The 105,528-nt window shown below is 43.4% G+C and overlaps 7 protein-coding genes across 11 annotated transcripts; 3 read left to right on the forward strand and 4 right to left on the reverse strand.

Moving 5' to 3' along the window:
• The first annotated feature begins 20,125 nt into the window (after positions 1 to 20,125).
• meiob (meiosis specific with OB-fold) lies at positions 20,126 to 26,184 on the forward strand. The gene is made up of 13 exons (XM_070852277.1): positions 20,126 to 20,191; positions 20,420 to 20,477; positions 20,623 to 20,754; positions 21,168 to 21,240; positions 21,409 to 21,604; positions 23,278 to 23,378; positions 23,611 to 23,663; positions 23,851 to 23,946; positions 24,114 to 24,206; positions 25,298 to 25,442; positions 25,596 to 25,782; positions 25,910 to 25,996; positions 26,080 to 26,184. The coding sequence occupies exons 1-13, from the start codon at positions 20,126 to 20,128 to the stop codon at positions 26,182 to 26,184; spliced, it is 1,392 nt and encodes a 463-aa protein (XP_070708378.1).
• Positions 26,185 to 26,961: 777 nt separating this feature from the next.
• Positions 26,962 to 30,332, forward strand: mlst8 (MTOR associated protein, LST8 homolog (S. cerevisiae)). The gene is made up of 9 exons (XM_070851754.1): positions 26,962 to 27,004; positions 27,311 to 27,484; positions 27,863 to 27,914; positions 28,044 to 28,206; positions 28,295 to 28,370; positions 28,521 to 28,673; positions 28,765 to 28,889; positions 28,978 to 29,141; positions 29,552 to 30,332. The coding sequence occupies exons 2-9, from the start codon at positions 27,356 to 27,358 to the stop codon at positions 29,668 to 29,670; spliced, it is 981 nt and encodes a 326-aa protein (XP_070707855.1). The 5' UTR covers positions 26,962 to 27,004; positions 27,311 to 27,355; the 3' UTR covers positions 29,671 to 30,332.
• A 415-nt stretch (positions 30,333 to 30,747) lies between these two features.
• Positions 30,748 to 34,216, reverse strand: bricd5 (BRICHOS domain containing 5). Its single transcript, XM_070852328.1, has 6 exons — positions 34,116 to 34,216; positions 33,713 to 33,850; positions 33,485 to 33,634; positions 33,279 to 33,389; positions 31,907 to 32,057; positions 30,748 to 30,939 (listed from the first exon to the last, which is right to left on the reverse strand). Exons 1-6 carry the CDS (start codon positions 34,167 to 34,169, stop codon positions 30,845 to 30,847), a joined length of 699 nt encoding a protein of 232 aa, XP_070708429.1. The 5' UTR covers positions 34,170 to 34,216; the 3' UTR covers positions 30,748 to 30,844.
• A 571-nt stretch (positions 34,217 to 34,787) lies between these two features.
• pgp (phosphoglycolate phosphatase) lies at positions 34,788 to 37,198 on the reverse strand. Of its 2 annotated transcripts, none has more exons than XM_070851792.1 (2): positions 36,377 to 37,198; positions 34,788 to 35,781 (listed from the first exon to the last, which is right to left on the reverse strand). In XM_070851792.1, the coding sequence occupies exons 1-2, from the start codon at positions 36,969 to 36,971 to the stop codon at positions 35,456 to 35,458; spliced, it is 921 nt and encodes a 306-aa protein (XP_070707893.1). In that variant the 5' UTR covers positions 36,972 to 37,198; the 3' UTR covers positions 34,788 to 35,455. The 2 variants fall into 2 exon arrangements, with proteins under 2 accessions (XP_070707893.1, XP_070707894.1); XM_070851793.1 differs by having other exon boundaries at positions 34,788 to 35,775; positions 36,371 to 37,198.
• A 559-nt stretch (positions 37,199 to 37,757) lies between these two features.
• Positions 37,758 to 40,389, reverse strand: zdhhc4 (zinc finger DHHC-type palmitoyltransferase 4). 3 transcript variants are annotated; one of them, XM_070851648.1, is made up of 7 exons: positions 40,254 to 40,389; positions 39,845 to 39,974; positions 39,674 to 39,747; positions 39,386 to 39,564; positions 38,689 to 38,814; positions 38,252 to 38,496; positions 37,758 to 38,137 (listed from the first exon to the last, which is right to left on the reverse strand). In XM_070851648.1, exons 2-7 carry the CDS (start codon positions 39,965 to 39,967, stop codon positions 37,850 to 37,852), a joined length of 1,035 nt encoding a protein of 344 aa, XP_070707749.1. In that variant the 5' UTR covers positions 39,968 to 39,974; positions 40,254 to 40,389; the 3' UTR covers positions 37,758 to 37,849. The 3 variants fall into 3 exon arrangements, with proteins under 3 accessions (XP_070707749.1, XP_070707748.1, XP_070707747.1); XM_070851647.1 differs by having other exon boundaries at positions 39,845 to 39,981; XM_070851646.1 differs by having other exon boundaries at positions 39,845 to 40,013.
• A 4,217-nt stretch (positions 40,390 to 44,606) lies between these two features.
• On the forward strand, positions 44,607 to 72,896 carry grid2ipb (glutamate receptor, ionotropic, delta 2 (Grid2) interacting protein, b). Its single transcript, XM_070852141.1, has 24 exons — positions 44,607 to 44,852; positions 44,934 to 45,263; positions 45,878 to 46,032; positions 53,719 to 53,997; positions 56,427 to 56,512; positions 58,942 to 59,011; positions 60,668 to 60,820; positions 60,963 to 61,118; positions 61,728 to 61,879; positions 62,014 to 62,145; positions 62,995 to 63,080; positions 63,350 to 63,474; positions 64,186 to 64,501; positions 65,605 to 66,288; positions 67,209 to 67,361; positions 67,744 to 67,831; positions 68,315 to 68,392; positions 70,644 to 70,840; positions 70,928 to 71,083; positions 71,165 to 71,251; positions 71,340 to 71,469; positions 71,782 to 71,900; positions 72,319 to 72,483; positions 72,786 to 72,896. Exons 1-24 carry the CDS (start codon positions 44,607 to 44,609, stop codon positions 72,855 to 72,857), a joined length of 4,215 nt encoding a protein of 1,404 aa, XP_070708242.1. The 3' UTR covers positions 72,858 to 72,896.
• A 3,329-nt stretch (positions 72,897 to 76,225) lies between these two features.
• On the reverse strand, positions 76,226 to 96,389 carry arhgap17a (Rho GTPase activating protein 17a). 2 transcript variants are annotated; one of them, XM_070851351.1, is made up of 20 exons: positions 96,353 to 96,389; positions 91,901 to 92,005; positions 91,629 to 91,661; positions 91,082 to 91,158; positions 90,250 to 90,361; positions 89,391 to 89,467; positions 89,085 to 89,202; positions 88,127 to 88,195; positions 87,852 to 87,933; positions 86,583 to 86,710; positions 84,784 to 84,895; positions 84,572 to 84,653; positions 84,319 to 84,399; positions 84,110 to 84,223; positions 83,888 to 83,979; positions 83,116 to 83,263; positions 82,524 to 82,808; positions 81,580 to 81,728; positions 80,435 to 80,962; positions 76,226 to 78,922 (listed from the first exon to the last, which is right to left on the reverse strand). In XM_070851351.1, exons 2-20 carry the CDS (start codon positions 91,991 to 91,993, stop codon positions 78,789 to 78,791), a joined length of 2,514 nt encoding a protein of 837 aa, XP_070707452.1. In that variant the 5' UTR covers positions 91,994 to 92,005; positions 96,353 to 96,389; the 3' UTR covers positions 76,226 to 78,788. The 2 variants fall into 2 exon arrangements, with proteins under 2 accessions (XP_070707452.1, XP_070707453.1); XM_070851352.1 differs by lacking the exon at positions 91,629 to 91,661.
• Positions 96,390 to 105,528: the final 9,139 nt, after the last annotated feature.

Below are 105,528 nucleotides of genomic sequence, written 5' to 3' on the forward strand. Positions count from 1 at the left end.
CACACACAATGACCCTCCTGTCAATGGTCCATGTGAGCGTCTGGCTCCACTGAGGGTGCATAGGATACAAATAGGCATGGATTAGACCAAACCCGGATATTGGGATGGATGGGCGAATGTCACCCCTTCAGATCTTTACACTCCTAATGAAAGTGACTGGTGACCCTTACTGAGAAGGTCAAGTGTCCTCACTTGGGCGGCAGAGGACTGCCCGTCAGTCTGGAAGGCAGCTTACAGGGCACTGCATGGGTTCAATCAACCATGGAACAGCTGGAGGACAAAGACACGTTTTTAGAAACCACAACACTTACCAGGTAGTTACATAGCATACTGCAGTGCTCACTGCATGTCCACACTGATGCACATTAATTCTTTGCTGAACTTAATTTGGTGAAATTTCACCCTCTGTTCTGAAATACCAAACATTTCAACAAATGTTTGTCAGGCATGTGTTTTGTGAAGCATTGTTTTACATTCCCACAAAGCTTGTTTGAAGGTAATATCATATCAAGTTCCACTTTTCCCATCCACAGAGTGGAGTCCTCTCACACCCTGGCATCACATGACCAAAATGAAGAAAATGCTTCTTCATATTTATCAGCATTAGTTTGAACACAACTTGAAAGACTTGAGCATCAGACATTACACTTAGCACAACAATAAATTTCACATTCCTTTCCACTACTCTGCCAGCAGCTCCCCAAAAAAATCTCTGCCCATCAGAAAATGTTGGATGTGCACAGACAGATGAAACCCAGCCACATGGAACCCTTGTCTGACGGTGTGACGTCACTCGTGAATGCATCATCCATGATTTATGGATGATGCATCATCCATAAATCAAGCATAAGAGTCTACAACTATGCTAGCATCTCTGTGAGGCTGTATTTACCAGATAAATGATAATGTCAGCATGTTACTAGTGAAAATGCTACAGTGCCAAAGTTTAGGCAATGTGTATCATGTTCATCGTCTTACTTTAGCGTGTTAGCATGCTGACGATTTCTAAAAAAAAAGTACATCTGATGCTGATGGGAATGTAATTAGTTTTGGTCACAAACCAAAATGCTAAAATTACTGACTAATTAAACATATGACGTGATAATGGCGCTTGAAGAAAAGTCAGGGGATTACAGTTCAAACCAAAGTTCATTGTAAACTATGTAATAGTTTTCGAGGTAAATTTGAGTCAAACCCCCGAATGTCAACCTCACAGTGACACTATGGAATCACCAGAGTCAGTAGGATACCGAGAGCCATGAATATCTGAACTAAACATCATGGCAGTTAATTTCAGATTTCAGTTTGGAACAAAAAAGGTGGACGGACTGACCAACATACTGACCAAAACACTCACACTGATGAAGAATTTGAAACAAAGTCCATGTTCACAAGCAAAACTGGGTGACAGATGTGTTCCATTAAAATGTGCAACTCCAAGCTCTGTCATTGTTCAGCGGGAGGACTACATGCTCCTCAATAGGTTGACTACATCCTGCCAAAAACATGCTGAATAAGCACTGAAACACTGAAAACAAGCCTGTTCTTCAGCAAAACAGCCACACACAGCCTATCTACTGTCCACATTCCCCTTTAATGACCCAAACAACATCTCCTCTCACTCCTGAAGTGACTTGAGCAACTGCTCAGTGGTCAGTCCTCTGCTCCACGACTTCTTCTCTGTGGAGGTCAGGATCAGCCCTCTGGTATGCCCAGAGGTTAGAGGTCAAAGTGCATTCCACCACCAGGGTCACCTATGGTCATTTGACCCTGATATGTTATTCTCAGACTGATGAGGGGAAACTGATTAATCTGTTACCGTCCCTCTGTAATGGGCTCATTTATTGTGAATGATAGAGTTAAATTGGTCATTATTGAGGAAATTGTTCAGGGAGAAACCCTCGCGTGACATTATTATGTATGATCCCTTGTGCTTTGCCAGATTGTGGCTGGGTGTGACTTCAATCAGCTACAAAATAATATATCAGTTTGAAAGGTAGATCACGCAGTGTAACATAACCTGAAAAGAGGAGTAGATTAAATTAAACAACTGCCTGGCAGAGGGATTTCTTTGTGGGTGGGGTGTGTCCTGGTGGTCATTTGATAGAGGAGTCATCTGTTGCCCTTTGACCTCAAAGTATAAAAGTATGAGGAAGAGGTGGAGAGTCTGCTGTCAGATAGACATACCTGAGTCTGACACCTTAACTTTTCAACTCTCAACGCGAAGATCCTTTATTAACATGTACCACATTTTGTCTGGCAGTTTTCTAACTTTGGAGAAACCTTCAGTGCTAAGCACTAACTATCCAACTATTTATTCATTGTTGCCAGACACCAAACGATATTTCTCAGGATATACCACCGGACACTGAATGTTCAGGCCACAGGCTGAAACAATTTTCAGATAATTATTACGTAAAGACTCACAAGTTGAGGGACTCTTGGCTAACAAACCTACATCAAAACATGCATCTCTGTTGTAGAAACCATGTCAATTTTAGCACAAGAGAGGAATCATAAAATGGAAGATCAAGCATAGTTCAACTATCAGCGGCAACAAACAGCTCACGCCCTTGGTGGAATGATTGAGGGGGGGTCAGGAGAAGGGTGACACTGGCTACAGAGACAGCAAAGAGATTGAAAACTACTAAGAGATAAAAAAAATGGCTACAAAAAGACACAAAATGACCACAAAGAGACGTAAAATGACCACAAACTACAAAGAAAATGAAAACAGTTTCAAAGAGATGAAAAACAACTACAAAGAGATTAAAACTGATGACAAACAGATGCAAAATGACAACAAAGAGATGACAAAGAAACAGAAAACAATCTCAAAGAAATAAAAAACGACTACAAAGAGGCACGAAATGACTACAAACAAATGCAAAATGACTGCAAAGAAATGGGAAATGACCGTAAAATGACACTCACAAAGAGATGCAGCATGACTTCAAAGAGACAAAACTCAAACAGACACAAAATAACCCCAAACAGACAAAAAAAGTAACTCCAAACAGATGCAAAACAACCACAAAGAGACGCAAAACCTGCATGTATCAAGGGGCCCATTGTCTCCTAATATGTCTGTAGGCTATTTGGAGTTATAAACAGCCGCTATTTATTTGTATAGCTTCATATTAGGATATTTAAAGTGGTTTACTTGCCATTCATTTACGTCAGTGAGAAATGTGTTTATTATTGCCAAGAACTAGAGCTTTCAATTTGAGTGTTAACACATTTTTACTCATTTTAAAAAGCGTGACCCTCTTTTTTAAACCTGTGCAGTGTGCCCTCCTCCAGCACACACACACACACACACACATACATTCAAAAATCCCTGGAGGAACTGCGCTGGCAGTATGGTTATTGAACTACAGGTCAGTTCCTCAGTGCGAGAGGACTGTTGAATCTCACTCAAACCCTGCTAACAAGAACTTGGTCAGCACAAGAGGGAACTGGAATCAAAGCCTTGAACATCAAAAAGATGTTCTTCAAACTCTCAGTCCTGCTGTTGTCTGTTTATCATAATTGCCTGAATGGTCGCCAAATCATACAGCCTGTGATTGTTTTAATATGAGGCCTTCTCTACTTTGACAGGCAAGCTTCAAATTAGGAGAGAACACTTGGTTTTGGCTTGAAGAGCCACATTCCTCTAGCGAAGCGGAGAGGATTTGCACCCGAGTTTCCTCTCTAATTAGCAGATCAAGGGAGGAACAAAGACATGTACCATAGATTAATTACAAATCACTAGGAATGAATCCAAGTTCCTGTGTTACATGCTCATTTGTGCTATTTTCCATTTGAACGGCCTCCTGATGACAGTTTTCCTAATGAATGGGCTCTCTCATTGATCCCACCATGTGTTCAGCAGAGCCAGTTCAATGAGGTTTCGTGCTGTTTTGGATCCAAGATGTTTGGTGGTTCAGTCATTTAACGTTTCAGGAGAAGAGGCAGACAGAGAAAGTGGACGAACAGCCAGATGAGCTGGATTTCAAATGCATGGTTTATGATATCAAGGAGCAGGTTGTCTTTTATTATAAAAAAAGAAGCTGAGCTTAGAAAAAAATGGTAGAAAGCACAGACGACAAGTTGCCCTCAGGGAGGGTCATTAACACCTAATGAAGCTGACCCCACAGTGGGTATCTATGGGTGACCTTTGACCCTTAAAGTGCATGTCAAAGTCCCGAAACAAGCACATTCTTAGAAAGAGGAGGCTAGTTGTCCTACTGGGGATATGCAGTTATTTTTGATAATGAACTATGGCTGTTGTTTATTAATGGTTCATGGATAATAATTATTTTTATTTAGATTCTACAATGATTGTGTAAATGATTTTCACACTAAGGACTATTTTCAGTGATTGACCAAAGCCAGAGTGAAAATTGAGCATTGGAGAAGATATTAATTGTCTGTGGTATATACGCATAACATGATCAGCTTGACATACATACATACATAAAAATAATGAATAAATGCATCAATAAATGTTTTGTTAAAAAAATATAGTAAAGAATATAGTAAATTAATTTACTCATTAGAATTTATTGAGAAAGATTCCATTTATTTAATCTTTTATTTTGTTTGATTTAATCACATTTTTAAACAGAAGAGAAAGACTTCTGCAGTTAACCTAAAAACCCCAAATGACCCCCTACCTCACCTGCTCACCCCTCCTCTTCTTCTTCTTCTTCTTCCTCTTCTTCACTCAGTGTTCATTAGCCTGCTGTGACTGTGTGTGACTCCATGCCAGGGACCTGCCATTACACAGCTGTTTCCAGATCCTGCTCACTCAGGTTTATTTCACACACAACATGGGAGACTTTTCTTTAGTGGAAAATGCCTTCGAGTTGCAATCTGCGAAGTCTCTGTTGTATGTTCTTAATTTGACTGTATCCTTGGTGCCATGTGTCCACTCAAGTTGTGTTTCTGGAGTTTAACTGAAAGTGTGTGGGCTGTGATGTGCCCTTCATTGAATTGGCTGTTGCTCAATTTTACTTTTTTCTTTTTTCTTTCTATGCACAATCATGCTATTAACTGGTTGAATTCCATGTGGCATAAATTTGCATAAAAGAATGTCACAGGCAGATGTAATTTCATGTATTAGGCAGAAGCAAACACACATTTACAGACCTCCACTTCCCATGCCTACACTTACTTCCCCTCCACCTCCCTCCCTCCCGCCTCCTCCTTTGTTTTCCCCTCTGCACCAAGAGGTAAATTAGATGCCATTCCACATAACAGATGTCTGGGGAGTCAGGTCTCCTCTCGTACACTGGAGTCTCTCTCTGAAGGCTCTCTCAGGTCAGATGGAGTTTCCTCTCGCTCCCACTCAGGAGAAGGAGACTGTCTTCGGGGACCTGATCGTCTTTCAGCTGCTGCGGGGGACGATGCAGAGAGGAAAAGTAAAAACTCCTGCTCAAATAGGAAAAAAAGCTTTTTTCCTGCCTGTTCATCACTGCTGTTGCTCTTATTGTTATTTACTTCTTTTCGGTTTAATAGATGTATTAGATGTTGATGTTTGATCTGTAACTTTTTTATCAGAGTGTGAGATAATCCAACATGTATGTCCTATATTAGTTTGAGGATACAGAAATACATTTCCAAGGATGTATTTAATATTGTTATATTATCCATATATTAAAAGTTAAGTTACATCTCATCATCAGAGGCTCATCCTCCTCAACAGTGACTTTATTTTTCATGTCATTTTTCAGTGTTTTCAATTATTGTTGTTGTTGGAGTTTTTTTCTGATCAATTACTTTTATTGAATATGTGTAACAGGCCCCCTGCTTAAAAATGCTGCTAAACCAAAAGGTTTTTATTCTTTTATTCCTTATTTAGTTAGTTAGTTAAACTAAAACATTCACAAAAGTGAAGCAAATGTGGAAGTGCCTTAAACTTCTAATGGCCTGCAGGGGCAACTATGGTGGTTGCAAGTCCAAGTGAATGGAAGTCTATGAGAAAATGACCCTAATTCTCACTAAATTTATTAGCTCAGTAAACACTTTCCTAGTGAGTTTATAGTCTCACTCGCTAATTTCAAGCCTTATTCAACACAGCATGATTTTAATCTATTAAATTATGTTTCCATTTAGAGGAAAAAAGACAATAAAGCAGGGTATGCTTTAGGGCTGGACCACGTTGTGACTAACCAGCCAGAGGCGGCCTTTGTGGAACAAACGTCCCTTCTGGTTCCAAAAAAACAAGATGGTGACGGCCATGAAACCAAGATGGAGACGACCGTAAAGCGAAACTCCACAAGTCCACAAATGGTGGATCATCACCGTAGCTACGTCCACTTCTTATATACAGTCTATGACTTGGATGAACATAGCATCATGCCTCAATATTCATAATGTTATATCCATTTTCAAGTATATATGATCAAGACCACAATGGAATTAAATCTAAAATTGTCCATCACTGTTTTCTAAAATATGTATTAATTTTCTTTCGAATTGTTCAAAGAGTTCTCGTGCCGACTCAAAGTGTACTCACTGAGTGTCAGTAGTGCAGTCTAAGCAAATATTATCCATCAGTATGAGAAAAGACCATCTAGCTTTATTATCCCCAGTGATTACCCGAGCATGTTGGAGACAGTGTCCTCTTCCTGTGTACAGGCTACAGTTAATTCCTGCTTTAGAGCCAGAGATGGGAACAATATCACATCTCATCCCTCGGAGGCCTGACAGGGGACTAGATCACCTCCCCAAGTCTCATTATTTAATATCAGAGTGCTTTACTCAGAGGCTGCAAGGAGGTCAGAGATTTATGGTCAGTGTTCAATAAGAAGGATGTCACACACACGGGAAAAAAAACAGGAACACACACACCAGCCCACGATTTACAGACTTTAGTGTTGCTGCACAGAGGGTGAAGAGATACAGATACAGAGAAAGAGACAGATTCAGGGGGATAAAGGACGATGTAGAAAGAGAGAGAGGGAGAGCAACAAGATGAGATGAGGGCGATTAGACAAGGATGGAGTAAAAGGGGAATGAGTCCAGTGTCCAGGTCAGGCCTTCAACACTGGGGAGAGAAATGAGGCGAGAGGTCCCAAGAAAAATAGAAATCGCTGGCCACATGCATTTTCCATCTTTCCTTTCCTTTCCTTTCCCTTCCCTTCCCTTCATGATAGGAAACACATAAGCTGAGATAGAAGAACACCAACTATAATTACAAACACATGTGGCTCTCATTCACAATTTAAACTATTAATAAAAATTATATGATATGAACTGACAATATAGTCATAATTACTCTTCATCTGCCCGCGTCGTAATGGCCACACACTGTAGTTTTGTCGTTTCTGTCACTCCGAGGCAGATGCTCAGATATCAGACTGACATCCTTTGGTTTGAGGGATAAGACAAACCAGAAATTAACAAAGAAAAAAATTATACATCCATTAAATTACCATTAATCCCAATGACTTTAAATAGCACTCAAGATTGAGAATAGGTTGGAAAGACAAATATTACTACTGATATTATTCTTTAATTATATGAAATAGCTGCTCTGACGTTAGTGATGGGCCACATGGTCAACTCAGACATCTAATTCATCAGTAAGCCCATATTTAAATGGGAGTCGTATATACACTGATATAGCTGTACATTTGCTACAGTGAAGGTTCATTTTCATACTAAAAGACATGTTATAGAGCTTGAAGTCTGGTCTTCTTGGAAACAGATACAAGTATGTTATGCAAGGATAGACTGAAATACAAGATCTCTTGTATATTGGACCTTTTAATAAAAATCTGATATTGGCAAGTCGCCGTCATTCCTCGCTGATATGATGGAGATTAAGGGTCATTTTCCTCATCCAGCTTCTTGGACGAAGACGTGAAATCCTCACTCTGTCAGGATGCAACAGAGTTATCTAAAATGAAGAATTTAATCTATAGGGTTTGGTTTCAGTGGACAGATTAGTCTAACAGTGTTCAGAGGTCGTTCCAGGCTGTGACCAAAGTCAGTCCTACTCTTTAGTGCACTATGAGCACTCTCTACCATAAAATACAAGCAAATATATGTATAGTGAACTGAAACCATTAGATAGCTTGTGCTGTGTGTTGTGTTGATAGCATGTATGCGTTTTTTAGCCATAGAGGATGATCAGCTTTTTCCCCCTCAAGCACCACCCTGAGATTTGTGTTTTTTACTGAAATGTCTCAACAACTATCAGATAGATTGTCATGAAACTTGGTGCAGACATTTATGCTCCCGCAGAGAGATGAATTGTAATAACTTTGGTGATCCCTTAACTTTTCATCTAGTGCCACAATCAGGTCAAGGTTTGGCCGAATCAGGCCAAATGAGGTTCCATCAGCCTCAGCTGTACTTTGTGTTTAGTGCATATTCGCAAATGCTAGTATGCTTACAATTTAAACTAAGATGGTGAACGTGGTGAACATTATATCTGCTGAACATTTGCATGCTAGCATATGGATGTTAGCGTTTAGCTAAGGACACCCTCACAGAGCTGCTAGCATGGCTGTAGACTCTTGTTTTACTATAAACCCTGTAATGCAATTCTTCACCTTTGCTTTAATAGTTTATATCATGCAACACTGTACTGACTCACTTCAGAGTAGACAGCTGTATATTGTGTGTTTATTATGGTTTGAATAGTACTAGTCTGAATAGTAACAGCTATAATTTTTTGTACTGTTTTTGGTATTGTAATGGGCAGTTTAAGTTTAAAATAATATAATTGTCAGAACTGAAATGCACATTCACTACAAACCCCTCACTTTTAATTAGAGATCTAGAGATCCATAGCAGCCATCTTATGAAGGCCACCATACATGCTCCACAAGCCCATAAGGCATCCATCTGCACCAAAGACACTTCACATTCCCAGAGATCAATGGATAGCCTGGACAAACCATAATCCCCCCACCGCCCAAACCCTCCCATGATGCACATTCAATTCCACCACCCCGATCTGAGAGGCTGACACTAACACACAGGTAATAGAGCACATCGTAACCAGCACATGAACAGCCGCTGCAGGCTTAATCAATAGGCAGCTAAAGGAACAGGTAATATGATATTGATGGGCCCACAATTACAAGGATGGTGAGCAGATGTATGTGATTTTACGGCTGCGTGCGTGTCTGTGTGTACGTGGCATCTCCTCAACTGCCCATGCATGCATGTGTGTCTGAGTTAATATATCATTTTACAACACAAATGTATCTTTGGCTGACTTGACATGCCGTTGCATTCAGAACAGCCACTCTCCAGGCTGGGGGCTGATCAGTCTGACACACTGGAGTATATGGCCTAAAGAAAATCAATTACACAGTGACTATGTTGTTAATATCAGGAGTGCATTGCCACTTATTCATGAATGAGTCCCCATTTACACATATATCAGCTGTTATTGAAAAATAAACAAGCAGGGAAATTTCCCAAATTATCTTTCAAATTTGAATTAGCTTTCAAGTCCTTAATATGAAATGCATTTTTTATATGACAGTCTGCGACATTAACTGTAAATTCTCTGTTTGATTTTATCATCAAAACAGCACGCAGTCGACCAATTCAGCTGACGGGGCTGAGCAGCAATGAGCCCTTTCAGTCGAAATCCTTTTAGATGTAATTATATCTGCATACAGTGTAGGTATGTAATCCTGAGGCCAGAGTGAAATACCAGAACTCCAACTCTGGTGGTCCATAAGTATAACGTCAGTGACAGTGAAGGGGAAAACGACTTAGAGGTCAAAATAAATGTCCCAAAAAGAGAGTGGGAGAGCAAATCAGGCGAGCTGGTGTCTTCTAATCCAAATATAACAGACGTCTGTGTATGTTCAATGAAACAGACGGTGAGCTGGCATGGAGGTACGTATCAAGTGACCGAACGCAGTCAAAAAGGTGAAGGAGACAGTAGTAAAAACTGTTGAGTTTAAGCTCCAAAATAACCCAGACAGCCACTGGTGAAATATAAGTCTGCTGCCTTCACAGACGTAATCACCGGCCGAGGCTGAAGCAGTGACACGCAGGTCATCTTCAGAGGATGGATTAAACACAACAGACAGTACACTTGTCCTGATGGAGCCATTAGGATTCCCTGCATTGCTGTAGGTCTGAACTAACCTGTCATCTCCTGCGCTGGCAGCTGACCTGGGGACAGACATGTTGCTGCATACTGAGCCGAGGGTTAGGGCCACGTCTGCCCACCCATGAAGCACCAGCAACCGCTTTCACCTCCAACTGCTCCGCTCCTGTCTTCATCTGCTCTGTCGTTCTCTTAATCAAGCTTGATTGACTTTTCACATTTACATAAATAGACAAGAATCAGTAGGTTTGTTAAGCTGGGGATTTCTGGGGTGACGGTCCAAGGTGGTCTCGTGGTGGGTTCAAGACCCCCGTAAGAGTTGAAAAGTCAGGGCAAGACCCCCTGTAAGTGTCAAGACAATGTCAAACAAAATAAAATGAAATAAGATAGAAGAAAATAAAGGGCAGCAGGTGAGCAATATTATGTAGCAGTAGCAGATGATATATTGGTGAAAATGTCTTATAGATATTGACAAAATGTGCAAAAGAACATGTGGAAAACTACTCTAGCAAACACACTGAGTGGTTACATAGAGACCTTCATCTACACCAAATTGAAAACAGTTAAAAGGTTCTTTTGTCTATCTCACGTTAGCTGCAAAAAGGAGGGGCAAGTATTTACAGATTTTCTTTGTACATTTATCTTTTTATTAAAACAATAGCAGCAGCCCACTCACACATATAGATAGACACGAGGAAGGCAGAGTGTGAAACATCTGTGTGTGTGTGTGTGTGTGAGTGGACTGTTGAATTAATAAAAAAAAAATCCTAAGAGAAAATGTGTACATGTAAGTAGATTGATGTAGTCAAAAGACAACTGCAAGAGGATTTCTCAGCTCTCACGGTACTTATATGTGAATTTAGTGGGTCTTAGCCCTTAACTCATAGCAAACTCAAGCAGTGGTTCCCAGCCTTTTTTGGCTTGTGTCCACATAAGAGCTTAAAAACTTAAAAATCTACGTGAAATGTTTAGTAGTATATATTAAAGGTACCGTGTGGTGTTTTTGACCACTAGTAGTGCTGTGGAACACTGTATGTGGGCCCGATGTAGTGGGTTCCCTTTTTCTTGTATCATGCATGTGAACGTGCACACTCACCCGTGTGGCTTGATTCGCACCCTATTGTTGGTTTCTCGTTGTTCCACCAATCGCCAGGTGGTGGCAGTAATGCACCAAAAAATGCAGCAACACGCCAACAAAGGCAAGGAAGAAGAAGCCTGCTAGCAAGCCAACTTGGACAAACAATTTAAAATATTGTTATTAAAAAAATATTAAAATAATGTTGTTTGATTCTTTCCCATCCTCACCTTGTGAACCCGTTAATTTGTCTTGTGACCTCTTTGGGGATCCTAACCCCCAAATTTTAGCCACTGTCCTAATGGCCTTCAGGAGATTATATATAAAATCAGCCTGCAGAGCCCGTTCGTTTCCTCTCTTTGACTATTACACTAACTCTCTAACATGATGAATCACTCGTTCAACAAGTGAATCACCCGCCTTCAGTTACATCTCTCATGTCTCCAGTTTCACATTCCTGCAGCTCTACATCTTCCTGTTTTCCTCTCGTTCTTTACTCTTAAATCCCTAGAGACTATCTGTGCTCTCATTTTGTTCACTTAATTGGCTGAGCATGACTTTCTCTTACTTCCATTTTAATCAAGACTCAGCTTAACATCCTTTGTCAAGCTGCTGTTGACATCCCACTGCTCCTGGCAGAGCCTGTCTCTGTGCTGCCCACAGACTGACTCCCTCTACATCTCTCTCTGTGTGTTCCCTTTCTCCACTACAGCATCGAACCATAAGAGCCTGACTGGTTATTGCTGTGGAGTTTGGCCCTTCCTAGTCACCCCCCCCCCCTCTCTTACTCTGTCACCCCTCCCAGTCACTGCTGGTCTGGACTGGCTGCTGAGGCCACGCTAATGCGCTGCAGTACATGATGGCCCCGGCTGGGATGGGGCCATAATTCGTTCCATTCCTTTTTATTAAACCCATAGCCACACTGTTATTAGTGCTTGGTGAGGAGAGCAGCTCTGTAACAGCATGATGTCTTCCATATGTGATGTTAGTACCATCCCAAGGAGAGAGGACTGGGGGAGGCAGATGAGATGGAGCCTATTGCCTCTAATGGCAGAGTTTGGTTTGAAGAAGGCCTAAGTGACATCCAACAGGATATGAGGGCGTCTAATGCATCAGTGTGTCATGGCCATTTCTGCAGTGACATTGTAGAAGTCTGCCATTAGTGTATTTATCAGGCATTTGTATCACAATCTGTATATCATATTAACAAAAGTAACATAGTGCTGCAATGTCTCTTGGATAACAAATTTAGCAATAGAGAATATGTCCTTGTTTCCCTGTTACTCTTGTGGAGGAAAGATATACAAGCAGCGGTTCATCAAACTTGCAAGACATAGTGAGACCTTGTCATTGACATCAATGTCTTTTTCTGCTCTGACTTTTTTGGGGAGAGGACTGATGCCAGTCTGATATCTATATATGAAGCTGCAGCAGCCGATAGCTCCGCATAAAGACCAGGAGCAACTTTTTTAATGGGTCACTAGAGACTGAACAAATGGCTCAAAAAAAAAAAAATACAGATACATACATGCTTTGATGTTCCTGGTAAATTAATGGGCTCTGTGACTGATGTGATACATTAGTTAACCTGACGTGCCAGATGGTTTGTTACACAGAGCCATATGGGAAGTCTTCCTAGAAACTGTCTGTGAGGGGGCAGGCACGTTCGAAAAAATATTTGTCAGGTGATTGGATGAACCATCTGTCAACTTCAACTCAACTTCCAATGAGATGAATGAAAATGTCTTTTCCATCGAGTGGAGCCTTTAGTGCCATTCTTTGTCCTTTCAATGAAGAAATACTCTCCTCTTAAGGAGCTGCTGTTGTTTTGGAACAGCCAGTTGCTTCTCGCTGTCATCACCTCTAAACCCCACCCATAGCTTACACTGATTGGTCCAAACTACTGTGATTTGCCTGGCAAGATGGATCTTCACATGATTGTGATCTCATAAATCCAGTTATCTCACAAGGTAATCTGTTAGCATGACAAACGGAGAAACCTATTGACTGTCCTCGTCATCCTTTGAGCAGCAGCACATGGTGTACAGCACGGGCAGCACAGATATCTTTAATAACTTTGAGAATTTCCAATCTCAGTGGTTGCCTCTGTTATTCTGTATATTCAATCCTTCAGAAAACAGATCATAACCATCACATATAAAAAAAGATTGGAAACCAATGGAAGGAGAAAACAGAGACACTTATAACCACACAATGAACACAAACAGTCGATATGAATAAAAATGCTGAACATTTCTAGCCATGGCACCAGTAAATTAGAGGACAAAAATTCCAGTGTGTTCATTCCACATTTGGAAAGAAAAATACAAATGATTCATGCCCAAATCTGGTACTCTTTGGAAAGTCAAAGTCTTACAATAAGTCCAATAATACACCATAATGAGTTTTCTATTCCAAACATTGAGCTTTTCGCTAGACTTGATGTCACTGCTATTCAAACGCTGCATATTTCACCCTCTAATGAGACTCTCCTGATACAATATTCCTTTATAAATAACAGAAAAGCAGTTTGTCTGCATATGTCGAAGCCACGCAGATGATGCTTTACACAGAACATCAGTCCCACGTGCCATAAAATCAGCACCTAACCGACGGAACACTGAAATCATTTAACAATCAGCTCATAAATGGCATTATAGCGTGAAACTGTGTCCCGCTTTGTACCACTTTTAGGGGCGATGCTCCAGAATATAATGATTTCATTGTTCGGTGGAACACATGCGGCAAAAGAAATGAAAGCTTCTGTTTCATATATCACTCAGTAATAATTGAAGAAATGTGTTCCTCCCCTCATTTGGGGAAGAAAAAAAACACTTCAAAGATTTTTGTCTCTTAGATTTTGAAAAAAAAAGACTTGTGGGGTCAAATCTGGAGCGAGCTATTTCTGTCAGGGCTTGTCAGAGTGGAACTACCTAAACAGTGGATGTTGTGAAGACGTTTGTGATAGACTGGGACAGCAGGACGGGCTTTGATGTAGCTGAAATACAGCTCAGAGTCTTTCCGCAGTTAAAATGATGAATAGATGAAAATTTCTCTGGGTAACATTAAATTGACAGTGGCAGTATATCAGGCGGGATTTCTGTTCGAGTGGATAGAAAATTTGAATTGAGTGATGCTCTGGGACTCTAAAAACTACACACACACACACACACACACACACACACACACAGACATGCTTTTAAACACACAACGTGGATGACAATATGCACACGTGTGCTACAAACCACAGCCTGCACACGCTCGCTTGCATACAGTAAATCAGAGTTAGGATGAGAAAAACAATACCCCACTGTTGTCTGTGAAATACCTCTCAGTAAACATCAGTACGTTCTAACCTCTGAAACTGTGGTTACACTGTATTGGGAGCTGAAGGAGTGTGTTTATGTGTGTGTGGCTGTGATCTAAGCCACTTTCAGGGACACACACCAGACTTAGGACCAATTGATTTGGGAGGGCTTGTGTGTGTGTGTGTGCGTGTGTGTGTGCATGTAAAAAGGGTCCATTGGTCAGTCGCTGTGCTACTAATACATTTCCTACCTATTGGATGGATTAACATTCATGGTCCCCAGAAGATGAACCTTAATGACTTTGATGTACTATATACTATATACTACAGTTTTCTGTTAGTAGTTAGTACAGCTCAGAAGGCGTTTTTAAATTACATTGTTTTGCATTTATCTAAGCTCCATGATGGCACCAGCCGTGGCTGCTGAGAAGTTTGTAAACCAATGCCACAGACTGAATTTTTCCGCCCATCAACCCCCCCCCCGTCGTCTTTACTTGCACATGAGGACACCGCAAATTTGGATCAAGGCCATAACTGTGCAAGCTGGACAAGATAGGAAACATGCCTGAGCTGGGCGGGTAGGTGGTGATACCTGCTTTGTGTAGACGATGACATAAAAGCGCCCGAACCACAGCTGCATTTATTTCTACACTGTGTGACAGCATGGAAATGTTCACTGAAAACACGCTACAACTGAAAGAGTTTTTGTTTCATTTCAGGCATGTTTTACAGAAATGTCACTTTAAGTTCCCTCCTCATTTAGATTTCATTTTGATTTCATGTAATATAATGTTTCCTGTCTAACTGAGGTCTCATAGGTTTGACCTGCAAAACAAGAAGACTCATAGCAATAACACGACCAGTGCCGCAGTGTTCTTCCCATTACCTCAGTATGGCCAAACTATGATGGGAGCTGACATCATGCGTGCCACTGATTTCTCTCTTTGTGCTGCTTTTCAACAGCATGTTATTAACATCATTTAAAATTTCCTCCACAGTCGTGTACCCCCCCCCTCCCTCATTGGACATGGGGATGAAGAGACAGAGTGCATTGTTCTGCCAGAGCCCAGCTGGATTCAATGGCTGTGAGCAGCCCCGACGGTGCAGCTACAGTATAGTTAGTCACACAGGTGGCAGGGAAATTACAGCGTACACATACTTGTAGTTTGGACATTTTCCACTTCTGGAAGCCAATAAAGACTGCACAGGCTGTTGCCAGCGACTGCAAAAGCTATACTTGGATGCAGAAGTTCAGGCCATGCCAAGATCTTGCTCCCCATACACCGTTCACACAGGAGAATATGTTTTAATGATCGAATTCAATAAAATAATGATGATTGGTTCCATTAGATCCTTACTCAATATTTCTTTCAGGAGTTGGTGCAGTGACACAACTTATTTCATTCCTAACAACAGCTCTATTGTCTATTTCTGTGTGCGCTCATGCATATGTGTGCATGCTTGCATGTGAACTGAAACCCTTTGGTTCACCAACTTAAATACTACAACTTGTCTGCCCACTTCCTGCACAGCAAATTACAACACTGTAAAACCCCAGTGTGTATCGTTTTTTTTTGGTACATCCCGTATGGATATTGTGTAAAACACCATTTTCTTGGACTTCCTGATCACAAATGGCCATTTAGATCAAACCGCGGGTCAGTGCGGCTCTGTGTTTAGACAGAGAAAGAACAGTCAGAAAACTATAGAGGAAATATGAAGCTGTCACATCCTTTCAATCCATGCAGCTCTAAGAGGACTTTGGCTTGGCTTTGTGTTGTCTCTGTGCTGCCATACCCCTGAGCAGTCGCCGGTGTCTGTACTACCTCCTCTCCTCTCGTGTTTTACACAGGGTGTGCAGCTGAACCACAGATCTCCTGTCTGGTGCCATCGTGGAGGTCCAGTGGACAGTTGCTTGCATTAAAAAAAAAAACAACAATAACTTGATCTGCAAAATATATTTAAAGTCTTTTAAAAGTTAAAGCACTAGTGGACGATACAGAATGGCTACTGTCAGTGTTTTTTATATATTATTGAATTATTGGATGGTGTTTTTACAACTGATGCATGAACAGTTCAGCAGCATTTTAATATTGTAGCTAGTTGAGGTCGAACTAATCTAACTGTTTTATGTACCATGGGGTTATTTGATATACTGTATAGAGGCGCATCATATTTTGTTCAGCAAGGCAATTAGTTACCACTGTTGTCGAATACAGATACAGCAATAAGTACAATATTTGCAATACTTCCACCACTGTGATGGAGACATGTGTTATTGTTGAGCTTTTTTTATGTGGTAGTTCTGTGTTCAATTGTAGTGCCTTTGGTCTGAATCTCTATAAAACACCATGAGCTGAGGGGTAGAAAAGAGTCAGACGTGTTAATCTGAGTATTTGTTTTTTTATGTGCCACCTAATTTAATAAAGTATACGTTATATATTTTTTTTTATTTCTTTATTCTCTATTCTATACCCAAGCATTGCTTAGCCAGGAATCAGTGTAGAGCAGTTAACACTTAAAATCACCCAATAAAAACAGTTAATTTACATATATAGCATGTAACACAATAACATGAGGGTATAAAGAGGAGAGCTTAGCTATTTGAAATAGTCGCATTCTTCATGAAACGTGTTTTGAATGCGTATGAACTCTTGTGTTTCCAAATGAAGTGCGTCTTATTATTCCACGCCGCCCGGCGTGTGCGGCTTTCCTCAGAAGTGTTCAGAACGAGACGTTGATTGATGCATCAGAATTCCCACTGAAGAACAGCACAGAAATGAACTGTCTGCTTAGAGATGGACAAGTTGCTCATTTCAATCATGTTGACAAAGTGCTGAGGAACAGCCCCTGTGTGCACCGTGCCTGTGTGGCAGTAAGAACGTGGCAGGTATACATACAACACGTAATCCCACTGTTACACCCACACACCGGCACACGCACACAGTGGGATGACGGATTAACAGCAGTGGTCAGACGGCTGCAGGCCCTCCAGGGAGCCGACCTGTGGCAGAGAGGCCACCCAATCGCAGCACATTCCTGCAGTGACTGTGTGTGCAGCCCTGCATGTTCACCACCCCGCAGGTACTTCCTGCTTGCCTCTGAATGAAATCACGCCATCAGAAGCGACAAGCACGGTCCTATTACTGCTTATCATAAAGAAATTCAAATAGTTTTTTTTAAATCCCTTCAAAAGAACCAACTGAGTGTTGGATCGAAGCATGATTGATGACAGATTAACAGAGGGCATGAATTCATTACGGCTAAATCATTAGATCCAAAAGTAAGTTTCACTTGATTTATCTGGTGATGCTGTGATTAATGGACTCACAAACTGTAGTCAGAAACACCTAATGAAATTAGAATTTGAGATTTTGTTTCATTTGAATAGCCAATGGGCACTGGTGCACACATCAGATCGATTCCTCTGCATAGGTAAACGTATTTAATCAGTCCAGTTTGACATTATACAACAGCATAAGTCCATCAATACATTGATGCAATACCAGGCTGTCTGCTGGAGACTAATCTCACCGTGTTGACTTTGCGTTGTCGTGTTATGAAATGCCTTTGTGGCTGCTACTGCACTGTTTTTACCTGGGATTAGGAACACATTGACCGTGGAATCACATCAACAGACGTATTACTGTCTAAAAATCAACATTAGTCACAGGGATGAGGTATCCGATCCGAACGCCCGACCACGAGGATTAGTCACCGTGGAAGAGGAATAAGGGTTTACTATTACACCTTTTGATTCCTGCTTAGGTGCATAAGACAGTATCACATGTCAAACGCAGCTTTGTGCTATCAAAGCAAACCAGGAAACTGTCGAATTCTTCTCAGCAAAGCCGTCTGAGAGCAAATCCCATGCCGCGGATGATGCCTGGGACGGATTATCAAGGTGATATCAAAGTCTGAGGCGCAGGGATACCTTTCACAGTGAAGAAATGACTCACAGCGTACAAATATGTGTGTGCATGTGGGTGTGTGAGGTGATTGTGTGTATTATTGGCAGCCTCCAGTCATCAAGTCCATCAGTGAGAGCAGTAGTATTGTTCGGTCCCATTCCATACATGTGTGCTCAGCTGCACAGATGTTTGCTGCAGTGAATGTGTGATGAAACTGTAGATTTCCTCCCCGGCAACATCACGCAAAGTCCACCAAAACATCAGGTGACTGCAGGTGTCTTTTCATCACAGCCATGCAGATTTGAAATGATCAAAGCTGTAGATTACAATGGAGCTTTTATCAGGATATGGATGTGTATTAAATTGTTTTGGATCTTTTCATGGAGAACATACACTGTGATATAATAGACTTTTTCATACATGTTTGTAGACAAGAATATAACTACATAAAACAACACCCATGGAGGGTTTTTTTTTTCAAATAGATAAACTAGAACAGAAAAATGGGTGGTGTGGAAGCATTTTTGGCTTCGTGTGCTGCTCATAAATGTCCTGCTCCATAAGTGAACATCAGCGCAGAGCTTTCATAGCAAAATAATGAGGGAGAGAGAGAAGTAATGATTTAATATGTAAGTGATGGTAACTGGTAGATGTTGTTTTATTTTACCATACAAAGAGAGTTGTGATGATGCCTGTGGGATATAAGTAACTTTATTAGCTCCTAACAAAAGACCAGCTGTCGATATGTTTTTGTATGTGCTGGTTTTATATTGTTTCATTTAAAAAACAAAGAAAGTGTATGTTATATCTATAGCTAGAGGCTGAATAAAGATAAAAAGCTGCACATCAGATCAGGTCTTGGAATTCATTTTAACCACATTTACAAATTTGCTCTGACAATTAAGGCTACAACATATAATCAGTGGTGGAAAGTAAACTGCATTTGCTTGTGAGCATTTCCTTTGTATGCTACGGTTTTATAAACAATTCAGCTTCAGATAATTTTTTTACAACACTACATTAATTTGATAACTTTGGTTACTGGTTACTTTGCCGATTCAGACTGAAATGACAAAATATAATTGACAAGTAGGCTAAAATATTATGAATTATTATTATGGATAAAGACTCCACCTTTACCAGCTGCAACATTAAATGGATGCAGGCTACATGTCAATGCATCAATAATATACACAATATATATTTTACTGCATGATGAGTGATGAGAAAGCCTCAGTGCTGTCAGACAGTTTTACCTCTGTAGTGATCACCCAGTTTAACTTGAAATTTCCGACTGCATGTGAAGGCAGCACTAACAGACTGTCGCGTGCACTGGCTGTGTGTTGTGGTCGCGTGCCACAGCTTTGCCGCGAAAATCTGAATAAAGAGTGAAGAGAACAGACTCAGGTAAAAAAGAAGACTAATTAAAGCAGTACAATGTCTCGGCTGTTGATGAAAATAGGTGGGTAACGCTGATAATAAGGTATTTTAACCAAAGTAGGTGTAAAAATCAGGTAAAAGTCATTTAGTGAAGATGTGAGCTAGCTTAAATGTATGTCAGCCATCTTTCTCTGTTTGCTAAGTTAGCTAACTCCTGTGTTAGCTTTAAGGTTTCTGGAAATGAAAGGGGAATTGCTGAAACACTTTATATCCAGGTGGAATTAAAAGCCAAATGTTAACGCTCATTGTTTTTTTGTTTCTTGTTTTTCAGAGTCAGTAAATGCACTAAAAACTGGACTGGAGGAGGATTAACTAAGTCATGCATGAACAAAATGGCTGCTCAGACGTACATTGCCATCTCTGAGCTGCATCCCAACTTCTCTCATCCAGTGAGTTAAAATTACTTTCTGCCAATTACAGCAATTTAAATTGTTTTTATATCATTTAAAATTGCATTTTTGTATTTTATTTTTCCTGCGGAAGCCCTTAAACCAAAGCAGTGTCTACTGGTTGGGACTAATTTTACTGAACTGTAGTCGTACATTGATGGGATAGGATATATTTTTGTGTGTGTCTGCACATTGTCATTATCTTATTGTCCTTGTGATGTTTTTCAGAAAGTGGCAGGCATCATCATTGGGAAAACGGATGTGAAAAGCTTTCCTGACAGAAAAAGTTAGTAACTTTTTAATATGAGTGCAGCTGAACTGTTCATTCCTCTGACAACACTGCTCCTCAGTGTCTTGTACACAAGCCCCCTCTTCTGGAGAGCAGATGAACAACTGTGCTCCTCTTTCCTTTTCTCATGTCTGAATTTCAGACATAGGTGTGGACAGATTCACTTTTGGCTTCAGTGTTAAGGACTCACCTGACTTCTTCATTAATGTGACAGCGTGGGGAAACGATGGATATATTAACGGGCTCTCCGGCAGCTTCAGCGTTGGAGACTGTGGTGAGGAAGTCACTGTCAAAGTTCCCACAAGCCTTAAAAATCCTCGAGTTTTTGTGGATTTGGCAAAAATATACATGTGTTTTTTTAATTTTGTTTTTGGAGTCCCACAGAAGTCCTTAGATATTTGTATAAACCACTATGTAGTTTCCAGACTCATCAAAATAGCACAAAATAAAGCTTTGGTCATGTCCAGCTTAGATTAGTGTCTGTGTCTACTCCAAACCTGTCAATTTATAGTGCTTGGAGGTTTTCAAATTAAAATGAGAAAGTCACTGCTCCTGATTATAAAATTATTATTTGGAGTAAAATCTCAATCGTTGCTTGTGGGCCTACACACTGATTTACTTAAATCTAAACAAAAAGATAAACGTAATGCTAATGTACAAATTCTTTCTTCTTATTATTTTTTCTAGTCGTCATTGAAAATCCTTTAGTGTCCAACAAAGACCCAGAGAAGGGAGATCGATTCTGTCCTACAACACCAAGGTAATTTACACTCTCAGTACAGAAGAATTAGTTGTCCTCTTGCTACGTAGCTTTTACATCACTGAGGGGTAGTGAGGTAAAATATATAATATAAAATATGATGTATTGGTGTCTGATGGCTGGTGTCAAAGGACTTGCTGGTTCAAAGGCCTGTGTCTGCTGTGTCAGCCTCTACAGGCTGCTGGTGACGGAGGCTCATTCTCAGGTACGTCTCTGTGCCGACATGGACACCATAGACAGGCTGCTGCCACTGATCCACCTGCCAGTGAAGGACTCCAGAGATTTCTACTCTCTGGGTGACATTGTGGCCAATGGGCAGAAGCTGGACGGCATGGTGATAAATATACTGGCTGCAGTGAAATCGGTAGGGCACCTTAAGGCCACAGTCTGTCGATTATTGAATAATATTAAAGAAGTTGTTCACTTTGTAATGTATTCAAGGCTTTTTATAACGTGTTCTGGCTGAGTACTTGATTGTGATTGGCTGCAGGATGTCCGTCAAAATGTGATATAGGATACCTATTAAGGAGTACCACTGTCTGTTCACTGATCTTAATTAATGTGCTAGCTACATAAAATGAGTAACCAATCTCTGTGGTTACAAGATAACGTATTTCCAACAGTGTGTGTCATCCTTCAGGTCCTCATCCACTGAATATCGCAGCATTGGGACTGTAACACGCAAGCTGCAGGAAGTACTCTGCCCCTCTGACTTTAATGACTTTCAGTCTCGCTAGCATAACGTCAGCTTTTCCACTCATAGCTGAGTCAAAGGGTTCTATGAGTTGAGCAGACTAGAAATATCTCCTGCTGCCTCATCGTATCAAAGAATCATGATGTTTACCGGAGCAGTGAACGATGTTTCCCTTGCATAAGAGCCTTATGGGATGGTAATGATTGTTCCATGTATTAGTCAAACCCTCAGGTGTTACCAGGGAAAGTGGGGTTGTGGCTTGTGAAAAACTTTGAATTTTGGTTGCAAAACGCATGAAAATATTAATGAATTCTTTTTTCTTGAGCAAGTGACTGTGGAATAAGTGGGATAACGTCCTTAGAGGTGTCCTTGATAGAGGCATCGAGCGCTATCTCTTAGATTTATCTGTTGATGTGTTACTAGAATTTCTTCTATAAATTATGGTACAGCTTTGGTCGTGTCGGCTGAGAAGAAGAATATGTCTTATAGTTAGATAGGTGGATATTTCTTTTAAAAGCATGAGATCTGAGGGTCATCAGTTTGTTTTTTAACACTATTTTTTGAATTTCCCTTTGAATCGATCGATGGATTCTTATTGAAAATAAAATCAGTTTAATCCTGGATGAATCCTCCGTGGGCCAACAGTCAAATTTTGCAATCAAATAAGTGTTGGGTGCTGAATCAAGTTTTTGTGTTATAGCAATAAAGTTTTCAGGATATTATTGATTTTTCAAATGTGATGAAAATTGATAAACTCATTGAGAAGCCAAAATGTTTTTTTCCAACTTCTTCACATACTGCGATTGCATTAGATCGTGGTTTCCACGGCTGTCTTTTTTGCCACATTGGGCTCGACTATGGTGGAAAATAGGCTGTTAAAAATTCCTGAGCTTCAAAACAACATTAACAAGAAGGGAAGGGCTGTTAAAAAGTGGTCCGATGTAACATTATACAGTCAGTCATGGAAAAGTCATGGAACCTGTCACTGAGGGGAGGGGAGCCTGATACGCATGAAATGGGATGTTTTTGAGTGTGGCTGCTCAGCAAATATTTATTCAGTTGAAATAAGTTTGAAAAACAAACATATCAAAGTTTTCTCAATTGACTGAATTCATATCTTATAAATTGCCTAATAAGCTACATTGTGCCTGTTTTATCTGTGTGGTTCTTGGTTTGTATGCTTATTGTTTGCCGGGAACACACCAACTTACCATAATGGCTCCAAAGTCATGCCTCAGAGGTCAGAGAGAGGTCAGATCCTGCATTCAGTGTCACTGCATTTTTTTTACAGGAGGGGGAGATATCGTGATACGAACTTCAGATGATTCTGTTTACATTCTCAGATTGGAGAGCCGAAGCAGTTCACCACTTCAGACAGACGTAGAGGACAGAGGCTGGAAGTGAAGCTCTTTGATGACTCCGTCTCTTCCTTCCCTCTCGTCTGGTGCGTCACGCACATTTAATTATTTGGAAATGAATAAAGATTTATTACTTTTGCTGCTTTTGTGCCATATTCCATCTCACTGGTCCCCTTGGATCACCGCAGTGTATCTTTAGGTTACCACAAATTTACTTTGCTGACATGAAGCTTTAGATTAACCCGCTGAACTCCATGTGTGTTTGATTTTCACCGTGCTCTCCCCTGAGTGACTGCCTGACCCCTGTTTCACTCACAGCTGGGACAGAGAAGCCATTCAGCTCGTGCAAACTTTGATACCCAAGGAGACGGGTAGGTTAACAGCTGCTGTTCATTCTCAGCCACAAAATGAATCTTTATTTAACTGTTATTCCTGCCTGTCATGTCCCATTAACATACACTACTGAAGAGGAACTAGGAGGTGGATATCTGAGATGTAACCGTGTGTTTATGTTTAAGATAACTTACTGTTGTTTTAACTTTTATTCTCCATTCAAAGTGCTCTTCATAGCTGACGCAAAGATCAGCTTTGACAACTTTCGCAATGGCATGGCAGCGACCGTTAACACCAAAACCATCATCACTGTCAATCCTGGTAAGAAGCATCCACAAAAACATAGGATGTGACATAACTATCAGTTGTGTCACACACAAGGTGGAACCAAGCAGCCAGCCAGGGTGCACAGTGGGGGAAAAGAAAATCTATGATCTATGATGGAGTAATGTCTGTCGCTGTCCAAGTCAGTCTTAATTTGCTCTCAGACACCAGAGAGGCCAGCCTGCTGTTCAGCTACGCTAAAGAAGTCGCTGAGTCAGGTGTCCTGGATCAAGATGAGAAGCCAGAAGATGTGGCTGGTAGGTAGCAGAGAAGAACTCCACTCTTTCTCATAATCTTATCATAAAATGAATAGATGTAATGTAATTTATAGTGAGCTGGTCATTATTGCAAAACAGGACTTTAATCACCCTGAATGGGTTTGTTTTGCAATAATGACCGTCTCGCTATACATAAACCCATTTATTACACCGCTACATACAAAATAATCAGTAACTTGAAACAAATCATCTAAAAATCATCAAAACAATCATTTAAATGATTTTATTGCTTCTTACATCAGAACTGTGCCCATAGCAACGGTCTGCTATACAGAAATAACAAAATGTTATAAGTGATCAGAATTGAATATTCAACAAAGCCGTGTAATAACTTAATGTAGAATGTTCTTTGTATTTTAGGCCTCTACTCATATTTCTCCTTTTGTTGTCATTTCTTTCACTCTTAAATTTCCTTTTGGGTCATAAATTTAACAGCTGATTATATACTGTAAGTCCACCCCATGATGTGCATGACATGGCTGAAATCACATTTTTATGCTTTGAAAGTCTCTTGTGATAGTCTATATTTTTCTTTCTGTCAACAAATGAAAAGACCAAAACTGACAATGAATTGATACAGCCTGTGTTGCCAAAGGCTGATGTAGCCTAATGTAGGATGTGCTCTCTGTGTGTCTCCACACTGGTCCAAATACTACAACTACAGTAATAAAAACACAGTAGTATATTTTGAATTGTATTGTCATCTTGCTCTTAAATACTCTGAAAGCTGAAAATAGTCCCGAACAAACACACTGCTGAGTTAAAAACTGCAGTGCTCATCTGTTTCAGGAAATGCCCTGCTGTTTTTTAAAAATTAAACCATATATTTGTCAGTAGGACCAAATGGAGCTTGGTGCTGAGAGCCACTCGACTTGTACACATTGCTAAACATTGATGGATGGACGTATACACTGTTTTGCAGTTGACAGTGAGAAAAATATGTAGTATATCGCCACACTGTCACTTAACATGTCCTGATGTTAAACGTCAAATGATCAGATGATGAAGTGCAGCCTGTGAAAAAAGAAAAAGCCTGCAGTGAATATGTGTTGCTGCTTTTGTGTCTGCAGTGGAGTCCATCACTGACGTGTACACTGTGAGCCAGTTGAAGCAGAAGGCGCAGGAAAACCCTGAGGCTTTCTTTGGCATCACATACAGCTTCATCTCCAAGCTCGACCTCGACTCGTCTGTTTCAAAAGTCATCAAGACTCGGTGGTGAGCTCACACAAGGTCATAGAGTGGAGGCATTATTCAGCAGCTGCTCTGCCTCAGCTCTGACACTCTGCTTTGATCGTTTGAACATGCTGAATGAAATATATTATATGGATAAACAGTTCCTTGATGAGTCTGTTCTCCCTTCTGTCTCAGCTCCAGGTGTAAGTTTCAGGTGACTGAGGACACGCAGAGCTGCACCAACCAGCTGTGTCCAGGGAGGGATCAGGCCTTTTCAGCCACCACAGGCTTTGACCTGCTGGTGGACTTCACAGACCACACCGGCACCCTGCACACCTGCAACCTCAGGAGCCCCGTAGCAGAAAAGACCCTTGGGTGCACGGTCAGTACCACTTCACAGGATGATGATGATGATGATGATGAACTGGTAGTTGCAGTTTAAACACATGAACGGCTCGGCACCTGCGCTTCAGGTGAGATAAACAGCATTTTCATTTCTTCTGTTGTAGACAGAGGAGTTTTTCACTTTGACTGATGATGAGCGGACTGCAATGAAGTGGAAATTTCTTCTGGAGAGGTGCAAAATATATGTGAAGGTACCATAGTCTTTGATTCAGTGCCTTGTGGGTTGGCTATAAAAGCAAAGCATATGTTAAAACATTCCTATAACATGCTGTAGATCCTCCCCTGCACTAAAGTGAGGACGGGGATCATGGGGCTGGTCCTGGCCTGCACACTGGCTGATCCAGGAGAGGTGAAACAGCACATGTCTGCCCTGCTGTGATCTCAGCGCACCCTGACTGAGCAGGAACGAGCTCGTGTTGCAGTTGACTGCTTTACCTGCTGTGTAGTACTGTTCTGATTGAGTCACTTACACATGTGGGCTTTGTGTTTTGTGAATCTATACATTCGCTGCATTATTTATTTATTTAACTTATTTATTGAAATACATATATCTGGAAGAATGTTACTGTTGTCTTGACTGCTGTTAAATAAACTAACTTATCAAAAAACATTTATATGTGTCAAATATATCAATCAAACTCAATTGTTCCATGAAAGGATATTTGATATGCAGCCAGGATATCAAATGAGACAACATGTATTTTATAAATATACAGTAGCACCATTTAAAGTACTTTTTTGAGGTTGTAATGAGTATATATACATTTCTAGTTAACTTTATATATTTGAACTCAATTATTACTTTTCTTTTACATTTGCTGACTTACATTTTACTCCAGTTATTTCACACTAAATTAAAACATCGACAATTAAACAACTGCATATTCTTTTAACAACAGGGGACTTTTACAATGTCATTTAGAGCAGCACAACAAACTGCAAACATTTCTGTAGAGCTGCATCAGTCTGAGATGAGTTAACGTTCATCTGACAGCCTTAGCAAACAATAACCACTGTAACCCCCTCAGTGGTCACTTCTGTGCACGGCTGTGGTCCGTTTCTCCTGCTGGGATAAAATAAGTCAGTAGATGGCGGCAAAGCGATTAATATCAACCCGGAACTTTTGAATCATCGTCGTAAGTTGCTAAGGGACACATTACGGAGACGTACCGATTTGTCGTCAACACCAGCAAGTAAAGGTAATGAAAACTTGTCCCGTCTGTTGTGTTAAGCTGTTGAGTTTTCCATGAATAATGTCCTACAGTGAGAGATCGTTACAGTCAATGTGTCAGCTTCTGAAGTGCAGACATCCGCCAACATAATTGTCTAAACTGACCTTAAACAACGCTAGGCTAACGTTAGCATGCTCGTCATAAGTTGAATGTTTTATTTCCACAGTGTGACAATAAATTTACCACGTTCCTGTTAGAAGTTGCCATCTAACAATAGTCAGAAACCTGCAGCAGCAGCAGCAGCAGCTGACTGTCTCCTGTCTCTCTGTGCAGTGTGGTACATGCATCGCTCCGGGCACTGACGGTCAGCAGTCAAGCATGAATGTGAACCAGGGGACGGTGGGCAGCGACCCGGTCATTCTGGCCACGGCTGGATACGACCACACCGTCCGTTTCTGGCAGGCCCACAGCGGGATCTGCACCAGGACGGTCCAGCACCAGGACTCCGTATCCTTTCTGTGACACGGGGAATCTGGGGCAGAGTTTACACTGTGATTCTGGGTGGATGGAGGAGCCTATAATGTCAGAGATTAGAGTTTCACCTTACATCTTTTGGAGTTGATCAGACAGCAGAAGAAGTAACTACATGACCTTATCCTTTGTTCTATGAACCCTCTTAATCACTAAACTCCCCCATGTCTCAGTGAAATCAATATGTCTGCTGTCAAGGGAGGTGTAGTTTACTGTCTTTAGAGCAGCTCCAGGGTTTTTTCTTTACATCCCACTACAGCGTGTCCCTTTGTTAGCTTAAGGCAAGTCTCAGATCTGAGTTGTGAAATATGACAGAAATACTAAACAATCCACTTCCATAACAACTGCTTCCAGCAAGTAAATTCACTTGAGGTCACACCTGACAGGAGTATGATTGCAGCTGCAGGTTGGTTAAGATTTTTCTCAAACCTTCTCTTTCTTTCCTTTTATAGGCGTCATGCTTCGTGCACAGCTTGGTATTCAGTTTGTTTGTAGCTTGCTGCATTGCACTGTAATTTACGCATTTGCATTTCAGGCTATCAGCACATCCGCATGTACGACCTGAACTCCAACAACCCCAACCCGGTGATCAACTATGATGGCGTCAGCAAGAACATCACGTCGGTGGGCTTCCATGAAGACGGACGCTGGATGTACACAGGAGGAGAAGACTGCATGGCTCGCATATGGGACCTGAGGTACTGCGAAGGAGGCTCAGCCGCTATGCTAACACACATTCACTATGTGGTCAATAAGCCTGACTGTGATCCCTGCTGCTGCTCCCAGGTCAAGAAATCTACAGTGTCAGAGGATATTCCAGGTCAATGCTCCCATCAACTGTGTGTGTCTGCATCCCAACCAGGTGAGACATTCAGTGTGCACTGAGTCATGAATTGGTGGTAATAATAGTGTTGTTTACTTGTTATTTAAGTTGTCGAGGTTATATGTAATGTTAATTAGAGTGTTTACTGGCCACAAATGTCTGTAAAGAGTCCGTTTGTAATTTCTTCAGGCAGAGCTGATCGTCGGAGACCAGAGTGGAGTGATTCACATCTGGGATTTGAAGACTGACCACAACGAACAGCTGATTCCTGAGCCAGAGGTTTCAGTCAACTCGGTTCACATTGACCCAGATGCCAGTTACATGGCAGCGGTCAACAGCTCAGTAAGTACCCAAACTCTGAAAAGCGTGCTGCTTTTTTAGTGTGTAGTTATATTAAACGGCCTCCTTTGGTCCCTCTGCTCCCCACCAACAGGGAAACTGTTATGTGTGGAACCTTGCTGGAGGCATCGGAGATGAAGTGACCCAGCTCATTCCCAAGACTAAGATCCCTGCACACAAACGCTACTCCCTCCGCTGCAAGTTCAGCCCCGATTCCACGTGAGTGCCCCTCTCCTCTACTCGCTACAAATCTGCTCTGACGTAGCCGCTGATGATGCAGACTTTGCGTGTTTGTCGTCATCTCCAGTCTGTTGGCCACCTGCTCGGCAGACCAGACCTGTAAGATCTGGAGGACTTCCAATTTTTCACTGATGACCGAGCTGAGCATCAAGAGCAACAATCCTGGAGAGACGTCTAGAGGCTGGATGTGGGACTGCGCTTTCTCTGGGGACTCCCAGTATATTGTCACTGGTCAGTATGTAATGTCAGTGTACTTGCATTAAAAACCATTCTATCAAGCAATCATACATTATTATTTACAATCAGGGCTGTTACTGTCCTCCAAACATATATTAGTGAGAATGTTAGATTTATTCTGTATGACCACACATAGTTATATAAATATAAGTAAATAAATATTAAATCATTTCATTATTAGACTATTTAAGTCTTCTGGTTCAGTCAAGACAGTGTCTTTGTTTATTATGGGAATTTAATATTAGTACAGTAAAGGCTCAAGTGAGCAGCAGCCTCATGAAATATTTAGTCCCATATTAAGTGAATTTAGCCTTTTAGGGAGAAGCAGATAAAGGTTTAATGACTACAGCATGAACAAACCTTGGGGTGACCATCAGGCTCTGACGCTCGTTTCCATCCAACAGCCTCCTCAGACAACCTGGCCCGTCTGTGGTGCGTGGAGACCGGAGAGATCAAGAGGGAATACAGCGGCCACCAGAAGGCCGTGGTGTGTCTGGCCTTCAACGACAGCGTGCTGGGCTGATGAGGAGGAGGAGGAGGAGCGGGACAAAGGGGATGTAGAGACAGGAGATGGCACATAGGCTGTGCAGAGTTGGAAAAAGGACAGAAAAGCAATGGACTCTTTGGAAGATGGGAATTATTAAAACTTTTCCCAGAAATGATCGTCTTGAGAAAGCGGAGACGTGTGTTTGAGCATTACGATGAACCTCAGCCGTGCGCCAGACGTCTACAGTGCTCTTCATTGCCAGGCGCCTGTAAGTATTCAGCATCACAGCAACGTGTGAACTCATAAAGTAGTTAAGTAAAGTAAAGGCCAAGCCCGCCATTGTGCGCCAGATTTAAGCAGTCAGACAGGAGCATTGTACCAACATTGTAGAAGCTGGTGTGACTGGTGATTCATAGACTTCCCTTCATGTCTCTGTGCACTACATGAAATCCTTTTCGACTCCTTGTTTTTATAGTGCACCATATTAATTGTATCAAAAGGACCACATTGTTCACCTTACCTTGGATGTGCTGTGGAATTGCTTTATTTTATGGGTGACATGCCTCATTCATTTGATTCTCGAGTCTTTATTCAAAGTTAAGCTGTACCATTCTTGAAGATCACATGTGGATCAGTGAGTGTCGGGAGAACATGATGGACCCAAAACTGATTCCTCAGTAAACACGTCATTCACAGAAGTCTTTACAGTCTTTGAGTTTTGTCATTCTGTGTGGTTTTTTTTTTTTTTTTTCAGCCAAATGAAGAAAAATTGGCCAAAAAGTACACAAAAGTCTTTTTATTGGACAGATCAAAACAGTCATTGAAACAGGAACGATTACACATAATTACACTGCAGCAGTGGGTTACAGGAAATACAATTGGGGCACATACAAAAAAGGGGATCTTTCTTCTGTAATCTCCGAAGTGTGCCACCAGAGAGGGTATTACACATGAAGAGAGTGACGATGGGGCTCTGGCGATAACCATGACAGCCTGTCTCCATCTCCTCTATCTCGGAAGGATGGAAATGGACTGGGAGGGTTGGCTGCTTCACTGGTTTACTGGCGGCTGTATGGCACAAAGGAAACAGTCAAAGCTGGTTTTTGTTCTGGGTTCTTTTCTTTCTTTTTTTTTTTCCTTGAAGAGGGAGCCAAAAAGACAACTTTGTTTCCCTGATCTGTTGCCTGGAGGAGGAGAATATAATACACAGTCACTCTGGCAGGTAGTAGAAGCACACAGACACGCAGATGTTGCTGGGAAAGCAGATGTCGATGCAGAAGTAGACCAGCCTCTGTTTGCCCGGGCCTGGAAACGGCACAGAGAACAGAGACCCATTAAAAACGTGACAAAATCATTGACAAGATGCAGATTTACTGAACACAACGATGCTCCCCTGAATTCAGAATATTATCCCCTAACTCTACAAGCATTACCCAAACTCCACTCTGTATAATTGGAGGAATAAAAACTAGCGTACCCCACTTGGCTTGACAAATATGTGTCACAACTTTAAGTCATGAATGATTGATTAAAACATGTTTCTTTTTCCTGGCAGTAAAGCTTGTACAAAGTAACAGGTTGAGTCAGTCACAAATTCCTGTGTAATGATTAATTTCTTGACAGAATGTATAATTTTGACACATTTTATTGCCTAAAAGCGGCCCGATCATTGTATGAGAGCAAGGCTACTTCTGTATAAGGAGAATTTCCACATGTAGACTGTTCTGTAGGTGTAATGTTTTTATAGCCCGTCATTTACTGCAGGAGTGGAAAGGTCACTCGGTGTCAGATTAGTCTTAGGTTTCAGCCTGACACGGTGGTTCAACATGGAGCTGCCAGCTGACTAATTTTAAAATCTCTTCATCCAGCGTCTGTGAGTACTGAGAAATGGACCCTGAACTCTTTGCACACTTTACTAATATGTAAGATTATCGGCGCTTTTATCTAAAAGGTGTGTGTAGCCAAGGTGTGTTTAGTGTTTGTAGCAGCCTGAAGCCCATTTGTTGATACTGTGGACACAAATCTTTAAAAAACATAACCAATCTATATAGTATGTATTTATAAATTTAAATAGTATATTCTTTGAAAAGGCCGAGACTAATGAAACAGCTGGGCATTGTAGCTTTCAGCAAACATCTGACAAAGGGATCAGAGTTAGATTTTTCCCCCAAACCTTGTCCTAGCATTTGTAGAAGCATTTTTTTTTTTTTTTCCATGAAATGTTAATGTCACAGTGACCCTCTTCCAAATACAAGGCTGCCTGTTTTCTCACCGTCGGCCCTCCTGGTCCAGTGGATGGACCTGTCCTGACACAGAGCCTGGAGAGGCTCCTCCAGCGTGGACACATCCACCTGACTGGCCCCCAGCACTCCCAGGAACTCCATCTGCCTCTGGGTCTCATTCCCGGACAGCTGGAACTGACTCTGCAGGGAGACCGTATCACGACATCTCAACAGAAAACTCACAGCATGAGTGACAGCTGCAGCGTCATTTAATAAGTGTGAGAAATCATATCCAGCTCGCAGTGACAAAGTAAAATGGAGTCAAAACGGGGACCGAAACTCAAACTGCTATTAATCTGATATCCTCTCTGATGAGGTCAACACAGTTGCACATTTGGTGCTCCTGCTCGTCACAAAGGCTGTGTGTAATTGCACCACTTACACCTCTGATTGGCTCTGATAGTGGACCACTTAAAGCGCTGTTATGCTCGAGTGGGTCACGTAACAACCTGTTTTCCTACCAAGAAGACCATTGTGCTGCGGAATAGAGGAACTAACCACATCTACTCTCCATCCATACAGCTTGGACTGAATACTGAGGAGCTGTATGAGATATGTGACACCACACAGACTCAGTTTGGATGCATGGAGATGGGCTTTTGTGCAAATAGATGATAAGGCGGAGAAACAGAGATCCATCTCAGTTTACCTGCGAGGTCTCAGCTCATATTGTTAAATTACAATTAAGAATCAAGATAGTCTCACACGAATCATATCTGAGGGCAACAGGGCTCAATTCAGACCCGACTGTGGACATGAGTGCTAAACATTCAGGTATTTGTCACAAAGCAGACACACACAGGCCCCTCCCTGACCAACCGATGCATCAGGCTGTATCTTAATCCAACAGAGGAGTCTTAAAAGCTAAAAAGCCCTCTCACAGAGTGGCCATTGTGCCCACTCTGGGGCTCAGGCTCGCTGTCGTAGCCTCCTGTAAGAAGATCCTGGGCACGCTGAGGGTGCCTGGAGGGATCAGATGTGCTGAGGAATTCAGCCGTGGAGGCGAGGGAGAGGGGAGACTATACGGCTCTTTGGGGCCCTCTATGCTTCACCCCTCTCTTTGTGCAAAGCGGCAGGGAAGCCATGCAAAACCTATGAAACCCAGCAGGTCCTGGTTCAGTGGCGCGTTGCTTCTGGGATGAAGCTATGAGTCAAGCTCAGAAATGCCAGTTCACACATTAGTGGGGCAGCGGCTTTAGAAACGCCTGGCAGAGCTAAAAGGGCAACCCCAATCTTTCTTTTTCTTATACTGCCATGTGGTGTGTTTTTTCATGCTGAGCTTTGTAGTCTCACGTATCCTGGATGCAGTGAGGGAGATCCTATTATACAACATGACCGTACAGCGCTCACGAGTTGAAATGCCACCTTGTGTGTTGACTCGTGGAGGAGGGAGTGCACGTTGTCGTAGTCAGACTTCTCCATCTTTCGCAGGAAGCAGCTGTCCTGGTCCACGGGTTTGTAACATATCAAGCCCTGCAGCACAACAGCAGACAGTCAGACACCTTTCACATCATGATCTGCAGACACAATAATGAAACGTGAAATCGATGCATATCACCTAGACGCACATGTTTGATATCAAAGAGCACAGTGGATGTCTGATTTGCTGAAGAGGTCACCGACAAGGTCACCAGGTCGTTCTGCTGGTCCACAACGGCCGACTGGTTGATCAGAACGCCGGTCTGATCTGGAGCTGTGATTCGGGCAATCTGTAAAGACTACAAAAGCAGACTCGGGTCAGAAAGACCCACTGGAACAACACTGGGGTACTGCTGGGCGTGGCGGAGGCCCTATACCGGAGAGTGAGGCTGCGACAGCCCGAGGTGCCCCGCCAAACCGAGGGCGATGATGACCAGGAGCAGAGAGGCTGAGAGGCTGACCCAGAATGCCTTGTGTGGGAAGTGGGACTGAGAGGACGCAGCAGAGCCCCCATCCTGCACACACACACACACACACATAGTGACACGCTGTAGTATATAAACAGTACAGACATCTCGGTATGGGATGTAAACACCAAACTGCAGCAGGGAAACCAACATCAGCCACATTTAGGTGCTGAGATTTGTACTTACAGCAACACCTGGAAGTCAGATTTGTGCAACAGATGCTGGCTTTACATGGAAGAGAAAACCAAGTGTCCTGCCGTGACACCTTCTAACAGCTAATCTGCACCTCTCCTGTTTAACGCCGTCCTCTTACCGTGCACTGTGCGTCCTCCAAGCGGCTGTCTGAATGTTTCCAACACCTCACCATCCTGTGTCCCTTGGCGGCTCCTCACTCGATCTGCTCCCTTCTCGTAGCTACCGGCATGGAGCAGTGGTCATGACCAGCGCTGACTGAGACTCTGTACACCTGGCCAGCTTCTCTTTGTCCCTGCAGACCTCAGACCTCCCCCTTCCTCCTCCTCGCCCCCCTCCTCCTCCTCCTCCTTCGCTCTCACCGCCTCCCTCCCAAAACAGTCACCCACTTCACACAAAACTCTGAATCTTGCCAAACTCCATTTTCAAGTTTTGTCTTCCTGCAATTTTTTTTTTTTTTTTTTTTTTAATGCCTCCTCTACCTAATGTGCCATAATATGCCTCTCAAACATTTTCCCATCTTTCCATTGCCCATCTCCCCCCTCACTCAAACATGCACCCGTGAGAGGAGTTGGCCGCCCTCCCCGGCTCGGACAATGGACAAAGGGGCGAGGCAGGCGCAGCTTGGAAAGCCTCTCTCATCAGGTGAGAGGTGATACGCGACTCGGACTGTTGCAGCATCCAGTCGATGACAGCCCAAGGTGACTTTAAGCACAGGACTTAGGGGGAAGTTTGCCGTCTTCACTTTGAACTTAAAGTCACACAGAGCAGACGCTGATTTACTAAAGATAGTTAATGTTTTATTACAGATTTGAGCATTCCTTTCAGTGATTTGGTGAGACAAGAACATCAGTTAAAAAAAAAAAAAAAAAAGATAAAAGGAAGGTTGGATTACCTTTAAAACGTGTGGCAGAACAGAATGACAACTGAGCATCACTGCACCATCCCTGTCTGTGTGAGGTGTGAAAAGACATAAAGCAAAAAGCTAAAACCGGGCCAGGTCAGTGCCTTTTAGCCTGACATTAAAACAGCTGTAAACGTGAACACACATACATTACTAGACTGTTGACACACACTGTGTGCTCATTTCCTTCCTTGAGTTTGGCTTGTAGTTGCTTAAGAGGAGACAGGGTGGGTACGCTCACATTCAGAGAAACAGCACATACTCTGTACTCCGTTAGTGACATAAACTCTTCAACACTGAAACAATACAGGAAATTATTGTTCTTGTGTCATTACTAATAAAACATCAATATCATGTTACAGTAGCAGGTTTTAATGATAGAGTCCGTGTCTCCTCTGTCACACAGCAGTTGTGACTTTGTTGTAGAGATGATTTTACTCACATTAATCTTAATGAAAAAATATTCCCTTTTAGAGGACAACGGAGCCTGGCATGTGACAGGCTGGCCAAATTCCTTCGCCTAGCTACACTTCAGTCCTGACAGAGTTGCAGCGCTTTCATCCCTGCAGGGCAGGAAGAAGGTCTGCGATGCTCTCCACGTAGTAATCTGGCACCATCCCCTGCCGCTCCACGCTCCCGCTCTTCTGATGGGCCTCGGCGTCCGCCACAGTGCTGACCCCCGTGAGGGTGAGGAGGGTCTTCAGGCCACAGTTGGAGCCCAGCAGGATGTCCGTGTCGAGGCGGTCGCCCACCATCAGGCAGCGGTCGGGGTCCACGCCGAACTGGGAGGCCACGCAGTCGAACATGAAGTGGTTGGGTTTGCCCACCGTCTGGGCCTGGCACTGAGCTGCTGTCTCTACGGCCTGCAGCAGGCAGCCTGTACCTGGGAGGAGGAGGGGGGAGGAAGATGATGAAAATGGTGAGTCCACTTCAATATTTCCCCTGGATCTGAATTAGGTTGGGTGATCTAATACTCGCTTTGTCCTGAGACCACAGGATCGCGATCAGTCAAGTCAAATCAAGTTCAACTTTTTGATATGAACTTTGACAGCATTTCTGTCATTTGATGGACGTTGAAGCAGGTGCAGCTGCCTCAACCTGTGTTTTTACATGTTTTGCACATCAAACCGAACACCTTTTTAAAACGTGCCTGTGTGTCCTGGTCTAAAGCTCTCCAGGAGGCAGACTCACTGCCCTTGTTACATACAAATGAGGAAATCTTCAGCTTCAACACATCAGATCACAAACTTGTACATATTTAGACACAAGATTTACCTTAAAATGAACGACTCACTCGTAATTCACCTGACAGATTGAGAAGTGAGACCTTATTTATCACCAGTCAACACTTCAGAGCTGAGTTGAGCCGGATGTGTACAGTAGCTCCACTGTCTGTGGCCAGCATGTGCTGCAGGGCGTTAATCCGCGTTAATCCGCTGTGATGTGTGTATATGCATGCACCCAGTGAGCACCCCTACCTGGGACGGACTTGCCCCCCTCCAGGGGGAGCCTGGTGTCCCGGTTGGTCCCTACAAACAGACAGCCCGGCTGGGTCAGGTACTGCAAGGCTCTGTTCAGCTTCATGTAGCTGAAATGTTCATCGAAGCCGACCACCACCGCCTTCACCTCGGGATCCAGGGGCACGGTGGCCCAGTCGGCCTGCTTCCCGAAGATGTGGTCAGGTCCCACCCCGGTCTGCTGGATCCCCACCGCCTCCAGCTCCTCTCTCATCGCGTTGCTCCCCAACAGGTACACTTTGCCCGCCAGCTTGCAGACCGTCTTCAGGTACATGGCGCAGCAGTACGCGGTCCCGAACACCTCGTCCTCCTTCACGTCGAACCCCAGCGTGGACATTTTGTCTGCGTACATCTTCCTCGTCTTGCTGCTGTTGTTGGTCACGAAGAAGACCTTTTTCCCGTTTTCCTTGAGCAGGTTTATGACCTGGGGGGCGCCGGGGATGACCTGGTCCCCCCGCCAGATGACCCCGTCGCAGTCAAACAGGACGCTGTCCACAGACTCCAGCACTTGTTTCACCAGCGCCCCGCTCAGCCGCGTGCATTTTGCCCCAGACATGAACCCAGCCGTCACGCGCTGTCAGACTTTAAAATGATCGTTACTTTCCCTACAGTCAGCTCTGGCTCGCTAGCTGACGCTCTCAAACACACCTGTAATTTAGAACTCTGTGTACCCGCGCTCAGCTTCACTTACAGCGAAAGGAAGAACCGGCTCAGCCGACCGGTTTGCTTAAATAAGTGTAGCGCTGAAATTCACCGGAGATGAAGCCTGACCTTCCACCGACTGTTGCAGCAACTCTGCGCTTACTTCCGCACCGGCTTAAAGTGACAGGAGCCACCATGGACTCTATGGAAACCACACAGGAAGTAGACCGGACCCACTTCCGGTCACGAACGGAATTTATCTTTCAATAACTGGCGGAATAAATAAATAAACAAATAAATAAAGCTGTGCTATTCTAAACTACCCAGCTAACAGCAGAGGCTAAACGCCCTGTTATTTGACAGTTACAAATGAGTTAAACCTTTTAGTACAAACTATATATCCCATGAGATGTGAAGAAAGAAAGCTTAATGTATGGCGGCTCTGATGATCTGAATCTATGATCATGTTTTGAATAAAATATGAAAAATAAGAAGACATGTTGTTTGCTTCAGCACTGGAAGTGTCTGTGCTTTAGTTGATGGCAGGCAAAGGATAGAAAGGGGCTTAATTAAGTGTCCTATGCTTGAACATTTAGGTAACATACAATGATTTGACCCAACACAGATTAGTTTTGAGCTTACTGACAATGTTGTTACATTTATAACACCTTGTGGGAGACAGACACCAGAACCCATGAAGAAATGGCTAATATAAACTTTATTTCTTCAGTCAGCAGTAGTTCTTAGGGGCAGTAAACGCAGCATAACAGCACAAAAGGCAGTATGTGTTTTTCAGTTGTGTTTTTTCTGAACAGGTAGTGGAGGGAAGAAAATCTCTCCCAGGTTTGGGAGTAGCCCTCTGCTGTAGTAGTATCTCTTAGTGTGGTCTGTCGGCAGGTCCGCTGGAGCAGTTGGGTGGCAGTGCTGACAAACGTAACCCCGGCTTTTGTACCACTCATTGGCCGTCTGGTTGACAAGAGCCAGGTAGGAATGGAACAGGGCGTAACCCGCCAGGAGGAAGAAGACAAAAATCAGAAATCCCAGCATGAAGACGATTCGGGGGAAGGTAAGGAACAGATGCTGGAGGGACAGAGGAAAAAACATTTCAGCGCACCATGACATATTAAATTACAAATAAACATGGCTGCAGCATGTTTATATCATACACAGTGTATCAGCCGTACTCAGTCTCACCTGTACAACAAACAGAGGCCCTGCCGGCTGCTGCTGGCCGTAGTCATCGATGTAACTGGCTGTCAGGAGCCCTGACCGCAGCACGGCGTGAAGCAGCATGTCTCCTGTTAGTAGGGCGATGTCGCCTGCCATTGCACACACGCTGAAGAGGTATAGCAAGAAGTAGCGTGTGTTCTGAGCACCGATGCAGTTGTTCACCCAGACACAGTGGTGGTCGAATCGTTGGACACACCTGTTGCAGACCCCTGGAATACAGACGGTGTTTACGGTGAGCACTGAGTACAATTCTGTTTCTCTTGTTCCAATGTGGCTAAAATTCAAGTAAAATGGTTTGTAAATGTAGCAAAAGCGACAACAGCTACAATATTTGTTTTATTATCAAATTCTGAGGCAGCAGAATAGCCGGCACGAGGAGACGTCTATGACAGAAAGCTCACTGCAGTGTTTGGAGCGGGCCGGTTTGACGAGCTGGCAGGTCGGACACGACACTCCCGGCTGAAACAGCCTCCCGTCATAAGGATAGATGTGAAGCTGGCCGGAGACTTTCTTCTTTGTCACAGTGCCTGCCAGAGTCGAGAGGAGAGATGAGAAAAAATGACTGAAGTGTAATAACACAAAACACACATCAGTACTTCAGGCGTTGATATGAGAAGGACAGAGAGAGTCCACATGAACTGTATCCTGTCCAGAACTTGTCAGTGATTTTTAAGACTAAACTGAATGAGCGAGCATACAAACAACAGCAAAATTCAAGGACACAATCCAAATATGAGCTAAACAAGCTAAACTCTAAAAGACAGATGTTTTAAGTTCAGTTTGGTGCAAGGAACTAAACAGATAGAGAGAGTGGAAATGAGCGCAGCAGCTGCATCTGTCACTCCCAAGCCATGGACGCACATAGGGATACATTTGCCTGTTTTAATATACTTTGGGTGATGCTGCGGAGCCTGTCCCTAGATTACCAGCCTCTCCCAGAAAATTGTTTCACCCTCCAGGTGACAAAATGTAATTACCAATGTATGTCATGGCTTATATGTCACGCATATGACAAAATACAGCAGCGACTGCCAAAGAATAAATCACTGGCATGCTGGGTTGGGTTAGTATTCAGTATACAGCTAACAGAATAATAACCTGGATCTCTCTTGATGCAGAGGTAGAAGAAAAAGGTCTTGATGGCCAACAGGACATAAGGCACAGACAGGCTGCTCAGGGTGGTGTCCATCTCCCTGCAGAAGCCAAACACCTCGTAGGTGAACTCTGCATACACAGCACCCTCGAGCAGGACATGCAGATAGATGAACATGTTGTTCCTGCAATTAGAAGGAAACACATAGAATTATAACTGTTTGGAGACACAGATACAGACTTAAAATACATAATGATGATGTGTGTATTTCTGGGAACACTTTAACTACACACCTCTGATGAAACAGCTTGTGCAAGGTCCTCTGTGAAAACGTTTGGAGCCATTTTGGCGTGAATGGTCCAACTACCTGTGGAGAAGAAGCATCAGCAGCTCTGATAAACTAGTCCAACAGCGCCACGTGGTGTCGGTTTGCGGAAGTGCAGTCAAAACGCTTCTTTTCTTACCTTTCCTATGTTGTTGAGGAGGGCGTTAAAGGGGGTTTGCTGCTGGCCTGAGTACTTGCAGACTAGGACTATACATATCAGCACCACTACGACGTAGATAGCGAACAGAGTGAGGAAATCCATGTCTCACCTGGCGGCTCCAGAGACGCAAAACAACAGGTGATTAACGCTACAATAATACAAACTCACAACGAACGGGGGCATTAAAATAAGAGATATTAAGAAGTTACACGTTTGCCACAATGAAGTTTCTCTGCTTATCTTGTTCAAACATGGTGACGCAAAGTCGAGCGTGTCTACTAAAACGACTCAAACAAGTTTGCGTTAGCATGCTAGCTAACAGACGTCACCACCCACAGTTAGCAAACCCGCGTATCTATTACTTTCTTTCTTTACTGATTAATTTCACCTTCTAGTCGAGGTCACACATAGCTGCCTTTCAGCGTTTTATCTCACGTCAACATTGTTGGTTTGGTTAGCGCTGTGGCCACCGGCTCCACTTTTGGTCCATGAACACGCTCTGTAAACAATGCTACTTCCTTAGCATCGAGGTGGCTAATCTTCGAGCTAACAGCTGGTGGGTTGTGTTGCTCTGCTGCAGGGGGGGGCGGGGGAAAGGATCTGTTAGCATTATGTCTGAATGCTGATTAATGTGAACTTTGTCCAGATATCAATCATCTTCTGTCTCCGTGTTGTTAATAAAAATCCACGCGTGCACAATCCTCTCAAAGCTTACAAATAAGTTTTTATAATGAAAAGTCAGGTGGTGATGCTGCATTGTCCTTTAAATACCTCTCTCTTGATGAAGAACCTTTTATTTATCTGAAATATGTCTTGTTTCCTGAATCAGATGAAGAGGTGATACACTTCAGCTTCCACCAGGAGGTCAGGACGTATCAGGAGGTCAGTTCATTATATGCAAAGAGCACATTACCTCCTCCAAGTCAGACATGAATAACTAACTCCCAGTGACTTAGTACTGCTTTCTCTCTGTCACAGCCCTCCAGTGCTCCACACAATGCAACAAGGCAACACAAGACACCTGTTGGATCTGGTTGCCGACATGGCCCAGCACTCATATTACAGCTCACAGTGCTGGAGAGGGGAGCATTACTCAGGAGCTCTTCGTACACACCCATGGGTGCTGTTTAAAAAGGTACGGGATGTGTGGCTTTGCTGATTTTTGCTGTGTGTGTCAGTTATTTTAGCTTTTTCTTATGCTGGATATGTGATTAGACACAATGTGTTAAGTGTGTTTGCAGTTACACTTCTTGGTTATGATTAATGAAGTGCCACTGTTGTTTTTCTTAAGGATAAATTCTTTCAGGCCCCCTGTGTTTTAAATATAAAACAATCAATATGCTTAAATGTGTACCTGATTTCTCTAAAGAAGACTTTATTACACTTTTACTAACTGAGTGAAAAGGCTGTGACAGTTTTAACAGACTCAGTTCCCTGTGAAATGTCAGTTTTCTGTCCGTCGTCTTGTCACGCAAGAGTAACCGTCTTGGCTGTAGTGCAAGAGGAGAGTTTGATTGAAGTGAACTGGGTCTGTTTGGAGATACAGCCATTTGTGTTTAATTATTCAGTTGGTACAGAACTGCCCGCTCCATACTGGGTGATTTGCTGTCAATGACAGTTTACACTCCAGTAACCTGCAGCCTTTCCTCAATACTTTCTCTTTTTAATTCAATAATTTTAATTTATTTTCATTTTAATTCACTAATTGCAGCATGTTAACAGCCACCATTGACAAACCTACTACTGACTGAGTGTGTCTGTGACGTCCTTACAATAATACTAAATCATATGATAACCTTTTTGGATGTTTTCTCCCTCTACATGATATCTCATACTCAAAGGTGGAAGTAAGTTATTACATTTACCTCCTGGTAGTTTTCGTGTATTGTACTTTTATGTCTGCACGAGATGCCGATCAAATCTAACCTGCACACACAGTCCAACGTAGTCATGTGTGGAGGCCGAAATAAGTGAAAACAGTGGATGGAGTAGGAGGACTTTAATAGAGTTTATGTCTACTAAAAACAGTATTATTTTACTGTATATAGTCTTATTTTATTTTGCCCTATTATGGCCTTTAAAAGTTGTTATGCTTAATTTGTGGGTAATGTTTTAACAAGCAGTTGCTTATTTACTCATTAACATTTGTTTAGCATCGCATTTCTGTGACCTCGTCTTCTCCAACTCCTGACAAAAAAATCAGGGTCTTGAGCTGCTAAATGCTTAACCAGGGTCACCAGCTAGTTGCCAAGTTTGCCGTTTACTGCTGGGCACGTTGAGTTCAGCGGTGGGGGGGGTTCAGCTGCCTGGAGTGACAGGATAGGGGTTCATGAGAACAGTGAGGTCAAACAAACAAAAAAAACAAAACAGTTATGTTGTAAAAAGAAAATAAAACAGCCAAAAGTTGCTAAAAATGAAAGGGTCTGAAAATTCCTCCACAGAGCAGACAGGAACTATTGATGAAAACATTGATTAGTGCAACTTTAAACAAAATATCAATAAAGAGTACGTTGAGACATTGTTCCACCGCCATCCCAAAAGAAAACTCATTCCTTTTCTGTTACATTAATAATAAATGTTGCTGCCTCAGGGATAATCTGAGGTCTCCACCCTGTACTCTCACTCCTTATTATTGACTGTGCATGATATTGGTTATTTACAAAATTAAAGCCACAAGGATCTGAAATTTCTTGAATACTATGGGATACAAAAGGCTCTCTGGCGGACGCTGCTGGGCTGAAATCAATGCAAAAACTACACTAATTTTCAACATTTCACATCTTTCTGCGAACAAATTGGAAGATGCGCTTATCATCTAAAAACGTATGCCTGTACATATACAGTAATGGCTTTAAGCCTGTTACACTGCTGCACCTGTTTTGTGCTGTCATTCTTAAACCTCACTTGTAAATGTTCTCACTCCAGCTTTGACCTACACTCAGCCTCTGATACAGACTGTATCTTGACCCTGCAGTGTTTTGTCACACTCGTCCTGTGCTGTGCCCCTGTATGGCTCCACTACAGTCAGTGCATGCGTTCGTTAAGGCAGGGGAGCATGTGTCGTTTCAGTATTAATGACAGGGGGTGGAGGAGCGCTGAAGATTCAGCTCATAATCCTACTTATCCTACAGGCTAAAGTCTTAAATTGCCCCTGCCCCTTCTCAATGGACCGGACATGCTCACACACACGGAAGCACACACATGGACACGCAGAATTCCAGGCAAGCAGACGCTCCAATTAGTACTCATCTGGCTTTCTTGCATCGACGCAGAGTGATTCTGGGCCAGCAGCGGTCCCTCGGAGAGCCACCTAGCCAAGAGAGGAGGAGGAGGAAAAAGACACATTGGTGTATTTATAGAAAAATGAGGCCTCACAATACCCTTTTTGGAGAGAGAATTATTAAGGAACCGAGGTGCGCGGGTGCACGCGTCCCAGTTTTCTGATTAACACTGTGCAAGCAGACTGGCCCTAGGATGAATCAGGGATGAGACGCAGGACTGGCTCCTGTACACACTCACAGAGAGACTGCACTCGCTTTTCATGCACACTCACCCTTTGCTCATGAGGACACTGCTGTGGTTTTCAAGGTGGAAGAATGAGGCAATGTTTTGAGTTCGTCACCCCCTCTGTTTGACTTTGGGTTTCCGGGTGATCAGGGGGGATTTTTTTACACATATTTTTAAAAACGTTTTATTTGAGAAGACAGATTGGATATCAGACTGCTAGCAGGCCACCTGCTTTTTGACATTCACCATGAAGAAGTTTTTGCAAAACAAAAAAGGCAGATACTCTTTTCGGCAGAGCAAACGGGGCTCTCGGTATCCATCTAAAGATTTCTGTAAGTCTTTTATCAGCTTCGTCCACTAAGTGAATCCAGCTTTGGCTTTGGAGGCTGTGGAGCACATCATTAGCTTCCAGCTGGGCCAGAGGGTTTATAGTTGATTATATTTAGCAAAGGCCTACGTGTCAAATTTTGTAATTCTGTATTTGTTGAGATGTTCTTTAAAACATGTCACATGGATTAATTCATTGTTACTGTCATTCTAGTTCAGTGCAACATTTGGCCATTAAGTGCCTCTATATGTATCAGTTTCCCTTATTTGGATGTGATTTAATGTCATTGTGTGTGTCTTACCTGCTTAGGAATGATCAGTGCAGTCAGTGGTGTGCTCTCTTACTTTATTGCATAATCATCATTCAACAGGATACACTCACATGTGCACTGGGTAGAAAAAAAAAAAATATCTGGAGGAACTTTTGTCTCTCAAACTAATTAAGGTCACAATCTCTGCGATGCCTTAATTTGATTGGCTGCTTTGGAGTTTGTGAACCAGGTCAGGGACCGCTGAGTGTGTCATGGTTCAGGGTAGAGGGTTACAGAGCCGCACTCGATCGTACAACCTGAGACACGGGAGATAGCATGAGGGAGCAGAGACAGGGCATGAATGCTCAGAACTGAAGCTCTTTTTAAAGCATGCAAAGGATTATTTGATCCAAAGGTGTTTTTGCAATGTCGATAGACTTGAGTGTATTAGCCACAGTGGGTAAGTCTGAGTTTTTCTTAATTTTTTAGCATGCTGTGCCATAACGTTACTTATTTTTGTCTTTTGTGAAGCTCCAGAGTTTAGGACCATCTCTCGAAATCCTTGGCTTATGAGTCTTCCACCTTCAAATCTTATATCTTGTCTTTCTCCCACTTCTCCTATTTTATCCTACCCTCTCATCCCCAAAGTCCTCAGCATGCCGTCGTCCAACCAGGGCTGGCCTGAGGAGTTCGGCTTCCAACTGGGTGGGAATGGACCCAGCTACATCCTGTCGGTGGAGGAAGGCAGCAGCGCCCACCTGGCAGGGTTGCAGGCTGGTGATCAGGTCCTGGAGATCGAGGGCCACAATGTGTCAACGCTGGGTCCCCAAGCTGTCATCGCCATCGCCCAGACTCAGAAGAACATCCCTCCCAGCATCGGAGTGGTGTCCCGCATACAGCAGGTCTGATCCTGAGCCTTTTGAGGGTATGTCCTGAGGTCAAGTCATATTAGTAATTCATACTTACTTTGTCCCACATTACAGATGGACATCATACCAGGTCCAGATGGTCGTTTTGGGTTCACTATCGTGGGAGACTGCCCCCTGCTGGTGGAGGACTGCTCCCCTTGTTCTCCGGCCGGCCGTGCAGGTCTGCGGGCTGGCGATTACGTCATGGAGGTCAACGGTATCCCCGTCAGGCAGCACGAGACGGCCGCGGCGTTGATCAAGGCCTCTCAGGGGAGGACGCTCCGTCTGGGGGTGCTGTGCCTCGGCCCGAGGCAGAAACACAGCATCAGCATAGAGGACAGTCAGATGGGGGGAGAGGGGGCGAGACTGGATCGCAAACATAAAGCTCTGGAGTTCAACAGGAAGGTACGTCTAAATACAAAACGTGAAGCAGGGTCCAGGCTAAGTCCCTGCCTCTTGCCCAATGTCAGCTGGGATTAGCTCCAGCCCCCTGCAGCCCTGAAGGGTGAGCGGTATAGACAATGGATGGATGGACTTTGAGAATTTGAGAAATTTTTGCCTATCTTACAAAACTTCAGTCACATTTGGAAAAGGGTGGTTTCTGTGAACCAATCAGAATTCAGAAATACTGTTAGAGAAATACTTTTTTCTTTGAAACCAGGTTTTCAGGGGCTTTAAGACCCAAATAACAGGGCTCACAGTAGCTCTGCTAAATCCTTCATCAGCCAACAAATGTATGTGTGCAGTTTTATACAGACACATATATTTAGAGAAGCTTTTAAATAGTTTATAGTGGCATTAAAAAAGCAGGATAAAAAAGTAGAAAACCCTTGGGTAGATGGGAAAATACAGTATATATTGAGTAAGGCTCTTTTCTTTTTGCAGATGAAGTGTTGTTATGGTAACAATCTGGCCCTGTGTAAAACTATGAGGTGACAGCACCTACCCCATTTTCCAGTTTTACTGACTTGTCCTCGAACTCCCCCCAGCCTCTAACATCACTGTCCAACCTCCCTCAGGTCGACCAGATTTTAGGTGATGAACCCGAAGTGAAAGAGAAACTCTTTGCTGCGCTTAAGCAGTACGCAGCCGAGAAGAGAGTTGAGTGGCTGGCCTCGGTCCTGCCCGACATACTCACCACTGACGAGCATCGACAGCTCATCTCCAGCATCAGGTAAGAGCCAGATGCCTCAGTTCCCATTACAGTGCACTACCAAACACAGTGTGGAATTCACTGCTGGTAGAGAGTAGAGGGAAGGTTTGAAAGATGGCTGTAAATTCAGTTTAGAGGATGATCCTTGTTTCTGGCCTGGATTCTCTAATTCACCCTTTTGAAACCTTCTGAAAGTGGCCAATTATTGACTGCAAAAAGTATTATCCTGGGCTGTCAGAGAAACATATCATGTAACCAACACATCTCCCCCTCTGGCCATGTTTCCTGTCATTCTGTGCTGTCAAACTGTCCCTTAAAGGCAAAATATTCCATAAAATCTCAAGAAATGCATTACCTTTCCACTGCAGGCTGTGAACTGAGGAGATAAGAATCAAGATAATCAATATTGCAGTTTGTTCTACTGCAAAGCCTCCTGTGTTGTCCGATCATTAGTCCCACACACATTCCCACTTGTTTTTTCCCTGTCAACCCAGTGAAAAGTAAAATAATCTGCAGAGATTTACTTCATAATGACCACGTAAACTGATTTGAGAGGGTCTTGTCTGCTGCTAGCCATGTCAGAGCTCCACTTTAGGTTTGGGTGGGCCCCATCTGCCACCCGGGGGTAAATCCACACTGACCCTCCAAGTCGCTTAAAGTGTCATCAGCGTTAGTGAAACTAAACTGACATGGAGGGGCCCAAGCTTAGAGTTGGATTGGCAACGTGGAGCGAGCTCCCAGCATGGAGGTGTCTGTGATGATGAGCCACAGACAGACTGAGTTGAGTGCTCGCTTCATTAAAACATAATTTAATGCTGATGGTCATGCTGCTCTGTAACCACAGCCCTTTCCAAAAAACAAAAAAAAAAAACTGGAGCTATATCCAACAGGTTTTTTGAAGGTGTTTCCACACATGGAATAATGCCAGATGACTAAATGTGAAAAACCACTCAGGCAGCCAGTTATGTGGCGGTCTAAGAGCCAAAATGACCAGCACTCCGGCCTTTCTCTAAATCCCCAGACAGTTTGTCCACAGATTGCACTTCTTCCGCTAGTGGAGCCAAACCATACCTTTTGTTCTCTTACTACACTGACTTCCTCCACTACTACACCACTTCTAACTCTTTTTAGTGTCATTAATCTACTGTAAGAAGGGTTCCCAATAGTATGAAGCCAGTGCTGAAGTAGTTTTATTGCTTCTCCACCTGAAATGTGAGGCGACAGAATTTTCTGCCTTAAATCGTCCATGAATAATTCAAACTCTGCTGACAGAGAACTCCTCATTGGCAATTTTGTAATAAAAGACACTCCTATTTTCACAAGCACCAATACTAACAGTAATGCCATCTCTCTGTGGTCTCCATCCCCCACCCATCTCACACCTCTCCCTCCCTCTCTCTCCCTCTCTCTCCCTCTCTCTGAGGGGGTTTTTGTGTTTTGCTCTGATGGATTTTTTTCTCATTATTCTGCTCAGAGCTCGGGCTGTTCCCTGCTCTCTCTCTCTCTCTCTCTCTCTCTCTCTCTCTCTCTCTCTCTCTCTCTGTGGTGACCGTTTTGGTACACTTGGTAAAGACAGCTTCCTGCATCATGCACCAAGGTCCCACCACGTCTTTCACCCCCCCCCCCCACCCTAAGAGAAGCAGCACTGAAGCAGTGGGTGCCATTCTGCTCCCTATTGCATGGTGCAACTTAGTGCTTAGCCTTAGTTTATTTCTGAGCTATGGGTGACAGCTAAAACGATGAATTGTCTGGGGTGAGTATACCTTTCCATTCTTATAGTTGAAGTTTGTGCATGTTTTGCTAAGGTTTTATGAAATATGGTTATGGCTGGTTGTTTTGTAGCACCTGTACTGATTTAACAAAGTGATGTCAGTGTATTCATGAATGTGAAACTGGAGGTGAGTGAATATTTAATGCAGCCGGGGACAGACAAAGAGATTTGATGTTTTTTAGCTTTGAAGAATACTCTATTCCCCAGTTGCTCTCTAAACTTTCTTCAAGGCAATTCAGAGCTTTAAATCCATAATTTATTAATTGTTATGGATTATGGATACTGCTAGTTGGAACACAGTGAGAAACACCCCCCCACTCTACTCTTTTAGCCATGTAGTAGAAATCAAATCCACAAATCGGTCATTAACAATGAAAACCAGTAAACCAGTTTACCTTTTTGCTGCCACAGTGATAGTTTTGCCCTATAAAAGAAAACTAGTGGTCAAAGGTCGATCATGGTGGGTCTAAATAATCCACAAATCTGCATTTCAGTTCCTCTTGACCTACAGCACACGCTGTGCACAAAGCTTTCCTTTTCAGTAGTGATGATAATGATGGTGTTTAATCTTAACTGCAGGAGTCAGGTGCTGCAGCGTGTAAGAAACCACTGCTGAGCTGCCGCACTGCACAACATAAGAAACATTAGTGGTTTGAAAATTGGCTTTCATTAAAGCGGGCAATGAGCTGAAAGAGCATTAAAGTCGGTACATTCATATCTTGGAGGGGAACAAGTCTGTCCGTCAATATCAACACAATCCATTCATCGTGGATGGTAGAAGTATGGCGAGCTTGTTCAGGCTGAAGGAAGAACATAAGCCACAATCGACCACCCATGACTGCCCAGGTTTTAGCTTTTTAGCTTTTTTTAGCTTTTTTTGTGTGAAATATCTCAGCTATTAGGTCTGAATTTAGTCCACACATGAATGTCCTCTTCAGGGTTGATTGTAGTAACTTTTACTTTCGTCTGGCTTTTCGTGTACCGCTAACCTCACCTCAGTTTGTCCAATACTTAGATTTTTGACCAAATACCTGTTACCGCGGGCCTCAGCTATGCTTTGTGTTATGTGCTAATTAGCACCATCATCTTCATTTGCACATCAATTAACATTAATCACCAAATTCATATAATATGTTTGATGTGACGTAGGTATGGGCATATACACCCCATACTGTATTAGTATGTTTTACTCAATTCATTTTCAATTTACATTCTGCAGTCATGCTTGAACCTGGAATTCTACATATGTTCTAAAACATATTATCATAGATTTTCCCCCCTTTTTTAATTCAGCTGAAGTTCTTCTCAGCTTATTCTCCTCATTAACTCGACGTGCGGTCCTTTTTTTTTTACCAGCATAATTTCTAATCATCTACTTTTGATATGTTTCTGGACACAGGCCAGCCGCCCAGTGGCGCTCATAACAGATTTGAAATCACATAATTATCTTTTAATTCCGCTGCTTTTATCCTTAAATGCGAAGCCCACCGCTGTGCTTCACTTCTCTGGCAGTGTAAGGCACACACACACACACACACACACACACACACACACACACACTGTTCACCTCTCTGAGTGTGCTCACTCAGACCTCAGTCCTCACACATCGCCCGTCTGTATTAAAGCCACATCTGGACACTCGAAATGAAATGAGGTCTCCTCTTTGTAGTTTTCTGCTTGTCATTCCTCCCTTTTGAGAAATCCGTCCCTTCCTCCCTGCTGGCTTCCTCCTCCACAACCCTCCTTCAGATAATTATAGATCTCTGTTCTGTGTAAACGAGGTCAAATCAGAGCACTCATTTAGTTTCCAAGAGTTGACGGGGAAAACTTTTTGTGATGAGGTGGCTCTTTCAACAGATGGCATCCTCTCTGACACGGATGAACATCTGTATTTATAAAAACATAATGCTGATAGCAGCAGCTACACACACACACACACACACACACACACCTTTACACAGACAGATACGGTATCTGTGTGAGAGACTGAGACATATTAGTTCTGTGATATGAATAGATGACAAATAGCAGGGAAGCGAAGATAGCAAACATAGAGGGACTGTGTGGGTTGCTACACCTACCATCATTACAGAACATTTATTTATATCTCTGGAGTCTGCTCGTTGTAGCTAGTAGTGTGTGCTCAGGCAACATCTCTCAGGCTGCAGTCAGATACATGTACCCAAACCTGATCAGAATCTGCAGAGACGGCGACAGCAGGCTAAGAATATGTGGCCTATATCTTTAACACATTTGTTCCAAAAATGAAATACCGACCATTTCTTAAAAGAGGCAGCTTCTCCAAAACGAATGATAGCATTGAGTTACAGTTACAGACTATATGTAGATTTTTTAAACGTGATTTCAACACCTTTCAGAATTATTCTGATGGGGAAAAAAGTCCTCTCTGCTGCTAAACCAGGAATATTGCTGAAGAGAAAAACTGCTTTTGGAACTGCAATTGTGCATTTTTTCGACAACAGGGAGGAAATAATAGTCAAACAGGCAGCAGGTTATGTCAGCTCAACAAACTGATCAGTGACTAAAATAAAAAAAATCAGAGTAATTACAAATCATTGGTAGATTTGTTTTTGGTGGTCACCACACCATGACATCAGTGTTGGGTGTAGTTGCAGGAGCGTTAAAGCACAACTTTGACTACACCAGACTTTTACCCAGAGAGGGCATCCCAGTGATGTAATGATCCACTTCCTTGCTGTCAGAGGGGCTTGTTGGGAACAGATTAAAAAGAGGATGGTCAAAATTGACACAGAACAATGTGACTTGACAACATTTTTCGTTAAATCCTCACTCCCCAAAATTTTTAGAACATTATATAACTGAACTACTCTCCTTGTGACAGATGAACTGACCTTAATGAGTAAAATTGGCAAAGATTCCCTTTCAGGCATTGAAAAAAAAATGTTAATTCAAGTGGCAAGTGAGGGAGGCATGTCTGAAACGACAGGCTACTGCACTGCTGGTGTTCTGCCTTGTGTTGTTGTGGTGCTGAATGGAGAGCTCCCGCAAAGAGGGGGGTGGCACACGTGGCTGTTAACCACAGAGGGGTCTTTAAAAACCGCCACTGGAGGCCGCCAAAGTTAAGAATGCATGAATTCTGTCTGTTTTCTCTAAATGTTTGAGATAAGGAATATGACACCTTTTTTACCCAGTGGATCTGCAATGTAGCGTTGTGTCTGATTGCCTGTTTAGTAGTGGACTTCAGCTGGCTGCAGTTTTTATGTGTGTATGAGTGTGTATACGGTACCTCTACGGTACATTATGCCTAATGTTTTGGCAACATATAACTCTTGTTGTTGTAATCACATCTTGTCTTTAGGCCGATGTGTTCAGCTGCTGTAGAGTTAAAATCTAGTGTGCAGAGGACCAGTGTTGTTAGCAGAAGCTATGACCTTTAGGTTCCACGTGTAAATGAGACTTAATTATATGCCACACATGCACGGCACAAGGCTAAAGTTGCTCTATATATACCCAAGTACCTTTTAATAAAGTGCTTAAACAACTCTGGATAATGAAGTGAACAGTGGCCAGGCCTCACGTTTGCTGTGAAGTTGTTTTTTCCTCTCCCTCTCCCTCCCCCTCACTCTACAATGAGTGTGTCATAATTGCTTTATTTAGCTGTCAGAGTTGCTTTTATGCAGCTTAATTAGCTTCTCATGGACATGTACAGTGGAAGCTGTTATCTCTCTCGTCTCCATCAGCGAGTTTGTGGCTAATTGCTCCACTGGTGCTGTTTTTCACAGGCCGCGCTGCACCCTGTCTTATTCATCTGATCAGCAGATCAGTCGCGAAACAGCGAGTCAGAACACAACAGACTGAAGTGGGTGGGAGCCAAGATGGTTGTTGTTCGGGCTTTGCTCTTGGTTGGGTCTTAATGCCTCTTTGAGCTAACGAACATGCAATCAATTAATTAAGTTCTGAGTGTCTCGACGTAAAATCATCATTAGTTTAAGGCTATGCTATATTTAGAATATTTTTCGTTACTTTACATTGTCATCCCTTTTGACGGGGAACTGAAGCCATTCTCTCTTCCTTTGCTTCAAAGCCACCAGACTCCATTCACAAAAATAGTAATTTTACCTCTTAGAAAATGGGAGTTGCTGGTTTACCACTGCCTCAGTCAGTTTGCTTATGTTATTGTGTGTCTTAGGTGCTTTGAGTAGTTAGTTTGGATCCAGGATAACCAATGAAATCCCATGTTCTGGGAGGTAAAACTACTGTTTTAATGTTGAGTTTTTAGATTTAGCCTTTTTTAGGTTTTAGGTTTTAAGTTTTTCTGCTGCCCAGGTCCACAGTGGTACATTGCTTTCACATCTGTGCCATGACTCCTGCCTGCTCCTCCAAACTGGGGAAGTGCTGACCACAATCTACTGTAATACACTAACTATGAAGAAGTACCTCATACAACCCCACTCAAATAATCCCAACTATCGCTTTAAGGCTACTGACTATTGTGCCAACCACATAAACTGGTGAACTTATCCTTTAAGGTTAGACATGCAGTATAACAATTTCAGATTCCCGTTACGGGGGCAGAGCGTGCATATCCTCACAGGTGTAATTACAGAAACTGTGTGCATGGTCGTGTGGGTGGTTGACTTGTCTCCCGCTGCAGTTCTAATCACTTGAATAAAAGTTTGTTTTCTGTTTTCAGCCGAGTCCTTATGTGTAGAGGGCAACTCTTTTGTTTATGTTCTCACAGTCTGATCTGTGGTTTGGCAAACCTATGAGACGTACAGTCTGCACTTATCCCACTCTTTGTCATTTTGCTAGTTTATTGTGCCACAAAATGTTTTTGTGTGAAATGAAAAATGTTATCAAGTTGCATTATGGGAATTGTAGGATCCAGCGTTTTGGAGTTTGATCCATGCCATGGACTAAAAGCCAACATATCTCGGCCTCTGCTGTACCAGATTGGACCATTTTGTTTTCCATTTGTCGCTGACGAGTGCCCCAATTTTATGAGAGGATAGTCATTTATAGTCCAGACATTTTGTATGATGATATGATGTTCTTTCTCCTCTTGAATCAAATCATTGGTTTAGTTAAAATCCATCCACCTACTGAGTGCTTCTTTTGATCAGATTAATGGTGATCGTCCTTTACCTCATAAAGCTAAAAAACAAAAAAATGCGGTGGGTTGAGCCTCTTTGTTATTTTGGGAAAAATTGTGAGGTTTGGGGTCAGTACGAAGACGACAGCTTCCTGCTCTGTGCTCATTCTGACAGGGTGACACAGAGGTGAGGCGTAGACGGAAGTGTGGGTGAGACGAGTGAAAGAGCGAGACCGAGATACTGTACATCATGAGAGAGAGAGAGCGGGAGAGAGGGAGAGGGAGGGAGAGAGAGAGAGAGATGGTAGAGGAGGAATCCCATGCTCGCTCACTCCCACACCTTTTTCTCTTGCTGTATTCTGGCTCTGGTAACTCACGCTGCAGCAGTGAGACTCCAGCAGGCAGCAAGTGATGCCAAGACTTCCCCACTGTCCCTCTCCTCAGAAAACGACCTTTTCCCTCTGGCTTCCCATTCAACTTGTCTTCTTTTCTTCTCTCTGGGGACCGCAGTCACCTCCAGAGGGAAAGGCTCATCCTCTGTCCACCGAAAGCTCCTCTCTCTCTTCTTTGAATCTTGAAGGAGGGAGCCTGTTGATTTGAATTAGTGCGGGCTTGGATTGTGAAGCTTATTTCAGCACCGATTGCGTTGCTCATCACTTTTTACTCTCGGCTCACGCTGGATGTTTGACACGCTGCTGTTGTTTCTCTGGAAATCTCTGTTTTCAAAATGGGTCGAGGTGGATCTGTGATGTAGATCCATCCTCTTTGCCACCCCGTTCTTTTTTTTCTGAGGCAACTTGCGGACAAAAACTAATATCACCACCTTAATTTTTTTTCCCTCACATGCCACCATGTTCGCCAGAATCTTCATTCCCAAGAAGCACCGCCAGCGCTTCGACGAGGCTGTCTCCCAGAACGTGATCAACAGGCTCTGCCGCAGCAAGAGCATCAGCGAGCCGCAGGGCAGAATCCGGCGCAGTCGGAGCGAGGACCACTCGGAGCGCCACCACGGGTCCAAACGGGCCAGCTCAGTGCCCAGAGATGGAGAGCCCGGAGGGAGGGGTGAGGCGGAGAGAGACAGGGGCTTAAGGAAGTCCGTCTCTGGGATGCCCACACATCCCCCCATCGGACCCAATCAGAGGTGAGCACACATGTATGAGACTCCGAATTAGTTGTTTTTTCTAGTAACTGAGTCTCTTTGGCTCTGTTTCAAGTGTTGTTTACGGTTGGAAACCAGACTACCAACAGGTTAAAGTCAACACACAATGCAGCAGCCAAACGTTGACTTTATCATTCACACATTTCCAGGGAGGACAGTGTGTCTCTTTTTCCATTCTTGCTTTTTTTTTCATATCCAGATTCTTCCATCCTAAAGCTCATGTTTTCCTCTGAGTGTCGTCACGAAGCTGCACTTAGAAATCCCCTAAACTCTGCATATCAGAAACTGCCTTTACAACCTACAGTACAAGTTAGAAAGCGCTTTCATTTGTGTTTTATTCATTTGTGTTTTCATTTAGCCAAAACGCCACGTTTTTTGCGTCTTAAAACTGAAACTACCAGCTGCTTGTGTGTATCTCCTCACCCATTCGAATAAACCCTGCACTGTTGTCGAGCCTCTGACCACTCAACCTCTCCCACTAATCCTCCACCCACTAACACACCGATTACACGACTGTCCAATTATTAACACCACAGTGGACTTAGTGCAGGATTACAGGGGTGGCAGTGCACTCCCACACTCCCACACTAAGCTAACTAAGTAACTAAATCCCGAGAGATGCCTTCATCCACATGGGAGTGAAAATGTGCGGCTGAATATGTCAAGTGTAATCATATTGGCAGGTCACACGACAATAGGAGGCAAGCTGATTGTGTTCAATTGGAGAGGCTGCGTCATGTGGTATACTGTAAGTGGCACAGTCACAATAGGAAGTTGTGCTGCATGCTGGTGCCTCCCCTGAACTGAGTAAACACAAGAGTGTTGTGTAACACTGTTGAGTCTCTCTGTTTAGCTGTCTCTTAAAAAAATGGCCTGATAAAGGTATTGATAATCAATCGCTATTGACCTTCAATTGTGTATTCAGGGCATTATTGGAGCCAGAAGTTAATGTCTCAGTGGTTTCTTTAAGAAATGGCTTGACAGATTTGTTTGGTTTTGACACAATGACTTTGTGCGAAATCCTATGTTCCTATGTTGTAGACTGATGGGAATCAGGAGAGGCCGAGAGCAGCCTGACAGTTTGTCAAGTGTGCCCAAGGCTGATGCTGTGCCTCCTTTTGTGGCTGTTCAGCCCAACACGTATACACACGCACACACACACACACACACGCGCGCACACACACACACACACACGTAGCACCGCACTGCGCCCATCTGCATTTAGCTCGTCTTACATAACGGCCACTAAACGCAGATATCAAAGAATAGATCTGTCTGTTTTCTTCCCCCCTTTGCCTTTTTTGTCTTCCCCCCTGTTTACATATCAAGGCAGTTTTGCCTTGAGTCGTTTCCATGGCAACGCACTGTGGATAGACAGCACAAGTGTCTCATCTTTCATCATGCTCCTCCATGAATGAAGGCAAAGCACCACCATCAGCAAAATGTCAGAGCTTTTCCCTATTTGGAGTATGTCCTGAATTGTCTTTATTCAGATGGGTAGCTGGAGCGAATAAAACACTGAGAAAAATGTGTGGAGTGGTGTGGAGTTGGGGCTGCACTAGTTGGGATTGTTATGTAAAAAAAAACATGTTATCAGTCTAAATCACAAAGATGGATCACGGTAATGATCACATCACCACTTGTTCAGACTCCCACAGACAGGAAGTGACGAATCTAAACAAAAGTGAAGCACAACAACAGCCTTGTAAGCAGCAGTGACAGATGGGCTTCCCGTCCATTCACAGAAAGGTTGTTAAGCAGTAAGCAGCAATACTGATGTATTTCCAGTTGAATCAGGAGGACTGAGAACAGCATAAAGTGAGACAGGGCTGTTGAAAGTATTCAAAACATAAAAAATAAAGGTGTGGACATAATTCTGAGTTTTATTAATTCAAGTCATTTTTAGTAATTCTGAATTTTAGTCCTCAGGTATTCCGCATTCTTCAACTTACACCCACTGAGACAAAATTGCAAATTAATTAAAATATCATTGAAATAGAAATATATCCAAATCCAGCATCCGAGGCGATGCAGTTCTTTGATGTTGGTAAAATGTGTCACAGCGTACCAAAGCGTACAAAGACGCCCCAGCCTACAAATCATACTCTCCAAATGTGAGGGAACATGCTTGTTTGGTACAGACCCCAGCAAAAATCACATCATCATCATTGTTATATTGTTATCAGTGACTATTGAATGCAAAATCAATTATTCCCACAAAAATCGTGAGTGAAAAAATGAACTTTATGTTACTGTGTATCAGCTGAAGTTGGGAAGAAAAAAAAAAAGCATATTTTATTATGAACTTTTATGCTTAAATGTATTTCACGGACATAATAAGTCAAGAACTATTGTCATGACTCTGTAAATCTGATGTTTAATGCTTCACCTCGCTTCCTGCCTTTCCTCAGGATCGTTCGCGTCTACAGGGGGAAGAAGAACTTCGGCTTCACGCTGCGAGGTCACGCTCCCGTCTGCATCGACTCCGTTATCCCAGGTGCCGCTCCTATATTAAACAGCAGTACAGTACAGAACGGTACAGAACAGTCCTGATAGATGTCTCCTCTCCTCTGTGTGTGTGTGTGTGCTGGTTTAACCCAAACATTGTTTTGTGTTGGCTGGCGGGGGAGGGGGGGGGGGCTGGCATGTATTTTATGTGGGTGAGCCTGTTGTGGTGCCAGCCGCTGGGGGTTGAAGGTGATCAGGAGGTGTTTCTGTGTGACTATGAGTGTACCAGGAAGTAGATTTTTGTGACTCACCAAGAGGAAAGCACACAGAACAGGCTGTACTGTTCACTAACAGACACTTATAGCAGTCAATCAGTACTACGCAGTTACATTCAGACTAGTCGAGAGATCCAATAATCTATTTAATAACTTGATTGCTCAGCTTGTGATTTTGCATTTAAGCAATGACAGTTACAAATCTGGAACCTCTTATAATTTTCTTTGCAGAATCTCAGAAAAAGTTCCTTATTTCGTTTTATGTCTTGAGTTTGCCTAATAGTCGCCACAGAGGAGCTCATACTGTACATGCTCTTCAATGCTTCTCCAAACTATACATAGCCTATATATATATATATATATATATATATATTTATATATGTACACACACACACACACACACACACACACATATATATAGCAGCATATTGAGATATCTAAGTGACTTCTTTAAGAGATAGTTTGACATTTTGGGAAATGTGCTCTGATGTCCAGTAAATATGTAGCCATGTCTATCAGTTAGCATAGCTTAGCTTAGCATAAACACTGGAAAGAGGGGGCAGCAGCTTGCCCGACTCTGTCTAGAGATGACAAATTCCTCCTCCTCACTCAACATGTTATGTCTCATTAATCCTCATTTTTACATCTTGTGGACTTTTTGTAGGAAAGTACATTCAGGACTATTTCTTAACTGTAACTTTTAACTTAACTTGATTGCCACCCCATGCGGGACACTCTGACAGCAGTGGAGAGCTCCTTCAGCGACAGACTCCTCCACCCTCAGTGTGTGAAGGAGCGATATCGCAGCTCCTTCCTTCCAGCAGCTGTCAGACTCTACAACCAGCATCGCTCCCAGTAGACCACCTAGGCAAGGAAACTGACAATAACGGCACTATAATGTACACTAACTGAGCAATATATTTATGCAGAGCAGCCTCATTTCACAATGTGAAATACGTTTCATATTCCCCCCCATTTTTATAATTCCTCTTGTTTAGATTGTACATTTTATTTCTCCTGTTTCTATCGCTGCCTTATCTTATCTTAAAGCCAGACTCATGTTTCCCCTTATTTCCCAAAATGTCCCAAAAGCTATTCCTTTAAGGTTATTGAATTGTGCTCTCACTATAGATCATCTGGTGTTGATACAAATAGGTTTTTTTTTATTTTGTAGTCATTTAACATTAAATGACTACAAATATCTGTTTTATTGGTTCCATGAGGTCAGTGAGGGAGATTTGTTTTTTATTGTTTTACTTTAATCAAGAGGGCAGTTTCCTCTGCTGAATGAAATTTTGGATAAAATACATCCAGCTGCTTTTAACCGCAGAGATGATTGAAAACTCTTATTTTCAATAATGTGACTCTATTTGTCAGGGTTATTGCCACTAAGAGCATTTGGTGAGCGGGCTAACTACTTGCATAATTTAAATTTCCAGCAGTAAAGAGTAATTTAATTAACTGTTAAAAAATAAAAGTAGCAAACTAAAGAGGCTCTTGCGGGAATTTGCCAGGTTCCACTGAGAGGAGGGACGTGTGTGTGTGTGTGTGTGTGTGTGTGTGTGTGTGTGTGTGTGTGTGTGTGTGTGTTTGTTGATGACGGCACTGTTCCCACCCACCATCAGCTCCCACCATCATGTGCTGGAGCGGCCGGTGCGGGCTGACTCAGTGGGCCTTATGGAGGTTGATATGGAGATAGTGGGGGTGGATGGCATGTCTCTCATCGTGATCTGCTCACTGATCACCAGGAAACCACAAACTCCTAACTGATTCAAAGTCTCTCCGGTGGCACGTGAATGCGCCTAAACCTGCACGCGCTACAGTACAACACGCAGAGTTTGTCGTATCCAAACTTAGGGTAAAAAAAAAACAAGACAAAACAAGACATGACATTCAAAGTGAGGACAAATGCAGCAGTGAGTTGACAGATGACGAGGCGATGGTGGATGGGAACAGTGCAGTCAGAACAGATTCCACTGGGGACTGTTTTGACAGCACTGCTTCCTTACGTAATTAAGATTTAGTATAGAGATCTTATTTGTTGATGGGCTTTGTTGTATGCCACACAGATTGACAGCATCACATTAGTCACCATCTTTTCCTGCTTTGCCCGTCTGTTCAGTGAACCTTCTTAGCTGGCGAGGTTGTGCCAGGAATCTGTTTTCGATTTCTGATTGATATTCGATCTTTGTCTCCCTCTCAGATAGCCCTGCCGAGGAATGTGGACTGAAACCAGGCGACCGTATCCTCTTCCTCAATGGGCTGGACATGAGGTTTGTCTTTCATGGACAACATTTTTATTATTAGCAGCAGCAGCAGTCGTAGTAGTATTTTGCCTTTGCCACCTATCCAAGTGCTTGAAGCATATATTTGGTATATTTAGAGGTATCAGGGCTTGTTTTTCTCCAGGAGAAGCCATCTGCTGCTACTACTAAAAACGTCTGTCTCAGTGCCAGATAATCCATCAAAGAAGTCACAAAGCTTTTATTTGGTTTTGTTGTAGTTTCTCTATAATCATTATTCCGCCAGTTCTGAGCAGAGTTTTTCAACTGAGAAGCAGCATGCATACTGCGTCTGCTTCCTGCCAGTCTCAGCCATGAAAATAAACACTCAAAAATATCTAGTGTTAAAAAATTTATAGTGACATCTAACTCCTCCGATTTTGAAAGTCTTTGTTATCCAGAGAAAAGAGCCAGAATGGACATGGGGGCTTTATTATAGAGGCAAGTGTCACATCATAAAAAATCAAACCAGAGCCAAGAGTTAGATGAGAAGATCAATATGACTCTTGCAGATATCAATCCTCTCATCTGACTCTCTGCAAGAAAGTGAATACGCTTATTTTCCAGAGTGTCACTGTATTGTCCTTTAAGTCTTGGCATGTGTGTCTGTGCAGGTGCAGTTTGTATTTATGGTGCAATGCACATGAACACTTTATGTAAACTTTGCTTGTAGGAGTAGCTATTGTTATTGGACTTTACAACTTCTTGACCTTCTGCCTTCTGAATTTACAGAGAGTGAGTGTGGGAGTGCAGATAAGAAAATCAGCGTGGACGAAACAGAATTGTACCCACAGTATACAGGCTCAGAAAATAGAGTATATCATCCAAAAAGCCAGGCAGTGTGCGGAGAAGCGTGTGAAGAAACAGCATTACTCATTGTGCCACCCTGATAGCCGTATGAAAGAAGTGGTTTCATGGGTGCCTGACGTGCTGATTTGATTGGCGCTGTATAATTTCGTTGCTCTCCCTGATAACACGGTGCTGCGGCAGTAGGAGGGGATCAGCAAAACAGAGTTGTTCACCAGAGAGAGAAAGAAAATCAAGTACGAGATATGTGGAAGCTTCCAGTGTCGTGTTTACAAAGTGAGCATATGGTGAACCCTATTCACAGAGATGTGGCAAATTAGATAATCTCAATATTGATGCGAACGTGTTTATACAGTCAATCACAGTCTGAAAACTAATTATATATATTTACATATATAATTATATTATTATTACAGTTTTCCTTACCTAGTTTAGCCATCTCATTTAATACATCTATTTATATGAATAAAATAATCATTTGTAGTTACAGTACAAAATAACTCAATGAATAAATCTGAGGGGTCATTAGATGACAAAGTAAAGCTGAAGAAACATGTTTCTACTTCACAAAGTTATGTTTATTTTGCCAAATTTTTTATAGTTTTACTTCAACTTCACACTTTATAATTATTTAGATAAAATCACTCTCTTGTGTTTACTGGTTAGAACTCTTTGTTTCAAGGGTTGAAAACATGTCTTATGTCAACGTTACATTATTCTTTCAATATAAGTCAAGCAATAGATTTTTTTTAACCCATTTACTTTATATATAAAAGTGCGCCAGCCTTCCATCATTTACTTCTGTCCTCATATTTGTTCTTGATGTGTCTGTCTTTGTAGGAACTGTTCCCATGAGAAGGTGGTGTCCATGCTGCAGGGCAGCGGGGCGATGCCCACCCTGGTGGTGGAGGAGGGGCCGTCTGACTACTCCTCAGACCAGACCGACCCGGAGGAATCACCAAATCTGGCCCCCACCACGTTACCACGCTCCAGGTCAATACACACCAAGAGACCTGACATTTTGATTTGACATTCCCAGCAGTTCGTGATCTGCAGGGACAAACAAGCAAACATCAAACATAGTAAGTATAAATGGAAAAATAATGCTAATCTTCCATTGTGCATGCTTGTCCAGGTCTCCAGCCCTCAGTTCTCTGCAGTGGGTGGCAGAGATTCTTCCACCGAGCATCAAAGTCCACGGGCGGACCTTCAGCCAGCAGCTGGAGCACCTGCTGACCATCCAGGAGAGATACACAGTCTGCAAGTCCCTGGAGACCTTCTTCCAGCACAGGTCAGTGTCATGGAGGGACAGAGACAGAGAGGATGGAAGGATGCATTAAGTTTTTTAAGCATTTGTCAAACTATATTTTGGATGAGGCTCTTTTAACTGGCTAGCTTACATTGACAAACACTGTTAGAAAATTAGCTGTTGCCTGGGAAACTGTGTTTTTCTCCCCATACTCAATATATCAAGCTGCTAAGGATGCTCCAAATGCAGGAGAAAGAGAGAGATGGAGAAATGAATGATGTGCAGAAAAACAGTGAAAAAACAGTTGGAGGGGTTATTCCTAACATTAAGCCCTAATAATATTTCATTAGGGATGAAGGGTAGATCGAGGGAAAGAGATGGATGGAGCATTATCTCTGCCGATGATACAAACGTGATGCTACAGGATTATGCAATTTAAATCTACAGTATGTGCATACAGTAAAAACACTCGAAGGCATAAATCCTACCGTAACTGGCATCCCTGTTATCCTCCCACCTTTTCATCTCATCCTCAGTTGTATGTGTCATTTCAGATGCAAAGAATATAAATCTAAGCTAGCTCAATTACCCAGCTGTAAACAGGGGATGCTTATGTAATGATGTATGTGTTTGGATGCATTGTGTTTGCAGGAATGTGGACACTCTGATAGTAGACGTGTTTCCAGTGTTGGACACTCCAGCCAAACAGCTGATATGGCAATTCATCTACCAGCTTCTGACCTATGAGGAGCAGGAGCGCTGCCAGGGCAAGCTGTCACGCTTTCTGGGGATCAAGAGCAGTGGTGAGCCTGTGACACTACATGGAAATTACCCGCATGCGGGAGAATCCACATACAGCATAATTCATAATTAGCCACTAACCAATATAAATGCTAAATGTGTGTGTGTGTGTGTGTGTGTGTGCATTCTGCAGCAGTGTTGGAGCCTGACGTCGGTCCGGAGCACCACCGGCGGAGCAGCTCCATGCGCGTGACAGGGACGTCATACCGCAGCTGCGTCCGAGAGAGGAGCTCTGACGATTGCATCATCGGGACTCACCTGGGAATGGGTACGCTGCACATGACAACAGCAAGAACACGGGCTTACTGCCCTGTAGCAGCACAACACTATTTTCTCCACGGGATTGGCTGGGTTTATATAAGGTCTTAATAGCTTTCCAGCTCCGTCGTGTTCCAAAAAACCCAAAAGGAAATTTAAAACACTCTCAGCTGAACAGAAGCCTCTTGCTCTGAGACTTGTAATTTTTTTTTTTTTCCACAGACGTTACTGTGTTTCTCTTAAAACAACAACTGTAAAGTTACGAAAGCTGCTGTATATATTTTAAATTATCCTCTTCATTATTAATTCAGTATTCCGTGTTATTGCTTCTTTTTTTGGGGGGGGGGGGTTGGAATCCCAGGACAGGAAGGAAAATCTGGGTAGAGACAGTAAATTATCTTCTTTCCGCAGTTACTGTTCTGTTAATATTCCCTTGAGCAAGCCGTCTAACCCCCAGTGGCTCCAGTTGAACTGCTCAGAGCTCAGTAATAAGGCGTGTTTGCACTGGTCAGCTCCCAGGTGGTAAAGTGTGTGTAATTGTTAGAACGTGCAGTAGACAAAGACGTGCTCTGAGCAAAGCCTCTGTGGTTACCACCATATATTAACTCCACATCTCAGCTGCCTTTGCTTTTGATATCAGCTATCAGTTTAGAAGCACATACAGTGCCGGGTGGTCGGGTGTTTCATTCATGGTTTCACCTGTTTTCCATTGCTATTGCAAACTCCAGGAGCCAAGCCTTTTGCCTTTTGCTCCTCCATGCTGTTCTACTTCATCCTCTCTCCCCTCTTGGCCGGGGGGGTGGATGGAAGGAGGAGGCTTACGTCCGTGTGTCACTGTTCATGCCTTATTGTGCTTTAGGAATTCATGTGGATGAATCTGGGAGCCCGGAGGAGAGGCAGTCAGGAGATGGAACCTCCTTCCCCGAGTCCCCTGACCTCAGTCATGTAGGTATAACTGCAGCTTTTCAGCGCTGAGCTACTCAGCAACTGGCATAATGAATGCTAGTTATGCTATGTGTGCTCTCTGTCCTCATATCATTTGAAGGTCTGCTCCTAATTACTACAATTCAGCGTGCGCTGTTAAATATGATTCATGGCTGCAGTTAACCTGCAGTCTGCAAATTGTTCCTTAAACGCAGAACAGCAGCAGGCCCTCAAAGCAAATGTGTCGCAGCGATTGTGTGCTAACCAGCTGATCATGCCTCCACCCTTAGATGACAGGTGTGTACACGGAGCTGGAGAACGTGTACGCAGGGAAGAGTGTGACGCCGCTGCAGGGCGGCTCCTCAGCAGAGCCCGAGGGCCCGGGACAGACTGAGGCCTACGGGCGCTCTCTCTCCCCCCTCACACTCCCCCCTCTCACAGGTACTCTGGGGCCGGAACACGCACCCGAACACTCAATAACATGCACACACCCAATGTACACATGCTGTCGGACATGTGCTTTCACCACCGGTTCACAGCCATGTGCCATTTAGGCGTGAGGCAATTTGTGAATTATTGAAATCAGTGTTTGGCAGGAATGGAAACTGCATAACTTTGGGCTTTGATGGCACATCATGTTGATGTCACATTAGATTTCATGCCAATACAAGCTGCTGAGTGGGGAAAGCATTCATGTGATTGGTATTTACGTTATGGTAATGGATGGTGGTCACTACATGTGACAAACATGAAATCAGATCCACTAACCTACTAAAAATCACATAGATTAGTATATTAGTAATGTTCATATGAGGTAAGCCGATGCTACTTAGATACTTATTGTCTGATCTGCAGCTTTTACTAATCTGATCTAATGGCAACATGACATAAGGACCTGTGATTTTTGAGTGTGTTTAAGATAGAAAATTCTTCAATCTATATATGCACATGAGCCTGCAGTTGATCTCTGTGTTGCCATGGTAACCCCTCAGAAGAAAGAGATCCTTAAGGTGACAACGTGGCCAAGAATATGTCACACATAATTTTCTGGAGGGAATAAGTGGCACAGCGTATAAGTAGTAACGTATAATGTAGCACACAAGTAAACACAAGCACCACGCTGACAGCATCCCTTTGCAGGTAACCGTAAATCCGGCCTGTCCCTGTCGTGGAAGGAGCCTCTCCCCACTCCTGTGTATGAGATCCACCACCAGAGCAGCGTGGACTCCAACCCCTACGTCAGCCTGGAGAGCCCCCCCGCCTCCCCCCAGCACTCGGACGGAGGTCCCAACACGCTGACCCGCCGCAGGAAGCTGTTCACCTTCTCCCGCCCGCCTCGCAGCCGGGACACAGACAAGTTCCTGGACGCTCTGAGCGAGCAGCTGGGCCACCGGGTCACTCTGGTGGATGACTTCGTACCAGGGGAGAACGACTATGAGGAGGTGAGGCCATACTTGATGCATGGTATCATGAGTCTAAGAATAATGTGGACTCTTACTATTCTATTTCTAATTTAAAGCTGCTACATGTGTCATTCTGAAAAACAAATACGTCATTTTACCTAAATTATGATACCTTAGTATAATTGCTGTAAACAATGAAGACAGTGACCAAAATGATTGGCAGGCTGTACCTCATGCATGTTATACTATTCCTACCTTCACTGCTACAAACTGTGACATTCTTAAGATTTTTTTGGGCCAAAGAACAATGCCATTACTTACTATTACGTCCTGTTCAGCAGTGCTGAAGGTCTGCAGCCTGACCCAGTTGCACACAGAAGCAAGTAGAAGCATTTAGATAGTGTCATTTTGTGTTTATGGTAATTATACTGATGTCTCATAGTCACTGTGGTACTACTTTTTTAATGCTGAGATGTAGCATAATTTACAGACAATCTCACTGCTGTGCATTTGCTTATTAACAAATCAGAAATTGTCAAATTTGGTCATTATCTAATAATAAGCAAATTCACATTTGACTGAATCAATCGTAAAGCACATTGTAGTGTTGCATGTTTACATTAGAGCAGCTCTAATGTACGCTACAATGACCACTTGTGTCACATGAACAGATATATGATGGTGGTTGTCATGGTTTCAGAAGAAGAGGGGTGCTTGTAAGTAAAACATGATACTCAGTAGAGTCTAATTATATCTGGGTTGAAATCTGGGGCTATAATGAGGTTAAATCATCAAACAAACATAGTTTGTTTTCTCTGTCAGCCTTGTGTTTGTCTGCAAAAATGGGGAGAGCAGCATGCTGTATATAATAGATTGATTTTTTTTTCTAACTGATCTTTTTAGTGTTGTTTTCAGTATGTTACAGTCAATTTTACATGTTTTGTGTTCCATAAATAAATGGGTTGAGTACTAATAATATTTGAGTGCATGTGTTTATCATAATTAGGATGGAAAATAGAGATTTCAGATGCAGATGCAGAAAGAGTGTAAAACTAAAAAGAGCCACAATGTGTTTTTTTTAGAATTTGTATTTCATGACAGCTGTGATTATTGGGTCTGATCCTCAGCTCTCCTCCCTCCAGATGAGTTTCCAGGAGGACCAGGACCTGGGCTTCATGCCCCGGCAGCTCAGCAGTGACAGCAGTGAGGATCACAGTAGCAGCGACGAGGCCTCCTCTCCCTCCTACTCCTCAGGCTCCGAACCCATCCCTCCACCCCCTACCCAGAGTCCCCCACCCCCGCCACCTTTCCAGTCTCTGATACCGCCTCCAGTTCAGTTCACTGACCCCATACCGCCGGTTCGCTTCTCCCCCGAGCATGTCCCCCGCAGCCGGATGCCCTTCCAGCCGCACCACCCCATCATCCCTCCTCCCCCGCCCCCTCCGAGGACCCTCCTGTCCAGCCGCTCTCCCATACACAAAGTGCTCCCCACCAGAGATGACGCAGAGAAAACTCACCAGCGCTTCCAGGGCACCTCCACCCGCCTCTCGCACGTCCACACCACCCTGAGCTCCACCACCCTACGCACCTCCCAGTCGTCCCGCCCCAGCTACCTCCCCCGGCAACTCAGCCAGCCCCAGCCCATCCGCCAGCCGTCCCCCCAGCCCTCGCCTCAGCCGCTGAGACCGAGCCAGCTCGTCCTCCAGAGGCACCACCAGCTCCACCACCAACACAGCTACCAGGGCCCTCTGCCGCCGTCCCTCCAGGACCACAGCCCGTCCCAGTGTCAGAGCCAAGGCACCGGGGGCTCCTCGCTGCACTCCCAGGCTCCAGCCTCTCACTCCTCCCTCCCCAGTCACATTAAAACCTACGAAACCCCACGACAGGAACACCAGTCACAACAGGTAACAGCTTTTTAAACACGATGAGAGATGTAAAATATCACTTACTCCAAACCTTACTGTTTGTTTTCTGTATCTTGACACAAACAGAAAATCATTTCTGATTAAATTGTATAATTCGATACTATTGTCGGTATTGTATATTTATTGTGAATCATTAAGTCACTATTAATAATTATCTGTACTGTTTTGGAAGTATAGGTTTCTGATCTGTCTTGCCATTAAAAAGGATTTGAATTTGAATTTCTAATTTGAACATTTAAAACAGAGGGAGTGCAGCAGTGCAGATGCATCAAGTCGCAGAAGTGTAAGAAACAAAATCAAGAATCTGCATCACGCAAGCTGCTACTTTAAAGTTTTGGTGCCGTGTTTGACATCAGACAATATGTGCATGCAAATGGTCTCGAGACTGACAGAACAAAAGGCACCCTGCATCATTTAGCAGTTCGCCCACTCTTTGCACCCGCCACACGTTTCAATAGAGCATAACAAAATCAAAATAAAAGGAAAATGGAAATAAAGGGAAATGTGCTGGAAGAAGAGGATAAATCTCAAGCAAACATCAGCAATGTGCGATCACACATAAGGACAGTTGTTTTTGGCCTACACCCAGTTGGGCATTCATTTTGTTTGCTGCAACTGATGGAGAGGATATAAACAGCTGACAGCTCCGCATCCCCTGAGGTTTTCTGGCAAATAGTTGAGGGAGAAATTCCAACACCAGAGTGTGAATAAAAAGCTCCACATTCCCTTGGGGAAGTCTTAAATTGTGAGCTGTTGTGAATGTACTATGCAAGGACAATATTTACTGATTAAAATGTACTGATTATTTTTTGATCTGCAAGGCACCGCCGCCCCCGCCTCCACCCCTGCCCCCACCCTGTGAGCCGCCCCCTCTGCCCAAGCCAGGCCACCACGCCTCGGACACCAACCACATGAGTGTGAAGCGGCTGCGCTGGGAGCAGGTGGAGAACTCTGAGGGAACCATCTGGGGTCAGGTGAGAGGGGTGTGGGAGGGGGGGCACACTGTAGGCATGACTCCGTCTGAAAAATCAAGTATCTTACAGACTGTAAATACAGTAAACAATAACTTTCCTTGTCAAGCTTCCCACTTTGGCTGTGAATTCTCTCACTCCTCCCCCGTTTCTCCTCCCGTATTTGGAACGAACGACTCATCTACTCTGCTGTGTCTCTGATGAGTCACGGCAGCATCGGAGTGAAAAGCTTGTTTTTGTAAACAAGGTTTCTCCTCATATCTACTGGACTAAAGTTAGATATATGTGCATATAAACAGAAAGTTTAGACCGCTGCTTCTAGGTTAAAAAGCCTTGACTGTGTGCGTCTGTGGAGAGTACAGAGCCTGTCCTTGTCTGTCTCTAGCTCGGGGAGGATTCAGACTATGACAAGCTCACTGACATGGTGAAGTACTTGGACCTTGATCTGCACTTCGGGACTCAACGCAGATCCAGTAAGTAGTTTAGTGCTTTTGATCCTCACGTTCTACATCGGGCTAAATGTCTGTGATAACACTGCATCATATTAATCATCAGATGATCTGTGCATTGACATTGTTTTGTTTGTACCTTCACAGTTGTGATGTTCTCCATAACCTGTTTTGGAGCTGCTACATTCAACTGTTCATCACATCCATTCTCCATAAGGCACCATACTGTAGCCACCCCCCCCTCACTCACTCCTCTCCAGCTCAGTAATAACACAGCTCCACCTGAAGAAAAACACATCTTACTATTATTCCTGCTGGTTATCTCAGACCTTTCTGGCCTCTAGAGGCTGAAATGGTAGAGCTGTGTTATTAGGCGATCCACCTGCCACATGTAGCCACTGTGTGTGTGTGTGTGTGTGTGTGTGTGTGTGTGTGTGTGTGTTGACCCCCCGGTGCCTGGAGAACACATCCTTACACTGTTGTTGAAATTATCAGTCTCTCCCCCAGAGCCAGCCTTTGTGCCAGAGAACCTGAAAAAGAAAGACATGGTGGAGATTCTGTCTCATAAGAAAGCCTACAACGCCTGTGAGTACCACACAAACATGGCGGCAGGTCCCACACACACTCACACACCCGAAAGGTCGGGGCTGGAGCCTTCGATTGCCTCGAAGAGCCAAGCTGACTCATTGAAACTCTTACAGATAAGCCATAAAAATCCATTCTCACAAAGAGCAGAACACTAAACGGACCAAGAAAAGTCAAGCCGCTGCTCCTGGATCTGTGACAGTGTCCGCTCAGCGTTGGGAAATGTACAAACACGTGCTGCTTTGGCCTCAGGTTGCACTCCGACTGTGGCGTGTGGTGACATCACTGTAGTCATGACAACAGTGGATTTGCCACACAAAGCTTTTCTATTCAAAATGTCTGTCCTCCTGTCCAGGAGGATGAAAATCTATGATGTGATGTAAATGGCTGGCAAGACATGGAGCAGCAAGCAGACTTCCTAAAATAGTTTAATGTTATTCTTTATTTTCTTCACCACTCAGTCATGATTTGAATTTACGATTTGATGCACTGTGTTGGAGAAGGAGGTAGTTTGTCATGTCACTGTCTCAACTGGGGAGTTTTAACTGGTTCTTTGAAAGCAGCTTATCAAGTTATCTTGAATAACAGTGTGCTCTTATTTTGAAATTAAGGCCAAGGGAGTAGAGATTGGAGCAGTCTCCACAATCTCTCCACACTCTGCTTACCAGTCGGATATTACCTTTGGATGTGGTCAGACTACAAGTTATGATGTTGCATGTTTGGTGAGGATTCCCGAAGAGACTTTTCTCTTCACCCTTTAAAAAGCAGCTTTAATTGCATTAACTATTTTCAGCCATTTTAATGCCAGACTTAACGCCGCATGTTCTGGTTCCACTGGTCTTTAATAATAATGATAATAATGATTTTTTCATCTTTTTTGACAGTTTCTCAAACTAAATTTTGTTGTGTAGTTCATCATGTGTGTGTATTGGTAACTCCTTATAAAAATGACTGGATGTGTCAGTTTCTTTCTCTCCTGCTAAATGTCTTTCTTGCTGCCCTGACTCTTAAATATCTTTTTGAAAACTGTTATGTAATTATTATGACAGCAGCCCTGCTAGGACTGCCTGCTGCTGCTGACTGCTGTCATCATTGTGATTCAGAGAATAAACGCTCACGTCCTCTCATTGTCTTCACTTGGTGATCCAAAAGCAAGCAGGACAACAGGTTCCACTTTATGATGAAGAATAATGATCTTATTCTTTCTTATTTTGTTTACGCCTTATTAGAAAGTTGTACCAAACATTTACATACTCTGTGGCTCTGCATGGTTATCCTGCATCAGGGCTTAATACACATGGGCAACGCAGCAAGCACCACTCGTAGTTCGAGCACATGCACTGGTAATATGTAACTGTGTAACGGTGATTAAAGGGTGGAAACGATGTAGAACAAAGTAACAGCCGTGACAATGTAGGAACACATAAACAAGACCCACATCCAGGAATTTATTCCTGCAGTGCATGCTGGGACTGTGCCCAACACCCCTGCCTCATGCACCTGCAAGCACATGATCAGCAACAGCAACAGCCAGTCGTGTGAATGCTTACCATGGTAAGCAGCTCATTTCACCTTCGTTTCAAAATAAAAGCGCGCTGTAATTCAAGATAACTTCATCCAGGAAGAACAAGTCAGCGCCCAATCTGCTTTCAAAGAACTAAAATGTCCAGTTCAGCTGGTTGAGAATAAGCAGGTTTATTTTAACCTGATAACAGATTGTTAGCCTGAATTAGTTAAGACACATTTGAAGAGCACAGCCCCAGAAGAAGACCAGCACAAATACATTGTACACAAAAATGAACAGATAGCAAACAGAAAGTAAAAGAACGTTAAAATATAGGAGTGAATGAGACATTAATTGAACAGTAATAGTGGAATCATTAGCTTTCTGACATTAACAGTGTAAGTTGTATAAAGGTGGTATATTTAAAATGTAGGCCTTACTCCTCAGTGTTAATATAGTGAATGGCTTGTATACAGCAAGTGTAAACAGAATAAAACAAAAGAAACTATTTAAAATGAACTGGGATTTGGATTCCGTAATCAATCTGACACCACAGAAACATACTAGGAAGTATGAATAATACAATTCCACATCATCAGAGGGGGATGAAAGGTTTTGTCTGAAGTCAGGAACACTTTGTTGTGTTAAGAAACAGAAGTGAATGCTTTGGCCTCCTCCTCCTCCTCCTCCTCCTCCTCCTCCTCCTCCTCCTCCTCCTCCTCCTCCTCCTCCTCCTCCTCTCTGCAGCCATCCTCATCGCCCATCTGAAGCTCTCCACCACCGAGCTGCGTCAGGTCCTGATGAACATGACCACCGACAGGCTGGAGCCCGCTCACATCAAGCAGCTGCTGCTCTACGCCCCCGACGACGACGAGGTCAAACAGTACGAGCAGTTTGACCAGGACCCGGCCAAACTGAGCGAGCCCGACCAGTTCATTTTCCAGGTACGACCACACGCAGCTCCGAGGCCGGCACAGTTTTTAAAAGCGGCTCGGACTGATCTGAGTACACGAGTGTTCTGTACCCTTCAGATGCTGATGGTGCCTGAGTATAAGACCCGTCTGCGGAGCCTCCACTTCAAGACGACCCTGCAGGAGAGGACGGAGGAGATGAAGGTCGCGTACGATTACATCTACAAGTCTTCGGTGGAGCTGAGGAGCAGCAAGAAACTGGCCAAAATCCTGGAGGTAAACATCCAGAGCAGGGACAGTGAATCAGAATCATTTTATGCTGATGGTGATTAGTATTGAGCGGTTTCTTTCCCATAGTTTGTACTTGCGATGGGGAATTACCTGAACAACGGCCAGCCCAAGAGCCACCGGACAACCAGTTTCAAGATCAACTTCCTAACCGAGGTACAGCACGGACACCTGAGCTCCAACCACCTTACGTTCATCTCCATTGTGTTTTTTCATCATTCATTCCTTTCCTTCTATCTTGCAGCTAAGCACGACCAAAACAGTAGACGGGAAATCCACCTTTCTCCACATTCTGGCCAAGTCTCTGTGCCAACACTTCCCTGAGCTGCTCAACTTTTCCAGAGACCTTACAACAGTGTCTCTGGCAGCCAAGGGTACGATGATGTTACAGCAGCAGAGCTCTTTGACTCCGCTCTCCCTCCTGAAAATCATTTAGCAGCAGAATGTAGTCGCCTCACACTGTCAAATGCTAATTTCTGTCAAGTGTGTGGGAAGTCACTGCAGGCAGACTTTTAAAAAAGACTTTTAAAGGCATCTAATTGAATGTAGATGTGCGCTGTTTGTCTTGATAATAATTCAGTATAATGGTTTGCATGTCTTAAGCTTTGGGCATTTCCTCATAACTGTTTTACAATCATTAGACCACGTGTGGGTGGTTAATAACTGCTGCCGTTTTTACATCTCAGTGAACCAGAGGGCCATCACAGCGGAGCTGAGCGACCTTCACTCCACCATCCAGGACATCAGGACGGCCTGTCTGAAGATCCCGCCCACCTCTGAGGACCACTTCGCCTCCGTCATGAGCGTACGCTAACAGCTTTCTATATAGAATACACCTCACATATGTGGGGATCGATGGGTTTTAAGAGCTACTACTTTTACTTTTCTCATGGAATCTACTGACTGCTGATATTTGTGGTTTGACATTTTGTAAAATTTGCTTTCCTTCTGAGGGTTAGATGTGAAGGTACCACTCTTATGTCTGTAGGCTACATATGAAGCTTACAGCAGCAACCAGCATAAAGACTAGAAACAAGGGGAAACAGCTAGCTTGGCTCTGTTCAAAGATATAGGTTTTTAAGTCCTGTGTACTACATTTCCCATAATGCAACAAGCTCAGAAGACACTATGCAGCTCTCAGTCTCTTCATGACGAGAAAACTGACACTGAAGTATAAGAATCTGCGAGGTGCCTCTTTAATGCGCGACCTCTTGCACCCACAGAGCTTTTTGGAGAACAGCCACCCGGCCATCCAGTCTCTGGAGTCCCTGCAGACCCGAGCGATGGAGGAGTTCTCCAAGGTGGCCTCCTACTTCGGAGAGAACAGCAAGACCACCAGAACCGAGGCCTTCTTCGGCATCTTTTCAGAGTTCATTTCCAAGTTTGAGGTGAGCTTACACTGTACTCTTCACTCTTCAGCTGTGTGGACAGAACCAGCCAGGATAAACTGCTCCTGTAGGTGAGCAGCTCATTTTCTGATACATACAGCAGCTGTTTTGACAGATTCAAACCTCCATAACAATTAGGTGTTCAGCTGGTGCTCTCACGCAGACTGACAGCAGCCTGCAGCTATGAAGTGATTAAGCTGCAAAGTGCTGCTGTCTGTGGAATAACCAAATGTGCTCTAAATCTCAAAACGATGCGGTAAAATAGGAATAAATCAGATGAGATCATGGGTTCTGTCTTGCAGAGAGCTCTCAGCGAGATCCAGACTCCAGAAAACCCCAGAAGCCCCAGACTGTCTTCCCCCCTGGCCTGGTAGAGGCAAGAAATGCGGGCGGATGTCGGGCCAAACCGACAGGGCCGGTCGGCTCCATTTTCACTCTGCTCTCCACAACCAAAGTGCCAAGATCACACACACACACACATGGAGACACTCGAACCAACCGGGACGGAGACCACGTCTTCTCTAGCAAGCAGAATGGAAACACACTGTATCTATCTGGAGGTAATCACAGCAGTTAATGAGTGCCCCGTGTGCAGCTTTGCCGTTATTTCAGGTGCTGGCCAGAGCAGGAACATTCAGGTGTCCACAGGTCAACAGGAACTCACCGCACACTGACGACTCCGACCAGTCTTTATATTATTTACATCTCTTTTTAAACACACATTTCATCGTAGTATATAGTGAAAGACACATTAGAGAAACCATCCGTGTGTATTCGATCGCTCCAGTGAATCTTGATGCTGCATTAAAATGAGATCTAAGTAATGAAGACAACTGGTCTGGATATTTACAGATTACTCGTTATGTTTAATAGATGACTATATAAAGTTTATATTTTCTATCAGATCATATTTGACAATTGTAAAGATTTAAGCGCAGATGTAGACTGACGACATTCAGAATCAAGTCGATTCACAAGTGTAGTTCGGTTGGCGCGTAGAGAGCCGGGCTGAACCGTCCAGCGTGTCTGATCAGACTGTTCACACACTCACTGCCTCCCATCCTGCAGGATCTGATTTAAAAATAGTAGATGTTTGAGGTTTTTTTTCCAACATCATGTATCCACATTGCAGATCCAGACTTGAGGATGTGATCATCTCATCTACACTGATGTGAATCTAAAGGGCATCTTTAATAGGAGTTATAATGAAATTTATCTAAACATTTTGCCCTACAGGCAGTTAAAGTCGAAGTTCACTGGTTCACTCTCACGTAGTTCACTGTGTATGGAAGCAAAACAATGCCATAAATACTTTTATAGAATACCCAATTGTGGATGTTATCCTCAACTGGGAAAAATACATGCATAGCATTGAAATATTACTGTTTATTTGAATTTAAATGGTTTGAATTCCCCTCTGTGAAATTTTAAGTTGTACAAAGAAATATTTATTTTCTGTTCATTCATGTATTAATTATTTTTAAAAAAAGTTTTCAAGTTGCACATACCGTCTCAAAATTAAAGTTAAGTTACAAAAACAATCTGATTATTTAGATTGATAAAATTAAAAGATACGGAAATTCATGATAAAAAAAAGTCACGCTGTACTGGAAATTATTAGACTTGTGTCCTATCAGGTTAAAGAAAAACATTTAAAAATCACATTTTACAAAAAAACTAAATTCAAACAAAATAAATTCAAACAGATGTTCATATTAAATAATTCACAGTTCAGTAATATTGTAGTGATTTTTAGTTTCACAAACAAGTTGCTCATAAAACTTTTATTATTTTGCCCTTACTTGGCTTCCATATTTTTCAGCATAATCAGTAGCCAGTTGATAATGACATGTGTCTGTAGAAGAATCCCATCAGCCACCTTAGTGCTGGTAAACCAGGGGGCGGTCATGCTTAACTTTAGCTTTAAAGCTCCCTTTAAAAGACATGAGGTCATCCGGGTTTTGCAGTTGAAGTTTAAGATTCCATCCTGATCATAAACAGCCACTGAAAGCTGTCCAGTCAGGCCGGTTTGGACTGGGAACATGAACTGGGAAGCCTCTAAACAACAGGTCGGAGTCCTTCGTCATCAGACGTTCAGCATCAGCCAATTGAACAATATTGTTTACCTCTCACACTGATCAGCACGTGGTGAAATGTGGCTCAAAAAAACCATCCGTTTCATAGAGCGTGCGGGTGGAACAGCAAGTCTTTTTCAACAATTAGCGTCTTCTCTTTGTCGGTGCAGAAAGATAAAAGCCAGCTCTAATGTGGAAAGGCTGAGCTGTGTGCGTCTGGCAGAGAGGACGGCTGATATTTCAGCACTTCATCGAGCATTTCCAGGGCCATGTAATGAAAACCCTGCTTAAACAAATGGGTCGCTGCTGAATGAATGAACACCAAATGCATGTGGAGAAGAAAAAAAAAAAAAAAACATCCTACTGTAAATGATCATTTGCTGCTTTTCTGGTCGTCATGGTGATCTCATGACTCATCTACAGTACAGTGTACCTGTAGCTGTGTTGTAGTTACATCGATGAACTATTGTTGAGACTGTAAATTTACTGTTTTTGCTATGCACTGCTCATCATTTTCATTTTGTATTGTATGCTTTTGTGTCCTCCAAGTCCCAGTTTATTTTCTTATTCAAGAGTGTCACCCGGAAAGCACCCTTTTATTTATTCCTTATGCGCAGCTTTAGTCAGGCCTACGAGGTGACTGATCTCGTAAAAATGCGATCCTAGCTGCTGCTGGTGTAGTAACAGTGTTTCTCGTCCAAATCAATGCATGTTGGTGCAGTTAATGTATTAAGATGTGCAGCTGGTAGCGTTTACCCTCCCTTGATATTTAAGTTTCAAATAAATGCATTTCTGTTAGTCTAGTTAGGTTAATTTATTGGTCGCCTACAGGCTCCCTTTTATAACTAACTGTTTTATATGTTTTCATGGGAAGTTGCTCATGTTTTGTGATTGTTTGACCTTTATGTTTTGTTCAACGCTTTCAAATGAAGAATGTTTGTTTTTTTTTTTGATCTATAAAAATATCATGCTTGAAAGTAAAAACTGCCCGACTTATATGTGCCTCATGATAAATAATCTACAAGAGTAACGGAGACTTATGGTCATCTTAGAACCATAACTTCTAAATACCACATTATTTTAGGTGATGAATCTACGTAGTTCAGGGGGCGTCAGAGATAAAGAAAAGAAAAACTAAATAAATCTGATCATTAATTTGTCATTTTGATTTAATGAGAAATTAATGATTAGATTTCTTTATTTTTTCCATGCTAATATATTGGTCAGTCCACCACTTTGGTCCAGACTGAATTATTCCAATTATGTAATGAAATGCCATTAGATTTTTTGGTCCCAAGAGGATGAGTAGTAAACACACCCCGTTAGCACGCTAACATGTTAAACTGAGTGGTAAACTAGCATTCTGTGCCCCTGTGCAGCCTTATGGAGCCGCTAGCATGGCTTTGTCTTGCTGCAACTCTGAAATGCAAACAGGTTTCATTAGTGCCTTTGCCAGGATATGTTAGCACTTCTGCACCACCTCTGACTTTACTTTAACATTTGTCTAGCAAGCTGCCCAATGTTATGGGATGGAAATACTAAAACCCTAATGTGTTGTCATGTTATTCAAAGTTGAAGGGCTGCAATAACAGACATGAGTCAGTCAGCTGTTACACAGGCAATGCTATTGTCTTTACACAAAAACAGAAACCATGAGTAGAATTCGATAGTTTCTTCATATACTTTATTTTCTTTGGAAAGGGGGTATAACCAAGCATTCATATTACATGTTTTTATTCCTTATTTAAGCTCACCAGACAGCATACATACAAAACTATAGAGCTTAAAATGCAGCATTATCATTTCTACTTTAATGGCATTTGTTCGTCTGAAAGAGCCTTGACATACCAAGCTCTCTTGATGCACAGGGATAAGGCAGCGAGGTACAGGAGCAAAGAGAGAAAGGAGGGGATTATAATGCTCGCTTGTCTCTGAAAAACAAAACCAAACTCGTTTTCAGGCCAACTGCAGCATCCAAGCCTTTCTCCATTGGTACCATATTGGGTTCAGTTCTCTGGGAACCGACTTCTGCATTTTACATCTGAGGCCAAAAAGCAGAGCTTACACAGAAAATACAACAAAGCGTTTTCTTTTTTTTTGATCTGGCAAAAGTCTGACCTCCACATCACTACTGAGGTCTCACGGCGCCGTGTGCTCTCAGCTCAGTGGGACAGACTGAAAAATCCTCTAAACCCAGTTCACAAGGAAACCACTCATCAGCCTGCGCTCAAGTGCAACATCAGCTGTTTTTGCGTCTTTCTGTTCAGGATCAACAGGCTGTAAGAACTGTCCCGTCACTACATTCACTCACACACAGCCTGTTGAGTGTGATGCTCCGGCACAACAGCGCCAGAGAAAACACTAAGATTGATGGGGGGAGGGAAAAAAAAACAGAAAGGCAAAATACTGAGTGTGTCCAGGCTGGGAGGGGCGGTTAACCCTGCTACTTCTGCTTATAAAACCCAAAGAAATCAACCAAACACATTTAAATACACAACCTCTGTGGAGCGTTACAGAACCATACGAGACTTCTGCCGCAGAGGGTCAAATCACCTTCCTCACTTCCCTGAAACATGCTTCTTGCCAAGACAGCTTCTTGGAAATACTGTAGTAGTAGGAGCCGATATATCCTCCATACAGTAAATATATAATGCTTATTAATTACATGGTTCCGGGAGGAACCCATAAGGCATGATTTACATTTAAAGACTGCATTAATTACGTCAAGCCACAGGGAATGTGTGTTTTGAAAATTGGTAAATAAATACAGGAGTGGGCTGGGGGGGGGGGGGGGGGTCCCATACAAAAAGGGGTAAATCAAGTGTTTGAGACGACTGGAAACCTGCAGTCACCAGCTACAATTGAAGCAACAGTTTTGGTTTCTACTTCACCTGCTGACCATTTCCCCCTCGTCCCCCCTCGTGCTGTAGAAATACCTCTCATTTTTTTATTTCTTCTTCTAAGACCATTATTGAACATTAAAAAAAAAAAAAAAAATACAAAAACCCCTCACACCAGATTCCAAGCAAGTCTCCTCAGTCTGTATTTTGGCGTCCCCCGCCCCCTTTACATGGCGATGCATCATTGTTAACACAGTTATCCGGCGGCATTAGCGTTCACTCTGCTCTTTGCTGTTGATTGTCTGGAGCTCTAGTGGTAGGGAGCGCACTATAAACACAGAGATGGCGGTGGTGTGTGTGTGTGTGTGTGTGTTTGTGTGTGTTGCAGTGTAAAGGCTTTGCGTCACGAGTCTCCTAATGGCCACATCTGGCAGCATCATGGGGGCCGAGAGAAAGATCTGTGAGTAAACGATGGCTGCTGACGGCTTTGACAGCCACACTGGAAGTCAGAGCTACCTGAAGAGGACTGCAGCGGTTTGGCAGGAGGTCGGATTAAACACACCGAGCCACAGTGAGGTGGTCCAATATGGTGATTTGTCTCGTGACTAGATCTGCAATTCATTATTCTATCCGTCCATTGGCTATACCGCTTATCCTTAATGATCACGGGGGGGGGCTGGAGCCAATCCCAGCAGACATTGGGCGAAAGGCGGGGCACACCCTGAACTGGTCACCGGCCAGTTAAATGAATTATTCTGCAGATTTTATTTAAAAGTGAAAAATGTCAGCTACAATTTTCCAAAACTCAAGTTTACATATTGAAGTAGCTTGTTTATTGGTATGAATCATTGATTACAATTGTTGCTGATCACCTTTAATGGACTGTCAGCTCTAACTATGTCATTTTGCAGGTTACATAAGGTGTTTAATATAAAGATAACTGAAATAAATATGGGTTTTTGGCTTTGGAATTCAACTACCTCAAGCAAGAGATGTTAATGTGTGTGTCGCAGCTGCTACAAAACAAAGCTTAGCCACTCATATTGGTGCGTTTTCCAGTTAATTTCACACATAAATCATCAGATGTATAACTGGGGAAATAACCCTTTAACCTAGTCTATTCAGTTTTGTGGATAAAAACATAATCTGCTGTATTAGCCATTTTTTACCACAGGCTGTGGACCTCCATCATGGCTGCCAGAAGGTGCGTTATTGTCACAGTGAAGTCCTTCATACAGGCTGGACTGGGAGAGCGCGACAGCAGAGGTGTGTACTCTCTGAGGAGGGCTGCGACAGGACACGAGCAGACTATCTGAGCTGCGTGTGAATGACAGGAGGAGATGCGTGTGGGGTGGGGTTTACTGGACCAAAGCGTGTCGTCGTCCTCTCCTTATAGGACAGTGCTCTCGGTGTCCAGGTCACAGTCTTTGGGAGGAGGCAGGGAGGAAACCGTCGCTGGCTGCTGGTCTACAGCGAGCTCAGGGACCAAAGCACGATTCAGCCCTTTGAAAGACATTGCCGGGTCTGGAGACACAAAAGAAAAGAACATTTTAAAGCTGCACTAGGCAAGATTTTTAGGTTCTAACAGAACACGGAATCGTTAAATAAAAAGAAATAGGAGAAATGAACTAGAAAAGACCGTTTCAGTGACCATATGTTTTAGTCAGTGATGGTTAATTTGTTTTTCATGCATGCAGACACTCACACAGAACACCACATAAACATCCTACAAAGATAAATACACTATGTAAGCCCACATTATATGAACAATGGCCATAATCACAAACATGTGCAGCTTCATGAAAACATTTAAAGCTGCAGCAATTATGCCATCCGATGCAGCTGTGTCATATTTTCCATCGGCTTGAAACAGCAGCCGAGGCTCAGCTCCTCCGTCAGGGTGACCGTGAGAACAGCAGGTGGCGGTGTTTGGCCAGAGACTGGGACAAGCAGTGAAAATGTGGGTGGAAAATGTGGCGAAGTGTGATGAAGCGGTTTTGAATTCATCAGCTGTGCGACTGTAGAGAAAACGGTGCTGGAAATCCCCAATTTAGGTGTGATTGTGCATGTTAGATAGAAGCTGACTGTACGGTGTGAACACGTGCCGAGCCAGTGGTGACAAGACGGGAACATTCAAGTCAGAAACATGCGTGTCAGAGGTGCACATGCCTGATGCTGGGACACTGGTTTCAAACTCAGAATCATTACAGTACATGTTTCATATTAAAGAAAAAACAAGGAGACAGTTGAGGGTTTGAAAATGACCACAGTAAATTCAGGTGTGTGTGTGTGAGTGTGTGTGTGTAGCCTGTATTTGGCCTCAGTTTCAAACCTCTACTGTGTTACTGATGTTACATTTCAGTGACTGTGAATGAGGGTGAGTGACTCCTGATAAATGATGGTCCTGATGGACGACGTGTCACATTACACATGGTGGCCTTTTACTGTCACACAGCTGAAGCACATTTCTGGCATTTAATTTGAAGTTCTGTGTGCCGGTGAGTGTTGAAAATATGAACCCACTGGAGGGAACAAGAACATGGCGGTGTTGGTTCAGCGGATATAATAAATATGTTGCTGTGTAAAGCAAAACAAGAATCTAGGGTTGCGGCTAATTTCCTTAAACATAATCAGTCCATGTGCAGACGAGTAAAATATACATAAAGCGTCCATCCTGGGCCCACCATGTGCATTCTGAGTGGTGCTAAACATCAGAAATGTGACACAGTGTGACAGTCGTGCATCAGGGCTCGGTAAATGATATCTGATAGAGGCAGCAGGCAGAACAAACAGCTGTGGTGATGGGTAAGGTTTCTGGGGGCAAACAAAAAGTGCAGGTGCTGCTAGTGAAAAGGTCAATTAACAACAAACCTCTCACAAGTGCCTCTTTAACCTGTGGAGGTATTACAATGCAAGACTATTAGAAAGAGAGCACATTAGTATTCAGCAGTGCATACATGGGAGAAGTAAAAAAAAAAATAAAATAAAATAAAAAATAAAAAAACGGCATGCAATAGTTCTATGAGAAACACTCACCCATCATCTTGTAAGCAGTGCCACAGATCCCGTTGGTGTCGCCAGGCAGAGTGCTGGGCTGGGGTGGGGGTGGGACGCTGGGTCTGTTCCGGGGTTTGGGGACGGGCCGCGGCCGGGGAAGGGAGCCCGACTGGTAGGGAGACGGGGACGGAGGAGCGACTGCATCCTGGGTGTTAGTGGAGGGCGGAGGGGTGTCTGGAGGGGTCGGGGTGCCTGGGGGTGAGGGGTCCGCGCTCTGCTGGTCCCCGCCGGGCTGGCTGTGTGGAGGACTGGCCTGTGTGGGGGGCTCTGGAGGTGGGTGGCTGGGTGCCTGGATTGGGGGCTGGTTGCTGGAGTGGCGTCTGGGTGTGGCACATGGCTGTGAGGTGGGAGAGGTGGGCGAAGTGGGCGAATGGCTGGACAGGGGTCTGGGAGTGGGGCTGAGGGACTGGGAGGAGCCTGAGGAGGAGGCGTGGTTCACTGAATTGCAGGGCTGGCTGGGTGGAGGGTTTGTTGGCTTTGGAGGGGCCGGAGCCTGCTTCTTGGTACCTGGAAGTTAATAGTGAGTCATGCGGTTATTGGTGGAAAAGAATAACAGATGAAGAGTCCGACAGCATACCAGCTGCTTCCATCTCTAAATGTTACAAGTTGCCTTGTCCATGTTGCTTTACATACAAAGATCCCACAACAATTCTTATGTTACCACCAGAAATTTGAATGAACATGTCCTTACAAGCCTGGGCTACGTTTGACTTCAGTCTGAAAGTCATCACAGCACATCTCACAGAGATAAACTGTTAAGTCTTAGGAGCTCATAAATGTAGGCTGAGCCTCCACAGTATTACAAGTAAGTGATCAAAAGCACATTAAAATCAACAATCTGCTTTAAATGGAAGTACACTTGACAGTGAAGGTCAGGCAGCTGCGTGATGGACTAGCTGAGAGCTGAGTGTCAGCAGAGCATCTTAGATTAACTGAAAGGATGGATTAACATTCTTGAGTTCTCATAAAAATGCAAAGAATTTGGAGTTATTTCCTAAAATGGAAAAAAAAAATCTTTTAAAACACCTTCATGTCCGGTTGCAGCTTAATGCTTATGACCTGGATGGCTGACATTCTTTATAGAAGCATGCCTATTTGTAGCGGGTTATTACACAGACTCTTACCTCTGCGCATCATATGTGGACTGGGCCCCATGGATCCAGCCCCGGGGTTCCCAGTGACCAGCGGCCCTGTAGCCAGGCCCCCTCCTCCAGAGCCATTCCTCTGGAGCAGAGGGGTCTGGGCAGGGGTGGAGTCACGAAGCTTTGGGTTGCTTTAGAGAGGAAGAGAGGGAAAAAGGAAAGTCTTTTAAACCTACAAGCTTTCTGGAATCTAGGCTTTTGTTTATTCAACAGCATCAACTGCTGGACGGTTTTTATTGAAGGTTGGAGCCATTAAAACAGAGACAGCACAATTTTAAAAACAGCAAACTTCTCTATCATATCAAGTGCTGCAATGAAAAATCCCACAAATCTAATCTGGATGTCTCACCTAAATCTACCTTCCCAACAGAGTCTGTGGGACCACAAGAATGCTGAACTGAATAGTGATTTCTGTCTGGATATGAATGCTGTCCTTTCACCAACTAAATCAAAGACACTCTTCAGTTGCTGCATAACAGGCACCAATGTCCAAAGCAGTTTGGGCCAGTTAGTGTGAAGTTCCTGCTGATTCCAGTGATTTGGTGAGAGAAGCAGAGGGATGGAAAGTGGAGAGGCCCCGCGAGTGACTGCTAGCAGAATGATAGCAGCCATTGTTGTGCCGAGTCTGTGGGCTGAACTCAAACGAGACTGCATAGCTGGAAGTGGTGGTGGTGGTGTAAGAAAACTTGTGGTTTTGATAAAGAAACAACAAGCTGAATCATAGAGGCCAAGAGGAGAGGCGGTGTCTGCGAGATACCAGTGAAGCATGCATTAATAATCCACTAGCCATTCGAACTGACTGCATTTGTTCAGACAGAAAGCACTAATGTCTTCCCATAACATCAGCACTGAAAGTAGAAAAGTCTGTCTGTGGCATGCTGTGTCATTGTCCACCAGCAGCAGAGATGTGGGGAAGCAGCCCTTACCTGAGCTCCTCTGTGTGCTGGGCTAGAAGCTGCTGAGCGGCTGCGAGTGCAGCCAGGCCCTGCGCCAAGCTATGCTGGGAGGCATCAGGCCATGCGCCCCCTGATGGAGCTTGTGGCTGGGGCTGGGGCTCAGCGGGGGGCTGGGGGACCTGCCCGGCCCCGTGCCCCTGCCCTGGAGCCTCCACAGGGGGTAAAGGAGGCTGGAACGCAGGTGAAGTGTGCTGCTTTCTACCTAAGGTGTTACTGCCTCTACGGAGGGTGTGGTCCGAGTGCTTGTTAGGGGTGCTACACGGGGAGAGCAGGGAGACAGTGGGGGAGAGAAACAATTACACCAAAGCTTTGATCAGAAAGGCACCGATTAGACCCGCAGAGAGAATCACCATAACCCGAGACCACACAGAGAAAGCAGTGTTAGGGATCATATTATTATGAGGACTCTATTAAATCTAACCCAAAATTTTAAAGATGCAAAAGAAGGGGGTCAGAAAAAGCAGCTGGATTAAAGGCAAAATTATTTCTAAAGCGATTAATTGAAGTATGGAATGTTATGGAACAGAGTAACCAGGAGGTTTCCAATGAGGTAATTGATTACTTGTCTTTGCGCATTGTGTCGTTCTCTGGTCCCACCATACTGCCAGGCCTCTTCCTCTCAATGGTACCACAGTCATAATCAAGGTGATTGTTGTGGTTGGATGCAGGTGTGGGCATTGCGAACATGCCGGACACGTTAAACTCCACATCTGTGTGAACAGAGAAGGCAAAATTTAGAGGAGAACTTGTGTGGACACAGTGAGGGAACCTCAGACAGAATAAGCCGGTGATCAGCCAACGTCCTTATTGCTTTAACAGGACAGCACAAGCCACTGACTCATGTTGCCTCTCTGTATGAGCACGGAGACGGTCAGCTGTGCTGACAATAGTGTAGACGGTCATCATCATATTGGCCTAAGATATGGGGACTAAAGGCAGACTGGTTTTGATTGACCTGCTACTTAAACAATTATAATAATGCTAAATGCACTAAAGAGATGAAGGTGTCAATTTGAAGCATAAGATAAATGAATAGAATTTCAGTCTTAAGTGTTTTTCTATCCACTTCTTCATTTGTACTCCTCATTTGTTTTGTGTGTGTTTAACACAAGCTGAATTAAGGGGAATATAGGACATCTGTTTTTGTAAGTTTTCATTGAGGCCTTCGAGCTGAGCTCTGCAGTACAGCCCACAGTTTGAGCCAGCAGAGATTCTAACCTTGGTCTTTATACGCTTGATAACTGCCGACTCTTTGTATCTAACTACACAGTTTATATCACTCGTATTCACCGCGGATCCCTGGTGTAAAACAGGCCCTGAAACCCAGAACCTACCTTCAGGAAAGAACCAGTCAGCATGTTGGATGATGGGCTCCACGATGGCCACCACATGCACGGAGGTAGCTGCAGCCATCTCTGCCAGACTCCTGGTTGGACACACAAACATGAGATGCTTTCTAACAAAAGAAGTGGCTGAAATAAGCTAACATAACAGACTATCGTTTGTAGAAATCCTCTCCACCGCTAGACTAAGATGCCTGCCAATTCCCATCTCACCCCTCGGTCTTGGCCCACATCAGATTGGGTCCCAGGACGATGGCGATGTTGCTGGGAGTCATTTTGTTCACCTCGCTGTCCTGAGCCAGTTTGGCCAGAAACTTCACCAGATACCTGCATGGAAATGTGGTGGAGACATTGTCTCATACAACAGAAGACATTAAGGCATTGCTGTCATGATTTTCCTTGCAAAGTTTCGCACAGCTAACCTCAGGTTGGTCTTGTTGTTCTTTGGTAGCTGATCACATACAACCCAGAGTGCCTGGAGCCTTTTGTCTGGGTCTGACACGCTGGAGAGAGAGAAAATGGAGGATGATTGAACGCAGAGCACTTTAATAGTCCTGTCTCCAGATGGCTAAATGTCCTAAATGAATCATCCTATCATTCCACATTGCTGCACACTGATAAATCCATTCAATATTTGGTATGTTTTACTCCTCATAATTATGTTATGAGCCTTGCCTGGATGCCTGGATCCATTCATCATAAAGCTGGTAAGTCATTAGAGGTTCAGGGAGTTCCCTCAGGTAGGACTTCAGTGCTCCTGAAACCACACATACACAGATATTTTTAGTATTTCATTGTTTTTCCTGGATTTCAAATCACTATACATTAGAGAAACACAGAGACAAAGAATCACAGAAATTCCAAAATGGCTCTGGTTTGGGACGTACCAGCGACAGCATGGGGGTCGGAATAGAACTCCTCCAGTTGTGACGTGGAACAGTCCAACGCTGCCTTTAGCTTCTTTAGCTTGGATGCTCCTGCTGCGATTCTGAATAGACCCTGACATACACACACACACACAAATAAGAAACACAGTAACATCACCAGCAAACAACAAGCACAACAACCAACAAGCACACAAGGCCCTTTCACTGAAACACTCACACACACTTTTCTAACACTCAGTTACAGATACACTCTGTATAAATCCACTGCATAAACTCCCCCTGCCAGCTGCACATAATGAAACCTTAAAGCAGGCAAACAAACACACCCACCACTCACAGCACAGCAAGCTCTTTACTTTGACACATAAACAAAGGCTGTCTTCACACCATAATGACACAGACTGGACTCACCAGGGAATGAATGGGGTGACAAATAATGTGCTTTGCAGTTAACACTTACACTCTCTCTAGCTGTTTTTTTTTTTTGCACAGACACGTACACATGCAAAGGGATCTGATTTATGGACAGGAGACAAGGAGATTCTATTGTATTCTAAATTTGTTTCTGGGAAGGAACATCTCACACATTTCATAAATCATCACTATAGCGTAATGGGTGGCAGTTTATTTGGAACGGCGGAACAGAAACGCAGGAGCTTCCCCTGTTTATACTTTGTCTGTCTGCCTTGAGCCTCAAAATGTTCATGTGAACAAACAATTTAAAGCTTGGTTTTAATTATGTCAATGACCAGCGGAGCCGCTAATCGCAGCCACAGCTCCATGTGACTTTTAATGAGCAATGCCAGCATCTCTTTTATTTATATGGTGAGACAAGGAAAACAAAAGGCCAGTCAAGTCAGTTAAGCAAACAAAACTTCATTCAGTGTAGTAACATACAGTGCAGGACATTAGCTTGGCGTGAGATAAGAAGTGACTACAGTGAAATACAAATTTTGGCTAGCCTTATACATTAATATCTCAAGTTGCATTCATCTGTGTTTGGCTACTTCAGCCCTGACATATCATCACTGTTAAAAGTTTACCTGTTATCTAACGTGTTCGCAAACAGCTGTTGTGTCTCTGGCCAGCTGTCCAAACTTCATTGTCCTTTGACCTCTGTTTTCTGAGGAAAATATTCAGTCCTTACGTTTCCTAAAAGCTTGTTTTTTCTCCATGAGGTTTTGGTGCTGGGCAGGTAATGTACAGTTGTCAAGTCAAAGCTTGTTTGTGCAGAACGGCTGATACTGGAAACAGGCTTGATAAGAAAAGCTGAGACTCAACTGAATAAATATACAAGCCATAAAGCCATCCAAAACTAATTATTATTATCTGTGGATTATTTTCTTGATCAAACGTCAGACCAACAGATATTTATTATCAAAAAAAAAAAAGAAAAGCTAACATTCCCCTCTGAGAAGCTGGAACCAGTGAATTTGGCATTTTTGCATAAAACTCTAAACTTTACGTTTATACAGTGAGCAACCCTTTCCCAAGTCATCCACCTTGACAAAGTGCAAAAAATATTGCATTTGGAAGTGAAGGCAATGAAAATGATGGAATCAGTAGTATTATATGTATGCAAGCACAAGGCCAAATGAGAACACAGCATAATTAATACTAAGACTGCCCTTAGAGGCCATGACGGTAGTTTGAAGGCATCAAGGTATTTCTTTTCACTGTTTTCAGTCTCTTATGGCGCATATGTCACAGTGGTAGATGGTGAGCCGTGTCATTTTGATTTCACTCATACAGTAGATAGACGTCTCCACTAAACAGGGCAGGTTTGCTTCCTTCCTTACCTCTTCCTTCATGCCAGTCTCTAGAAGCATCATGACACAGGCCTCTAACGGCAGGGCGACCTCCCTTCCACTCCTCTTCAGGTGTTCATCCAGCCCAGTGCCAAAGGCAGGCTTCTCTGTCCACGAATCTAAACACACAGAGAGCAAATAACGGTGAAGAGAGAGAGAGGCAGCGTGACAGACTGTCTTCCCATTGTTACAAATCTGAAGAGACATGAAATAAGTGTTGTTATGAAGCGTTTGCAGATTTTTTGTGTGACCCATCTGTCATGCTGGTATGCAATAAATAAAAAAACAATCAGCACTGGCCCAGGATAAGCCTGTTGCTGGTCTGGATGGCAGATTTCTGGGTCAACAACTCTCCCTCAGGCCAGTTCCTAACCAGTTCTCACTCCCCCTACAGGGTGCGGGCCAAATAATAACCACATGCTCCCAGCCAGCAGGAGTGACTGTTGAGCTGTTTGTGTGTGTTTATGTGTGTGTGTGTGAGCTAATATGCATGTGAACATGGAGGCAGAGGAGTGCTGAGGGGGGAGAGCTTGCAAAACCCAGGTGGGTGTGATGTGAGAAGGGGGTGGGGGTATGTGTGTGGAGTTGGTGAGTCATCGCCACATGCTGGGAGACCAGGCTTGTGTGGTTCAGGCCACATGTGTTTAGTACAGAAAAAAAAAAAACAAGCTCCTTGAATAAGACACGGCTTCACGACTGCAAAAAACACTAAGACCAAGTGAAGGAGCTTTAAAGAGACGATGTCATGTTAGTAAAACAGCAAATTCCGATTACTTTTGGAGGGCGAAGCTGTGAAAAACAAAAGATTATTCTTTAATATCTGGGCCCCAGTTGTGGCTTTTAGCAATTACTGCAACTGGGGCAAATTCTGGTAGTCCAGAAGTTGGAAAAACAGAGCAGAGTGATATAATTGAAAGGTACAGTAGCTGGTTCCATTTCTCAAGTCAGTTGGAAAAGAGAATATGAAACTGTTTCTCCTCCTAGCAACTACTTGTCAGCACACCTTTGGGTTTCTCAAACTTCTCCGGTGCCCAACAGGAAAAGGTTTGTTTAAAGGGACACCAAACAACACAGGAACCTAAGAAAAACAGGGGTTGTCTCTCATAAAAAGGCACATGTTCATTCTCCAGGAAATGTGCAAGAGGTCCAATATTAAGTGCTGTACAGAGACTTCTTGTATGTAATTTTTTTAAAACAACACTGGAGTGTTTTGTGTTGAACGGCTGTGCGTGCATGAAGGCATGATTGCATGTATTATACCTTGCTGATCCTGGATGGTTGGCAAGACGCTCTCTAGAACACAGAGAGACTTTCTGTGGTAATCAGCTTGAGCTTCTAAGAGCTACAGGAACACAAAAAAAACACAAAGAGAAATGGACAGGGGTGAGTTAAATTAGTTGAGCAGTAAAAGACATGACAGCAAAGTAAATCAATTTGCTGGCCAAGTCTGTGTCCCCCGGTTCCTCTGCAGCTGTGACGGTTCCCACAAAAACCAATGTTAATACATGTTCGGTTTATTGACACGCTGTACTCACTGTTACGAAGTAGCGCGCATAGTCCCCTTCTTTTGAGAAAAAACTGTACATGTCTGCAGCAAGTTGATCCTGGACAATAAAGACAGGAATTTAAACTGTTAGAGTGCCGAAAAATGACCATAATGATGCAATGTGCTTTACAATGAGAATGGTCAATGAGACGAAAGGGTAATTTTTCTGCTGGTAACGCTTATCAGTCTATTAAAGATCTTCCATTTCCACAACACAGTGTCAGCTGTCAGATAAATGTGTGTTTCAGGTGGCACAAGGACAGATGTCAGCGGTCAGCTAAGCCGCTAGTCTGTGTGCTACACGGGTCATAAATCCTCCTGCTGTTGGCAGGACGCAGTGAAACTGGAAGGGGGAGCTTATGAGAGGAAAACACAAGGCTCTGCGCTTCCTGGACAGAAAACCTGACGCATCACACACCCATAACACACTAAAAGTCATCCGTGATTCAGTTCAATAGCTGCTAACACACACAAACACACACACACACACACACACACACTGAGCTGATGGAGCATTTTCAGTCATTTGTACTCATGAGCAAATGGAGTCAGAGGTCTCACGGGTCTTGGACAGTCCAGTTGTTGCTGTGATTATTATTTTCCCCAGTTTAAATTTCTGAGGTGTTCCATTTTTGTTTAACTCATAAGGCCATAAATGACCTCTGGCCTACCCATTCAGTCAGGATCGAGTTCTTCTACCAGTGCATGAGGCTGGATTGGAATATAAACATTTTTACACACTCAAGCTTATCATCTGCATATAATGGCATCAAGCAAGTTTTATTGCTCCTGGGGTCATGACCTTTCTTCCATGACATGGCTACAATGTAACCCTGACAGTACATGACCAGTGGTATGCCCTGCTATCAACGTGGTAAACAAGAGCATAATGAAGCAATATTTTTCCAGATAAAGACACATAAGTCATATGTATTCATGCTGGTTACCTTGCAAAGCTCCACTTTGTTCATGGCCTCATCCATCTCCTCCTTGAGTAGGTCAGCCTTGGCCGTCAGTGCTTGAGTGTTTGTTCCTGAGATTATTGACTTGGTTGCCTGCAACCATCTGAGTTTGGAAAGATGATGGAAAATTGGAAATTTCAGGACTAACGTGGACATAAGTCAGGAGTGAATTGGCTTTGAGTCAAGTTGTCTTAAAAGTCTTAAAGATGAATAGGAAACAACACCTGAGACAACATTACAATTCTACACATCTTAACCTGAGGAAAGAGAGTGAGCTGTAGATGGACAAACCTTGCTCTGGCCGAATCATAGTCCAGCACCAGCTTGGCCAGCTGCTTCCTCTGCTTCAGGATGTTGGGAATATCCACCTGCAAAAATTATATCCAAAACAGATGCACATTGAATGAGACTGAGAAGTTAGCATGACAGCTGTTGTGATTGTTCTTCCTGGATGACAATCCTAAGATTTTCCCCCTGATCAGCCTTTTAAACAGTAAAATAAAGCAAATACCTACAACTTTAAGTTTGTAACGGTTGATTCAAACTCTTTACTCTTATTTCAGTTTGTTGAGTAGGTGATAATCACATTTACACTTAAATGCCTTGAAACTATCACACCAAGACATTTGTAAATGAAGGTCTTAGTCGAGCAGTGCAACTCATTAGGAGTAACAACTCTAGCAAGTGCAGTTGCTCAAGAAACAACCCAAAAATGAAAGGTTTATGGGTACAAAGATACAGGTGTCTGATAGCCAACAGTTACACGTGCGTGTAAAGCTTGATATAACACAATGAACAGGTGGTGAACCACAGCCTGTAATGCCAAAGAGAAAAGCCCTTGTGTTTAGCTAATGTTACCAGGATTGGCATCAGTTTTGTTTAGACTTCTCCAACCTCACAGGATCACAGTACCAAAACAGGCCTATGTGGAGCATACTTGTGCCTGCATGTTCATTTGCAACTGGCCAGTATAAACCCAAAAGACAGAAATACAAATATGCTATTAAATAATCTATTCCACTATGACCTGACCAAAGAAAGCAAACAGTAGGGTGTGACTGCCCTTAAAACAAGCCAAGAGCTATGAAAGAATTTTAAATATTTAACTCATGTTTAGTTGCTGTTATGTTCACAGAGTGTGGTTTCTTACCTCTGCTAGCTGGCTGAGGGGATCCAGAACGTCCTTCTCTATCTGCAGCTCATGTTGCATCAGTTCTGATGCCAGGCGGTTCTCTGCCTCACCGCACACTTCCATCATCTTCCTGTTGACACGGGCATCAGCACAAAGAGACAGAATGGCGTTAAAATCACAACATAGTCATATTTGTGCCTCATTATCACATCAGCACTATTGGGTGAGGATGAGATGTCGGCTACATGCAGTGTAATCCCACATCTTCCTGACAAAATACTATTCACATAACAGCACGGAGGGATGACTGTCTGTGCCACCAGCTCTTCCTCTGTTCCAAGTCAATCACTGAAACCAGGTTATTGTAAGGTCATCATTTGAAGCTAGCAGCACCCATGAGTGACAGACAGTGACAGTTCATCTACGACTATGAATCAGGGTTTTGGGTCACAGTTTTTGTAACAATGAAACCCCTGAGCCTTGGAATACAGTCTATGCAAACAGTTGACATGAAAGCATCACATCTACTAACAAACCAACTGATGTACTTTCCCTTCCTCACTACTTTCAGACAGACACAGGGCTGCGGCGCAGATTTATAGACATTCACTTTCTAGATCCTCAACTATACAATTTCTGGTCCCGTTTTGTGTGTAGCTCTCAGTCACAGTGAGACTCATATAAGGGAACTACTAAAAGTCCCGTTGACAGAAAACAAAACTTGGCAGATTGCTTGTCCTGAATGCACGGCCTCATATTTCACGCTCTCTGGGGTGCATCTGCTCCACTAGCAACAGTTGCTAAGGAGGAGAAATTGGTCATCTGGTCTGTTAATCAATCACAAACTCACCCTATCAAGGAGTCCTCTCCCAACTGGTTTCCGCCTTCCACCATCGCCTGGGATAGGGAAGTCAGAGGAAGCTTTTTCTGTGGTTTGTGTGTCGAAGGGGGACAGATGAAGACAGCAATTAGCGTTATTGACACACAGACAGATGTACAAAAAGTACCCATATCTATACAGTAGCTTCAGTTCAAGCCAGTGGAAAATTCATCAAGGACTTTCCATTAAGCAGTAAATATACAGTCAGGAAGAGGAAGAGAACTTTCTGAGCAAAGGAGGAAAATACAGATGTTAAATGGAATTTAAGATGCAAACTAGGGAAGTGAGACATCTATCAAATGACAACACTGGTGCTTTTTTTTTTTTTTTTTTTTCTCACAGTTACAGTTTACATTTGTGCATGAGTGTTCAACATCCTGTTTTTCACCAAAGAATCCCAAAGGCCCAAAGGCAAAAGTATCATGCAGAGTGAATAAAGATGACAGATGTCTGGATGGGAAATGGAGCAAGTGGTGCCGAGAACCAGAGAGGTGGAATAATTAATCAGTGTTTTTACCTGACCATTTCCTGTATAGAGGCGTGGTACGGACTGTAGTGCATTTTTGGGAGGTGTGTGAGGGGGGAGAACACAAAAGAGAAATCATGGACTGAAGGCCTAATGTGCACACTTTGAATGAAAACAGTGTGAGCTCAAAATCTGAGTGGGAGGTGATGCCAAAAATTAAGTTACTGCACATCCTGGAACAGTTAATTGACTTCATTAGTTTGGTTTTAAAGGTAAACTGCAGCTATGACAAAGGTTTTATTGTGACCAGTTTGATGTCTTACATGTCTCTTCTCTGCATCTGCGCCGATGTGTCCCTGTAGACATGAGACCATCCTCTTGTGTGTGTTGTGGGACACCACACGCACCAACTCCATGCGCCGTTCAATCTGTGCACAAGACAGGACATGCAAAAACAGATCTTTAGCAAATTCTATATACACATTATGTACATTTTATGTCATACTGTAGCAAGGTTCAACAATTAATATGCAGCATGTTAGATAACAAGTTGAGTCAAACACTTGGTTGTAGAAATGCAGCCTTTTCAGAATTAAAACATAACACAAGCTTTATTTTGATAAGCCTAGGTACTTGAACTACAGGGCTACATCCTGTCAAGTTTGCTCCAGTACATTTACTGGAAACCACTCACATGACTGGAAGTCTTTATTACCACAACCAATCTGTGAAATTTTGCTTCATCATCAACCCCATTAGCTGGCCTCCATAAACCACCACAGCAGTTTGTCTGTGTGTTGATGTGCTGATGAGGTCCAGTTCCATGCACACATTTGATTTGTTGCTGCCTTGAGGGAGTCAGGGTCAAAGTTCACGCATGATTGATAAGGCTTGTCCCTGCGGAACAACACTGGAATGTTATCTTTGAAGCACATGACTCATCGGAAGTGTCGCTATAGCAACGGCCACTGGGCTGTGACCGAGAGTGAGGGGTTCTTCGGCTTTAAAAAGGTCTTTTTGATTACACAGGCTTTCTCCTGTCTGCTAGCCTAACTACACAGATCCACTCTGTGCTTTTAGCCTGACAAGATATAATACTGTCATTGATGGGAGTCACAGCTATTGGGGCTTAAGGACAGAGCCCAACTGAAGCTCTGCAGGATGGCTATTCACTGTCCTTGTCATGCCAGGTGCCTGACTGGGACAGTCAGTGTCAACATTAGGCTGGCTGTCACTGCCCCATGAATAAAACTGATGATTGCAAGTTACTGTTCAAGTCTACTTAAAAGTCTGGCCTACATAGCCTGATGATGCAAAGAACTGGCTTAAGTTGGCAGCGCTTGTGAGAAAGTCAACAGCAGACTGCATGCACAAGTTTGAAACTGAACAGGCGTGTCTTCTGTTCTTTAAAAATTTAAAGCACAACTGACAAGAGAAAGTGGGAGTTCATAAGTCTCTCGAAGGAACAAACAAGTACACGAGTCGGGACAAACAATGTTCCAAATATAAATGAGAACACTGAGGTCTAGAGGTTAACATGAGCAGAAATGGAGGGAGACAAATGTAGAGGGAGGATCAACCAAATACCAGACGATTGTGTTCCAAAAACAGAATCGAGTCGGAACTCAGGAATTCCACAGCAGATATCCGCCTCCGTATACCACGCACCACCCCTCCTTTCCCTCCTCTGTTCTTGTGCTCTTACGTCATTCCCGACCCATGGTGGCCCCCGGCATTCCCAAAACAGCTGGGTCAAATACAAACTTACCAAACGCCCACTCACGCACGCATGCATACACACAAACTCTGCCCCTATGGGCTATGGGCCTTCTTATACTCAGTTAGTACCTGGCACAACACAAGCAGGGGATTCCCCTCCCTAACAGGGACCAGGTTCCTGCGTGGGTGTATTGGAAATGTTTAGATTACATGGCACAGGGAGTACTCCCCTTCCTTCCATTGTACCAAAGTGGGGTTTGGCGCACAACAATATACTGTCAAAAAATAAAAAGTGTGGATAAGTGAGAGAACCTGGGCCAAAGAGAGCTGGGGAGTCCACACAGAAGGCAGCAGGGTGTGTTTTCCCTCCCACTTTGTAATGAGGTCAACACTTGGTCAATCCCATGATGCGTCATTGAGCAGGGAATCCCAACACAAGTTGGACGGACGGGGAGAAAAAAAAAGACTGAGAGGATGTCTGTCTGTGTGCCTGTGTTTGTTTATTGGTTCCTAAGAGAAAAGATGTTAACATGTCTGAACAAGTCCAGAATGAACAAAAATAACATAACATGACGCATTAATGGTGGAAGTATGCAGTGAGTCGCTGATGGCAAACAAAATACTCTTTGTTTGCAGTAGGGATACATGACTAAAGTGTTCTAAACAGCTGGTTGCTACCTTATAAGATGCTCTCAATTATTTCAAGCAACAAGCGTGTGTGCAGGCAGGCACCGTGGTATGTCTGGAGTATTTCTGGGATACCCTCCTGTGGATGAGCTGCTATGTAGGGGAGCAGCAAGGAATGGACAGCTGGTAGGAGAATGCTGGGTGGCTCTTTGGCACCCTGGAGGACCATATTCAAAATAGGGCTTGATATGAAGGGGCTAAGAATAAGCCAAGCGCAGGCACTGGACACACACCTGAGTCATAATTGGGATCAAATAAAGGAGAATGCTGGCCAACCTCACACAAGTGTAAAAAAAAAAAAAAAAACTCTTCGTCAAACAATGGTCCGCACATATTCCAGGATTTGTTTTCAACTACAAGACATCATCATTGTTTTTCGAGCGCCACAGCCACCTCAGGAATTAAGTGGTCAAGTGATTTCTATCTCTCCACCCTTACTCCCTTTTCCTTTATCAGGCAGCAGTGTTACTGTGAGATGAGACCAAGCCCCCAGGAAGTGCGAAGGCTTTGAAGTCAATTTTACATAGCGGCCAAACCACGTAATTGGCGGGTACTTTCATACCCGGGAAGTCAAACTTTTTTGACTTAATGTGCCAATGAGCAACTTTCACAGGAATGAACCGAGCCCTGCCACCAACGCTGTACCCAGTTCTCTTTATACATCCATGGGTGAGACACAGAGCCCACAGTCTCAACAACTGATTTCCAGACAGAGGCAGAACAACTGTGTCTTTGAGGAACAGTGAAAGTCACTTGTCAGACATAATATAACATCCTCGCTTCAGTGAAAAGCGCCTTAAGCATTTAGTCACCACTGTTTGCTTGTCCACTTGCATTAAAGCGACTCATGCAGGCTCTAAATCCAACTCTGATGCCCCAGCTGTCACTCAAAAACATCGGTGTTGTCATATGCATGTATAAAGCCTAAACAACTTTCACAACACCTGAGAGAGAACAGGGTGCTGTTTGTTTAAGCACCGACAACAAAAGAGGGTGGGGAGCAGAAAAAGAAGAATTGAGGGTGTCAGACGTTGTGGCCTGAGCTGTTCTCAAGGAGTCGTGCAAAGCCAGCTTAGTTTGTTTTAACATCTACGTCACCTCCCATTCAAACACAAAGACAATCTTCATCGCTGGAATGTCTTTGCTGAGCAGCCAGTATTTTGTCCCGACCCCACCTGCTGTCTGCCTCAGACAGCCTCGGGGTCTGGAGACACTTGCCCCCCTGGGAGAGCTCCCTGCACCAGCGGCTTTCACATGCACCCACAGAGCTGTAGAGATATATGTGACTTATATAGACGTATCCACAACTGCATTGACCTTTTAAGTGCTACTAAATCATGCGTCAGCAACAGTCCCGGGAGTTTGCAGATCTTAATCTCGACCAAGCGCTCTGCCGGCTGAGCCCACTGATTAGCAATATTCAGCCGGAGAGGAGGATCTAATAAGTGATATCAGCTGCTGTTCGGTTGGCATGAAAACTTGCATACTTTTGGGCTATGTTCAGCACATGGTCCAGCTGCTCTTTAAGCTTCAATCAGACTCTTTTCCTGCTGAAGACAGTAAATAAATCTACTAAATCAACTACATTCAGCATGTTCTGTTGCATGTATTGTTACTGAGGGACAAAAACGCAATTATGTGTTGTGGAAAGTGACATGGCGCACCATAAAGTGCATTAGGCTCATCAATGATTAAAACAACTGCAAGGAATGAGGACAGACTAATGACTGAAACTACCTGCTATAGCCTTGGAAATGCCAAGTTAGAAACAGTATTGGATTTCTGGTAATATTGCTATTAAATTCCAAATCTTAGTACAATAATGACATTAACGTTAACAAGAGTAATATGGGGCTAAAAATGTTCTGCAACATCCTCTCTGTAAAGCCACATGAGCTGGGTTCATCAAATTAACAATCATCATCTGACTCGGCACAAGCACGGGGTATACAACACAGGCAGTAGTATAATGTGACAAAAACTTTTACTGAAAAACAATAATAGTGCTTTGTGCTTGATGCGTGTCGATCTTCTCTCTCTTCTCTCTGTGCAGATTGCCAGGGGCAGTGGATACAGTGTACAGTTCTTCCTGTGGCTGGGTATTGTTTAAAAAGTTACGATATCAGTATCAATACCAGTACCTGTAAAGTGATACCAGTAACATCAGTTATTTTGGTCAATATCTTAAAAGGTGTTGACTACCAATACCCAGCTCTTGTTCTTCCAGATTGCTTACTATGAAGCACGTCAACCATTTCCTATTCTTAGATACACTACTTTATACATAAAACTGCAGCCACTGCCTAACATATGCAGCCATTACACTGTGAAGAGCTGGTCAGTGCTCTCCAGTCAGATTAATGATTTACCTGTAGGAGGTCATCACTGAGGACTTCTGTTTTCTCCGCTCTGTGGGTGAGAAAAGACAACAGAGAGCGTACAGATTAGTACTGGCAGATGACGACAGCAGTTAAGTAGCACCTCAAGACACTGCGCAGTCACTGTAAAAATATCTGCTTGAAACAAGAGACGCAGCTCCTGAAAAACTGGTTTCCAAGTTCAGTGTGAAAGCTGAAATAGTGTGAGGTATTGACCGGGGCATCGGTGGGAATGTTTCAAGAGAGGGTGGGGCTCTTTAGTGTGTTGCCATGGATCCGACCAGCCAAGTAACAGGTTGGTATCCAGGCTGGAGGCTGAGGCAAAACATTCAGACTCACTACCGCAGCTGCATGATGACCTCTACAAGCTAACAAGCTCTAATTATATCTGATAGGAAAGACTAGAAACACCGACACCCTGTTTTGCTAAATGAGAAGGCACGTTTCACACAGACGGCACGTTTCCGCTGCTTAACGTGCTTTGATTTCCTTAAGCCACAGCTAGCCGGGCTCACGGTGTCATGAACAGGGTAGCCACACGGCCCTGCTCTGCCTGAGCCTATTAATAGAAAACTAATAGTTGGACTTGGAGAGGTCAGACAGATTAGATTCACTTAAAGGGAGAAGGCTGGGAAACACTGGCTCAGCTCATACTGCTTATCGACACCTTCACACAGGCTGAGGGCTTCTGTGGCAGCTGGGGAGGAAAAGGTGCCACTGCTGTCAGAGGGTCAGTGACTGGAGATGAGTTGGGAGCTTTGGTTTACTTGCAACTATGAGATAGGCTCAATTATCAAAAGATGGTGGTATAGTTGCAGACGGATCTTTAACAAAAAAATCTTGGTGCATCCCTAGGAATTTCATCATTAGCAAATCATCAAGTTTCCTGTACAATGACAACGTTAATTTGTATGGAGTAGGATCTAGCATTTCCTTTTCTATATCATTAAATGTTACTAAACTTTACTTATGTTTAGTCCTGATGATATACAGTATTTGTGTGTTTGTGTTAAAACAAGGCTGTACAGATTAGATTTTTAGGTAAGACGTGCTTTAGTGTTTATGCTACAGGGAAAATTCAAGTGAAACACAGTTTGCAAGTGCACGCCAGAACTAACATGGGAATTTATTATCAGACAAACTTTGTTAAATTTTGACCACAGTTGATAAATGTCTAGTCTACAAACCACCAGACTGCTAACAGCTGTCAATTTAAGCTTTCAGTTTTCTAATAAAGAGCTACTTCCTACTGTAGTGTTCTCTTGAGTGATTTAGTGTGTGTGAATGTGATTTTCAATAAAGCAGGAGGTGTGATATCTAACCGATCTGATGGTAATTGCATAATACTACCTAGACTTCCAGCAATAGGCCTGGATTCCCCCTCACTCTCACGTGACTCTACTATCAGACTTTTTGTCTCTTTACTGCTGTGCTGAATGAAGACCGTGCTGTGTCTCCAACTAATGTGCAAACTTTTCCAAGAGCAGCTTCAGCCCTTCTGACTGAGGTGACCTGTAGACAGTCACTTGCCTACATTTTGGGTAACTGGAGCTCCAAATGAAGCCTGGGCCCTCCTCCAAAAACTGCTCTCTATGAACTATAGTAACCTCATCACAGCTGCTTTCAATTACAACCCAGAGGCTGGCAACAGGGAGAAACAAAAAGAGACTGACAGAGACGGGATGATAGTTTGGGGGTTCGAAGGAAAGAAATACAAATACAGAGATTTGGGGGGTGGGAGGTTAGAGGCTTCTAAAAGTGCCAAACCAGAATAATCTTGATGTTAGAGATGAATGGAAAGATTTTCTCTGGAGGAGAGCCATAGCCAAGCTGGTGAGGTCACACACACAGAGTGAGGACCTATAACCCACAGAAACCTACAGACAGGGCTTCCAGCTAGCTGCAGGAAAAACAAGTGAACCACACACACATTATAATGAACGCACATATGCAGAGTGTGATTATAAAGCCACAATCTCAAATCCATGTTCTGGTCTAGTCTACATGGCGATGAGCTCTTCATGTGGTCCTGTCAAGGTCCACATCTTAAAAACCAGCGTGTTCATCAAGCAGACTTACCCTTTACTGAATACACGCCTAAGGATCATACACTGCCTGTGCTTGATAATTCAATATTTATGTGCACACAAAAAGCTTGACCTCCCCCATAAAAATGCAAATAGGAGGATTACACCTCAAAAATGGAGCTACTGTACCTTAACGGGCTTTTGATGCATTTTGAAATGACTAATTTTAGAACCCGTGGAGGTGTCACCCTAACCTGGTTGTAACTGAATGATCAAGAAACAAGACACTTATATTAGAAGCTCTTGGAAGAAGTAACATTGTGTGAACCAACCCCAAAAAGCACCGTGTCACAGAGGCAAAAATAGGCTGTGCGCAGCCTGGGCAGAGGACAAACAACAACAAACAGAACAACAATTGTTTTGCCGGCATCAGCTGACCTAGAGTGAACAGAGCTGACCCCATCGTGCCTCACCGAAGCAGCAGCCTTTGTAGGAAAGTGTGTCACTGCGCGCTGCATGTGACTCCTTAACAACAAGGGATCCTCGCTGCACAGCCGTGGCCGCTTGATCAGAATGGTAACCATGGCGATCTACTATCAAAGCGGAAGGGGAGTAAGTGAATACTGCAGCCATAAGCACAATGGAGCGGCTGTTACCGGCCACTCCACACAATCGGTGGGTTGAGGAGTAGGGAGGGTCTGCCTCTTATGGCAGCAACAGTTGGCAGCTTAAGGCATAAGGTAATGGATACGGGAGCCAGATGAAAGGAGCTGGAGAATAATTGAGTGACTCAGCCAATACAGCCAACCTAATGTCGCTGATTATGCGAGCTGTTAAGCCAACATTAGACCTGGGCAAGACCAAGCAAAGCCTTGGTATAACCTGAATGACTTACATTCACTGTGTATTGCTGTGGTAAATAGATACACCAAGGATAAGCTTATCTCGTGCATCATGGCACAGCAGGGTGGTTCTTTCCTGGCAGGAACACCGTAACAACTAATTAATGTTTAATTAAACTATATTTACGTGCATTTGGATCAACGCAAAAGTTCCTTTGACAAACAGCAGCTTAGCCTCACAGGTCATGCCTATCACTGGCAGCACCACAAAGGGATCCCGGCTGACACACCTCTTTGTCCTCGAGGCGCTGCCCTGGTGAGAAGAGGGAAACGCCCGGTCACCTGTCCTTGTTAATTCAATAGTGACATTTTGCTCATCCCTGGAGGGGGGGTGTGTGTGTCTTTTCAACACAACTCCCTCCCGTGTGAATCAAGGTCTACGTTAGATTGTGAAACACTGCGCTGGTAAGAAGATTGTTGTTGCCATCAAAAAGGATAATTTGATGCCAGTGAATGATTAACAGTGGGAGGACCGAAAAGCTGAAAACTGTACTGTAACTCTGTCACTCCTCTCAGCTGAGGTGAAGCAGCTAACTTTGAAACTATTTATGATTTCGTCAGCCCTGCTTTGGCAACGACTGAGCTACAGAACAAGGCACTAAATTGCTGTAGGCTCATGTCTCTATTGATTCATTTATTGACGTTACTCTGGTGTGGCAATACAAGTACTTTGCAAACTCAGATAAACACAAAGTGATTCCTGCAGCAGTTACACTAATGTAATGGTGGGATGTTACAGGAAATCGCTTAGCAGAGTTGGTAGGTGCTGGGCTGTTTGTCTCTATCTTATTAAACTTGAAAAACTCAGAGGGGTTTCTTTTTACCCCCAAAGTCACAACATGCTGCACTGCTTCATTACTGCGAGGTGAACATGCAGTGTGATCGATCAATTTAATGTCCCCCGTTGAGCTGAATCAGGATTAAGCAAACAACATGTAACAGGTTAATTAGCGAGCTTTGAGTTAAAACAGTGTGTGGGGCCTGTTTTTTACCAGTGAAACTGTCCAGTCCATTTTCACTTTTGAAGACACACAACATTCATGTTACAAAGTAATTCATCAACAATATAACCCTAACCCTAACAATATGCAAATGTTTATACAAGCCTAATACTATATTTAATGAAAATGTAATTATTTCCACTGCCATTAGAGAAGACACTAAGAGGACATGTTCACTGTAAAATACTGAAGGAACCTTGCATTCGTGACAACACTACCAAGGAGCAGAGTGTCGAAAATTAGTGGTGGCTACAATCACTGGAGTAGACTAAGAAAATGAACCAGCTTGAAAGATAATTTCTAATGGCTCAGTGATTTATTGGTTCAACTGTGTATGCCTCAGGTCCTACAGATTAAAGGTCTCCTCCTGTACCTGACAGTACCCTTTACCTTTGTATCACCCTTATTAGCAGCCTTTGTCCACGTTCCTTGATTGGGCCACACCACGTGAAACAGTGATTAATAAATGCCTTCCTCAGCCACTGAAAAACTTATCTAAGGTTTATCTAAGGCTAGATTTCTAGACAGTCACAGTTGATGTGATTATTATAGGACAATCACCCATACAGTGCAAAATATTGATCTCATTCTGTGGCGCATGAGTTACTTTATCTTTACGTAGATAGAGCTTATAGCCTATGACACCCTATTCATTTGTTATCTCCTTGATAGATATTACTATCTGACCACATTAACCTGCAGCAAACAGGGACAGAGAGATCAAAAACAGAAGTAAGCTTCCACAAAGAGATAAATATCCTAGTCATGTTCCCTGGCATGAATCACAGTCTGTTTTTCCATGCAACTAAATTTCACCCTCTCTCTCCCTCTACATCAATCTCCCCCAGCTTTCTCTCTCGTCCTCTCTAGAAAGCGCTAGCATGTCTCTGGGAGGCAGTTTCCTGTTTGTAGACGAAGAAGGGGAGATTTCCTCAGAGCGGCTGCCTGCTGGACACAGTGTTCTGCCTTTGCACAATCGCAGGAACCCAGGGGGCAGCGGAGAGGGCCTTTGCACTCCACACTTTTGCAGACGCAGATACGCAAGCAGGCACAAACTTAATGGACAAAGCAGAGTGCGCTCTCTAGCCCTAATCCAAACGCTGACAGATCACTCGTTCAGAAGGGCATATATATGAGTGCACGAGGGATTAACCCTACCTGTGCATGTGAAAGAGCAAGCCTCTGCTGCACACGGACGCATACAAATGTCTGTTTTCTGCATTACACTCTCTCCGGTTCTAATTTACTGCTGGTGAGGAAATTATGAGTATTCCAGCTGCCCTGTTTCTCCTCGTCTTGACTTTTGGCTGTAGGAACTCTACTATAGCTGATTCTCTGTGTAGACTCTGCTGATAGTGTTACCATCAAATAAACACGGCAGCGACATTGAGGCAACAATCACTGTGTGTGGTGCATTTCTGCCACACACCCTATTTCTGTCAGTATTAACAACTCTCCAATTCTTCTTACCTGTGATTATTGTGATTGTAAGTGTAACCTATCACTGTTTAAAAGTTCTCTAAAACATGACAAAAATAATGTATAATGCTTATTAAAGGTTATCAGAGCCATTTCTTGGAAATGTTTATTCAAAACAATCAGTAAATAGAGCTATATTTTTCCACAACAGGTTGTTAAAATCTTGAGTGATGAGTGAAGTTCTACTCTAACGTGGGAATATTTCACGAATTTTAAAAGCAGAAACTATCATTTATTGTGCTACGCTACAATTGCCCTATTTAAAGATGACACAGCATTGTTTTGTAGCTTTTGTAGCTTTATCTAGTACCATCCAGCACCAGGTGCCCCCGCTGTCCGCCCGGGGTGCCAAACATTGTTGACTCCCATAGCTACACACTAACAACCACAAAATAAGCATGCACCCAAGATGCCACACATCATGAGAGCCGACCTCTCGTGATGAAAACATCCTCTGACATGTCTCGCCCTCCCGTCCACTCAAGGCCAGGCTGAAGCCAGCACTAGTTTAGATACGCAGTTAAAAGAGACACTGTGTGTCATCACAGACATATATACACAGATGCCGCATTAGTCGCTGGATTGTACGTCAACGTTGATTCGCTGCCATATTGGACCAGGCAAAATTGGCCAATAAATGCATACAATGTGGTTTTCTGGATAAAATGCACCATAATGATTTGATTTCAATCAATATATATGTGTGTGTGTGTGTGTGTCATCACACAACATGATTTCACTTAAACACTGCAGAACACATTACTTGGATTTATCCTCTTTTTCAGAGGGTGGATCCATCCTCTCAATAGCTTGCGGAGTGTTTTAGGTTCAGAGGGAGAAACAGGCAGACAGACACTTATCCATCACTTACACACATTAATCTATTTTATATGTTTTAAGTCTGCTGTGCGGTTGAAGCTGGGCGTCTAGTGTTACTCGGGTGGAGGGGCTCTTACTACCACTCTATCAGCGCAAAGTGAAAGTGAACATTGCTGTATGGTGCAGAGTGTATAACAGCTCATCCCAGTCAGTCCCATCTTTTTGCCCTCAGCTGACATCTGAACTCAGACACAAACACACTCAGGATGCCCTGTACTGGGCAGCAAAGGCCTGACCCCTGGCTAGGGACACGCCAACACACTATCATAATTTGGCATCTGTTATTAGCTAATATCTGCTTTGACCACCTCATCAGTGTAAACCCAAGCATATTTTTAAACTGTCAATATTTGCACTGTGGGGACTTTTTCTAGATGTAGCTTGTGCCACATAGCAGGTTTGCATATTTTACATAGCAAACTCAATTACCATAAAGTAGACATATCTGAAACCGTATCAGCAGGAGTTACACGAAGGCTCTTGCACAAAATACATACAGGTATCATCTGATAGTGTGGGAAGCACCAAGATATCCACACTGGCTTCAAAAATATATATTCTGTATGTATCGTGCATCCCTACCCTTGGCCACATGACCTTATAGTGAAAGAAAGTAACTGACCCAAAGGAGGAAGAGTGACTGAGAAAAATGCACCATCATGGGGCTCCTTGCTGCTGTTTACTTCCCATGTAGATGGGCCTAACACTGCAGATGGCTGATTCAGTGTTTTGGGGAGGACATCTGGTTGGGTTCAGACAGCAGTGAGGACGCTTGCACACATCAAGGAAAGCAAGTGTCATGTCCTGAAGCTTGGTTGTCAGCCATTAAAAGCAAATGATTCATTCATGAAAGACTGTCCTCCATAACAACACAGCTAACAGATTAGGTTTTTTGTGTGTTAGTTCCTCTGTTTTCACAACATTTCACTGCCTGTGGCTGCAAAAGGCAAGTTGGGAGGAGAGTGAGAAGTTAAGTTATATTAACAAGTCTGGTCAGACAGACCAGGAGAAAGTGTGTTTGCTGATGAACTTTAAAACAGTAAACACTCAGCTTCAATACTTGCCTGCCAACTGTTTGATTGGCGAGCTGTTTCATCCGATTGAACTGCTTCTTCATTTTCGGTCCCTTGCCAGTCCGTCCTTCCGAAGTTACGCTTCAAAGCCGGGCTTTGGTTTCTCATGAAGTTCACAGGGCCTCTCCCCGTCTTAATTTTCCACGCTGTCGCTATGACAGGGAAAGACAAGCGAGAGCCATTGAGCCCAAAGCCAATTAAAAATAGTTTGTAGCCTCGCTAGCCTCTAAGCTAGCCTTTCCCAAGTGGAAATACTAGAGAAAAGTTCCCGCTGGGGGCGACGGCATCATCCGCGAACCTCCTTTTTTGTGTGTTTCCGTACATTAAAGTCCTGAAGTAAGCCGTGACTAACTTTCACCGGCTTCTCATGGCTCTCCTCGGCGGCTGTCTTCACCGTTAGCCGACGAGCTAACGTTACCGAGCGGGATAATCCGTCGGCCGCTTTTCCCCCACTGCGGAGCGGAGAGCCGAGTGAACAGCAGCAGCTCACCTCCGCCACTGCCAGCACACAGACAGACAGAGGGAGGGAGAGAGGGAGGAGAGAGTAGGGAGGAGAGAGGGAGGAGAGAGGGCAGGAAGTAACGTTAGTGCACCGCAGCAGCAGCATCTGCCTCACAGCACCACCTCCCTCTGACACCAGAGACCCACTGGAGCTCTGCAGTGATGCAGTGAAGAAAACCTCTTTAATACAAGGAAAAGCACCATAGTTAGAAATACTTCACATTAGGAATCACGCATTCATCATTTTTCCTTCAACTCTAGCGTAGTTTATGTTTTATTGGTTTTAGATTTTTCCAAAGTGCCCCCCACTATCAGATAATGAGCACAGTAAAACATTTTTTTCCATTGACACTGCAATTCCTAATCTGTTTCAAACTATTATCTAAGTGGGTGCACAATAGTTTAGAACTGCCTGACATTGTGAGAGTAATTGTTTGCACACTATACTGCCAGTGTGTGTACTTGTATACACTTATATATTCACCATAATACCCCAATTTGGTTTGAATAAGGAAAATAATAATAACTTTTTGTTATGAATTCTTTTTGTTATGATTCCGACACACACATATAAGTTGGCTGATGAAGCAGTGTGATGGTCAGGATCTTGCAGAAAAGCTTTTAGGGAATAAAGAACGCAATGAAAAGATAATATGATTTTGTAACATTGAGTGATTGCAGACATTTCAGTCTGTCCAAGTTTACGTTTGGCTGATGACAATGAAACTCCACATCCTGTGAAGGCTGTGCATACCTTTAAACACAACAGATGAAAAGACATTTTACCATCTCCAATCCACTTGGTATATCGCAAGTGTTTCCTTTGCAATCTGTCCCCCTGGTTTGCTGATGCAAAGGAGCATTATTATCAGATGAGATGTGCGGATGTTATGTAGAGTAACAAATAGCTTGACACTTCATGGACACTTTTCATTTTTACGGTTTCCCCCCCAAGGGGGTTGTCACATATTTAGATTTCTCTCACAAGTGGGACAGATCTTTCTCTTTCATGTGACTCTCTGCATGCTGCATCGGGTCCTCTGAGGAATTCAGACTCACTCCTCAGGTGCCACAAAGAAATTTTTAATTATCTGAGTGAGATGAGGCGTCTGCAACGAGGACAGCTTTGTAGTGGGAGGATTTCCCCACACTGTGTTGGAGGAAATGTGTCAGAGAAGCTGTGGATTCCGTATTTCACCTGGGAATTGATGGACGTCCTGTCACTGTTCAGCACATTTCTGATGTTTCCCCCCTCTGTAAACCTCTGTAAGTCCCTTTCAATAAGGAGCTTCTTTCACTGATTTA

This window comes from Pempheris klunzingeri, chromosome 20 (genome assembly GCF_042242105.1).
Source record: "Pempheris klunzingeri isolate RE-2024b chromosome 20, fPemKlu1.hap1, whole genome shotgun sequence".
Lineage (NCBI taxonomy): Eukaryota > Metazoa > Chordata > Actinopteri > Acropomatiformes > Pempheridae > Pempheris > Pempheris klunzingeri.

What these genes read in the sequence shown, in the direction of transcription:
- meiob (XM_070852277.1), top strand. Translation starts at nt 20,126, where the DNA reads ATGAACAAAATGGCTGCTCAGACGTACATTGCCATCTCTGAGCTGCAT. An exon ending in TTCTGTCCTACAACACCAAG is followed by an intron (nt 21,241 to 21,408) that starts GTAATTTACACT and finishes CTGCTGTGTCAG; the next exon opens with CCTCTACAGGCTGCTGGTGA. An exon ending in TACTGGCTGCAGTGAAATCG is followed by an intron (nt 21,605 to 23,277) that starts GTAGGGCACCTT and finishes TTACATTCTCAG; the next exon opens with ATTGGAGAGCCGAAGCAGTT.
- mlst8 (XM_070851754.1), top strand. Translation starts at nt 27,356, where the DNA reads ATGAATGTGAACCAGGGGACGGTGGGCAGCGACCCGGTCATTCTGGCC. An exon ending in GAGTATGATTGCAGCTGCAG is followed by an intron (nt 27,915 to 28,043) that starts GTTGGTTAAGAT and finishes TTTGCATTTCAG; the next exon opens with GCTATCAGCACATCCGCATG. An exon ending in CTCCCAGTATATTGTCACTG is followed by an intron (nt 29,142 to 29,551) that starts GTCAGTATGTAA and finishes TCCATCCAACAG; the next exon opens with CCTCCTCAGACAACCTGGCC.
- bricd5 (XM_070852328.1), bottom strand. Translation starts at nt 34,169, where the DNA reads ATGGTGAGGTGTTGGAAACATTCAGACAGCCGCTTGGAGGACGCACAG. An exon ending in TGGAGGACGCACAGTGCACG is followed by an intron (nt 33,851 to 34,115) that starts GTAAGAGGACGG and finishes GTGTGTGTGCAG; the next exon opens with GATGGGGGCTCTGCTGCGTC. An exon ending in TGCTCTTTGATATCAAACAT is followed by an intron (nt 33,390 to 33,484) that starts GTGCGTCTAGGT and finishes GTTGTGCTGCAG; the next exon opens with GGCTTGATATGTTACAAACC.
- pgp (XM_070851792.1), bottom strand. Translation starts at nt 36,971, where the DNA reads ATGTCTGGGGCAAAATGCACGCGGCTGAGCGGGGCGCTGGTGAAACAA. An exon ending in GGGGGGCAAGTCCGTCCCAG is followed by an intron (nt 35,782 to 36,376) that starts GTAGGGGTGCTC and finishes TCCTCCTCCCAG; the next exon opens with GTACAGGCTGCCTGCTGCAG.
- zdhhc4 (XM_070851648.1), bottom strand. Translation starts at nt 39,967, where the DNA reads ATGGATTTCCTCACTCTGTTCGCTATCTACGTCGTAGTGGTGCTGATA. An exon ending in TCCTCAACAACATAGGAAAG is followed by an intron (nt 39,748 to 39,844) that starts GTAAGAAAAGAA and finishes TCTTCTCCACAG; the next exon opens with GTAGTTGGACCATTCACGCC. An exon ending in CTGCATCAAGAGAGATCCAG is followed by an intron (nt 38,815 to 39,385) that starts GTTATTATTCTG and finishes CGACTCTGGCAG; the next exon opens with GCACTGTGACAAAGAAGAAA.
- grid2ipb (XM_070852141.1), top strand. Translation starts at nt 44,607, where the DNA reads ATGCCGTCGTCCAACCAGGGCTGGCCTGAGGAGTTCGGCTTCCAACTG. An exon ending in AGATCAACTTCCTAACCGAG is followed by an intron (nt 71,252 to 71,339) that starts GTACAGCACGGA and finishes TCTATCTTGCAG; the next exon opens with CTAAGCACGACCAAAACAGT. An exon ending in AGTTCATTTCCAAGTTTGAG is followed by an intron (nt 72,484 to 72,785) that starts GTGAGCTTACAC and finishes TCTGTCTTGCAG; the next exon opens with AGAGCTCTCAGCGAGATCCA.
- arhgap17a (XM_070851351.1), bottom strand. Translation starts at nt 91,993, where the DNA reads ATGGAGTTGGTGCGTGTGGTGTCCCACAACACACACAAGAGGATGGTC. An exon ending in TCTATACAGGAAATGGTCAG is followed by an intron (nt 91,159 to 91,628) that starts GTAAAAACACTG and finishes CACAAACCACAG; the next exon opens with AAAAAGCTTCCTCTGACTTC. An exon ending in AGACTGGCATGAAGGAAGAG is followed by an intron (nt 84,896 to 86,582) that starts GTAAGGAAGGAA and finishes TGTGTATGTCAG; the next exon opens with GGTCTATTCAGAATCGCAGC.